Below are 125426 nucleotides of genomic sequence, written 5' to 3'. Positions count from 1 at the left end.
GTATGCGATTTGAGAATTTTTGTCCTAAAATTGAATTTTACATAAAAAATAGGCATTTTTTGAATGGACCTGATCCCGTCGGTATCAAAAATTATAAATGTTTTTTTCATTTAAAATATTTGGCGTAAAGTTAACTTTTCAAAAAGTATAAATTCATTATACATCCTCTTAGAAATTTTTTAGATAACTTAAAAAGAATAAAAGTACTTTTTCCCCAAAAAAATTGCGAAAAATCGCCTTTTTTAATTTTTTTTAAATTCAAATGCATGTAACTTTGGACTCAGTCATGATTTTTAAACACTTCTTTCTTTATTTGATATATAGATCTATTGTTAATCCTATAAAAGAAAAATGGATAAAATCGGGTATTATTTGGAACCGCGGTCACCAAAAAACTGGAATAGGGTGGGTAAAAATGTTGAAAATTAAATTTTCAAATGCGAATATCTCCTAAGCTATAAGAGATAATTGATAGCTACGACGAGGTTTTATGTAGTGTTCGACGAGGAAATTCTATATGTGTAATAGGATAATTTTAAAAATTGAACATACCCGAGATGTCCTAATTTGGGAACCCCTGGTCTCGCTCCTGGTGGCCTCCTGAGGTACAAATTCAAAACTTAAACTCGACTACACTTCCTCTTTGCGCATGTTAAATTTCATTCAAATCGGCGTAAGGGTTTAGAAGTTACAGATTTATTTCCATCTTTTTTTATTCTCATACCACTGTGCGACATTCAAAATTAAAAAATAATTTCGTTTCTGTTTTATGTCGCAACGCACCCAACTGAAACCAAAACAATTCAGAAACATCAACATTTTTCAGTTTCAGTTTTCGTTATCGCCGATTACGGTGTATGCGGAAACCCAGCTTTACTTGTTTTATTTGTGATATGGGTGCTCCGGTAAACTAGTTGGTAGTGTGATAGTCTGACAGTCTGGGGGATCAATTCCCTTCAGAAACTCTGATCAGTTTTATTTTTTTTTTTTAATTTAAATTTCTTGTAGTGATTTTACTTAGTCGCTGTAGATCTCTAGCAATCTTTTCCGATTATGTTGTTGTTTTGTTTATTACATTGCACTTAAAGTGCAAAGAACTTGTTACATAGAATTTATTTTGTTATTTTAGTTTCATTAAAAATAATTTATCTGAAATCTTTTTGGTTTTTTTTATTATTATTATATTGCGGTGTTGTTGGTGTACTTTTTTTATTGTTATTGTTGTAAATGTAATTGTTATTATTTGCACAGCTAATTGTCAGGCAATGTGCCATTTGAAACACTTGCTGTGTTGGCATTCAGCAAGAAACACATCCTCAGAATGCACCCACCCACACACAGCACTTCTCAATTCAATTTTGCATCATTGTTCGCAGATGCAGATTCAAAATAAACAAACGTAAAAGTGTCTACGTACCTTAATTAATGCCAGTCATTCATTAAAACAATGCAATTCATTCATTCAGTAGTTACTCATCAAGAACTATTTTTTTTTTGTTGATAATTTACATTAGAAAAGCAGCTTTATGAATTTATTCTTTTGATTTAAATGAAATATGAGTCAAATATAAATATCTAGACATTTAATTAGTCATACTGAGTAGGAGGAATTTATTAAAATATTAACAGATTTTATTTTTGCATAATAGTTCTTAGCTGTGGATTATTTATTACCTCAACTATTTTATTAATCTCAATTAGCTTTATCCTTAAAGTATATTTAATCTATAAAAATCCCATGGAAAAACCCAAGATTTTTAAATAAATCTCTGTATCTTTTAAAATCCATTTAAGTTTTTTCCAGGTTTTTTGTTTTCATTTCATTCTTTTTTCGGGGGGGTTTTGAGCATTGCACACAAGGCGTGTCCAGAGTGATAGTGTAATCGATTACAAAATTTAAATTGAGTTTTAAACATTCGAACAAAAAACTAACAGACAACAGAAAAGTGCAGAAAAAAAAGAGTTAAATATAAATGACTACAATTACCCATGTTGACATGTGCATAAATTACATGTGTAGAAAACAACTAAATATTGTTACAAAAATTACAATATTTTGTTACAATTTAGCAATAATATGTATAAAAAAAAACTCACACTCAAACATACATGTATTTATCTGTACTACACAATTTCTTTAATGCAACAGGAAAACCTGGAAAAAAAAATACGTTGATCGAAGCTGAATAAAAGATGCCCTACTACGATCTCATGGCAATATACATTTTTGGTTGTTCCAAAAGTCTTATTTTCGATCCTTCGAGATCTAAATGTCTGAGCGCGCTACCACCCGTTCAATCATATCAAGAGTTCAGATTTAACGGTCACCATCTAGGGCAAGCAACTAAGCTGTAGAACTAATAGATGAGTTTAATATACACTCACTGCTAGTAGAAATACAGAATCATATGGTTCCTAAATAGTTTCTCCTGTAACTTAAGGCCATGCATTGACAGGAAAGATTTTCAGTTGACTTATTCTCTTCATTATTTCATTATTACTTCCCAATAGCTCATTACTGCTTTATAACTAATTGCTCTATGAGTGTTACTAAGTTTTAAAGTCTCATCACGAGATCGATAGTTTTCGTGACATATCGTTAAATTAAAACTTTTAGTCGTCCAAAATATTACTAAGCATTTGAAAAAGTTAAGGATTGGCTAGATTGATAGTGGCGACAAGTCATGGATATATGTATGAGAAAAAAAAAAGAGGGAAATAAATCTGTAACTTCTAAACGCTTAATCCGATTTGAATGACATTTCACATGCGTAAAGAGGAAGTGTTGTCGAGTTTAAGTTTTGAATTTGGACATCATGGGCCCACCAGGAGCGGGTCCAGGAGTCCCCAAAGTAGGACATCTCGGGTATGTTCAATTTTAAAAATGATTCTATTTCTTCGTTTGTGTTACGTATATGGAATCTTCTCGTCGAGCTCTACATAAAACCTCGTCGTAGATATCAATTATCTCTTATAGCTTAGGAGATATTCGCATTTGAAAATTAAATTTTCAAAATTTTTACCCACCCTTCTCCAGTTTTTTGATGACCGCGGTTCCAAAAATTTTCCGATTTTCTCCATTTTTCTTTTATAAGTTTAACAAATGCATATATCAAATAAAGAAAAAATTGTTTAAAAATTATGACTGGGTCCAAAGTTACATGCATTTGAATTTAAAAAAATTAAAAAATGCGATTTTTTGCTATTTTTTTGGGAAAAAAGTACTTTTATTCTTTTTAAGTTATCTAAAAAATGTCTAAGAGGATGTATAATTAATTTGTACTTTTTGAAAAACTAACTTTAAGTCAAATATTTTAAATGAAAAAAATTGATAATTTTTGATAACGAGGGGACCAGGTCCATTCAAAAAACGCCTATTTTTTATGTAAAATTCAACTTTAGGGCAAAAATTCTCAAATCGCATAGTCGATATCAAAATACAGAAACCTATTTTAGATGGCCCAATATGTTCTTAATTATTTTGTAAAGGGTTCCAATAACCCCGCACCTGGTATGGTTATTATAGCCAAAAAGCGAAAAAATCCCATTTTTGGGATTTTGCAATTCTCTTTTGGGAATTGCCGGATTCCTGATTATAAATTTCAAAATTTGTTTTTAGTTTTCCAAAGGTAAAATTTCATTAAAAAAATATTCATAAATAGAAATGTTATTTCAATTTGAAATATTTGTATCGTCGCAAAAATTAAATTAAAAAAATTGTTTGTCATATTTTTCGAAAAAGTATTCCATGTTTTTTTAATTGACAAAAGTTATAATCCTATGTCGTCATCTTTGAAACTAATTTTTTAAAACAGTGCTGAAACTAGGCTAATAATTTGAATAAAATTAATTCGAATAATCAATTTAGAATGAAAAATTATTCGATCAGTAATTTGAGAATAGAATCCGATCCTAGAAGTCCCGATATACTTATACTTTGCTGCTGGATAACAAAGTATGAGTATACGAGGCCATAATACTTACTTCGTACTAATACCATAGTTTAACCCATTTCCGCTCCATATATATATATATTATTGAAAAATAGACAAAATTCCCTAACCATTGATATATAACATGTCTACCTTATGTTTTTTACGTGGGAAAACTTAACACCTCGCAGAGAATTTACCTAACTCTGTTATTTTCAGTCATAAAAAGGTTGTAATTTTGAAGGGTACATATCTGTCATTCATTCTCACTTAGTTATTGAACATTATAGTGTAAACAACAAAGTTTTTTTTTTTTTTGCCTCGATAATGTTAAATTTTGTGCCAACAAAGAACACCGATTTCTCACACAAGCTTATGGTGAATGTGTTCTATCGGTTTCCAAGTGCGGTTCAGAAGTGGTGATTTTGACACGGAAGACATATATCGCCCAGGCCAGTTTGAAGACCAAGAATTGGTCTTCAAACTGGCCTGGAGCGGAAATGGGTTAAACTATGGTATTAGTACGAAGTAAGTATTATGGCCTCGTATACTCATACTTTGTTATCCAGCAGCAAAGTATAAGTATATCGGGACTTCTAGGATCGGATTCTATTCTCAAATTACTGATCGAATAATTTTTCATTCTAAATTGATTATTCGAATTAATTTTATTCAAATTATTAGCCTAGTTTCAGCACTGTTTTAAAAAATTAGTTTCAAAGATGACGACATAGGATTATACAGTTGTTCTTGGGGTTAACTAATTGTTTTTTTTTTTTGAACATTGATCTAAAGGAACTGAAGGGAATGGATCAATTGATTGTCTAATAGTTAAATTTACAAAGATGACAAAGTTTAATGAGGGAATCCAAAGATAGAAGTACTAGCCCACTGTGAAACAAACACTCCGAAGTATAGCTATGTATCAGCAAAACTGATCTCAACTGTGTGATCCTTCCTCTAACCTAACTTTATATATTTTGATGATACAACACGCGGCCCATATCATGAACATTTTCAACTTATTTACAGAAAGTAAATTGAAAACAAATTATATACTAATTAACTAAAATCTAATTTCAGTTTAAAGCCATTAAAACAAATAAACCCACAATGCCCGCTTTCCATGATGAAGGGTGGCACGTATAATAAGTACGAATGGGAGACTTTAAATGTTATTGAGTTCATTTATCCATATTATACAAAAATAAAAGAAATAAAAACAATATCATATGATAATTTTGTGTGTGTAGTTGTTGTTGTTGTCTTTTTCTTTACTAAATTTAAAAATACATATGTTAAACTACAGCAACAGCAACTACAGCTACAGCCACAACAATGATAAAAACAACATACACATGTGAAACAAGGACCAATGACTCTTTCCTCAGACAACAACAACGAGTCCGCTGTGCTCGCTTCTTGGTTTTATTTTTACGACATTAGAGACCCCTACAACTGAAACGCTTTAAAACAAATTTATAGACCTCAAGCAGTGTGTTAAAATATGAGTATTGAATTGCTGCTGCTGCTAGCTGACTGGCTGGCTGGTTGGGTTGTTGGTTGCATTTATCGCTGATATTTTTGTTTGCAACAATTTGAATTTCAAATTAAAGTCCACAATGTACATTTATTTAAATTGTTAATTTTGTAAGTACAAATCCAAAACAAACAAACCACAGAAAAAGGAATACAAGCATACATACATACATACATACAGTGGTGGCCAGGAATTTAAGACAAAAATTGTTTGCTAAATTCCACGTGACTGTCAATTATTTTTTCAAATATTTCCACAAATATGTATGCATGAGGACTGTTTTAACACACAAGTGTGTTTTATTCGACTGTGTCAATTCATACATATTCACCACGAACACATACAATTTTTCTACAACTTGACCAAAATTTTTTTTTTTAAATGAACATTTTTTCTCACATTTATATCATTATATTTTTATTATTATAAAATATTCGGACCAAATTTCGTATTTTTAGTTCCATTAGTTTCGGTCATATCATGTTATTAACAGCAGATGTTCGCTGAGGTGGGTCAACGTATTTCCACATATCTTTGTACATATATGTTTTACCGATTTTTCCAAACATTTTTCAGAAACTAGAAACATTAATAATAAATTTCATACACTTAGAGGTCCTTTTATTTTGGCTCTATCGCACTTAAAATTCAGTTGATGAAAAAAATTCAAGTATTTGTCTTAAATTGGTGGCCACCACTGTATATAGAAAAGATACAATATTTGTGCTTTTTTTTGCTGGCCGTTTAGTTTCTTTCAACCAGGAACCTGCTGCATTGGTTTTAAATTACCACAAGTATATGTAGATAATATTGTATGTAAGTGTGTGTTTTTAAATCAGCAACAACAGCCATGCAGAGTCTCTATAAAACATTACGATTTTTATGCTTAAATTTACGCATTTTTTGCACGCATAAAGCGCGTTTATTGTAAATAAACATGTTGCATACAGATAGTATGAACGCTGCGTCGCACAGTGGGTTGAATGCTACCCAAAGTGGCGATTAATTCATAGAAACCGTAGTTTTAAAATATTATATTTTTTTATTGATGAGTTATTATAAGCACATAAAAACACAACATTTTAGAAAAAAAAGGTTAAACAAAAAAATTTGTTAACCCTTTAAACGCATTATTGTTTTTTGGAAAAAAATACTTTTTTTCACAATTTATGCTATAACTTTGGAATGGAAAGCGATAAATTAATGAATACAATTGGAAATTAAAGCATACTTCATGTGCTACTAAAAAAATAAAACTATAAATTTATTATATGTATTTATATTAGTATAAATTTAATTTAAAATCCAATTTTTGTTTTACACAAAATTTTATAAATGTACAAATTTTTTTAAAAAAGTCACAAAAGACAATATTGTAATTTTTTCGTAATGAATAATCATAAATACATAAAAACACAGCATTTAAAATAAAAAATATTTTAACCCGTTAAGCGCATTATTGTTTTTTTGAAAAAAAAAGACCTTAGTTCACAATTTATGCTGTAACTTTGGAATGGAAAGCGATAAATTAATGAATTAAATTGGAAATAAAAGCATACTTAATATAGTTATTAAAAAATTCAAAACATAAATTTATTAGCATAAATTTAATTTAAAATCCAATTTTTCTTTTTCACAAAATTTTATAAATGTACAAATTTTTTTAAAAAAAAAGCCACAAAAGACAATATTATAAATTTTTGTAATGAACAATCATAAATACATAAAAACACAACTTTAAAAAAAAATGTAAGAAAAAAATGTTTTAACCTATTTTGTAGCAGATTATGTTTTTTAGCAAGAGGAGTTCTTTCACTATAACTTAAATAAGTAAAAAACCTCAATAAACCCGCACGATTTTTTTTCTGTATATAGAAGCTGAAAGTTCATATTTTAAGAGCATTTAATGGAATTTACCCGATCTCGCCCTGATTTTTTTTTAAACTCAATCTATATATCGAAAAAACCCCAATAATGGAGAACTTTAAAAAAAATCTTAAAAAATATTTTCAAAACATTTATCTAAACAAAAATTATTTATTTATGTTCTCAAATACCTGAAGTTGATGGTTCCATTTTAATATTTCTACTTTTAACAGATTTAACAAAAAATATAAGCTCTCGAAATATCACAATTTTCAATTTTTTTACGCAAAATTTTTAAAAATTATTTGACTTTGACCGCTCACTGCCAATAAAGTAAGTTACTCACAACTGTAATTTTAGCAGTTTGTGATGTATTATTTAATGCACTTTAACCCAATACCAAACATGACTGAAACAGATAAAGTTCAGCTTTTGAATTAATCGCCACTTTTGGTACATTTCAAACCTCTGTGCGTCGCGACGCATGCGCCCCAGCCATTAGCAATAAATAATGATGCAGATTTGTTGTTGCGTTGTTTTGTAGGTGCTTTATGCACCCAAAGACCCACAACACACTTATTTGCAACTTCAGTACAACTCACTCGGTTAACAGGAGTAGCCAAACATTCATACATCTATACATCCATATAAATACTTACAACATTTGTTGATTTTCCTTGCAACATAAACGATGGCGTCTATAAAATGCTCTTTGAAAAATGATATCAAAACTTATAGACATGTTTTATGGAATCATGTAAAGAAATGTTAATTTATAATTATTTTATTTATTTATTTCGATTTAGTTTTGTAAAATTTATCGCTACAACAAGAATCAAATTAAGATTTGGTAGTTTAATGCGAACATATGGAACTTAGGACAACTTTATTGGAACAAACAAGTTGTTATGTGTGAAAAAAGTTTACATTTGTTCACATGGATATAAAAATTAAGGATTTTGATATGAGTTTGTTGTGTATGGAATAGCACATCAGGCAAGTGGCCTCTACGGCTATGCTGTCAAAGTTTTCCATTAGCATTTTGCATAAATGTGGTTGAATTTTGTTGATGCAATGTTGAATTTCCTTCTTCAATATATGGATGGTTGAGGACTTGTTGGTATAGACCTTTGACTTCAAAATAACTTCATAAATCCATAAATCCAATGTTGTTAAATCACACATCTACACAGAGAAAACAGATTCGTGAAGGCAACCGAATTTGTTGCCAATCGAATGATTCTATCTTAGTGACCGAATTTTACAATTGTGTCTACAAAATTTTAGAAAGGATAACAAAAGTTTGGTTGCTTCAACTGAAGTTCTTCATTATCAATTGACTTTCTGTTCATAGAACCGACAAATTCTATGTGTGTAACCAAATCATTCGATTGACAACAAATTCGGTTGCTATCACGACTTTGTTTTCTCTGTGTAGACTGCTAATTCTGATCACCAAACTAAAGAGTAGACGACCAGGAAGTGTGCCATGCAGTAATTGTTTCACGAGCTGTATAGCATGTAGCACCATCCTTTTGACATCACATCAAATATCATCCAATTTAGGCAGAAGAAACCTGTTGCAATATATACTAGATTTGTGCTTAATAGTTCATTTCAATGACCGCTCATTTTAGTTCATAGTTCAAAAATGAACTAGGTAGCTCTTCTAGTTCAATCGGTCGTCTTTTTGACTTTTGAACTACCTAGTATTTATAAAAGAACAAGAAACGAGTGATACATGTCTGTTTTTTAATAAAATATTAAAATTGTATCTCTGTTCTGAACTAAAACAACAGATATGATACTAGAGCTAAAATGCTCCTTGGGTTTTTATTTTGCTGTCAGTTGCCGTATAATTCTGAGATTCTGTCCATTATGACCCTTATTTTTACGGCATTATGCCAGAATTCGCATAAAAAGATGCAGGAAAAACAACGAAAACACGCATTAAGCTAAGAGCGTAGATATGAACCATTTTTGTTCATAGTTCAATACTGAACTAAGTGAGCATAGGATTTGAACTAGTTCATTTAGATCAAATAATGGAATCGTTCAATTGAACTAGTTCGTTCATGAACTACCCAAGTCAAATATATATCACCAGTTCATATCATCCAATTTAGGCAGCAGAAACCTGTACCACCAGTTACTTGACCAACCTCATTTTCGAAGAAATGCACCAAACTGTCGCAACTTGTAGATGTCATTGTTTTTTGATAATTACATGTGAAACCGAATACGGACATTTTCACGAATAACAAATCCATTAGAGAAAATGTGCTTCTGCGCCTTGTCGATGTTTAGTAATCCATTCAACTCTCTTTAGAGAATGGACATTAGGCTTCACATCTTATGTCGAATCACATGCGCCAAGATAGGTTATACCGATAAATAACATCTATAACATCAAAGAAACCGTATTTTTTTTTTCTTCTTAAATCAGTACTCGGTAGATGAGACCTACTCGTGCTAAGCATTTTGTTGAAACTTGAAGAATAGGTTGTGGGAGGGAGAAAAACGGGAGTAGTGTTTGTGGACATTCAATTTGAACTTTCCTACATTGACAGGAAAGGCTTTAGCGGGAAAGTCTGTTCCACATACGGACAGTACAGCTAAAAAAAGAATTTCCTCTCAAGTGTGTTGTGCGGTCCACCGGCCATTCGACCATAAAGTGATGTGTTCTTAATGAAAATCGTGTATTACGTAAAGATGTGCGGGTATCAGGAACAAGTTCCCTATTTTCATCAGAACACATTCGATTGCAGTACCGATGGAACAGTGAAACGCAGCCCATATTTCGTCGGTGCTCCAGCGAATCAATAGAGTTGGATGGCCTAGTATCCCTCACCTGTACACGGTCGAGAAGCTCCGAAATATGCTTAGAAGCACCGGCCCATACAATAATCTTAAAACTGTGGCGAATAATCTTGGGAGAGGATACGACATAGAGACAACTACAAAATGAAGCAAGATAATAAAATGCGGGATCGCTACACATAATGGCTCTTCTACATCCAACAGAACTGTTTCGAAGATTCATAAGGAACTAGGGAAAGCTTGTGATCACAGGGATACAGGTTTGTTAAGTAGAATATGGAGACAAATTTATAATAAAAGGGAAAAAATAAATATCATTAAACGAAAAAACTGGAATTGATTTTTTTAAAGAGGGCCTGAAGCGGCTGAGGTTTGTTACAAAATTTTTAAGCGTTAAGATTAAGATCTTCATTAAGTATTCGTTATAGAGAGATTTCAGAAATTTGCTATTCCTGTTCATGTCTTCTATATTAACATTTCAACAGCTCATATGGATTCCGAGATAAAAGAACTGCTCATCTTTGGATTTGGTGTCGATTCGGTTGATTGACCGAGCTTCACATACGAGCTCTTACGCTTGGGGTTATCGTAATGGATCCATTTTTTATCGCAAGTAATGATTCAGTGCAAAAATACGTAAAACAAGCGTAAGAGCTCGTATGTTATAGCGTTCAAGCATCATTTCGGACATGCAACATGCTTCAACTCGTACGATACCCAATTTCCCTGCTGCTCGCAAATGTTTTACTATTGCTGCCTGAGTAGGTCCCAATGACTTTGGAAGCTCTTGTTGAGTTGGAGAACAATATTCATGGACTAATGCCTCCAATTCTTGGTCTTCAAACCTTTTTGGCTGGCCTGTGTGATCTTTTGAACCGAACAAACCATCTCTCGCACGTTGTAGACGATGGAACACATTCACCATAAGCTTCGGTGAGCAATCAGTGTTCTTCAGCAGCACTTTTATTCAAATTAAAGAAGTAAATCAAAACTTCCTGCATATGACGCTTTGTTGGCACAAAATTCTACATTTTCGAGACAATAATTTTTTTTTTACAACTAAGTGAGTATATATAACAGATATTCGCCCTTCAAAATTACAAAGAAGTTATTAAAACAAAAGCCGCCTTCAAAAAATACGCCATCTATTGTAAATCCCGCATTTTTAAGTTATACAACCAATAGAACAGAGTCGATTAAATTAATCACATGAAGAATTCTTTAAATGAGTGTGGAATTACCAAATTCTATGCCTTTTATTTTCCCATAAAAACACTCTATGAACCACAATTATACGATTTCATTAATATAGCTGTAATTCCCATTAATTTTCTTATCTGAATCATCGAATTACAATAATTTTCTACATAAAAATACCTACATCCGCCATAATAAAATCAACATATTTATGTCAACTAAATCATAATAATGCTAGAATGGAATTTCCATGAATGATATTGAAAGCTGAGTAGGGCTAGCGAACCAGCTTCAATCAATACAAAATTTATGACAAATAAAAATTTAAAGCATGTTATTTAACACTTGACTCTGTCATAATTGATTAACAATTAAAAACATAAATTAAGAATTTTATAGAGTTTTAATGTAACAGCAAAAAGTGTGCAAATAACAATTATAGACATGATCAACGCCAATGAAATGTTAGGGGAGCTAAAATTAACTACGATCAAGTTAGAATTGCGTGCACTCGTTATTAAAAGAACATACAAAACTAGGCATAACTTTTTAAAGCATATTGCAAGCGAAACTTAATATTCTTAGTTAAAAGTAGCTCATAATCTTTTAAATAGTTGTAAAATCTTAGATTTTTAAACAATGTATGACTGATCATGAAAAGCCATTACAATGACATGCCGTAAATAGCCAGCTTAAATGATACATAAATAGATTTGTTATAATAAAAATGCATAATTAAATTGTCTACAATTTTCTAACACTAAGTAAGCTTATAATTATTAAAATGTATGTGGTTTAAACAAAACGTTAAATAGATAAAAGTCAATATGCAAATCATTATTAAATAAAATATAGGAAGTTGAGGCAAAAATCAAACAAAATACGATCAGAACAGCTATTAATTAACATCATCTTAAATCATTTACAACTGACTGGTTAACAAATGGGGAAGGGTAACTTAATTAACAGAGGTTGGAATTAAATTGTATGAGGTGGATGAGTGAGACAGATCCATGCGGAGGTAATCACTAAAATTGTGTATTAAAAAATAAAGGATTAAAATTATATTAAAAAAAATATGACTTAAAAATGCGGGATTTACAATAGATGGCGTATCTTTTGGATGCAGTTTTAGTTAAAAACTTATATGTCATTTTGAAGGGTACGTATCTATCATTTATTGTTAACAACAAAGTTTGAAAATGTGGAATTTTATACAAACAAACCGTCATATGCGGGAAGTTTCGCTTTACTTCTTCAATTTAAAACAAAGTGGCGCTGAAGCACATCGATTGTTCACCAAAGCTTATGGTGAATGTCTTTCATTGGTCTCAATGTGCGACAGATGGTTTGTGCGGTTCAGAAGTCATGATTTTGACACGGAAGACAAAGATCGCCCAGGCAAGCCAAAAAAGTTTGAACACCAAGAACTAGACACATATCTCCATGAAGATTGTTGTCAAACTAGCAAAATCATTGGGAGCTACTCAACGTTTGCCATCAGCAGGATTCACCCAAAATCAGAGAAATTGGGTACCATACGAATTGAAGCTGAGAGACATTGAAAGACGTTTTTGTATGTCTTAAATGCAGCTTGAACGCTATAAAAAAAATTTGACGCCGAATCATTACATGCGATGAAAAACGAATCCACTAAAATAACCCGAAGCGTAAGAGATCGTACGCGAAGCCCGGCCAACTAGCCGAATCGTCACCAAAGCCAAATGTCCATGGCGCTAAGGTAATTCTGTGTATTTGGTGGGAGCAAAAGGGTACTATCTATTATGAACATCACAGGGAACCTGTCTCGAAAGCAACTGATTCGTTTGAAGCGAGCATTGGTCTAAAACTCCCAGAATATGTGGCCAGACATGAAACCGTAATACCCCATCATGACAAAGTTCGGCCACATGTTGCAATGCCTGTTAAAAACTATTTAGAATGAAGTGGTTGGAAATTTTTCCTCAGCCGCCTTATAGTCCAGACCGTTACCCGTCCGACTACTATTTGTTTCGTTCGATGCAGAACATTCTCTCTGTGATACGCTTCACTTTGGAACAGAGTATCCGATATTGGCTTGATTTGTTCATGGCCTCAAAAGATAAGCAGTTCTTATGGCTCGGATTCCATATGTTTCCAGAAAGATGGGAAAAGGTCGTAGCTACCAATCGTCATTAAGCCCCAAATTCGACCACTTTGACGATTAACAAAGCCATCAAGTTGAAAATGTGTTGTATCCCTTAAGATGATTTTTCGCATCCACTTGTTGATGTTCCATAATCAAATAATCATTCGTACGCCGAATTCCAAGTTTAAAAGAGAGTAGGCATTTAAAATATGGGCAACCAGTAAGATAGTGCCCAGGCTGAAATGATCATCGATCTATTTCCTGTGTCTATCTGAATCCAATCTCGTTAAGAGATAAGTGGCAGTCAATTGCTGTTCTTGTCCTCAGGAAGGAGGTTTCCAGGTCCGCAACGGCGTCATTTATTAGTCAACAATATCCTTAATCTTAGCAAAATAACTCAATAACACGTTTATATTTTAAGAGATGAAGCATCTTGTGATGAGGCATATAAATTTCCCTTGTTATTCTAACTAAATCAAGGCGGTAATTTTTTCCAGGAAGAAAATCGTAAAAGTGATCAAAATTTATCGAATTCAACCAACTATTAGGTTCTTGTATCAATTGAACTTTGTAAGCGCGGTGACGCAGATCTTCAGAAGATTTGTGGAGAGCCTCCTGAAATTTGTCATGCAATTGTCGTTTCAAACAAATTGTAAAATGTACGACAAATCAGTTTTATCATACCTTCAATAGTTTCTGAAAAAAGACACTGGTCCACATTAGACGCATAGTCCACAATACCCGAAGTTACTCTATTTTAAAAATATTATTCAACAATGAAAACCCGTTGTTCTCTAGTCTAGTGCTCAATTTTTAGTAACTGTCAGCTGTCAAACTTTACAGTGAATTTTAGGACACCTATTATATGCGCGGTAATAATAAGTCTTTGAGTGTCAAGTCAGAACTGTACAACGGATGATACTTCAATCTGTTGTTTTCAGTCCTCAAATAGCTTGTATGAGGCGGCATGTCAATCTTAGGTTCGGCCATGAGATTAAGGACAAGAAATTAATGTGCTTCGGACGGGTAGTTCAATGCATATAGGTTGTCATGGAGACTATTGCCATAAGTTGGTAAGCCTTATGATTCATCAATATCAGAACTATTCGGCAGTTTCTTCTCAGATATGGGCAACCTTCGAAAACGACATTCATGATCTCCATGTTGCTGTCTAATGGATCCCACGCATAAGTTTATATGCTTTTCGCGCAGGTCTTTCTCGGTATGCCTTGGGAAAAAGTTCAACATAATTATAAGTCAGGCACGGATCCAGGTCAACCATTTAGAGGGGGGGAATAGATTAGGTTTATATTAAAACTTTTCGGTTTTGGGAGATTTAATGTTTCCCACTGGATCCTGGATAAGATGTAGTTTTAAAGACACCATCCATGATTTACCAAGGGTAACTGCAATGGGAACATGACAAAGTGCTACGTCATCGGAAGAACCATCGTTATTATAGTGATTTACAAGCATCCTGTGACGGTCCTTTTGCAATTCTCCACTTTACAAAGGTGAGAAAGCCGGACAAGCGTATTGGTCCATTGAGCAGCCGCACAGTGGGTTGAATGGTACCCAAAGTGGCGATTAATTCATAGAAGCCGTAGTTTTAAAATATTATATTTTTTTATTGATGAGTTATTATAAGCACATAAAAACACAGCATTTTAGAAAAAAAAAGGTTAAAAAAAAATTTTTTTAACCCTTTAAGCGCATTATTGTTTTTTGGAAAAAATACCTTTTTTTACAATTTATGCTATAACTTTGGAATGGAAAGCGATAAATTAATGAATAAAATTGGAAATTAAAGCATACTTAATGTGCTATTAAAAAATTCAAAATATAAATTTATTGTATGTATTTATATTAGTATAAATTTAATTTAAAATCCAATTTTTGTTTTACACAAAATTGTATAAATTTACAAATTTTTTCAAAAAAGTCATAAAAGACAATATTATAATTTTTTAGTACTGAATAATCATAAATCCATAAAAACACAGCACTTTAGAAAAAAAAAAGTTAAAAAAAAAAAATTTTTTAACCCGTTAAATGCATTATTGTTTTTTGGAAAAAAAGACCTTAGCTCACAATTTATGCTATAACTTTGGAATGGAAAGCGATAAATTAATGAATAAAATTGGAAATTAAAGCATACTTCATGTGCTACTAAAAAAATAAAATTATAAATTTATTATATGTATTTATATTAGTATAAATTTAATTTAAAATCCAATTTTTGCTTTACACAAAATTGTATAAAGTTACAAATTTTTTCAAAAAAGTCACAAAAGAGAATATTATAATTTTTTCGCAATGAATAATCATAAATACATAAAAACACAGCACTTTAGAAAAAAAAAGTTTAAAAAATTTTTTTTTTTTAACCCGTTAAATGCATTATTGTTTTTTTGAAAAAAAAAGACCTTAGTTCACAATTTATGCTGTAACTTTGGAATGGAAAGCGATAAATTAATGAATTAAATTGGAAATAAAAGCATACTTAATATGCTATTAAAAAGTTCAAAACATAAATTTATTATATGTATTTACATTAGCATAAATTTAATTTAAAATCTAATTTTTGTTTTTCACAAAATTTTATAAATGTACAAATTTTTTTAAAAAAAAGCCACAAAAGACAATATTATAAATGTTTGTAATGAACAATCATAAATACATAAAAACACAACTTTAAAAAAAAATGTAAGAAAAAAATGTTTTAACCTATTTTGTATCAGAATTGTTTTTTAGCAAGAGGAGTTCTTTCACAATAACTTAAATAAGTAAAAAACCTCAATTTTTTTTCTGTATATAGAAGCTGAAAGTTCATATTTTAAGATCATTTAATGGAATTTACCCGATCTCGCCCTGATTTTTTTAAACTCAATCTATATATCGAAAAAACCTCAATAATGGAGAACTTTAAAAAAAATCTTAAAAAATATTTGCAAAACATTTATCTAAACAAAAATTATTTATTTATGTTCTCAAATACCTGAAGTTGATGGTTCCATTATAATATTTCTACTTTTAATAGATTTAACAAAAAATATAAGCTCTCGAAATATCACAATTTTCAATTTTAACCACAGCACGCAAAATTTGTAAAAATTATTTGACTTTGACCGCTCACTGCCAATAAAGTAAGTTACTCACAACTGTAATTTTAGCAGTTTGTGATGTATTATTTAATGCACTTTAACCCAATACCAAACATGACTGAAACAGATAAAGTTCAGCTTGAATTAATCGCCACTTTTGGTACATTTCAACCCTCTGTGAGCCGACGGGAAATTTGTGAATTTAGTTTTCACTTCGTAATTCGTTAATGAGCTGAGAAGATAATGAAGCTGAAAAAGTTGACTTCCATATTTCGTCAGTGGTATCAGTGGAAATTTGGACACAATGATTTAATATTTACAACCATATCTCTCTATTGGGTTTACTTCCTAGCAATTACTTAACAAAAGATATCATACATTGTACAAATAAAAAATTTACATTAATTTAAGATTGTTTATAATAAATACTTTTTTAATACCAATAATACTGTAGACGATATATTGGTGTGTTGTCGCATTATCGCTACAGCTAAATGTATTATTCTCGCCTGCATATGGCTACGAAATGTCAGCCAGCAACGCATAAATAATTATATTTCTCTCCTACAAGATCATGTGAAAATATTCAAATGTTAAGTTTAAATAAAAAAAAAGTCTGACTGAATGTCTGTCTTAATTTTTATTGCATGTACAATTCAAAATTTATTTTTATTGCTTCATCAGCCAGCCAGCCACATTCAAAACCAAAACGAAAAAAAAACAACAACATTTATCGTCACAGTGTTGTGCCTCAGTTAAACTAATAACAACAAAAAAAATACTCGTAGACAGGCGGCGATTATTGTCAGTTATATTCAAACTACGACAATGGCTGAGAAAATGAGTCACTGGGAAGCTGCTGCTTCAGACAGTCTGACATACAAGACAATTTAGATGCAAAGTACAACAAAACAAAAAAACAACAACAAGAAAACTTCTACTCAAGATCGGTAGTAAGTATTTGTACAATTCATACTGCAGATAATGCCAGTATGTAGTTAGCTGTTTTTGTTTTGCTGCAGTATTTATAACCAGATAAAGATAATTTTATATTTCATTACAATGATGATGATGATGATGTTAAAGAAAAATCAACTAATAACGCCAAGTGTTAAATGTGACATCATGTTGTCTATGAAAGCAGCAGTTACAGCAGCGAAAACTCATTTGTATTTAGAAGAAGAAAAAACACTGAACAGTATGCAATTCAGTAGGAGTACTTCACTGTCGCTTTGTCTATCTGGCTGACTTGCATGCAAATTCTGTTGTATATCGCTTGGCAAAATATTACTTCAGATAAGCTTAGTAATTGTGTCCATTAGTTTTAATCACTATTGAAAATTAAAATGTCTATATGGAAATGTTGCATTTGACAGGCTGGGAATTGAGGTTCGTTGTCTTAAATTTTATTGTACAATATATAAACGCGTATATGAACGACTATTTCAGCATTTATGCGAGTTGAACTACTACTGTCCAGATAAGTCCCAACAATATGATTCATAATGAATTTAAGATATTCATAACAGATCTTGGACATGGAGTTAGATGATAACGCCCGTGGCTGGACAGAAAACGTTTTCCAGTCTATCAAGTATCTAAATTATTTTTCAATGTTCAATTTATAGGTGACCGCATATGTTGCCTTGCTATTCTGCATATTCTATCAGCCTTATGAAAAAAAATCCCCGGGAGTTTTATCCCTTTTCGTTTTTTTTTAACATAGAAGTTGAATAGGAAAAATGAGAAAAGGGAAAAACACTCCCGGGGAATTTTTTTTCATAATTGGGCTGTATATCAAGTTAAAGAGAGTTTAAAAGAGAGTAGGCATTTCAAATATGAAGCAACCATGGTCATCGGTCCCGTTATTTTCTTGTCAGTCCTTATTATTCCCACACTCCACAATTATCCTCATTTTAAACTGCTCTGAAATCTCGGTAAGAGATTAGTGGAAGTCAAGGGTAGTTTTTGTCCTGAAGAATGAGGTTTCCATGGTCGCAACGGCGACATTTATTCCTAGTTAGTCTACAATATCCTTATTCTTTGCGAAGTAACTCAATAACACGATTCTATTTTAAGAGCTGAAGCATCTAATGATGAGGCACATGAATTTCCCTTGTTATTCTAACTAAATCGAGTTTGTAGTTTTTTCTTAATAGTAATAATGACAAGGAACGCTTTTTGCATCTATATATGAGTCTGAATCTAACTAGTTGTCGACTCTAGGGGTTTTTAATAAATATTAAGGCCGAGAACGAATCAAGCCAATATCGCATACTCTGTTCCAAAGTGAAGCCTATCCGAGAGAGAATGTTCCGCATCGAACGAAACAAATAGTAGTCAGACGAGTAACGGTCTGGACTATAAAGCGGCCAACCACTTCATTCTAAATAGTTTTAACAGGCATTGCAACATGTGGCCGAACTTTGTCATTATGGGGTATTACGCTTTCATGTCTGGCCACATATTCTGGGAGTTTTCGGCCAATGCTCGCTTCAAACGAATCAGTTACGTTCGGTACAGGTTTCATTTGATGGTCTGACCAGATTTCAGCAGCCTGTAAAACAGAGCTCCGTAATACAATGCTCCCACCGATTACAGAGCATTACCTTAGCACCATAGCTATTTGGCTTTGGTGTCTATTCGGCTGGTTGACAGGGCTTCACATACGATCTCTTACGCTTCGTGTTATTGTAATGGATCCGTTTTTCATCGCAAGTTATGATTCGGTGCAAAAATGATTTTCATTTATAGCATTCAAGCTGCATTTCCGACATGCTAAATCGTCTTCCAATGTCTCTCGGATTCAATTCGCATGGTACCAAATTTCCCTGCTTTTGGATGATTTCTGTAGCTTGCAAACGTTTTTAAATTTCTGATTGAGTAGCTCTCAATGATTTTGCAAGCTCTTGCTGAGTTTTACAACAATCTTCATGTAGTAATGCCTACAATTTTTGGTCTTAAAGCTTTTTTGGATGGCCTGGGCGATATATCCGTGTCAAAATCACCATCTCTGAACCGCACAAACCATCTCTTGCACATTGAAACCGATGGAACACATTCACCATAAGCTTTGGTGAGCAATCGGTGTGCTTCAGCGGCACATTTTTCCAAATTCAAGATGTAAAGTAAAACTTCGTTGGTACAAAATTCGATATAAGCAAAGAAAAACTTTGTTGTTAAGAAAATGATCCGCGGGAGCAAGACAATTCAATAATAGAGTTAGAAAGTGATCCACGATAACCAGAAAATGCTCCAAGAGAGCAAGAAAACTCAAAAGAGTTAAATAGTCCTAGACTGCTCAGAAAGAGCAAATGGAAGAGGCTGCAAGAAATTTAAACATCAAATCAACATGTAAAGAAGATAGATTTCCAATTGTGGCTATGTTATTATCATGACATGAGTTGGAAAATTCCAATAAATTTATATCTCTTCCATATGAGAATAAATTGAGGCACCTTAACGAAAGGTTGCAGCATTCTATGGGCGGAGTAATACATTGTTATGATTCTCAAGCCACCGCAGTCACACATGAAGAACATCCCGAATATGATAATCAAGATGATGATAATCAAATACACAATGAGGTGAATGCCATGTCCAAAATCGGTTGGTAGTCTGCGCAACTTGATCGTTGGTTCATCCTTCATATGATTAGTATTACTATTGTTCTAAGGAAACATTGAAAAAAGAGTCCACGGTATTTCAAAGGGTATCTGTAAGATCCTAACAGAGGCCGAATTATGAATCGTATGAGCGTATGATTCTTCGGCACGAAGCTATTTAAAGCAAGTAAGCTTCTTCTTATTATGAAGACTTCTGTGGGAAGTTTACAGGTATTACAAAAGCTAGGTTCCTAGATAGCTAATCGATTATGTTAGACTGAGGAGAGGGACAATTTGTTTCATTATGCGCTCTATGGAGATTTTTCTTGGTAGAAACCCAGTTTCCTCTATGTAAAACCTCAACCATATTACAATCGGAGCATTTATACTACCACAAATAATTTGTATATGTATATAATTCCCAAACTTTGATCGATTATATATATAGTATTCTGAGATAAAAGCCCGTTCATCTGAAATCAGTGCAAAATTGACATGTGGCTAGGGTTTTTAATTTCCCGACCTTTTTTGATTGCCGGGAATCGGGAAAATTTGTTTCTAAATTCCCGGGTACCCGGCTATTCCCGAAATATATAATAATACTGTGAATTAGGAATATTATAGCAAAATTTCATATAAAAACTTAGTGTTATAATCATTATATATAGAGCTTCGTATTATTTAATTAAATTTGAGTTTAATTCACTAAAATCTTATCGTGTAATTAAAAAATGTCAGCCTTTCATTCCATAAATCCCTTATTAAAATCCATATTTAAATTTAATTAATTTTGCAGTTAATTAATAACAGAATTTATTCAAACTTTGAATGATTAAATTTTTGTTGATTCAAATTTACTACAAATTGAGTTAAAATGTTGTTTCTTCATTCAGTTTTATTCAGCTTTTAATAATAACAAGTAAGAAAGTATGGTCGGTCAAGCCCGACCATATAATACCCTACGCTAAGTAAAAGAGCAAAAACATTTTTCTTTTAAAATTTCAATAATTTATATTTTTGAGTGATTTTCGGAAGTGGGCCTTATATGGGGGCAATGACCAATTATGGACCGATCACCATGAAATTAGGTCGTGTGATTTATGTCTATATGAATTTTACTATGTTGAATTTTGTGAGTATACCAACATTTTTAAGCGATTTATGCACGTTAAAGTGATTTTTGAAAGCGGGTCTATATGGGAGCTATGACTAATTGTGGACCGATCGTCACAAAATTTAGTGATATGAATTTTGTACATATAAAACTTACTTGGAGCGCAATTTGTGGAGATACATATATAAATTAAACATTTATGACCGATAAAGTCCAATTTCGGAAGGACATTTGTATGGGGGCTAGGTGAAATAATGGACCGATTTCAGCCAGTTTCAATAGGCATGGTCCTTGGGCCGAACAAAATAATATGTACCAAATTTGATCGAAATATCTTCAAAATTGCGACCTGTACTCTGCGCACAAGGTTTATATGGACAGCCAGCCAGCCAACCAGACGGACGGACATCGTTTAATCGACTCAGAAAGTGATTCGAAGTCGGTATACTTTAAGGTGGGTATTAGACTAATATTTTTGGGCGTTACAAACATCTGCACAAACGCATAATACCCTCCCCACTATGGTGGTGTAGGGTATAAACAAAACAAGTACTATTGCTGTGTTTCCTTTCAAGGCCAAAATGCATTCTATACTTGAAAATACCAAATGGTGTGCCATCAAATACTTTTCTGGAATAATTCGCACCGGTACATCTTGGCATTGAAGATTAATCACCTTTATTTCTAGATCGTGCAGTTTTCCATATGTCATTTTAAATGTTCATTCGAAAAACCCCAAATAAATAATAGTAATAATCGGTCTATTATTGCCGAGATATAAACGAAAAACTGTAAAAAAAACTTTTCACATTTTTTTGTGAGTTCTAACTTGTTTTCTTTGTAGTTTCGTCAGATTTTATTTCCCAGGAATCCCGACTAAAAATCCCGGGAATCGGGTAGTGAAAAATTTGCAGAATTCCCGGGATAAAAACCCTACATGTGGCTCATTGTCACATGTCTTATAAATAGTCTAATCGTCTGAATAACTTATTTTAACATGTTATTATACATTTGCATACTATTATGTACTTATTATTGGAACATACTAATTAAAACAAACTTACCCTGTTACATTTAGACACGAAAGCTGCTCATTCAATCACTATTCAACATCAATTCCTATTCTGTTTATGCAGTCACTTGAATTTCATTCTCAATTTCCTAAAATGGAAAAATATAAAATAAAAAAACACACACAAATTAGAATTGAAGTTTAGACTCTAGAAACAATCTAAGGAATTGTTATCCGTGTATACATTTACAAGAAACAAATCACTCTGTCAGTTATAAATACAATTTAAGTTTTCAAGTTGATATTCAATCAAATGTCAGTTGATTGTCAATTTAGTCAACAGGATTTTTAGCAACATTTATTTAAATCACCAAGTAATAATACTCCATCACAACAAACACTACTTATAAACAAACATATGAGCATTAAAAGTTTTAAAAACTATAAGAAATATGCGTATAAAAACCATATTAATAACGAGACAGTGCTTAAGAAAAGATCTATGCATACTAAATAAAATTAAATTAAATAAAAACTGAATGAAAACAAAACAGTTAAAACTTAAATTTAGACGTCACTTAGATGTCATGTCTCTCGCCAATCAAACCATATTTGCATTTGATGCAATGACACTTGAAACCAGAAAGACGAAAATCAACAGACATTGTACTCCTCATATATACGGTCTGGTCTGCTAAAGGCATCAAATCATATCATGTTGCAAGTATCACATCTACTTATGTACGTGAGTGCTGGTGTTATGTGTACTTTTTTCGAGGAACACAGATTTATTTACATATAGGAAGGTAACCAACGTTATAAGTTTGAAATATGTGGTGAAATTTTGCAAAAGAATTTTTCCATAATTTTTACCGATTTCCAATAATCGTGGGGGTATTAATGTTCCTTTGCGCCACAGTTTCATCCTAGGGCTAGCCAGTTGGTGCATGTTCTTCAACAATTTAATTACACAGGATGATTTCATGTCCTTAAACTCATACTAGGTGCAGCTAGGTGATGGGTCAGCAAAAATATGCATTTGAGCTGACATTTCGACTTTATCACGTTGGAGTTGCTAGCTTCTATTGATGTTCAGTTATATCTTGTTGGTATTACAATCCTAAACGATCTAACATATCATGTACCCCATGAGTTCAGTCTTTCTTTTCCTAGGATACCCTAATCTCCTGGAATCCATAGTTGGTTGGGGGGATAAATACAATTCAGAAGACATTTCGAATTTATTACTTTGGAGTTGAGATCAGTTGTTGATGCTCAGTCATATTCTGTTGGTATTACAATCCTAAACAACATATTATATCAGGTACCACTTGAGTTACGTCTTTTTTTAAAGCCCAACCCAGGGATATAAATTTTCATTTGCTCAACAGCTTCGTCAAAGAACGACACGGCTGAAGAATAGCCATTTCATTTCCTCGGATGCCGTAATCTCCTGGAATTCATATTATTTCTACAAGTTGGTTGAGGAGACAAATACAATTCAGAAGACATTTCGAACTTATTGCATTGGAGTTGAGTGACTTGTTTAAGGATGTCTGTCCATGTTGATATCGATTAGATTGGTTTCTTGGTTTGTACTCGCAGCTGTATCGATGGCATAAATGTAGAAAATGATGCAACTATCGGGCAAACTGAGAGAAGCTAAGTTCATAATAAACAATTCCCGAACCAATTTCCATTTCCGTATTTGTACTGTGTTGCTCCAGAGGACAGTATTTATGGCCCAGTCATCTCTTGCTAATTCCAGTTTTTGTAGAATGGCGCCCTGACCAATACGGTCATGCTTTAGGGCGCCTGACTCTTTGATTCTTAAAACCGACGTAGAATAGATGCATTTGAAGTAGATAGCGGAGGATAGTAAGTTCAGCAGCGACTTCATACTTGCCTGAGGAGTGGAACCAGTAATATCATGATAGTCAAGTTTTTGTACATGTTGTTCAGAAGGAAGCGGTGTTTTTTTAATGACCATCCATCTTGACTATACAAGGATACCATAGGTCAGAATAAGTTGTATAACAGCTGTGTACATCTAGTGTACAATATAAGGTCTGATACCCAAGAAATGGGGTATCTCAACAATTTTTTGAAAAATTTAAAAGGCACATAGTGCCAGTATACATCATAGAGTCCAGAATTACACAAAGGTATTCCAGAATGGTGTTGGTGTAGCATCCGGAATTTATATATTTTGGTAAAAGTAGCAATTCTTACCATCCAAACCTAAATTAATGACCTTGCTCTTCAGCATGTTCCCTATTTAGTTCGTTCCTTTGGTCAACCCCTAAACCCCTTAATGCTTTGACTATTAAGGATATAATGAAATTGCTGAAGGCGCTCTCTATATTTAGAGATAATGCCATAATGTATTGCCTTGAAAACTTCTAAAAGTTAATCGAAGAGAAGATATTCCGGACATGGACTTCTTACCATAAGTTTAGAAGAAATTAGAATAGGTTAGGAGGAGTTTTTCAATGATAATAATGTGCTTAAACTGAAAGTGGAGTCACAGTTTTAATTTTTTTTTTTTTATTTTGGAAATAATTCGGTAGCGATTGGAGATATCGTAATGAAATTTCACCTCGGGCCCACAAAATTAAAAAAACAAGTAAGAGAGCTATATTCGGCTATGCCGAGTCTTATTTACCCTTTACCAAATTATACTTCAAACACACAAATTTTAAATATTTTTAGGTAAACAAGATTAATTTTTTTTCCAAAGTTGTTCTTTTTCATTTTTTGGAAATTTTTTTTTTTCAAATTGTTATTTTAAAATCTTTTTTTTTAAATTTAAAATTTTTTTAAATTTAAAAAAAAAATTCGGGTTAAAAAATATTTTGTTGGATTTTGACCCATTATAGGTCCAACTTACTATGATGGTCTTATATACGTCGCACAGTGGGTTGAATAGTACAAAAGTGGCGACTAATTCATAGAAGCCGTAGTTTTAAAATAATATATGTTTTTATTGATGAGTTATTATAAGCACATAAAAACAGCATTTTAGAAAAAAAGGTTAAAAAAAAATTGTTTTTAACCCTTTAGCGCATTATTGTTTTTTGGAAAAAAAATACCTTTTTTCACAATTTATGCTGTAACTTTGGAATGGAAAGCGATAAATTAATGAATTAAATTGGAAATAAAACCATACTTAATATGCAATTAAAAAATTCAAAACATAAATTTATTATATGTATTTACATTAGCATAAATTTAATTTAAAATCTAATTTTTGTTTTTCTCAAAATTTTATAAATGTACAAATTTTTTTAAAAAAAGCCACAAAAGACAATATTATAAATTTTTGTAATGAACAATCATAAATACATAAAAACACAACTTTAAAAAAAATGTAAGAAAAAAATGTTTTAACCTATTTTGTATCAGAATATGTTTTTTAGCAAGAGGAGTTCTTTCACTATAACTTAAATAAGTAAAATACCTCAATAAACCCGCACGATTTTTTTTCTGTATATAGAAGCTGAAAGTTCATATTTTAAGAGCATTTAATGGAATTTACCCGATCTCGCCCTGATTTTTTTTAAACTCAATCTATATATCGAAAAAACCCCAATAATGGAGAACTTTAAAAAAAATCTTAAAAAATATTTTCAAAACATTTATCTAAAGAAAAAGTATTTATTTATGTTCTCAAATACCTGAAGTTGATGGTTCCATTTTAATATTTCTACTTTTAACAGATTTAACAAAAAATATAAGCTCTCGAAATATCACAATTTTCAATTTTAACCACAGCACGCAAAATTTGTAAAAATTATTTGACTTTGACCGCTCACTGCCAATAAAGTAAGTTACTCACAACTGTAATTTTAGCAGTTTGTGATGTATTATTTAAGGCACTTTGACCCAATACCAAACATGACTGAAACAGATAAAGTTCAGCTTTTGAATTAATCGCCACTTTTGGTACATTTCAACCATCTGTGCGTCGTTGCAAAGGTCTTTGAAATATCTATCATTAGATATCCATGGTATCTATATTAATGACTTAGTAATCCAGATATAGGTCAAAAATGGAGGTTGTCCTGGTTTTTTCCTCATATCTCAGCCATTTGTGGACCGATTTTGCTGATTTCAAATAGGAAATTCTCGAAAGCATGTCTGACAGAATTATTGAAGAATTGGATCCCAAAGATATCTGGGGTCTTCAGAAAATTGATTTCAACAGACAGACAGACAGACGGACATGGCTTAATCGACTCCGCTATCTAAAAGGATCCAGAATATATATACTTTATAGGCTCAGAAAATTATATTGTGGAAATTACAAACGGATTTGTGCCACCAAAGCATCATATGCGGGAAGTTTCGCTTGACTTCTTTTATTTGAACAAAAGTGCCGATGAAGCACATCGATTGCTTGTGGTGAATGTTTTACATAGGTTTCAATGACCGCTAAAAGGTTTGAGGGCTTCAGAAGTGCTGATTTTGACACGGAAGACAAAGATCGCCCAAACCAGTTAAAAAAGTTTGAAGAAGAAGAATTGGAGGCATTATTTCATGAAGATTGCTCCACAAGAGCTTGCAAAATCATTGGGAGCTACTCAGGCAGCAATTTCAAAAGGATTTATCCAAAATCAGGGAAATTAGGTAGCATACGAATTGAAGCTGAGAGAGCTTGAAAGAAGATTTTATATGTCTGAATTAGTAATAGTAATTTTTGCACCGAATCATTGCTTGCAATGAAAAATGGATCCATTACGATAACCCGAAGCGTAAGAGATCGTTTGTGATCGCTAGCCAAATATCCATGATGCTAAGGTAATCCTCTGTATTTGGTGGAAGCAAAAGGATCATATCTATTATGAGATACTGAAATCTGACCAGACCATCACATGGAAACTGTAGCAAACTCAACTGATTCGTTTGATGCGAGCATTGGGCGAAGAACGCTCAAAATATGAGGCCAGACAATAAACCGTAATATTCCACCACCATGTCTCCTATAGGAGACATGTTGCAATACCTGTTAAAATCTATTTAGAATAGGAAGTTTTGCCTCACCCAGACCTTGCCCTTTCCAAATATTATTTTTTTCGATCAATGCAGAACGCTCTCTCTGGGATACTACTTCAGAATAGAGTATCCGAAATTGGCTTGATTCGTTTTTGGCCTCAAAAGTTGAGCAGTTCTTTTGGCTTCGAATCCATATGTTGTCAGAAAGATGGGAAACATTTTCAATAACATTTTCACAATTAAAATATCTATAATTTATATCCACTTTCATCCAGTAGATCTTTAGGGATACTTTCCCTAGCAATAAGTGCCCTAATATGCAAATAACAGCAATCGTAACAACATACAAAATGAATGATGGCCATATTTGAAAACATTAAAAATATTTGGGAAAAATAAATAAATATATTTCATCTCGCCAAATAAAAATTTAAAAAAAAAACCAAATAAATGTGCGTAGCTAGCTATAAAATGTTTTACTTATTTGGTAGTAATTTTCATACCAATTCGATGCGAGTTTAAATGCAGGCAGCAGGCAAGACTGTTTGTGGGTCTTTTGCAACAACCGGATACTACTGCGACATATGCCTTTAAAAGGTAATAATTCAATTTGAATTTTTCTCGTCCATGTGTTTGTTTGGTTTTTTATTTATACATAAATATTTAGCAAGTTGGCAAAAAGTAAATTAAAATTATTGCATGCGTTTTTTTCAGACTTTGGAATTGGACTAACTTTTATTTGAAGCCCAGTTAGTAAACAAATGTTGTTGTTGTTATATCTGTCTATTGATTTTAAAATATATAGTGTGTTTAGATCGGCCACAAATATACAAGTGGTTGGTTGTTTGGTCGCCTGCCACTTGTTGCACTGGTTCTACTACTAATTTAACTAAAATGCAACACAAGTGCATGGCATGCACCGTTTCAGGCAAAACATTGCGGCACAGCTTTACTAGCTCTACTGGCTGGATGGCTGCATATAACGATAGACATTTGTTTGGCTGGATACATAGCTGTTTGACCAACTGGTTGTCTGTCTGCTGGCTGGCTGGCTGTTATCTTCCTTGTCTTTTTGCAATGATTGTTCAAGTAAATATTTTGATGGAAATTTTATCAGTTTGTTTATAGTTTAGTTTGTTGTTTTTCTTATGTTATTTTTTATTTTTTTCTGTTCCATGCCATGGTACTGTGTTTATCAGTTGAATGGTTAATAAATTTTATAAATTCAAATGATAAAATAGTACATTTCTGTTATACATACTTGGCTGGTTGGTGCAAGTGCAATTGCTGTCCTGAAATATCAACAGCTCTTGTTATTTTATTGGAAAGTAGTTTTTTGCTAAATATTTATGTTCAAGAATTCTGTCTGTGTGTGGCATGCAGTCGATGTAAAACGGCGTTTAGAAAATTGTAATGCCCGTAATTACATATGTATTTTTGATGTCGGCTTAGATCGGTGAAGAGTTATGAGTGACTGTGTCTCATAAATTCATTTGTCATATGAGGTCACATACTTGGGTGGATTCTAAAAAAGACACTTTTGTTGATACTAAATTAAATTTAACACTCCTTCAGTACATGGTAGTTTTGAACTTGTTGGCATAGATAGACCTTTGACTTGATCAACGAAAAGAGAGATTACACGAATCATGGCTTTAAAACTGTTGAGCTGAAAAGCTGGGTGAAGGGGGAAAGGGCTGGATGAATTGGAAGTTGTTCAAACTCTCTGAGCCGAAACAAAATCGTTTAGATTTTGTTACTCAGAACAATTGCACAAATAAATATGGAAAAAGGGAAAGAAATAAAACAAAATAATTAGGATATTTTCGAATTATTTATTCAATTGCTTGAAGGATGGATTCTTACCAAGTAGAAGAAGTAGGAGTAACACATCGATGTGAACAGGTTAGAGTTAGATTTGTATCTCTCCCAAAAAGAAGTATTTACGACTCTACGATTAATTTAGTACTTAATGACAAGTGGAAGTATACTGCAACATATAACATTCTGCATTTATATATATTGTGGGAAAATAGGAATTGCAGGGAAGTGGGGAAAATCGCTTAGTGTTGTTTTTGGCGTAAACAAAAACTTTTATTAATTTTGAAATATAGTTCAACCATATTAAAACTCGTTATCTGTTTTCATGCTCCATTTATACGTATTAACCCTAAACTATCAGCTGTCAAACTTTAACTTCACTTCAGCTGAATTCACCCATGTGTTTCTGAAACATTTTTTGTTCGGAACATTATTTTTTTTATATGTAGTTTGAAGTCTCTCTCAAAAATAAAAAAAATAATGTTCCGAACAAAAAATGTTTCAGAAACACATTCAGCTTTCCAAACACACTGTCAAAATGGGATTTTCCAATTTCCGCATTATTTCGGTATGCTGCTGCACACATGCTGAAATGTTTGAGAAATAAACAACGATCTTATTTAAGGTTCCATAGGATCCTCAATTTAGCTTCAATCCCTGTTTCCATTACTGGTTATAATAAAGCTGCATTTTAGCTTCAATTATAGATTGTAATATATACACAATTCAGTTTAAATCTATATAGAGAAAACAGATTCGTGATAGCAACAGAATTTGTTGCCAATCGAATGATTCTACCTTAGTGACCGAATTTTTCAGTTGTGGCTATAAAATTTTGGAAGGGGTAACCAAAGGCTAATTGCTTCAACCGAAATTCTTCTTTATCAACTGACTTTCTGTTGATAGAACCGAAAAATTCTATGTGTGCAACTGAATCATTCGATTGACAACAAATTCGATTGCTATCACGAATCTGTTTTCTCTAGGTATTATTTAGGATGATCGGCCCGGTTTTTAATAACCGGTTATAACCAGTTTTTTTGGTAAGGTCGGTTTTGGTTTTTTTGAAAATCTCACATTTCGATTATCGAAGAAACCGGGTTTTTCTCCTCGAAAAGCCGGTGTGTGTTTTTATGAGTTTTAGTGTATTAAAAACTTTAAAAAATATTCAAAATCCAAAAAAAACAAGTAAGAAAGTATGGTCGGTCAAGCCCGATCATATAATACCCTACACTAAGTAAAAGAGCAAAAACATTTATCTTTTAAAATTTCAATAATTTGTATTTTTGAGTGATTTTCGGAAGTGGGCCTTATATGGGAGCTATGACCAATTATGGACCGATCACCTTGAAATTAGGTCGTGTAATTTATGTCTTAATGAAAGTTATTTCTGTTGAATTTTGTGTATATACCAAAATTTTTAGGAGATTTATGCAAGTTTAAGTGATTTTCGGAAGCGAATCTACATGGGACCTATGATTAATTATGGACCGATCGTAACAAAATTTGGTGACATGAATTTTGAATATATGAAACTTATTTGGAGCGAAATTTGTGGAGATACATTTATAAATTAAATATTTATGACCGATAAAGTCCAATTTCGAGAGGACATTTGTATGGGGGCTAGGTGAAATAATGGACCGATTTCAGCCAGTTTCAATAGGCTTCGTCCTTGGGCCGAAAAAATTATATGTACCAAATTTGATAGAAATATTTTCAAAATTGCGACCTGTACTCTGCGCACAAAGTTTACATGGACAGCCAGTCAACCAGCCAGACGGATGGACGGACATCGTTCAATCGACTCAGAAAGTGATTCTAAGTCGATCGGTATACTTTAAGGTGGGTGTTAGACTAATATTTTTGGGCGTTACAAACATCTGCACAAACGCATAATACCCACTATGGTGGTGTAGGGTATAAACAGTAGGGTGGCCCTTAATAAACGAAAGTTGGATTTTGGCCATTCTCACCCTCCAGTTTGGTGAACATTAGTAAAAAAATCATCCTGAAAAAATTTTAGGTAAATCGGTTGGGGATAAGACGTGCCGCAAGCCCTCTGAAGTTTTGAGATGCATTTACAAGGGGAAGAAATGCATTTTTTTCAGTTTTTGTAAAAATTTTGCCATTAAAAAATTACTTCTGTAATTTAATTTAAAAGAATCGAAATGTGTACGTAATTGTCGTTCTAATGAGACATAAAAAACAGAAATCGGTCAAAAAATGTTAAAGTTATTAAAAATTCGCCAAGCCATTAACGTGTCTCAGGCCACTAGAACAAGAAATGTAGGAGCAAAATTAACATATTTTGATAAATATTAAAATAAAAGCTAATTTTTACTTAAAATATGTCCATATATACTTGTATATGAGTTTTTGTATTCGTAGGATACCGTTAACCTATTCCTAGGTATGAACAAAAAAATAAATTTTTTTTAACGGCAGTTTCAAAACTCCATTTTCAAATTTTTAAAAATTTTGTTAAACAAATTTCAGAATTTTTTGATCATCTCATTGGGATTTATTAAGAATATAATAGGGAATAAAAATGTGAAAAAATTGTGAAAATATCTCTTATAGTTTTTCCGTACCTGCGATTTAAATTTTGAAATTTTCGAGAAAAACCAATTATTTGGCAATTTTTAGGCCAATGAGCTCTATTTCCTTACTCTTATGAATTTTAAGCAAAACTTAATTAGAATATTATAGTCCAGATAATTGTAAATATACTCTGAAACTTTTACTAAAATCGGAAAACGTTAACCCTTAAATCGTGAAGGTCAAAAGTCAAATTTTTCAATATTTGGAATTTCTCTTGAAAAGATTTCGAAATGATCGAAATGTTGTATATTTTTGGGCCGATTTTGATGAAATTTAACAAAAATATAATATATATATATAATAAACTCTAGGGTTTATAATAACAGCACAAGAATGGAAATTAACGTTTAATGGCACTTGGGGTTAAAATGACCCCAAACTTTTAAAATCATTATTTTTTTATGGTTTTAGAAGTTTAAGGTCATTTTAACACCAAGTGCTATATAGGGTTAATTTTAATTTTTCTGCTGTTTTTGTAAATACTATTTTTGTTAAATTTCATCAAAATCGGCCCAAAAACATACAACATTTCGATCATTTCGAAATCTTTTCAAGAGAAATTCCAAATATTGAAAAATTTGACCTTTGACCTTCACGATTTAAGGGTTAACGTTTTCCGATTTTAGTAAAAGTTTCAGAGTATATTTACAATTATCTGGACTATAATATTCTAATTAAGTTTTGCTTAAAATTCATAAGAGTAAGGAAATAGAGCTCATTGGCCTAAAAATTGCCAAATAATTGGTTTTTCTCGAAAATTTCAAAATTTAAATCGCAGGTACGGAAAAACTATAAGAGATATTTTCACAATTTTTTCACATTTTTATTCCCTATTATATTCTTAATAAATCCCAATGAGATGATCAAAAAATTCTGAAATTTGTTTAACAAAATTTTTAAAAATTTTAAAATGGAGTTTTGAAACTGCCGTTAAAAAAAATTTATTTGTTTGTTCATACCTAAGAATAGGTTAACGGTATCCTACGAATACAAAAACTCATATACAAGTATATATGGACATATTTTAAGTAAAAATTAGCTTTTATTTTAATATTTATCAAAATATGTTAATTTTGCTCCTACATTTCTTGTTCTAGTGGCCTGAGACACGTTAATGGCTTGGCGAATTTTTAATAACTTTAAAATTTTTTGACCGATTTCTGTTTTTTATGTCTCATTATAACGACAATTACGTACACATTTCGATTCTTTTAAATTAAATTACAAAAGTAATTTTTTAATGGCAACATTTTTACAAAAACTGATAAAAATGCATTTTTCCCCTTGTAAATGCATCTCAAAACTTCAGAAGGCTTGCGGCACGTCTTATCTCCAACCGATTTACCTAAAATTTTTTCAGGATGATTTTTTTACTAATGTTCACCAAACTGGAGGGTGAGAATGGCCAAAATCCAACATTCGTTTATTAAGGGTCACCCTAATAAACAGTAGTTCGAGTATAATGTTCAGCAAGTATGATAAAAAGAGACTGATATATATTAGTGATACCAAAGATATATTGTAGTGCTACCAAAGCTCTAAAAAAATGTAACTTAATTGTGCGTAACAAAAGACCTTAAGTCCAAACAAGTTTATAGATATTTTTTGCCAATTTGTTTTTCTAAAAACATAACGTAGTTGTTGACATTTGAAATTAAATAAAATTTATAAAATATAAAAAATATCAACCATTCACATTTAGAAAATATTAAATATTAATATCAAAATGGATCAAATTTGAACCGAAGACCTTGTGAAGGATAAAAGAAATAATCAAAATTGTTTTAATCACTATTATTTTAATAAATAAAAAATTGTTTCTTCTTATTTCTAGGCGTTTTAATATTTTTCCAAAAAACCGGTTAACCGGTTATTATAAAAAAACCGAAACCGGTTTATATTAAATTGCAATTTTTCGAAGAAATCGAAAACCGGTTTCTAAAAAATGTCGAAGAATTGATCACCCTAGTATTATTTGAATGAATCTTCGATTTAGTTTCAATCTTAGATTTTAACGAAGCCTCAACTAGCTTCTGATAATGACTCAATTTAGACTTCTAATTAAGCCTTAATTTATTATTACCTTTACTTGTAATGAAGCTTCCATTTAAATTTTCTACTAAAGCCTCAAATTTCCATTTAGCTTCATCAAAACGTTCATAATAAGGTTTAGCTAAGCTTCAATTAACCTTAATCGACGGTACTAATTATTGTTCAATGGTAGGTTATCGAATGTTCTACCACCAGTTTACTATGAACACTCAATTCTTCTTCAATTGTAGGTTATAATGGAACCCCAATTTTCAGTTGGCTTATTTGTTCGGTTTAGAAGAGAAAGATTGCACAAACAGTATGATTACCAAGATTTGGAGACATTACTCCATGAAATCATTGCCAGCAGCAGGATTCCTCGAAAAGCAAGGAAATTGGGTTACATACAAATTGAAGCCGAGAAAACTTGCAAGACGAATTTTCATCTCCTAAATAATGCTTGATGCTATAAAATAACATAATTTTTGCACCGAATTATGATAAAAAAAACTTGTGATAAAAAATCGATCTATTACAATAACCAGAAGCGTAAGAGATCGTATGTAAAGCCCGGCCAACAAGCCGTATCGAAACCAAATCCAAATATACATGGCGCTTAGGTAATGTTCTATATTTGGTGGGATCAAAAGGGTCTTATATATTATGAGCTGCTGAAATCTAACCAGATCATCAAGTGGAACCTATAACGAACGCAGGCGTTTCGTTTGAAGCGATTAAAACGCCCAGAATATTAAAAACTATTTAAAAAGAAATGATTGGGAAGTTTTGCCTTAGAACGTGTCCGTCCGACTACTATTTGTTTCGATCGATGCTGGGATACGTTTCACTGTGTAACTAAGTATCCGATATTGGCTTGATTCGTTCTTGGCCTCAAAAGATGAGCAATTCTTTTGGCTCGGAATCCATATTTTGCTAGAAAGACGGGTAGAGGTCATAACTAACAATGTCGAATACTTTGAATAAATTTATATTGTACAAATGTTTCAAAATAAAAGCTAAAAAAACCCGCATTTTTAAGTCATACACCCATAAAGCCACAATTTGCTTGAGTCGAAGGTTATTTTTAATCTTTAATCGTAGGTTATAATGAAGCCCCAATTTGCTTCAATCGTACTTTCAAAAGACCCTTAAATTTGCCTGAATTGAAGGTTTTAATTAGGCATCGATTGTAGATTATAACGAAGCTCCAATTTGCTTCAATCATACGTTCAAAATACGCTTAAATTTATCTGAAATGAAGGTTATAAGTACGCGATTCCATCATAGGTTATAATGAAGCTCCAATTAGCTATAATCGTGAGGTCTAGAGAAGCTTAAATTTGCATGAATTGCAGGTTCTTATTATGCTTCAGTCATAAATTCTAAAGAAGCTTAAATTTATCTGAATTGCTGGTTCTAATTAGACATTAATTGTAGTTTATAATGAAGCCCCAATTTGCTTCAATCATACGTTCTAAAGAAGCTTAAAAAGTCGAAATCTTGAGTTACGGATAAAAACTCGTTTTTTCGCAACATTATGCACTTATAAGCCAGTAAATTATTTGAATATAAACTGATTTTAAGTTTAAGTCGATTTAGAAAGAAGAAACTGAAACATGTCCAATCCTACAGTTCAAAATATATATTCCTTTAAGAAGTCTTGTTTCATTTCCGTGCTAGAGAAGGTCAGAACATTTGTATAAACTTCAATTTAAGATTATAGTAAAGCCTATATTTCCCTTCAGACATAGGTTCTAAAGAATCCTCAACAATGCTTAATTTAAGGTTATATGTAAACCCACAAAATTTGTCTGAAGATCAAATTTTCCCTCAATTTGTAAATTATAAAAATTATATTTGCTGCAGTAGTAAGTTATAATGTAGTTACAATCATAGGTTCTAATCGGTCATGAATTTGGCTTCAATAAAGCTACAATATGTAGAGCTTCATTAGTAGTTTAAAACTTTAATAGTCTTCAATAATTTTTTGTATTTTTAAGTTTTTTTTTCTACAAAATTAAAATAAACAAGTAATAGTACTATAGCTTATTTAAAAACAATTTACATGTAGTTGGCATCACTAATCGTAAATTTTTGTTTTCGAACCAAACAACAAAGCAACGCACAATAAAATTAAAAATTTCAAAACATAAATAACAACAACAATACAATGTCCAAAACAGATTGTATGTATGTATTAACAATTCTGTAGTTTAATTTATTTTATCGTCTACTTTATACTTTATTTTCGCACATGCCAGCACTAAAAAAAAACAATTATTATCTCATCAAACAAACGTTCGTATTTATTCACACGTGTATTTATACAAGAGAGAGTTTTGTTTCTTTGGAACGATAAAAAAGAGCTTCTTATATCGCTTCGTTAAGTTTTGGTAAACGCTATCAAAAAACAACCCAAAATAATTATATCGCTAAAACAGAGAGAGAGTGAGCAAATATACTTTGGTACCAGGGTTGTCAGATTTGTTTTTACCTCCATCGCCAAAAGCTATACGAAAAATCGCCAAATATCGCCAAAATAATTTTTTGGAGTTTTTTATTGTAAAATACATACTTATATACTAATTTTATGTAGGCTGAAATGAATTGCAAAAAAAATTATTAACATTCATATAACTTATTATTCTTATAAATGAATCTAAAAGTTCATATTGAATTTTATTACGTAAGCGAGTTTTGGTATAAGTCATAATAGAAAATACCATTTATACGCAAGCGTTGCTGGTTGGTAAAATTAACATATTAAGAACCATCAAAATGATAAGTCTTTTAAGTGAAATGTTGCACCTGCATCTCAATAATTGTAAACTTGTGGCCAAAAATCTAACAAATTTTATTGGAATTTCACCTTTAAAGGTCTGAGTCCAATTGATTGCTATTAATATTCCCCAGCAGATACTTTTGGATTGAAAAATAAAGTTAATGAATTTTGAACCACCTAAAATTTCCATTTCATTTCAATATTGAAAATTCATTATATACTTTAAAAAGAGTTCTATTTTCTGGTAACAGTTTAAGCATTTCTTCAAAATCGCCAAATAAATCGACAACTAGTCAGTAAACGCCAAAAAATCGCCATTTCGCTAATTGGAAATTTTGGTCGCCGAAGGCAATTACAAATCGCCACGTTTGGCGAGAAATCCCCACATCTGACAGCCCTGTTTGGTACTTGTTTTTGTTTTTGTAAAGAATAATATCGCTGGCTTAACATGCAAAGGCTCTAAGTCCATATTTTAAAATTTTACAGAATTTGTCTCTTCTCATTCAAACTTTGTTTTGCGTAAATATTTTTGAATTCTGTAAACGCAATTTTGTTTGTATTTTACATTGTTTTCTATGTGCGTAAAAACAAAATGATAAAACAAGTATTTGCCGAGATAAAAGGTTTTTTTGGACTTAGAGCTTTTTCTATTGCTTAGTTTGTATTTTTTTATGAACTTAGGTATTTTTCTTAGAACTTGTCTTTCATTTCTTATTTACTAGTTTTTATATCTGGATTATTAAGAAATCCAGAAATTTCAAAGTCCATTGCAACGATGTATATAAGGCTATATATAGTAAGTTGGACCTACAATGGGTCAAAATCAAGAAAAATATATTTTAACCCGATTTTTTTTTTCATCAAAAAAATTTTTTTTTTGTCATAAATTTTTCTTTTTTTTTAATTTTTTAAAAATTAAAAAAAAAATTGGAAAAAACTTTTTTAAAAAGGGTATATAAGATTCGGCACAGCCAAATATAGCTCTCCTACTTGTTTTTCACTAATAATTTTAAAAAACTTGAAAAAAAAAACAATTTAGAAAAAAAAATTTGGAAACATTTTTTTTTTAAATTTTAAAAAACTATTTTGAAATTTATTTTTTTAAATTTTCAAAAATTGTATTTTAAAGTACAATTTGGTGAAGGGTGTATAAGATTCGGTACGGTGGATGTTTGTAACGCCCAAAAATAATAGTCTAACACCCATTTTATTTTATTATATATATTATACCGATAGACTCAGAATCACTTTATGAGTCGATTAATTTTGAAGACATTTCTATAAAATGTGGTATATACACTTTTTTAGGCCCAAGGATTGAAACTAACTGAAATCGGTCCATTATTTCCCCTAGCTTCCATACAAATGTCCTCCCGAAATATATGGAAATCATGTCACCTAATTTCATGCCGATCGGTGTATAATTAGTCATAGCTCCCATATAGGGCCCGCTTCCCAAAATCACTTTAACGACCATAAATATCTTAATAATGTTGGTATGTTAATACACATACCTAGAAAAAAATTTTCTAGGTACAGGCCGTCCCCCCCTCTAGAATGGTTCTATGTATTTTAGAAACTCGTTGTGTAAAATATTAGGATGATAGGATAACGCTAACTGGTGCCGCAACGACGCTGAAGTTTTGAGGTGCATTTACAAGGGGAAAAAATGCAATTTTTTCAGTTTTTGTTAAAAATTTGGCATTAAATAATTACTTTTGCAATTTAATTTAAAAGAATCGAAATGTACACGTAATTGTCGTTCTAATAAGATATAAAAGACAAAAATTGGTTGAAAAATTTTAAAGTTATTAAAAAATCGCCAGGCCATTTACGTGTCTCAGGCCACTAGAACAAGAAATGTAGCAACAAAATTAACATATTTTGATAAATATTATAATAAAAGTACATTTTTACTTAAATCTAATAAATCAAAAGTGCACTAAAGGGTTAAAATCAATTTTATTATTCAAAAATCCTCAATAAAATATTAAATACGTTATTAAAGCAAAAATCAGGTATAAATAAAATATTTTGTCCTTTTAAAAATGTGTGGTCAAAATTGAACAAACATGTGAACATTTTTCAAAGTGGCTTAGTTTTTCTAATAGTACTTAGTAAGTAAAATAGTAAAACTTACTATTTTCTAATACACAATACAATATTTTAAAGTTTGTTTCCTATAAAAAAAACAATTTTTGATCAGCACTATTGAAATTCACTATTGAAAATCTCAAAATTTAAATCACAGGTACGGAAAAACTATAGGAGGTATTTTCATACTTTTTTCATATTTTTATTCCCTATTATGTTCTCAATAAATCCCAATGTGATGATCAAACAATTTTGAAATTTGTTTAACAAAATTTTTAAAAATTTGAAATTGGAGTTTTGAAACTGCATTTAAAGAAATTAAATTTTTTTGGTCATACCTGCGAATAGGTTAACGGTATCCCACGAAGACAAAAACTCATATACATGTAAATATGGATATATTTTAAGTAAAAATGTACTTTTATTTTAATATTTATCAAAATATGTTAATTTTGTTTCTACATTTTTTGTTCTAGTGGCCTGAGAGACGTCAATGGCCTGGCGAATTTTTAATAACTTTAAAATTTGTCAACCAATTTTTGTCTTTTATATCTTATTAGAACGACAATTACGTGTACATTTCGATTCGTTTAAATTAAATTGCAAAAGTAATTATTTAATGCCAACATTTTTACAAAAACTGAAAAAATTGCATTTTTTCCCCTTGTAAATGCACCTCAAAACTTCAGCGTCGTTGCGGCACCAGTTAGCGTTATCATATCATCTTAATATTTTACACAACGTGTTTCTACAATATATAGAACCATTCTAGAGGGGGTCGTTCAAAATTCGCAATTTTATTTTTTTAGAGCACTCTAATATATACACATAAAATTCAATGCAAATAACTTTGATGGCGATCGGTCCATAATTAGTCATAGCTCCCTAATAAGACCCTCTTCCGAAAATAACTTTTTTTAAATTTTAAAAGAAAAATAATTTTGCTCATTTACTTAGTGTAAGGTATTAAATAGTTGGGCTTGACAGACCATTTTTTCTTGTTTTAATACATGTCATTGAACAATTTGACTGAAATGGTTAAACTGTACTTTTTATAGGGACTTAAGCTTTTTCTTGTGATAAATTGGACTAAGCGCTTTTGCTCATCACTACAAAACAGCAACAAAAATCGAGATAACTCCAATTTTTTTCATTGTAATCAATGTATTTTTACATATTTTACATTACTGCATTAAAATATCAGTTTCTAAAAAAGGGGACTTAGGGCCTTTGCATGTTAAGCCAGCGATATGATGTTTGTTAAATCAAAGATTTTTTGAAAGAGGAATGAATATAAGTAAAACAACATTATGAAGCCTTTCAAAATCAAACTGAAATACGTTGCCTAAACAACCACTAAATACCAAACATCCAGCCCTGATACTACCAGCTAATAACTACAATAAATAAGTACAGATGTACTGAGAGAAAACATACAGTATTTTTTTTATTGTTCTCTTTTATACACATTTCGCTTTTGTGGTGTATTTTCGTTTTGTGTTGTTGTGCTTTAAAATTGTTTGTACATGGAAATTTAATATACATAATTTAACGAAACTAGCTACAGTTTAGTTGAGCGAGAATTGTTCAACGCAATGGATAAAGGCTCTATTATTATAGTATTTGCGTTATGTAACTTTTCTGTTCTGTACCGTGCTGTAAGCTGTCAAGTTGTATTTAATTTTTCCGCACACTGGGGCATTTTACCAGAAAACTTGTCCAAACTTATTACAAGTGTTTTTGAGTTAAAGTCTGGATTTGTTTGATAGTAATAGAATTAATTAAGCCCAAGGATGATCTCAATAGATTTTGATTGAAATCGGTCCATGATTTCGCCTAGCCCCCATATAAATTTCTATCGAAAGGTGTTAATTATAAAACAATCATGATAAAATTTTAATAAGGATCAGTTTTGTGTACCCAGAAATCATGCTGTACAGTTTGGTGAAAATCGGACTACATTTGACCCTAGTGCTCATATAAAGTCCGTTTCAGAAATTCACTTTAACGTTCACATTTAACTTAAAAACATTATGCTCATAATGAAATACAACATGAACGTGTTTTATATAAATCTGAATCATTTTAACAAATTTTATTATGATCGGTTCATAATTGCCTTTAGGGCCCATCTAAGGCTCATAAGAAAATCAGTTTAACGTCATAATTAACTTAAAAACATTAATACCACGATGGAAATCTACTATTTTTCTTGTTCCTGAAAATAGAGACTTTAAATTTAATTGCGGTTTATAATAGTTTTTGTGCATTTGCTACTTCAACCTTTAAAAAACTTACAGTATTGGCCATAACTAAAGCCATATGAAAAAAATACACTGAGGGGGTATTTTTTGTATAAAAACAAAGTTTTAAATATCTATTGATAAACAAATACTTTCAAAGTTAACTTTTCTATAAGAGGTAACTTAAAATCAAAAAATATTTTAAGGTAGAAAATGAAACGGACAAAACTAAAGCACCCCTTCAAGGATATACTATAAAAAACAATTTTAGTTAATTTTTTGTTGCAAATCCTTTGTTTTGGATGGCACAAGAACATCTCTTAGCATAGAAGATATTATGTTTTTATGGCGTTTTTCGCTATTCCATCCCAGGCTATTTTAACGGCATGAAATAAATCGTGAAAATTGACGATCTTTATTTCAGCAATTTTCACTATTTATTTTCATATTAATAATGTACCACAAGTTCTCAATAGGATTAAGATAGGGAGATTGACCAGGCCAATGAAGAACTTGAATGTTATTGCTCTGAAGCCAAGTCTTACAAACTTTGGAGGTGTGCTTAGGATCGTTATCCTGTTGGAAGCTCCCTATAATTGGCATCCCTTCACTGGCATAAGGCACCATTACAGCTTTCAATACATCACGGTACATGAACCGATCCATAATCCCATAAATTTTATGATTTGGCCCAAATCCTTGACCAGAAAAGCAACCCCAGACCATTACATTGCCTCCTCCATGTTTAATTGTTCCTTTGCAATACTTAGGATTCAGTCTTTCTCCTTTTGGTTTGCGTACACGCCTTATTCCAGCGGAACTTTTTAAGTTGTATTTGGATTGGTCAGGGAACAGTACTGTCTTCCCTTTTAGGATACTCCAGTCGATGTGGGCTTTGGTAAACTTCAGTCTAGCTTTCTTGCTCTTAGCTGATGGAAATGGTTTTTTTGCTGGTCATCAGCTGAATAAACGGGCTTCTACTACTCTTCTACGGATTGTTCTTTCGCTAACGCATAATCTTAAAATTGTTCTTACTTACTTGACTTGCTCTTTTGATCAAGGAATCATCATATCGTGTGGTTTTACACGAACGACCTGCAGAGTACACCGGTGATATGCGGCCAGTCTTAAAAAATAACTGATCTGTTAATTGAATATTTTTTATTCAATTCATGTAGTGATAAGCCGTCTTCCAGTCTTCAATAACTTTAATTTTAAATTCACTGGAGTACTTGTTCCTTGTCATTGTTTTTTTTTAACAATAAACTGTATAAAACTTAAATTTTACACAGTACGCCTTCCATTATTTTTATCTTTTGGAATTTTTAAATCCATTCGTTGTCAGTCCCGTCAATTCACAATGCAAATATACAGTAACGTAGTCAAATTTTTAAACATCTAATAAGGGGGTGCTTTTGTTTTGTCCGATGCGTTTTGTGTTTTTATATGATTTATCATTTTAAATTAATTGTTTATAAAATTATCTTTTACTAAATGAATATTATATGAACATTAACAATATAAGTTAATAAAATATATACAAATCAGAATTCAAAAAAACATTTTTTATCAAAAAAATTATCTTTTGAAAAAAATCTATTGAGGGGGTGCTTTAGTTATGGCCAATACTGTACGTACATTAGGGTGGCCTTTAATAAACGAAAGTTGGATTTTGGCCATTCTCAGCCCCCAGTTTGGTGAACATTAGTAAAAAAATCAACCTGAAAAAATTTAAGGTATATCGGTTGGGGTTAAGACGTGCCGAGCCGCAAGCCCTCTGAAGTTTTGAGATGCATTTACAAATGGAAACAATGAATTTTTTTCAGTTTTTGTAAAAATTTTGACGCAGGTATGACCAAACCTTATTTGGTCAGTTTCAAAACTCCATTTTCAAATTTTTAAAAAATTTTGTTAAACAAATTTCAGAATTTTTTTATCATTTCATTGGGATTTATTGAGAATATAATAGGGAATAAAAATATGAAAAAATTATGAAAATATCTCTTATAGTTTTTCCGTAACTGCGGTTTAAATTTTGAAATTTTCAAGAAAACGCAATTATTTGCCAATTTTTTGGCGAATGAGCCGAATTTTCTTACTGTTATGATTTTTAAGTAAAAGCTATTCAGAATATTATAGTCCAGGCTCAGTTCTAAATATAGTCTGAAAGTTTTACTAAAATCGCAAAACGTTAACACTTAAATCCTGAGGGTCAAATGTCAATTTTTTCAATATTTGGAATTTCTCTTGGAAAGATATCGAAATGTAGGATATTTTTGGACCGATTTTGATGAAACTTAACAAAAATATAACACAAAGCCTAGTATTTACAAAAAACAGCAGACAAATTAAAATTAACCCTATATAGCACTTGGGGTTAAAATGACCCCAAACTACTAAAACCATAAAAAACAAGTAAGAAAGTATGGTCGGTCAAGCCCGACCATATAATACCCTACACTAAGTAAAAGAGCAAAAAAATGTTACTTTTAAAATTTCAATAATTTATATTTTTGAGTGATTTTCGGAAGTGGGGTTATATGGGGGCTATGACCAATTATGAACCGATCATCATGAAATTAGGTCGTGTGATTTATGTCTATGTGTGTTTACCAACATTTTTAAGCGATTTATGCACGTTAAAGTGATTTTCGGAAGCGGGTCTATATGGGAGCTATGACTAATTAATTATGGACCGATCGTAACAAAATTTGGTGACATGAATTTTGTGTATATAAAACTTATTTGGAGCGGAATTTGTGGAGATACATATATAAATTAAACATTTATGACCGATAAAGTCCAATTTCGGGAGGACATTTGTATGGGGGCTAGGTGAAATAGTGGACCGATTTCAGCCAGTTTCAATAGGCTTGGTCCTTGAGCCGAAAAAATAATATGTACCAAATTTGATCGAAATATCTTCAAAATTGCGACCTGTACTCTGCGCACAAGGTTTACATGGACAGCCAGCCGACCAGACGGACGGACGGACGGACATCGCTTAATCGACTCAGAAAGTGATTCTAAGTCGCTCGGTATACTTTAAGGTGGGTGTTAGACTAATATTTTTGGGCGTTACAAACATCTGCACAAACGCATAATACCCTCCACACTATGGTGGTATAGGGTATAATTATGATTTTAAAAGTTTCGGGTCATTTTAACCCCAAGTGCCATTAAGGATTAATTTCCATTCTTGTGCTGTTATTATAAATACTAGAGTTTATGTTATATTTTTTTTAAGTTTCATCAAAATCGGCCCAAAAATAAATAACATTTCTATATCTTTAAATTAGAAAATTCCAAATATTGAAAAAATTGACATTTGACCTACAAGATTTAAGGTCTATCGTTTTCCAATTTAAGTAAAGCTTTCAGAGTATATTTAGAATTATCTGGACTATAATATTCTGAACAGGTTTTACTTAAAATTCATAACAGTAAGGAAATAGAGCTCATTCGCCAAGAAATGGGCAAATAATTGGTTTTTCTCGAAAATTTCAAAATTTAAACCGCAGGTACGGAAAAACTATTAGAGATATTTTCATAGTTTTTTCAAGCATTGGTCATTGTTAGATATGACCTTTTCCCATCTTTCTGGCAACATATGGATTCCAAGCCAAAAGACCTGCTCATCTTTTAAGGCCATGAACGAGTCAATCCAATATCGGATACTCTGTTCCAAAGTGAAGCGCATCTCAGAGAGGCAAAACTTCCCAAACACTTCATTGTAAATAGTTTTTAACATATCTGGCCACATATTCTGGGAGTTTTTCGCAAATGCTTTTTGCTTCAAACGAATCAGTTGCGTTCGGTACAGTTTCCCTGAGATGGTCTGGTCAGATGTCAGCAGCTCATAACAGATATAACCATTTTGCTCCCACCAAATACAGAGCATTACCTAAACGTCATGGATATTTAGCTTCGGTGTCGATTCGGCTGTTTGGCGGGGCTTTACATACGATCTGTTACGCTTCGGATTATCACAATGGATCCATTTTTCATCGCAATTCGGTGCAAAAATTATTTTATATCGTTGAAGCCGCATTTCGGACATGCAAAATCGTCTTTCAAGGTATCTCGGCTTCAATTCGTATGGTACACAATTTCCCTGCTGCTCGCAAATGTTTTGAATTGCTGCTTGAGTAGCTCCCAATGAATTTTACAAGCTCTTGTTGAGTTTGACAGCACTTGTCTTTAAACTTTAATTGTTTTTAATACCACAATGCATGCAAATTTCAATGAATTTGAACAGACTTGTGAGGAATATTAATTGTTTTATAATTTTCAGTTGAAAATCGCAAATATTTTTGAACAACTCTTTTGAAGCATTATCAACATAACATATAAAAACTTTTGATTTGTATTTATATGGGCTCTTAGGTAAAATGGGGGCTAGTGGGCGGTTCCCAAATTTGCTCACAATTTAAAAAAAAAAAATCAACAAAAATTCAGTTCTTATCCGAATTTCAAGAAACGTTAAATATTTCAAGAGAAGGCAAGGTTTAAAAGCTTCCTGAAGCGTAGATATATCACTAAAGGATTAAAAAAATAAAGAGAAAAAAATTATCCAATCAACTTTTTAGAATAACATTGACCATAAAAAGCTGTAATTTCATGATTTAGTGATTTTTCGTGGAAAAAAATTTCAAATTCTAACGGAATAAGATATCGTTATAAAATTTGGAACTTATAACGAAATGTCTCTTAATCAATGGTTTGATAACTTTTGACATTGTTTTCACTTTAACACCGAAATTCCTTAAACGGTGAATATATATTCGAAAATTTTATTTTTTTTTTCATAAAAGTGGCTACTCCGTCATTATTTACAATACAAATGAAACCACCCTAATATATGTATATATTTAATATTTCTAATTCTATTTAGCCCATTTCAATATCGATTTACTATAATTAAGAAAATAATTATATTTCCTTAAAGGGATTGGATTTGTTTAAGTATAAATAGTTGAATAAAATATACATTTTTAAATATACTTAAATTTTTTATTTACATTCTTAATAAATATTAAATAAATACCAACCATCCAGCTCTGACACTGTCCTCTAAAAACAACAAATAATTTGAATACACACATTCACAAATACTTGATAGAAAACAGCTAGATAGAGAAAGAGAGAGTAATGCTCAGGAATTTTATTTCACACATTTCGCTTTTGTTGAGTATGTGTTTTCGTTTAGTATTGTTGTGTTTTGAAGTTGTTTGTTGGTATTTAATATAACATTTTAACGAAACTATAGTTTAGTTGCGCGAGAAATGTCAAACGCCATGGACAGATTAAAGTTAATCGCTGAAATTCGGCAGAGACCAGTATTGTGGGATTTTCAAAGCATCGAGCATAAATCACGCGTATATGCCCCAGAAATGTGGAGAGATGTGGCTCAGATTATGGGAACAGATGGTAATAAAATCTGATCTAAATTCCAAATTATATTTATTACTAAATATACAAATTTTTTTAAAATTACAGTTGATGAATGCAAGCGTAAATGGAAAAATTTAAGGGATGCTTATCGGGCAGAAGTTAAACGTATTGAGTTACGCATCGAAAGAGATCTGTTAAAGGGCTCATATGATACCAACGCTGAATATAGTAGTAAGTGGGCTTTCTTTGAAGCCATGAAATTTATTGAGGACTCCAAAAGGCCACGTCGCAGTAGAGTTAATGAAAATCCAAATTTATCTTCTAATGACAATTATAATGACGACAATGACTCTGATCAATTTGCACAATTTCATAATGTGGAAAGTATTAAATTGGAACCAGATGCTGAAATGGACACAGATGTGTATTTGTTGGACGACGAAGATGATGACAATAAAACTCAAATGTATAGTGAACAACTATTAAGGGAAGCCGAACAAATACAAAGAAATAAATCCCCTCAATCAATACCCGGACAAAATTCACCACAAAAGCAACATCAAGCACAGAAGGATAGACCAACGTCTACACATTGTAAATGTACTAAACGCTCTTATGATCAGGTGCATTTCTTGGAAGATCTCGAAAAGGAGGAGCAAAACTTAATGAAATCCACACGTTTGGATATAACACGTACCAATGATTTGGGTCATGTTGGCGATTCCGACTATAATTTCTTGGTTAGTTTTTTGCCGCAAATGAAAAAGATGAGCGATTTGCAAAACTTACAGTTTCGTGCAAAAATTACCGATGTAGTTTTGAATATTATGTCGCAATCTATGGCAAACGTTACAATATCTGTTTCCTCATCGCACAATAATCATTCAAAGTCTAATAATCATTCATAGCTTAATTTGTGTAAGAAATTTAATTTTATTTTGTTAATATTAGTTTTTAAGACATACTTGCATATTTCAATAATAAATGACTATAAATATATATACGTACGTATGTATTTTAACTTAAAATGAAAAATAAATCGAGGGACTATATTCAAAACACTCTATCTTTGATTTTCACGAAAATGGCTTTTTGATGGTAAAATGTTCCAAAAAACAGTCCTCACCTATGGTGTGAATTTCATAACGAACATATTTTTTTGCTGTTTAATTTGAATTTATGTTATTTCTCTATCTCAGAAAAACCTTCATTTGTTCAGGTACCTACTATACATTTAAAATCTCAACATCAATGTATTAAAAAAAGTTTCAATAAATAATTACAAAAAATATCACAGTTTTATTAAATTAATTCTAATAAATACTAAAGTAATTCCAAATATCCATCTCTGCAGCCAAAAATAACGAATAACTTAAACACACACATACCTGAATACACTGCTAGACTGAGAGAGAGAGAGCAATGAGATGGTATTTTGTTGAACATTGTTGGTTTGTGTTGTTGCGTTGTGATGATGTTAGCAGATATTTAATACAACATTTTAACGAAACTATAGTTTAGTTGAGCGAAAAGTGTCAAACGCAATGGACAAATTTAAGTTAATCGCTGAAATACGAAAAAGACCTGCACTATGGGATAATCGATGTGAAGAAAGAAAATCCAAAAAAACTATTCAAGCAGCGTGGAAAGATGTGGCTGTCGCTATGGGATCAGATGGTAGTACAGTTTGATCTGTAATCCAAGTTCTGTTGTATTTGACACTAATTATATTTTTAAACATTTTATACAATTACAGTTAAAGATTGCAGTCGTATCTGGAAAAATTTACGTACTAATAATCGAGATGTAGTTAAGAAGATAGAGTTACGCATCGAAAAAGATAAGTTGAATGGTACATATGATCCTAACAATGAGTATCTATGTCAGTGGATTTATTATAAACCAATGAGATTTATTAATGACAACAAAAGTGACGATAATGATTCAGACCAAGTTGCCAAATCTCATAATATGGATGAGAACAATAGTTTAGATGAGCTAGAAATGTCCAACGCCATGGACGAATTTAAGTTAATCGCTGAAATACGAAAGAGACCTGCACTGTGGGATACTCAAAGCAAAGAACATAAATCCTGTTTATCTGTGCCAGATGTGTGGAAAGATCTGGCTGTCAGTATGGAATCAGATGGTAGGTAATTCAAATCTATCTAAATTCCAAGTTATACTTGATATTAAATATATTTTAAATAATTTCTTACAATTACAGTTGACACATGCAAGCAAATCTGGAACAAATTATGTCTTGAATTTCGGGAAAGAAAGAAGCGTATAGAGTTATGCATCAAAGAAGATAAGTTGAAAGGTTTATATGATCCCAATAATGAGTATATCAGTAAGTGGGCATATTTTAAAGACATGCTATTTCTGAAGGACATTACAAGTTCACATGTAAATGACAGTGATGACTCGGACCAATTTTCCAAATTTCATAATTTGAATAATATAAAGGTGGAATCTGAGGTCGATCTAGAGCCAGAAGTTTATTTACCCGACGATGGAGATGATGATGACAGCCAAATGCATAGCATAGAATTTTTAAGCGAACCAACTTCGCCACAAAACCTCGAGTTAGCAGATGATAAACCATCGCCAGCAGGTGGGAACTACTCTAAACGATCTAACAATCAGGCGAATTTATTGGAGGTTATTGAAGAGAAACCTGGGCTTGATCTACTGGACGAAGACACTGTCAGTCAAATGTATAGCAAAGAATCGCATAAAATGGACAATATTAAGATGGAACCTGAGCTCGATCTGAAGCCAGAAATTTATTTACCCGACGATGAAGATGATGACACTGACAGTCAAGAATTTGTAAGCATACAAAAATCTCCTCAAACCCAAGGGTCAGCTGATGATAAACCATCGTCTACAGGTGGGAAGTATACTAAAAGATCTTACGACCAGGCGAAGTTGAAAGATCTCGAAGAAAAGGAGCACAACTTAATTAAATCCGCCCGTTTGGATGGAAAAACATCCAATGATATGATTCATGTCGGTGATTCCGACTATAAGTTCTTGGTCAGTCTTTTGCCGCAAATGAAAAAGTTGACTGAGTCGCAAAACATAAAATTTCGTGTAAAAATGTCCGATGAGATGTTCAATATTACATCTGATTAATGGAAATTCAATGGAAATTTTTTAACAATAAATATTTTTTTTTTTTAAATAAAATAAATTCTTGTTTTTATTTGGGAGTTGTACATACATACATATATTAAAGTGTAACAATTTTGATGTGTTGCATGAGGAAAAAATCAGAAACACATTTTTTAATAAGGACTTCAGTTCCCTAGCAATTTATAATTTGAAAGGAAATCTCATAAAATTGTTCGAAATGGATGTAAAATTCATAATTTTAATTTTTGTTATTTAATATTTCACAAAAAGAACAGAGTACTCTGTTATATGTATGTAGTTTGACAGTATTTCGCACGAAATTTTGAACAGAGTACTTAGTTTGGAAGTGACACAACTCAAAATAAAAATGTTTCAGAAATTTTAAAAATAATATATGTATACCAATTGAAACATAATGAATGACATATTTAACTGTTTTTTAGCAACAGTTAACAATAACAAATTACAAAAAAACCCAATAAGTCAATCAATAGTATGTATAATCTTGTAACGGTGTGTATACATATGTATTTCTAGTTTTCTTGTAAGTCAGATTTGATAATTTTGTTTTAATATCTGAAATAGTTTTCATTTTATATCGTTTTTTGCTTCTCCTATAAACTTATGAAAAGTGATATTACGTTATTTTGCATTTTAGTTGACGATATGAATATATTTTTCCAATAGTGCTGAACTGATTGGTACTTTTGAACTTGCTATGGAAAAACTAATTGATATTTCTTAGTCAGTAATTTTTTATTACACCAGCAATTTGTTACTGCCTTCTCCTGCAGGTCGATATTTGTGGCAGATTGATTATATCATACATATAAACGAGATTGAATTCCAAATTTAACATTTGAATCGAACTTGAAATCAATTTCAATCTGATATTTAAGTACAAAATTGTTAAATCCTTATTGATATAGAATTATGTAAATAGAATAGAATTAAAATATGCCACAAAATGAAAAAAATTAAATGCACTCGCCAAAGTAACGAACTCGCAAAAAACAAATAAAAAATAACAAAAAACCAGTATTACAAACACACATACCCGAATACACAGCTAGATAGAGAAGTACACACACATACTTGTATATACAACAACAAATAGAGAAAGAGAGCAGAGAGCAAGTATTTTATTTATGCACATTTCGCTTTTGTTGAGTAAGTACGTATTTTCGTTTAGTGTTGTTGGATGGTAATGATGTTTGTAGATATTTAATCTAACATTTTAACGAAACTACAGTTTAGTTGAGCGAGAAATGTCAAACGCCATGGACAAACTCAAGTTAATCGCTGAGGTCCGTAAGAGACCGGCACTATGGGATTATCAAAGCGAAGAACATAAATCGTGTTTATCTTTGCCAGAAGTGTGGAAAGCTGTGGCTGTCAGTATGGAATCAGATGGTAATTCAAATTAATCTAAATTCCAAATTATATTTGTAATAATTTCCTACAATTACAGTTGAGACATGCCAGTTTAACTGGTCAAATGTATGTAAGACATATCGGAAAATAGCTAAGCGTGAAGAGTTACGCATCAAAAAAGATATGTTGAATGGTTCATATGACCCCAACAATGACTATGGCAGCAAGTGGACTTATTTTAAGCCCATGGAATTTATGAAGGACAATCAAAAATTTCCGATTATTCTTCGTAATTCATGTGAAAGATTGAAATTAATCGCTGAAGTCCGAAAGAGGCCAGCAATATGGAATATTCAAAGTAAAGACCATAAACCATCAATTTTGAGAAAATTGTGGACAGATGTGGCTGTCGCTACGGGATTAGATGGTAATAATACAGTTTGAGCTAAATTCCAAATTATAATTGTCACTAAATACATATATTTTTAACAATTACAGCTGATACCTGCAAGCGTAAATGGAAAATTGTACGGCAGAGTTATCTAGAAGAAGTTAAGAAGTTGGAGTTACGCATCGCAGAAGATAAGTTGAAAGGTTCGTATAATCCTAACAATGACTATAGCAGCAAGTGGACTTTTTATGATCACATGAAATTCATTGATGATATTAAAAAGCCAAGTCCCATCAAACGCATGACACTTCGTAACTCAACTGTTAATGACAACAATAGTGACGACAACAACTCAAAAACATTTAACAAAATTCATAATATGAATAATACAAAGGTGGAACCTGGGCTTGATCTAGACCCAGAAGTGTTTATACCCGACGATAACACTGACAGCCAAATGTTTATCATAGAATTTGTAAGCGAACCAAACTCTCCACAAAACCAAGTGTCAGCAGATGATAAACCATCGTCAACAGGTGGCAACTGCACTAAACGAACTTACGATCAAGCGAATTTCTTGGAAGATCTTGAAAAGGAGGAGCATAACTTAATAAAGTCCGCTAAGGTGGAACCTGAGCTTGATTTAGACCCAGAAGTGTATATACCCGACGATGACACTGACAGCCAAATGTATAGCATAGAATTTGTAAGCAAACCAAACTCTCCTCAAAACCAAGAGTCAGCAGATGATAAGCCATCGTCAACAGGTGGGAACTGCACTAAAAGATCTAACGATCAGGCGAATTTCTTGGAAAATCTTGAAACGGAGGAGCATAACTTAACAAATTCCTCACACATGGATATAACACGTTCCAATAGTATGATTAATGTCGGAGATTCCGATTTTAATTTCTTGGTCAGTTTATTGCCGCAAATGAAAAAGATTAATGATTTGCAAAAATTTAAATTTCGTTCAAAAATGATCAATGTGATGTTCAATATTATGTCTGCTTCGTCATCGCAGAATGCAAATTCTAATAACTAGTCTTAGTTTGTTTAGTGTTTATGGAAATTTTTAACAATAAATGATTAAATATAAACATATATATTTTAAATTATTAAAGTTTTAGTTTTTTTTTTATTGGGGGGGGGGTTGATTTGCATTATTACTGCATTTACGAATGCATCCTATGCCACCAAATAGAAAAAAATTAAATAAATTCGCCAAAGTTGTATCGTCATTTGGGAGCGATTTCTTGAACCCTAACTCAATTATTATCTTAACATAAAGTTTAAGCACATTTCGCTTTTGTTGAGTATTTTCGTTTAGTGTTGTTGTATTGTGATGATGTTTGTAGATATTTAATAAATATAACATTTTAACGAAACTACAGTTTAGTGGAGCGAGAAATGTCAAACGCAATAGACAGATCGCTGAAGTCCGAAAAAGGCCTGAACTATGGTGTATTAAAAGCAAAGATCGTAGCTATACAAACGATTTGGGAAGATCTGGCTAAGGCTATGGGAGCAGATGGTAATTTAGCTTCATATAAATTCCAAGTTATACATGACACAAATTATATTTTCCAAAAAATTCTCTACAATTACAGTTGATGACTGCAAGCGTAAATGGGCAAATTTACTGACCGTCTATCGAGTAGAAGTTAAAAAGTTAAAGTTACGTATTAAAGAAGATAAGTTGAAAGGTTCATATAATCCTAACAACGAATGTAAATCTAAGTGGATTTTTTTATAAACGCATGAAATTTTGTGATGATATTAAAAACCCAAGTCTCATGGAACAAAATATGGTCAATAATAAGATGGAACCAGAGCTTGATCTAGAACCAGAAGTGTATTTACCAGATGACGAAGACAATTACCCTCAAACATCTGTCGGTGTGAAATCTAATTTTAGCGGTGTTAATTTACCGGAGAACCAATATCAAGCAGATGATACACCAACAACTTCAAATTGGAAGAATACTAAACGCTCCTATGATCAGGCGAATTACTTGGAAGACCTTGAAAAAGAGGAGCATATCTTAATAAAGTCCACTAAGATGGAACTTGGGATTGATCTAGACCCAGAAATGTATATACCCGACGATGAAGATTATGACACTGACAGCCAAATGTCTGGCATGGAATTTTTAAACGAACCAAATTCTCCTCAAAACCAAGAGTCAGCAGATGATATACCATCGTCTACAGGTGGTAACAGCACTAAACGATCTTATGATCAGGCGAATTTATTGGAAGATCTCGAAAAAGATGAACATAACTTAATTAAATTGGTACATTCCAATGAAATGATCGCTGTTGACGATTCTAACTATAATTTCTTGGTCAGTTTTTTGCCGAAAATGAAAAAGATTAATGAGTTGCAAAACTTACAGTTTCGTGCAAAAATTATCGATTTGATGATGGATATTGCGAAAGAATGAAAATTCTGATCAGTATTATAAGTTTAATTAGAGTTTGAAACTTTATTTTAGCAAGTTAAACACACATTTCAATAATAAATTTAAAAATATCTTTACTTAATACAAATTAGCGTTTTTTATTATGAATTTCGCCTGGAAATAAATTGTGTAGGTATATAATAGTTAAACGATATTTAGTGATGTGTTAAATAAGGAAAAAAAAGTAATTTTTAAATGAAGTATGCAATTAATTACTTGTAAGTAATGAATTATCAACAAAAAACAAATATCAGGCCTGTCACATAAGTCCATTCCGATCGAAAGTGGAATTAATTCCGTATCTTGTTTCTTCAGCAAAAGTAAATCGAAAATTTCTTTCGGAATGAAATCACTTTTAGAAATATCAATTCAGAGTGGAATTGATATTTCATTGTAATCATTTGTTTTTTACTTTTGTTTTAATGCGAAAAAAGATGTTTTAATGCGAAAAAAGTAGGAGAGCTATATTCGGCTGTGCCGAATCTTATATACCCTTCACCAAATTATACTTCAAAATGCAAATTTAAAATATTGTTACGAAATTGTACTTGAACTCAAATATAACGATTTTAAGGGCAGATTTAAAAGTAGCATAATGCTTTCAAATAACAGTGCTGTAATAGCAAACTGTAACATATCTGTGGGCATTATTAAATAAAAGCTTTCAGTTGATTTGATCGTAAGTTGGCAACGCTGTATTCGAATTCGAACTTTGACAGTTAAAGAGCAATCTAGAATATTCGAGTGCAGATGGCAGTGTTATAAATAGTGGCAGAGGTTGCAGTCGTGAGTGAGTTTATCAGAGACGCTTTTCGAATAAACATCAACTGAGTGCCTTAAAGTGTATTGTGTTTTTCAAGTAAATTCGTGTACATTATAAATTGTGTCTGTATTTCTGAGAATTTATAAACGTATATAAAAATCATTGAGTGGCTATTTAATTATGTTGTTGTACATTTTAAAGAAATAAAGAGTTGTTACAATTTTCAAACTACTAAACGGCTTTTATTTGCAATCAAAAGTATCCGGTTTATTTAAAGGAAATAAACCATCGTTTTGAAAAGGTTAAAACGTAACAATATTTTTAGGTAATCAACAATTTTTTTTTTTTCGAAAGTTGTTCTTTTAATTTTTTGGAAAATTTTTTTTCGAATTGTTATTTTAAAATTTTTTTTTTAAATTTAAAAAAAAAAATATTTTTTTTTTTTTTTGGTGAAAAATTCGGGTTAAAAAATATTTTGACCGATTGTAGATCCAACTTACTATGGTCTTATATAAGTCGTTGCAAAGGTCTTTGAAATATCTATCATTAGATATCCTTATTGTCGATATTAATGACTTAGTAATCCAGATATAGGTTAAAAATTGAGATTGTCCTGGTTTTTTCCTTATATCTCAGCCATTTGCTGACCGATTTTGCTGATTTTAAATAGGATTTTACAAACGGAATGACAAACTTATATATACCCATCTCACGAAGGTGAAGGGTATAAAAATAATCTAAAGAACCTAAAACGAAATCGATCGGAATGAAAACTACGGAATTGAAACCATTCCGAACAAAATGTGTGACAGGTGTCTACACTATTCAGTGCAAGTTCATTTTTAAAGTGTTGTCAACAACGAAAGTTCTTGCAAAAATTGCTGTGTTGAACGAATTAAAAAATATATTAAGAGAAAGCTAGTAAATATATAGAAAATCTGCTACTTTCTTTTACTAAGTTCTAGTACATTGATATAAAACTCATTCTTGGTAATACTGTTTCTTTATAAAAAAAATGTTTTTGATGAAAAAAAAAACTCAACAAAATATATGTTCCTGCTACACTCCTACAACTAAAGACGACGATTTTATTAACACAAAATAAAAATTCATAAACCAAAAAAGTAACTTACGCCTTTCGAGAAAAAACAAATATGTATTATATCCAAGTTTGCAATAAAATTTGATATACACATTTTATTGCAAACTTAGTCATAAATGAAAAAAGTTTAAGATATTAAGTGGATGCAAACCTTAACAAGAGAAAAATTTTGCAAAAAAAGTTGTTTGCTTCACCTGAAAATTTTTTAAAATGTAACTTACGGATTTTTTGTGATTTTATATGACCATATGATCCCAACAAAGCAGTAATTTTGTTAGTAAATGTGATTGTGTTAGTAAAAAACTGTGAGTGTATTGAGTTTTTCGAACTTGCACTTGCAAGTAGGAAAGGAAAATTATTTAAATTTTTTTTACAAAAAATTTGCTGCAATATGGGAATTTTTGTGCACCGCTATTGTCGAAATGATTATTTTTTAAAAACTTTCTATGTGAAAACTATTTAAAATTTGTTCGTCAGTAATTTTAGTATGGACAGACAGTTTTTTTTATTTTCGTTGTAGGGTAGAGTTAAAACCAGTTTAGACGACCGTCAAAGAAATCTATCTACACATTTTACTTAACGAAAACATTTTTAAAACGATTAAAACATCTGTTAATGACAATAATAGAGACGTTAATGACTAAAACCAAGTTTCAAAATATGGACAATAATAAGATGAAACCATAGTTTGATCTGGAACGGGGGTGTATTTACCGGAGTATATTTCAGTATAAATAGTTGAATCAAATGTCATAAAAATATATTTTTTATAATTTTTTTTATTTACATTCTATTAATATTCTTAATAAATATTAAATAAATACCAACCATCCAGCTCTGACACGTTCTTCTATAACCCTGCAGTTCATTGAACTAGTTCCGCTACGTCGAATTAGTTAGCCACTGAGAACTACCACTAGTGCATTTTCAAACCACTCGCAACGTTATTGACTGGTGAATTTAACACGAGGATGACATAGCAGGTGGCCGATTGGCACCCTCTGCATAACACTTCACTATTAAATTCAATAGTACGAATACTTCAGCATTTGTGAAAAAAGAAAAAAATTAGTTTTTCAGAGGGCGGTGTTGAACACATAACCCCTCGTTTTATAGTTAAATGCGCTAATCACTAAGCCACAGAGCTCTTATTTGTACTGCTCTCTATTTGTTATTAAGAATTACTCTTTTTTTCATCATGATGCTGCATCAGAGAGAACAAAAATACCAACGGCCACATTCTGCATTACATGTGGGCATCGAAGTGGTATATTTTAGAGGATTTTAATTTACTTGAATTTATTTTCAAAACTAAAACTATTGTTTGTTACTGAATACGCTGGCGAAATGTAGTGCAAATCATAACCATTTAACAACCACTTTAGCAGCCACAGCGAACTAGTTTGTTGTACAAGTAGTAATATAGATAGTGTAAGGTTTCCAATTGTCACTTTTCAAACTGCTGGGAAACAACAAACAACTTGTATACGCACACATTCACCTATACTTGAATACAAACAGCAGTGTTGCCAAAACTATATCCCACCATATCTATACATCAGACATAATATTTCCATTGCATTTGTATTTTCGTATTTCAGTTACAAACTGATAACCTAAATAACTATTGGACTTAATGTAATTTTCAAAACATTCAATTTGGAACTGTCTTTCTGTTTAGTCATTAAGGCGATTAGATTTTTTAGATATGTGCAAAACACCATTTATAGACAACACAAAGAAAAATCCGCATACACTTAAAAAATATTCGTAAAATTTTATTATTTTAGTTTCGTTGAAGTTAATACAAGCTATAAAAAAGAGCTAAAAACCGCCAACTGAAAATATTTTGCAGCTAGAAAAACCACTTTTTCAGATTTAGCTGAAAAACCGCCGTTTCGGCAACACTGACAAACAGCTAGATAGAGAAAGAGAGAGAGAGAGAACTGGGCAGTTTTTTTATTTATACTCATTTTGCTTTTGTTGAGTATGTGTTTTCGTTTAGTATTGTTGTGTTTTGAAGTTGTTTGTAGGTATTTAATAAAACATTTTAACGAAACTATAGTTTAGTTGCGCGAGAAATGTCAAACGCCATGGACAGATTAAAGTTAATCGCTGAAATTCGGCAGAGACCAGTATTGTGGGATTTTCAAAGCATCGAGCATAAATCACGCGAATATGCCCCAGAAATGTGGAGAGATGTGGCTCAGATTATGGGAACAGATGGTAATAAAATTTGATCTAAATTCCAAATTATATTTGTTACTAAATATACACATTTTTTAAAATTACAGTTGATGAATGCAAGCGTAAATGGAAAAATTTAAGGGACGCTTATCGGGCAGAAGTTAAACGTATTGAGTTACGCATCGAAAGAGATCTGTTAAAGGGCTCATATGATACCAACGCTGAATATAGTAGTAAGTGGGCTTTCTTTGAAGCCATGAAATTTATTGAGGACTCCAAAAGGCCACGTCGCAGTAGAGTTAACGAAAATCCAAATTTATCTTCTAATGACAATTATAATGACGACAATGACTCTGATCAATTTGCACAATTTCATAATGTGGAGAGTATTAAATTGGAACCAGATGCTGAAATGGACACAGATGTGTATTTGTTGGACGACGAAGATGATGACAATAAAACTCAAATGTATAGTGAACAACTATTAAGGGAAGCCGAACAAATACAAAGAAATAAATCCCCTCAATCAATACCCGGACAAAATTCACCACAAAAGCAAAATCAAGCACAGAAGGATAGACCAACGTCTACACATTGTAAATGTACTAAACGCTCTTATGATCAGGTGCATTTCTTGGAAGATCTCGAAAAGGAGGAGCAAAATTTAATGAAATCCACACGTTTGGATATAACACGTACCAATGATTTGGGTCATGTTGGCGATTCCGACTATAATTTCTTGGTTAGTTTTTTGCCGCAAATGAAAAAGATGAGCGATTTGCAAAACTTACAGTTTCGTGCAAAAATTACTGATGTAGTTTTGAATATTATGTCGCAATCTATGGCAAACGTTACAATATCTGTTTCCTCATCGCACAATAATCATTCATAGTCTAATAATCATTCATAGCTTAATTTGTGTAAGAAATTTAATTTTATTTTGTTAATATCAGTTTTTAAGACATACTTGCATATTTCAATAATAAATGACTATAAATATATATACGTACGTATGTATTTTAACTTAAAATGAAAAAAAAATCGAGGGACTATATTCAAAAGACTCTATCTTTGATTTTCACGAAAATTACTTTTTGATGGTAAAATGTTCAATAAAACAGTCCTCATCTATCTATGGTGTGAATTTCATAACGAACATATTTTATTTTTTGCTGTTTAATTTGAATTTATGTTATTTCTCTATCTCTGAAAAAATCAGAAAAACCTTCATTTGTTCAGGTACCTACTATACATTTAAAATCTCAACATCAATGTATTAAAAAAAGTTTCAATAAATAATTACAAAAAATATCACAGTTTTATTAAATTAATTTTAATAAATACTAAAGTAATTCCAAATATCCATCTCTGCAGCCAAAAATAACGAATAACTTAAACACACACATACCTCAATACACTGCTAGACTGAGAGAGAGAGAGCAATGAGATGGTATTTTGTTGAACATTGTTGGTTTGTGTTGTTGCGTTGTGATGATGTTAGCAGATATTTAATACAACATTTTAACGAAACTATAGTTTAGTTGAGCGAAAAGTGTCAAACGCAATGAACAGATTTAAGTTAATCGCTGAAATACGAAAAAGACCTGAACTATGGGATACTCAAAGTGAATTCCATAAATCCACTAAAACTATTCAAGCAGCGTGGAAAGATGTGGCTGTTGCTATGGGATCAGATGGTAGTACAGTTTGATCTGTTATCCAAGTTCTGTTGTACATAACACTAATTATATTTTTAAACATTTTCTACAGTTACAGCTAATGATTGCAGTCGTACGTGGAAAAGTTTACGGTGTACTAATCGAGATGTAGCTAAGAAGATAGAGTTACGCATCGCGAAAGATAAGTTGAATGGTACATATGATCCTAAAAAGAATTATAAATGTCAGTGGGTTTTTTATAAACACATGAAATTTATTAATGACATACAAAAATCAAGTCCCATGGAACTTAATGGCAAGAAAAGTGAAGATAATGATAATAATACTAAGATGGATGAAACCAATAGTTTAGATGAGCAAGAAATGTCAAACGCAATGGACAGATTTAAGTTAATCGCTGAAATACGAAAGAGACCTTCACTATGGGAAGAACATAGATCCAGAAAAGCTGCTTCAGCGGCGTGGAAAGAAGTGGCTGTCGCTATGGGATCAAATGGTAGTACAGTTTGATCTGAACTCCAAGTTCTATTGTACTTGACACTAAATATATTTATAAACATTTTCTACAGTTAATGATTGCAGTCGTTCGTGGAGAAGTTTACGGGGTACTAATCGAGAAGTAGTTAAGAAGATAGAGTTACGCATCCAAGAAGCTAAACTAAATGGTTCATATAATCCTAATAATGACTATAGCAGTCAGTGGCCTTATCTTAAACACATGGAATTTATTAATGGCATGAAACTTGGGAACTCTGCTGAAAATGACAATACTAAGATGGAACTATGTCTAGAAATGTCAAAGGTCATGGACAAATTTAAGTTAATCGATGAAGTGCGAAAGAGACCTGCACTATGGGATATTAAAAGCGATGAACATATATCCTGTTTATCGGTGCTAGAAGTGTGGAAAGATCTGGCTGTCAGTGTGGGATCAGATGGTAAGACAATTTGAATATTGTTTCCCAATTTCCAAAAAATTATAAAAATATTAAGAAAGGAATTTTTTTAATTAAACAAGTTTTTACTTTATTTATTATACTATGATTAAAAAGAGAACACTTCTTAACGTAGAATATAACTATAATAATTTATTACAATTTCAGTTAAAAAATGCCAGCGTACCTGGATGATTTTATGTAAGATATATCGGAGATTAGTTAAGCGTATAGAGTCACGCATCAAAGAAGATAAGTTGAATGGTTCATATGATCCCAATAATGACTATAGCAGTAAGTGGATTTATTTTGAACCCATGGTATTTTTGAAGAACATTCAAACAGGTCCGATAAAAGTACGAACTTCAGGTGAAAAATTGAAGTTAATCGCTGAAGTCCGAAAAAGGCCTGAACTATGGTTTTTTAAAAGCAAAGAATATACACACCGTTTAACTTTACAGAAGTCATGGGAAGATCTGGCTCGCGTTATGGGAGCAGATGGTAATACAGTTTGATCTCATTTCGATCTCATTTCCGAGTTACTTGACACTAAATAAATATATTTTTTATTAATAATTACAGTTGAAGACTGCAAGCGTAAATGGGCATGTTTGCTGGCGGGGTATCGAGGAGAAGCTAGGAAGTTAGAGTTACGTATTAAAGAAGATAAGTTGAAAGGTTCATATAATCCTAACAATGAATATAGATCTAAGTGGATTTATTATGAACACATGAAATTTTATTATGACATTAAAAACCCAAGTCTCATGGAACTTGGGAACACATCTGTTAATGACAATACTAGTGATGACAACGACTCAAACCAAGTTTCCGAATTTCAATATATGAACAATAATAAGATGGAACCAGAGCTTGATCTAGAACCGGAAAACCAAGATCTAGCAGATGACAAACCAACAACTTCAAATTGGAAGTGTACTAAACGCTCTTATGATCAGGCGAATTACTTGGAAGACCTTGAAAAGGAAGAGCATATCTTAATAATGTCCACTAAGGTGGAACTTGAGCATGATCTGGACCCAGAAGTGTATATACCTGACGATGAAGATTATGACACTGACAGCCAATTGTATGATATAGTATTTTTAAGCGAACAAAATTCTTCATCAAACCAAGAGTCAGCAGATGATAAACCATCATCAACAGGAGTTTTATCCCCTAAGGTGGAACCTGAGCTCGATCTAGACCCAGAAGTGTATATACCCGACGATGAAGATTATGACACTGACAGCCAAATGTCTGGCATGGAATTTTTAAGCGAACCAAATTCTCCTCAAAACCAAAAGTCAGCAGATGATATACCATCGTCAACAGGTGGGAACTGCACTAAACAATCTTGTGATCAGGCGATTTTATTGGAAGATATTGAAAAGGAGGAACATAACGTTAAGGTGGAACTTGGGCATGATCTAAATCCAGAAGTGTATATACCCGACGATGAAGATTATGACACTGACAGCCAAATGCCTGGCATTGAATTTTTAAGCAAACCAAATTCTCTTAAAAACCAAATTCTCTTAAAAACCACTGACAGCCAATTGTATGATATAGAATTTTTAAGCGAACCAAATTCTCCTCAAACCCAAGAGTCAGCAGATGATATACCATCGTCAACAGGTGGGAACTGCACTAAACGATCTTATGATCAGGCGAATTTATTAGAAGATCTCGAAAAAGATGAACATAACTTAATTAAATTGGTACATTCCAATGAAATGGTCCCTGTTGACGATTCTGACTATAATTTCTTGGTCAGTTTTTTGCCGAAAATGAAAAAGATTAATGAGTTGCAAAACTTACAGTTTCGTGCAAAAATTATCAATTTGATGATGGATATTGCGAAAGAATGAAAATTCTGATAATTATTATAAGTTTAATTAGAGTTTGAAACTTTATTTTAGCAAGTTAAACACACATTTCAATAATAAATACAAATAAATTTAAAAATATCTTTACTTAATATAAATTAGCGTTTTTTATTATGAATGTCGCCTGGAAATAAATTGTGTAGGTATATAATAGTTAAACGATATTTAGTGATGTGTTAAATAAGGAAAAATTTTAAATGAAATATTACACTTTTATTCAAAAAGGGTGTAAAAACTTTCGTAATTTTGAGCATATTAACCCGAAAACAACTATCAGGTCTGTCACAGAATTCCATTCAGTTCGAAATTGGAATTAATTCCGTATTTTGCTTCTTCAGAAAAAGTAAAACGAAAATTTCTTTCGGAATGAAAACACTTTCAGTTTTCAGAGTGGAATTGTAATTATTTGTTTTTTACTTTTGTTTTAATGTGAAAATAGATATCAAATTAAAATCACAAATAAAAAATTAAATATTTTTTGGAATTAATAAATTACACGGAATCTAAAGAAAATAAAACGAAATCGATCAGAATGAAAACTACGGGATTGAAACCATTCCGAACTAAATGTGTGACAGGCCTGAATTTTCTACGAGTGTCTATAATATGCAGTGCAAGTTCATTTTTAAAATGTTCTCAACAACGAAAGTTCTTGCAAAAATTGCTGTGTTGAACGAAATAAAAAATATATTAAGAGAATGCCAGTAAATACATAGAAAATCTGCTATTTTCTTTTACTAAGTTCTAGTACATTGATATAAAACTCATTCTTGGTAACTAGACTTGCCAACCGTACAGTTTTCGTCGGGTTAGACCAGTTTTAGGATCGAATGTCCCGCGTCCCGGCGATACTCTGAACGGGACGTCATTTGTCCCGTTTTGAAACATATCTTTTACATTAATTACCACAAAAAATATAAAAAGAAATCAAGAACTTTAGCGTTTTAGAAGAATCTTGCAATTACAGTTCTCAAGATATTTAGAAATAACTTTCACAGGGGTTTTATTTAATTAAACGGACGATTTTCCTATCTGTTCGAGGTGAAGTTTTCCTAGGACGACCGTCGTACAGTGGCTCATTACACAGGTCAACAGCAAAAAAGGCTTCTCTAACCACTATATTGATTTGATGCTAAGTCCAAAAATGGTAACATTTTTCAATTCTATTTTTAAATTTTTTTTTCTAAAATTGTGAATTTGTTTTATGTTTCTCCACATAATTTATGATAACTCAAAAAGGGCTAGTCCCATAGTATTGAAGTGAATTTAGAAATGTTCAAAATTACATAACCTTTAATACGATTATATATTGCGTTTTAACCGGCTCAGTAGTTTTGGAGTTATAATAATTGAAGCAAAAAATATATACGTGAATATAGCAAATGTTTGTGTTTTAAAAAACTCATGAAAAATCGAAAACGTCAGAACATGTTCAGGTTTATTACTTTGTCGCAAAGCCGCGTATAATAGGAACAAAATGAGATAATTCTTCAAGATATACGTGTCTCAGGCCACTAGAACAAGAAATGTAGGAACAAAATTAACATATTTTGATAAATATTAAAATAAAAGCTCATTTTTACTTAAAATATGTACATATTTACTTGTATATGAGTTTTTGTCTTAGTAGGATACCGTTAACCTATTCTTAGGTATGAACAAAAAAATAAAAATTTTTTAACGGCAGTTTCAAAACTCAATTTTCAAATTTTTAAAAATTTTGTTAAACAAATTTCAGAATTTTTTGATCATCTCATTGGGATTTATTAAGAATATAATAGGGAATAAAAATGTGAAAAAATTATGAAAATATCTCTTATAGTTTTTCCGTCCGATTTAAATTTTGAAATTTTCGAGAAAAACCAATTATTTGGCAATTTTTAGGCGAATGAGCTCTATTTCCTTACTCTTATGAATTTTAAGCAAAACTTATACAGAATATTATAGTCCATATAATTCTAAATATACTCTGGAACTTTTAATAAAATCTGAAAACGTTAACCCTTAAATCGTGAAGGTCAAAGGTCAAATTTTTCAATATTTGGAATTTTTCATGGAGAGATAGCGAAATATTATATACATATATATTTAATGGCAAAATTTTTACAAAAACTGAAAAAAATGTATTTTTCCCCTTGTAAATGCATCTCAAAACTTCAGAGGGCACGTCTTATCACCAACCGATTTACCTAAAAATTTTTCAGGATGATTTTTTTACTAATGTTCACCAAACTGCAGGGTGAGAATGGCCAAACTCCAACTTTCGTTTATTAAGGGCCACCCTAATATATATATGTAAAATCCTCTGCTCTTCCACAGTATGAGGATCTACGGATGGTATATTCATCCCTGACTTCAGAATACTTTTGATTTTGGACCAAATTATTTCAATAAGTTTAAGCATTGGTGAAAATTTCACCTAGACGACTGTGGCAACGGACAGACGGATAGGCGTACAAATGTCACGTACGATGACATGGAATTGCCCATATATTTACTTAATAAATAAAATGTTATCGATAATTGAGGGGCATAGGAGCAATATCCTGTTTTTTTTAGTTTCTGTAATAAATCTCAAAAGATATCGTATTTATTACCTATATTGTTACGTTTTAACCTTTTCAAAACGTTTGGTTTATTTCCTTTAAATAAACCGGATACTTTTGATTGCAAATAAAAGCCGTTTAGTAGTTTGAAAATTGTAACAACTCTTTATTTCTTTAAAATGTACAACAACAACAGAATTAAATAGCCACTCAATGTTTTTTATACACGTTTATAAATTCTCAGAATTACAGACACAATTTATAATGTACACGAATTTACTTGAAAAACACAACACACTTTAAAGGCCCAACTATAATATGCATACACTAGCTTAAGTGTATGCAATGTACTTAAGAGAGTTTCGTCAAGTTTCGTCAACTTTTATTTGCTTAAGCAAAGAGCGAATCTGGTCGCACATTCCGTACGGAATCAGCTGTTTGTTTGTTTTATACAAACAAACAGCAGAAAAGGATGAAGAAAATTAATTTATTTTCATAAAATAATAAGAAATACGTATTTTTTTAATTACGTGTTGCACATAAATGTGCAAATGGGGCTAAATTGTTTTGAATGCACGTAAGTACATTATGGTCACCTAAAAGTTTCTTCGGATTTTCTTAAGCATTTGACAGACTTTTCGTTCGGTTTTGACATTAACTTCAGCTAGCTTATGCATATTATAGTTGGGCTTTAAGGCACTTAGATGATGTTTCTTCGTAAAGCGTCTCTGATCAACTCACTAACGACTGCAACCTCTGCCACTATTTATAACACTGCATTACCATCTAGAAAGCTCTTAACTGTCAAAGTTCGAATATTCTAGATCATACGCCATCTGTGGTGTACTTTCTACAATGTTCTTTAACTGATTATTCGAACTCGAATACAGCGTTGCCAACTTACAATCAAATCAACTGAAAGCTTTTATTTAACAATGCCCACAGATATGTTACAGTTTTACAGCACTGTTACTTGAAAGCATTATGCTACTTTTAAATCAGCCGTTAAAATCGTTATATTTGAATTCAAGTACAATTTCGTAACAATATTATATGTTTTTTTACTCAGTATTTTAGAATTAAATGAAGATATGAAGCAAGTTTGAACCAAATTCGAGCAAATACGATAAGAAATTTGGATATTACTGAGTTTGCTTCAACCAAATTGACATTGTCACGTTTGAGATAATTTAGGCCCCAATTATGATATCACGGTCCCGATTACCGTTTACAACAGTTGTTATTTTAGTTTTGTATTTTTTTTTAAATGCGATAATGATTTACAACTGTATAGTTGTTGTTGCTGGGTTGACAGCCCTTGCCCGAAGTTCTTCGGGTCTTTCCGGTACGTGGCATTGTATATAAAAGTTGCACGGTACTTCTTTTGTTGGAATAATATTTGTGACAAAATATCATTCAAATGAGATCTTAATCAAAATGTAAATTTAATATTTGAACCACACTTGCAATAAATTTCAACTTGATAGCTCAATTTAGTGTATTATTTAAGTACAAAATATTCAAGTCCTATATAAAATGTAATGACAATATGGATGCGTTCTTAAATACAATAAATTGGTACATCACTGATGCCTCGACCTGTAAACTTTTGCAACAGATAACTAAATGATGCTTTGGTTGCACAAATTTGTGGCCTCACTGCCAACAATTTGCATTAAAAAACGTTTGACGTAAAGCAATGATGATGACAAATATGCTTTTTCGAAGGCGAAACTTTTAATTTGCTGCTGTGATTCATTATTACTGCATTTACGAATGCACCCTATGCCACCAAATAGAAGACCATTAAATAAACTCGCCAAAGTTGCACTGCCAAATGAAGATTTTTAGAACCCTAACGCAATTATTATCTTAACATAAATTTAGGAATACCAAACATCCATCTCTGACACCAGTAGAAAAAAAAAACAAACAACAACTTGAATACTCACACATACTTGTACATGCAACCACATAGAGAAAGAGAGCAGAGAGGTTTTTTGTTTATGCACATTTCGCTTTTGTTGAGTGTTTTCGTCAGCGTTGTCAACTATTTTTAACCAAAACGCGCCGTCTTTACTGTCAAAAAGCGCCAAAAAGCCCTAAAAATTACATTTAAATATAAAATCACTAAAAATAATATTAAATGTAAGTATTTGGTGTTTTATTCTGGAACAAATAGTTTTTTTATGTTAAATATTTCAGTTACATTTTTGATATTTTAAATTAAGTTTAGTGTTGCTAGAAGAAATTTTTACAATTCCCTATAATGATTGAATAAAATACTTGCTAAGATTTGATTCCGTCTTATCTTTATTTTTTTACTGAAATAATTTTAAATTTTTAAGATGATTTTCCATTTTTTCAAATCAAAAGCAAAATAATGAAAACGCGCTGGTTTAGCGCCTTTTTCAAAAAAAAGCGCTAATAGGAAAAAAATGCGACTTTTGGGTTGTTGAAAAGCACTAAATCTAATGAAATTTCACAGTTATGCAGAATTTTCTATTTAAAATGGAAAAATAAAAACGAATTTTGAAATTTATTATCAGCAATTCCTAAAAAAGTGTTGAAAAATTCCAAAAATTATAATTTTTAGTTTTTTGGCTATAATATCCATACCAGGATCTGGGATATCGGTACCCTTTACAAAATAATTAGAAACATATTGAGCCACATATAATCGGTTACTATATTTTGATATCGGATACGCGATTTGAGAATTTTTGCACTAAAGTTTTATTTTATATAAAAAATAGGTGTTTTTTGAAAGGACCTGGTCCCCTCGGTAACAACAATTTTGAAATTAGTTTTCCTTTAAAATATTTTATGAAAACTTAGCTTTCAGAAAGTAGAAATTCCTTATACATCCTCTTAGAAATTTTTTGCGATAACTTAAAAAGAAAAAAAGTTATTTTTTAAAAAAAAATTTACGAAAAATCGGTTTTTAAAAATTTTTTAAATTCAAATGCATATAACTTTGGACTTAGTCATTATTTTTAAACAATTCATTTTCCATTTGACACATACATGTGTTGTTAGTCCAACAGAGGAAAACTGGAGAAAATCAGGAAATATTTGGATACGCTGTTATCAAAAAACTGGAGTAGGGTGGGTAAAAATGTTGAAAATTTAATTTTCAAATGCGATTATCTCCTAAGCTATAAGAGATAATTGACAGCTACGACAAGGTTTTTAGTAGCGCTCGATGAGAAGATTCTATATGTGTAAGTTTTTTGAAATCGGAACACAAGGAAGAAATAGGATCGTTTTAAAAATTTAACATGCCCGAGGTGTCCTACTTTGAGGACCCACGGTCGTGCCCCTGCAGCGCCCATGAGGTCCACGTTCAGAACTTAAACTCGACAATACTTCCTCTTTGCGCATGTGAAATTTTATTTAAACCAATCTAACCATTTAGAAGTTACAGATTTATTTCCCTCTTTTTTTCTATACCACTGAGTGTCGCTTACGATAAAATTCGTTTACTGTAAAATGTAAACATTAACTTACGATAAAATCTTACCCCCTATAATTTTGAAGTTATTAACATAAAATTTTAATTTCTGCAATAAAACAAAAAATTTAAAAATGTCGCTTACGATAATTTTGCTCTAAGGGCTCGATATTATTCCAACAATGACTATAACCGTAAGTGGGATTATTTTCAAGCCATGAAAATTATTGAGGATATTAAAAGTCATAATTCATCTTCTAATGATAATTGTATTGTGAACAATATTGGGTTGAAATGTGATGATGATATGGGCACTGAAGTGTATGTATACAATGAAGTAGACAAAGAAGATGATGACACTGTCAGTCAAATATATAGCGAACAAGAAGACGAAAAAATACAACTTGCCACAAACACGAGCGGACCAAATTCACCAGAAAACCAAGAGTCTACACTTAGCAACTGTATTAAACGCTCTTATGATCGGGTTAACTTCTTGTCATCGACAAATGTCTGACCCCTTTCATAATACAAATTATAAAAACACACACATTATGTTAATAAATATTAAATTAATTTCAAACATCCATCTCTGACACTGGCAAATGAAAACAACGAATAACTTGAATACACACACACATACTTGTATACACAGCTTGATAGAGAAAGAGAGCAAAGAGAAGATATTTTGTTGAGTATATTTTCGTTTAGTGTATTCTGTTGTTATGAGGTTAGAAGATACATATATTTAATATAAAATTTTAACGAAACTATAGTTTAGTTGAGCGAGAAATGTCAAACGCCATGGACAAACTCAAGTTAATCGCTGAAGTTCGTAAGAGGCCGGCAATATGGGATTTCAAATGTAAAGAACATAAATCCCTTAGAATATTGCAAAAAGCATGGATAGATGTGGGTGTCGCTATGGGATCTGATGGTAGTACAGTTTGATCTAAATTATTAGTTATACTTGACACTAAATATATTTTTAACAATTTTCTACAATTACAGTTGATGACTGCAAGAATGCGTGGAAAAATTTACGCAGTCATTATCGAGTAAGAGTTAAGAAGACAGAGTTATTCATTGAAAGAGATAAGTTGAATGGTTCATATGATCCTAGCTATGACTATAGTAGTAAGTGGGTTTATTATGAACACTTGACATTTTTGGATGACATTCATAAGCAGAGTCCCATGAATCTTCGCAATGACAACAATAGCAACGATGATGACTCAAATCAATTTTCCAAATCTCATAATATGTATAATACTAAGGTGAAATCTGAGCTGGATCTAGAACGAAACAACAGTTTAGATGAGCTAGACATGTCAAATTCCATGTACAAATTAAAGTTAATCGCTGAAATACGAAAGAGACGTGAACTATGGGATATACGAAGCAAAGAACATATTTCTTGTGTATCTTTGGCAGAAGTGTGGAAAGATCTGGCAATCAGTATGGAATCAGATGGTAATTAAATTCGATTTAAATTCCAAGTTATGCTACCTAGTTACAAGTGTAAATATTTTCAATGATTTCTTACAATTGCAGTTGGCACATGCCAGCGTACCTGGATGTCTTTATGTAAGGTATATTGGAGATCAGTTAAGCGTATAGAGTTACGCATCAAAGAAGATAAGTTGAAAGGTTCATATGATCCCAACAATGACTATAGCAGTAAGTGGGTTCATTTTGAGGCCATGGAATTTATGAAAGACAATGAAACAGTTCCGATTATACTTGGTAGTTCAACAGAAACATTTAAATTAATCGCTGAAATTCGAAAGAGGCCAGCAATATGGGATATTCAAAGTAATGAACATAGATTTAGTATAAATTTAAAAAACACATGGAAAGAATTGGCTCTAGCTATGGGAGAAGATGGTAATACAGTTTAATCTAAATTCCAATTTAATATATTTTTAATAATTTCCTACAATTACAGTTGAAAACTGCAAGAGTAAATGGAAAAGTTTACGGCTTAGTTATCGCAAAGAAGCTAAGAAGTTAGAGTTACGCATCCAAGAAGCTAAGCAGAACGGTTCATATATTCCTAACAATGACTATAGCAGTGAGTGGACTTATTTTGAACACATGCAATTTATTGATGACATTAAAAAGCCAAGTAACATGAAACGTCGGAACTCATCAGTTACAGACAATAATAGTGACGATAACGAATCAAACCAATTTTCAAAATTCCATAATATGGACAATATTAAGATGGAACCTGAATCGGATGACGATCTTAGCGATGGAAGTTCACCAGAAATCCAAGAGCCAGCAGCTGAAAAATCAACAACTTCAAATTGGAACTCTACAAATCGATCTTACTGTCGTTATTCATCTGACAGATTAAACTTAATCGCTGAAGTCCGAAAGAGGCCAGCAATATGGGATATTCAAAGTAAAGAACATATATCACAGACAATTTTGAAACAAACGTGGGAAGAATTGGCTCGCGCTATTGGAGCAGATGGTAATACTACATTTTTATCTAAATTCTATCTAAATACATGACGTTAACAATATTTTTAATAATTTCCTACAATTACAGTTCATGACTGCAGGCGTAAATGGAAAATTTTAAGGCAGAGTTATCGCGATGAAGTTAAGAGGTTAGAGTTACGCATCCTAAAAGATAAGTCAAATGGTTCGTATGATCCTAAAAATGAGTATAAATGTAACTGGTTTTTTTATGAACACATGAAATTTATTCATGACACTATAAAGCCAACACCCTTGAAACATGGGAACTCATCTGATCTTAGCGGCCAAAATTCATCGGAAAACCACGAGCCAGCTGATGATAAACCAACAACTTCAAATTGGAAATGTACTAAACGCCCTAATGATCAGGTGGATTTCGTGGAAGATCTCGCAACGGATGAGCATAAGTTAATTAAATCGTCACGTTCAGATATAACAGATTCCAATGATATGGTTCATGTTAACGATTCCGACTATAATTTCTTGGTTAGTTTTTTGCCGCAAATGAAAAAGATCAATGTGTTGCAGAACTTACAGTTCCGTACAAAAATTACCAATTTGATGTTGAATATTATGTCGCAGTCTAAGGCTAACTAACGATCCTGTAATCTGTCCCGTCATCGCGGAAAGTAAATTCTAAAAATTATTCTTAAATTAGTTAGTCTTCAACACACATTTCAATAATAAATAAATAAAAATATATTTATTTTTAATTATTAAAATAAGCGTTTTTTTTATTATGGGATTGTATATTAGAGTGTCGCCTGGAACAAAATTGTGTAGGATAACCACTCAAATGATAAGTAAAAATGTCATAAACTGATTTTTTATTTAGTTTTATAAATTCATACTGGTATTCATTTTCTTTACAAAAAATGTGCTTGTTAATAAATACATTATTAATGCCAAACATCCATCTCTGATACTAGCAGCTGAAAACAACCAATAACTTGATTAAACACACATGAATTTATCCACAGCTAAATAGAGAAAGAGAACAGGTATTTTGTTGAGTACATACTTTCGTTGAGTGTTATTGTGTTGTTAGGAGGTTAGCAGATATTTAATATAACATTTTAACGAAACTATAGTTTAGTTGAGCGAGAAATGTCAAACGCCATGGACAAACTCAAGTTAATCGCTGAAGTACGAAAGAGGCCGGAAATATGGGATGTTAAATGTAAAGAACATAAATCCCTTAGAATTTTGCAAAAATTGTGGAATGAATTGGCTCTCACTATGGGATCAGATGGTAATACAGTTTGATCTAAATTCGAGTTATACTTGACACTAAATATATTTTTAACAATTTCCTTTAATTACAGTTGATGATTGCAAGAGTACGTGGAAAAATTTAAGGCAATCTTATCGAGTAATACTTAAGAAGTCAGAATTATACATAGCAGAAGATAAGTTGAATGGTTCATATGATCCTAGCAATGACTATAGCAGTAAGTGGGCTTATTATGAACACTTGACATTTTTGGATGACATTAATAAGCAAAGCTCCACGAATCTTCGGAATGACAACAATAGTGACGATGATGACCCAAATCAAATTTCCAAATATCATAATATGGAATATATTAAGGTGGAACCTGAGCTTGATCTAGAACGAAACAATAGTTTAGCTGAGCAAGACATGTCTAATGACATGGACAAATTAAAGTTAATCGCTGAAATACGGAAGAGACGTGAACTATGGGATATTCGAAGTAAAGAACATAGATCTTGTTTATCTTTGGCAGAAGTGTGGAAAGATCTGGCTGTCAGTATGGAATCAGATGGTAATTAACTTCCAAGTTATGTTATCTACATTTATATATTTTCAATATTTTCTTACAATTGCAGTTGACGCATGCCAGCGTAACTGGTTAACTTTATGTAAGGTCTACAGAAGATCTGTTAAGCGTATGGAGTCACGCATCAAATCAGCTAATTTGAATGGTTCATATGATCCCAACAATGACTATAGCAGTAAGTGGGCTTATTTTGAGGCCATGCAATTTATGAAAGACAATCAAACAGGCCCGATTATATTACGTAGTTCATCAGAAACATTAAAATTAATCGCTGAAATTCGAAAGAGGCCAGCAATATGGGATATTCAAAGTAAAGAACATATACACACTATAACTTTGCAAAAAACTTGGAAGGAATTGGCTCTGGCTATGGGCTCAGATGGAGGTACAGTTTGATCTAAATTACAAGTTATACATGGCACAAAATATATTTTTCCCTTCAATTACAGTTAATGATTGCAAGCGTAAATGGACAGCTTTACAGGTTAGTTATCGACATTTTCTTAAGAAGTTAGAGTTACGCATCCAAGAAGCTAAGCTGAATGGTTCATATAATCCTAAGAATGACTGTATCAGTGAGTGGATTTATTTTGAACACATGAAATTTATCGATAACATTAACAAGCCAAGTCACGAAAGTGACCCAAACCAAATTTCCAAATTTCATAATATTGACAATATTAAGATGGAGCCTGAACTTGATCTAGAATCTGAAATGTATTTACCGGATGACGATGACGATGATAATTCCCCCCAAACACCAGTCGATGTGAAACCAAATTTTAGTGGATTTAATTTAGCGGAAAACCAAGAGCCAGCTGATGATAAACCAACAACCTCAAATTGGAAGTATACTAAACGATCTTACGATCAGGCGAATTTTTTGGAAGATATCGAAAAGGATGAGCACAAGTTAATAAAAACTGATTCCAATGATATGGTTCATGTTAACGATTCCGACTATAATTTCTTGGTTAGTTTTTTGCCGCAAATGAAAAAGATCAATGAGTTGCAAAACTTACAGTTTCGTACAAAAATGACCAATTTGATGTTGAATATTATGTCGCAGTCTAAAGCTAACTAACGATACAGGATCTGTGCCGTCATCGCGGAATGAAAATTCTAAAAATATTTCTTAGTGTATGAAACATAATATTAACATGTTAAGAATAAATAAATGAAAATATATTTATGATACCCATCGCCATGAGTGGTAAGGGTATATATAAGTTTGTCATTCCGTTCGTAAGTTTTACATTTTTCATTTGCGACCCCACAAAGTATATATGTATATTTATAGCGAAGTCGATATAGCCATGTCCGTCTGTACGTTGAAATACATGATTCAGACATCAATATGTCGGGAATTCTTTCGGCTCGGTTGCTATCGACAAAATCGGCCCACAAATGGCTGAGATATTTAATATAGACTATATGGATATCTAATGATAGATATTTTAAAGTCCATTGCAACAATGCATATAAACTTTATAAAGCTATAGTAAGTTGGACCTACAATGGGTCAAAATCGGGTAAAATATTTTTTAACCCGAATTTTTTTTTCATCAAAAATTTTTTTTGTCATAAATTATTTTTCCAAAAAACTTTTTTTTAAAAATTAAAAAAACAAGTAAGAGAGCTATATTCGGCTGTGCCGAATCTTATATACCCTTCACCAAATTATACTTTAAAATAAAAATTTTAAATATTTTTATGTAAACAAAATTTATTTTTTTTGCACTTTAAATTTTTTTGAAAAAAATTTTTTTTTTTTAAATTTAAAAAAATTTTAGTTTTAAATTTAAATTTTTTTTAAAAAAATATTTTTTCCGATTTTGACCCATTGTAGGTCCGAGCCTTTGCATTATACAAATTATATTGAAGCTATTTTTAGATATTAAATAGAAAACATACATGAAGGTCTATGTAAGATTATAATTTTTTTTTTTAAAAATGCTATAGAACTTAGTGTTTATGTTTGTTAGATATAAAATAATCTATTCATTTAAAGTTTATGTGTGACATATGATTGTGCATGTTAATGTAGACGAATGTACGAACAGGTCATTGACTGTTGCATGAAAATGCACGCAGTAATTGATTGTGTGGTTTTATGGTTGTCCTTAAAATACACAATTTATTACCAGAATGTTTTCTGATTAAATTTTCCACATGCATTGTTTTATAGTTGATAAGTATTTTATGTTAGTTTCTAAGAAGATCAAATAGTATATAAGTAAGTAATTTTGTAAATAAAATTTAGTTCCTATTTAGATCACAAAACATCAGGTCGTATTTTTTTCTTTCTGTCTATTTTGTTTCTCTCTTCCTACTTGTCCGTGTCCTCTAACACTGTTAATAAAACTTGAAAACAATTATTCACATGGCTATTGAAGTAACTAGCTCCCACCCTAAATGATGGGTAAAATCACTAGTTTGGTATTGTCTCCTAGAACTGCTGGGAACTTGAATACACACATGAATTTATACACAGCTAGATAGAGAATGAGAACAAAGAGCAGGTATTTTGTTGAGTACTTTCGTTTAGTGTTGTTGTATTGTGATGATGTTTGTAGATATTTAGTACAATATTTTAAGAAAACTATAGTTTAGTTGAGCGAGAAATGTCAAACGCCATGGACAAACTCAAGTTAATCGCTGAAGTTCGTAAGAGGCCAGCAATATGGGATTTTAAATGTAAAGAACATAAATCCCTTAGAATTTTGCAAAAAACATGGATAGACGTGGGTGTCGCTATGGGATCAAATGGTAGTACAGTTTTATCTAAATTTTAAGTTACTTGACACTAACTATATGTTTTTATTAATATCCTACATTTACAGTTGATGACTGCAAGAATACGTGGCAAGATTTACGGAGTAATTATCGAGTAAGAGTTAAGAAGTCAGAGTTATACATTGAAAGAGATAAGTTAAATGGTTCCTATGATCCTAACTATGACTATAGCAGTAAGTGGGTTTATTTTGAACACATGAAATTTGTGGAATTTCTGAATTCATCTACTAATGACAACAATGGTGACGATGATGACTCAAATCAATCAAATAAGGTGGAAACTGAGCTTAATCTAGAACGAAACTCTAGTTTAGATGAGCTAGACATGTCAAATTCCATGTACAAATTAAAGTTAATCACTGAAATACGAAAGAGACGTGAACTATGGGATATACGAAGCAAAGAACATAGATCTTGTTTATCTTTGGTAGAAGTGTGGAAAGATCTGGCTGGCAGTATGGAATCAAATGGTAATTTAATTCGATTTAAATTCCAAGTTATGCTATACATACATATCTTTTCAATAATATTTTCGCACAATTGCAGTTGGCACATGCCAGCGTATCTGGATGTCTTTATGTAAGGTATATTGGAAATCAGTTAAGCGTATAGAGTTACGCAAAGAAAATAAGTTGAAAGGTTCATATAATCCTAACAATCGCTGTAGCAGTAGGTGGGCTCTTTTTGAGGCCATGGAATTTATGAAAGACAATAAAACAGTTTCGGTTATACTTGGTAGTTCAACAGAAACATACAAATTAATAGCAGAAATTCGAAAGAGGCCAGCAATATGGGATATTCAAAGTAAAGAACATAGACACTCTGTAACTTTGCAAAAAACTTGGAAAGAATTAGCTCTCGCTATGGGAGAAGATGGTAATACATTTTGATCTAAATTCCAATTTAATATATTTTTAATAATTTCCTACAATTACAGTTGAAAACTGCAAGATTAAGTGGAAAAGTTTACGGCTTAGTTATAGCGAAGAAGCTAAGAAGTTAGAGTTACGCATCCAAGAAGCTAAGCAGAACGGTTCATATAATCCTAACAATGACTATAGCACTTATTTTGAACACATGCAATTTATTGATGACATTAAAAAGCAGCGCAACATGGAAAGTCGCAACACATCAGTTAATGACAACAATAGTGACGATAACGAATCAAACCAAGTTTCAAAATTCCATAATATGGAGAGTATTAAGATGTTACCTGAGCTGGATCTAAAACCAGAAGTGTATTTACCGGGTGACGAAGATAATTCATCATCAGACCTTAGCGGACAAAGTTCACCAGAAGTCCAAGAGCCAGCAGCTGAAAAACCAACAACTTCAAATTGGAAAAGTACTAAAGGCTCTTACTGTCGTTATTCATCTGACAGATTAAACTTAATCGCTGAAGTCCGAAAGAGGCCAGCAATATGGGATTTTCACAGTAAAGAACATATATCAAAGAGAATTTTGCGACAAACGTGGCAAGAATTGGCTCTTATTATGGGAGAAGATGGTAATACAGTTTGATCTAAATACATGACACTAAATACATTTTTAACAATTTCGTACAATTACAGTTAATGAATGCAGACGTAAATGGAAACTTTTACGGTCTGGTTATCGCGATGCACTTAAGAAGTTAGAGTTACGCATCGAAAAAGACAAGTCAAATGGTTCGTATGATTCTAACAATGAGTATAAATGTAAATGGATTTTTTATGAACACATGAAATTTATTCATGGCATTAAAAAGCCAACTCCCATGATACTTGACAACAAAAGTTTAGTTGAGCGAGAAATGTCAAACGCCATGGACAAATTCAAGTTAATCGCTGAAATACGAAAGAGGCCAGCACTATGGGATATTCAAAGCGAAGAACATAAATCCTGTTTATCTGTTAAAGAAGTGTGGAAAGATCTGACTGTCAGTATGTCATCAGAATTTCCCACAATTACCGTTGAAACTTGCAAGCAAATCTGGAACAAATTATGTAGGAATTATCGGGCAAGAAAGAATCGTATAGAGTTACGCATAAAAAAGGAAAAGTTGAAAGGTGTATATGATCCTAACAATGACTATAGCAGTGAGTGGGTTTTTTATGAACATATGAAATTTATCAAGTACATTAAACTTCGGAAGCCATCTGTTAATGACAACAGCAATAGATTAGATGAGCGAGACATGTCAAATGCCATGGACAAATCAAAGTTAATCGCTGAAATACGCAAGAGACGTGAACTATGGGATGTAAAAAGCGAAGAGCATAGATCTTGTTTTTCTTTTGCAAAAGTGTGGAAAGATGTGGCTGCCAGTATGGAATCAGATGGTAATTTAATTCGATCTGAATTGCAAGTTATGCTATATATTTTCAATAATTTCTTACAATTGCAGTTGACACATGTCAGCGTAACTGGATAATTTTATGTACGTCATATCGGATATCAGTTAAGCATATGAAGTCACGCATCAAGGAAGCTAAATTTAATGGTTCATATGATCCCAACAATGACTATAACAGTAAGTGGGTTCATTTTGAGGCCATGCAATTTATGAAAGATAAACAAACAGGCCCGACTATACTTCGTATTTCATCAGAAATATTAAAATTAATCACTAAAATTCGAAACAGGCCATCAATATGGGATATTCAAAGTAAAGAACATGGAGACACTAAAACATTGCCAAGAAAATGGAAGAAATTGGCTCTGGCTGTGGGATTAGATGGAGGTACAGTTTGATCTAAATTACAAGTTATACATGGCTCAAAATATATTTTTAACAATTTTCTTCAATTACAGTTGATGAGTGCAAGCGCATATGGACAAATTTGCTGTTGACGTATCGTTCAGAAGTTAAGAAGTTAGAGTTACGCATCCATGAAGCTAAGCTGAGAGGTTCATATAATCCTAACAATGACTATAGCAGCGAGTGGACTTATTTTGAATACATGAAATTTATTGATAACATTCAAAAGCCAAGTCCCATTGAACTTCGGAACTCATCTGTTAATGACAGCAATAGTGATGATACTGAGTCAAACCTATTTTCAAAATTTTATAATGTGGACAATATTAAAATGGAACCTGAACTTGATTTAGAACCAGAAGTGTATTTACCTGATGACAATGATGATAAATCAACAACTTCAAATGGGAAGTCTATTAAACGCTCTTACGATCAGGCGAATTTCGTGGAAGATATCGAAGACGATGACTATAAGTTAATTAAATCGTCACATTCAGATATAAAAGATTTCAATGATATGGTTCATGTTAACGATTCCGACTATAATTTCTTGGTTAGTTTTTTGCCGCAAATGGAGAAGATCAATGAGTTGCAAAACTTACAGTTTCGCACAAAAATTACAAATTTGTTGTTGAATATTATGTCGCCGTCTCTGATTAACGATACAGTGTCTGTTTCGTCATCACATAATGTAAATTCTAATACATAATTAGTTTTAGTTTGATTAGTGTTTGAAACTTTATTTTAATACACATTTCAATAATAAATGATTAACAATTTATTTACTTAAAAAAAATTTGCGTTTTTTATTTTCATCATGAGTGGCAAGGTTATATAAGTAGTGAATTCGCCTTGGTTTTGAGGTTAGAAGAAATGACAAACGCCATGGACACAATTAAGTTAATCGCTGAAATACGAAAGAGACCTGTACTGTGGGATATTAATATCAAAGAATATAGATTCAAAATAATTCTTCAAATAGTGTGGAAAGAACTGGCTGTCGCTATGGGATCAAATTGTAGTACACTTTAAAATAAATTTTTTTAAATATTTTTAGGTAAACAAAATTTAATTTTTTTTTTTAATTGTTTTTAAATTTTTTTTTTTTTTGAAATTGTTTTTTAATTTTTTTTAAAAAGTTTTTTCCAAATTTTTTTTTTTTGTAAAAAAAATGTATGACAAAAAAAATTTTTTGATGAAAAAAAAATTCGGGTTAAAAAATATTTTTCCCGATTTTGACCCATTGTATGTCCAACTTACTATAGCCTTATCTACATCGTTGCAATGGACTTTGAAATATCTATCATTAGATATCCACATTGTCTATATTAATGACTTAGTAATCCAGATATAGATAAAAAAATTGGTAAAAAATCGATGTTGTCCCGGTTTTTTGCTCATATCTCCGTTATTTATGGACCGATTTTGCTGATTTTAAATAGAAAACTTCTCGAAAGCATGTCTGACAGAATTATTGAAGATTTGGATTCCGAAGATATCTGGGGTCTTCAGAAAATTGATTTCAACAGACAGACGGACATGGCTTAATCGACTCAGCTGTCTATAAGGATCCAGAATATATACTTTATAGGGTCGGAAATAAAAAATGTAGAATGACAAACTTATATATACCCTTCTCACGAAGGTGAAGGGTATAATAAAAAAAAATAAAATGCCAGCGTAACTGGATATCGGAGATCAGTTAAGAATATAGAGCCAAGCATCGAAGAAGCCAAACTGAATGGATCATATAATCCTAGAAAAAAATATTATAGGTGTAAATGGCCATATTTCGAAGCCATGGAATTTATGAGGGACAATACAACATGTTCGATTAAACACCGAATTTTAGGTGAAAAATTGTAGTTAATCTCTGAAGTCCGAAATAGGCCTGAACTGTGGTGTATTAAAGCCAATAAATATAGACCCCGTTCAGCTTAACAGAAGTCATGGAAAGATCTGACTCACGCTATGGGAACAGATGGTAATAAAGTTTGATCTAAGTTCCAAGTTATACTTGACACTAACTATATTTTTAACAATATTCTACAATTACTGTTGATGACTGCAAGCGTAACTGGTACATTTTACGGTTGGCGCAATGGTCCGTAATTATGAGGTTTCACATCGACAGGTGTTTGAGGTGAATAATCTTCGTTATTTGGTGAATATACTTCTAGTTCTATATCAAGCTCTTGTTCAATATTATTATTTAGAAATTTGCAAACTTGGTTTGAGTCATTATCGTCACTATTATTGTCATTAACTGATGTGTTCTCAACTTTCATGGGACTTGGATTTTTAATGTCATAACAACATTTCATGTGTTCATAAAAAAACCACTTACATCTATATTCATTGTTAGGATTTCAACTTATCTTCTTTAATAAGTAACTCTATACTATATATTACTTAACGAAAGCATTTTTAAAACGATTAAAGAACATTTTAAATGCCTCACATAAATCTGACTTAAAAAAGCATAGCCACTTTTAGCAGAAATATCAGTAACATTGGCTACCGATATAGTCGAGACATACTATACAATTTGTTTGCTGTCGACCGCGACGTCAGTGATTATGGTGATTATTATAATGAATAGAATAGTTATTCCAAACATCCAACGCTGACATTGGCAAGTAACACACATACTGCCATATACTTACATATGTACCTAACTAGATAGAGAGCAAAGAGCAGGAATTTTATTTATACATATTTGGCTTTTGTTGAGTACTTTCGTTAAGTGTTGCTGTGATGATGTTTGTAAGTGTTAAATAAAGTATTTGAACGAAACTACGGTTTAGTTGAGCGAGAAATGTCAAACGCCATAGATAGATTACAGTTAATCGCTGAAATACGAAAGAGGCCTGAACTATGGGATTTTAAAAACAAAGAATATAAACCCCGTTTAACTTTACAAAAGACTTGGGAAGATCTGGCTCTCGCTATGCGAGCAAATGGTAATATTGTCTAATCTAAATTCCAAGTTATACATGACTCATAATATATTACTAACCATGTTCTACAATTACAGTTGAAGACTGCAAGCTTAAATGGAAATGTTTACGTGATGCGCATCGAGTAGAACTTAAGAAGTTAGAGTTACGTATCAGAGAAGATAAGTTGAAAGGTTCATATGATCCCAACAATGAATATAACTGTAAGTGGGCTTATTTTGAAGCCATGGAATTTATGAGGGACATTCAAACAGGTCCGATTAAACTTCGTAATTCATCTAACAGATTAAACTTAATCGCTGAAATTCGAAAGAGGCCAGCAATATGGGATCTTCAAAGTAAAGGAAATATATCTACTAGAATTTTGCAACAAACGTGGAAAGAATTGGGTCGCGCTATGGGAGCAGATGGTAATACAGTTTGTCTAAATTCCAAGACACAAAAATATCTTTAACAATTTCCTACAATTACAGTTGATGTCTGCAAGCGTAAATGGAAAATTTTACGGAGTACTTATCGAAATGAAGTCAAGAAATTAGAGTTACGCATCGTAGAAGATAAGTTTAATGGTTCATATGATCCCAACAAGGAGTATAAATGTAACTGGATTTTTTATGAACACATGAACTTTATTCACGACACTAAAAAGCCAAAACCCATGAAACATGGGAATTCACCTGTTAATGACAATAATAGTGGCGATAACGACTCAAACCAAGTTTCCAAATTTCATAATATGGTAAATATTAAAATTGAACCTGAACTTGATATAAAACCAAAAGTGTATTTACCGGATGACGATGATAATTCACCTCAAACACCTGTCGATGTGAAACCTAATTTTAGCGGATTTAAGTTAGAGGAAAACCCAGAGCCAGCAGATGATAAACCAACAACTTCAAATTGGAAGTATACTAAATGTTCTAACAATCAAGCGAATTTATTGGAAGGTTTCGCAAAGGATGACCATAAGTTAATTAAATCGTCACGTTCAGATATAAAAGATTCCAATGATATGATTCATGTTAACGATTCCGACTATAATTTCTTGATCAGTTTTTTGCCGAAAATGAAAAAGATCAATGATTTGCAAAACTTTCAGTTTCGTGCCCAAACCACCGATTTGATGTTGGATATTATGTCGCAGTCTACGGCTGGGGATAAATTCTAATAATTAGTCTTAGTTTAATTTATTTTAGCATGTTAATATCAGTCTTTAACATACATTTCAATAATAAATGATTAACAATTTATTTAATTAATAAAATTAGAGTTTTTTTATTTGTATACTCTTCACCATAGGGTACAACTAGAGGCGCAACTGAGAGTAAGCTGAGAGTAACAATAATTATTCTCTTCACACGTACTTGTGATATGTGAATTCAACATACTTGTGAGAGAATTAAACACATCAAAATACTTGAAATTTTAACTTTGATTTTCCGACTAAATATAGACCGAACCACTTTTTTACATTTCTACACAATATTCGGCAATTTTTTTGAATACTTTGCAGCACACTTTTATTTCCAAAACACATTAATTTTGCTCAAATGAAAAAAAATATTTTTCATTAATTTTTGACACTTAATTTTATTGTGGTAGAATTTAATTTATAGAACAGAGTTTAAATTTTTGGTATTGAAAATAGAACAAAATTTAAATAAATTAAAATTTATACATTTTGAAAATTGAAAAGGCACCAATACAACCTCAAAACTACGTACTAATACATTCTCACGAATGAGGTTTTTGACAACAGACTTAGGTTTTTTCCCTCTCTGTAACGCTTCTATGCTCTATCACCATGAGTGGCAAGTTTATATAAGTTTGTCTTTTCTAAATTTTTCATTTGTGACCCCCCAAAGCATTTCCAGCAAAAAGTCCACCCAGACCGAAATAATAAAAGTTCATCAATTCAAATCAAATTTCGCTCCAAATAAGTTTTTTATATACGTTAATCATGGCATCTAATGTTATGATTATCGGTCCATAAGTAGTCATAGTTCACATATAAGGCAAGAGCTAACCTAAAAAACCGGTTAGCGTTTTTAAAATATTCATTAGTTTTAAAATATTGCGCAACAGAGAAAAGTTGATAATTTTTAATATCCAAATCGGAAATTAATGCTCGAAACTATTTGTATTTTGATTTATTCTGAGAAGTATAATAGTGCCAAAAATGGCAAAATTGTGCCACAAATCCCATCACTGGTACACACGCACGTAGGAAAAGAGTAAATGAAATGGCTACCAGCCCATCATTGGCCCTTCCCTGACAAATTTGTAAAAATAAAAGTAAAAATCATGCATTTAAGGATTTTCACTATTATTTTTCTATAAAGTATCAAATATTTAGTTGATTTTTATTTATTATATTTCCTTTAGCTTTAGTTTGATTTAGAATTTCTTTAGCTGAAACTTTTCGTACTCCCTTTGACGTACAAATTTGTCAAAGGGGGCAAGGTTTGTGGAACTTCTGAGGAGTAAATAAAGGCTTTTTATATAAATATTTGATACTGTTGAAAACATTATGAATTGAGGATTGATATTTTAGTAAAATTAAATAATTTTATAAAATTTTTAGACTTCAATTACCTTAAAAACTAAAAAAAAGTAATATGATGATTTTCCTGTAATAAAAATATAAAATTTGACTTAATGTAAAATTTTAATTGTTAAAGATATCATAACAAAATTTGGAACATATATAGACTCAAATGTCCTTAAATCAATAGCATTAGAATTTTTGACATTTTTTATTTTCAAATACCAAAATACCTAAAACGGGGAAAATGTGTTCCAAAAACTGAGTTTTTTCAGAAAAGTCCCTACTGTGACGTTATATACCTTGTGATAGTAAAAACACTTAGTAAGTATTTAAGAAACATATGGGGTTATACAAATATGGAGCTTCCTCGTGGATCCGTGCTTTGCCTTTTTAGAATTTTTTACTCAAACCGAAATTTTTTTTAAAAAATTGGTCAAGTTTGAATAGGTCTCGGGGGTGATATATGCTCTTAAGTGAGCCAAATTTTTCTTTACACGCTTTTGCATTAAGTTATCTTTCCGGATCATATAAAAATTCTATATAGTCCCGAAGAAATTTTTTTTACAAAAGAAAAAATATATGGGCTTTTTTGGGAGAAAACGTTAAAAATACGGCCCTTTTTACAAGTTCCTACTTTGGATGCGTATAACTTTTTATAGGGAAGAGATAACTGTTAGCAAGATTGTTTTATTTTATTTAGAATTTTATTGCCAATATAGCTGATATTTTAAAAATAAATTTCGACCCTCGATAGGCCTTATCTAAAAAACCATAAAAAGATCGAACAAAATTAAAAAAAAATAAATCAATAAACCAGAATATCTCTTCAGCTAAATGAGATACCTACACTTATGAGCATATTTTTTGTAGATCTGCTCAAGAGCTATTTATATTCAAAACTTCAGCTTATTCGGATCATAAATGGATTTTTGGCGATTTTGTTAAAAAATTTGAGACCCGATGTGACCAAGTTTGAGGGGCTACGCACTGGCCCCCATTATCTCTAGGAAGCTGAACAAACGTAAATCAACTCGAAAACACGTCAGCTCAAACCATGTGAAATTTCGTAACAATATATCCAATAATTCCCAAGATACCGAGTTTCTAAACCACTGTGCGACGTATATAAGTTGGTCAAAATCGAAAAAAATATTTTTTTAAAATTTAAAAAAAAAAATAAATTTAAAAAAAAAATTAAATTTAAAAAAATTAAATTTTAAATTTAAAAAATAATAATTTTGTTTACCTAAAAATATTTGAAATTTGTATTTCGAAGTATAATTTTGTGCAGGGTATATAAGATTCGGCACAGCCGAATATAGCTCTCTTGTTTTATTTATTTTTGACTTTGTTTTTTTTTGTGTAAAAAATCAACCAAAAACAAAAATGGCTATAGTCCGCCTCATGTGTTTTCCTCTATTGCTCAACGATGAATGAACAAAGTATTTAAAACAGCATAACAAATGTGTGTAAAATTTTTAAACATACACAATGATGCATGAATGATGTATATTCATGCATATGATGTAGGTATATTAAAGTGCTAAATAAAGAATAAATTTACAATACAATTTAAAAAAATGTCTGCAGTTCCCTAATGAATAACAAGGAATATGAAAAAATCATAGATTAAAAAATATCCATATCAATGTAATGTAATGTATTCAAAAAAGTTTTACCAAATTGATGCAAAAAATATAGTTTTAACTTTATTTTAATAAATACATACTAAATTAAATCCAAATATCCATCTCTGCTGGCAGCCAAAAAGAACGAATAACTAAAACGCACACACATAACTGAATACACAGCTAGTTTGAGAAAGAGAGCAATGAGAGGGTATTTCGTTGACTATTGTTGTGTTGTGATGATGTTAGTAGATATTTAATACAACATTTTAACGAAACTATAGTTTAGTTGAGCGAGAAATGTCAAACGACATGGACAAATTTAAGTTAATCTCTGAAGTCCGTAAGAGACCTACACTATGGGATATTAATGGCGAAGAACATAGATCCAAAAAATTAATTCAAACAGCGTGGAAAGATGTGGCTGCCGCTATGGGATCAAATGGTAGTACAGTTTGATCTGAACTCCAAGTTATATTGTACTTGACACTAAACATATTTTTAAACATTTTCTACATTTACAGTTAATGACTGCAGGCGTAAGTGGAAAAGTTTACGGGGTCGTAATCGAGCAATAGTTGATAAGATAGAGTTACGCATCCAAGAAGATAAACAGAAAGGTTCATATAATCCTAACAATGACTATGGCAGTGAGTGGACTTATTTGGAACACATGAAATTTATGAATGACATTAAAAAACCACCTGTTAATGACGACAAAAGTGAACTAGAAATGTCAATCAGATTTAAATTGATCGCTGAGATACGAAAGAGACCTGCAATATGGGATGTTAATAGCGAAGAACATAGAACCAAAGGAATTTATCAAACTGCGTGGAATGATGTGGCAGTCGCTATGGGATCAAATGGTAGTACAGTTTGATCAGAACTCCAAGTTATATTGTACTTGAGACTAAATATATTTTTAAACATTTTCTACATTTACAGTTAAGGAGTGCAGTCGTATCTGGAAAATTTTACGGGATATGAGTCGATCAATACTTAAGAAGAAAGAGTTACGCATCAAAGAAGCTAAACAGAAAGGTTCATATAATCCTAACAAGGCCTATAGCAGTCAGTGGCCCTATCTTAAACACATGGAATTTATTCATGGCATGAAACTTGACAACAAAAGTGACGATAATGACACAAACCAAGTTTGCAAAGTTCATAATAAGGACAATATTAAGATGGAACCTGAGAGTGATCCGGAAAAGTCAAACGACATGGACAAATTTAAGTTAATCGCTGAAGTACGAAAGAGACCTGCACTATGGGATATTAACAGCGAAGAACATAGATCACAAAGAATTCATCAAAAAGCGTGGAAAGATCTGGCTGTCGCTATGGGATCAAATGGTAGTACAGTTTGATCTGAACTCCAAGTTATATTGTACTTGAGACTAAATATATTTTTAAACATTTTCTACATTTTCAGTTAACGACTGCCGTCGTTTCTGGAGAAATTTTCGGACCACTAATCAAAAAATAGTTAAGAGGATAAAGTTACGCATCCAAGAAGCTAAACTGAAAGGTTCATATAATCCTAACAATGTCTATACCAGTGAGTGGCCTTATTTGGAACACATGACATTTATGAATGACATTAAAAAAGCAAGTCCCACGAAACTTGGGAACTCAAATGAAATTGACAAATTTAAGTTGATCGCTGAAATGCGAAAGAGACCAGCACTGTGGGATAATCAAAGCGAAGAACATATATCCTGTTTATCGTTGCCAGAAGTTTGGAAAGATCTGGCTGTCAGTATGGGATCAGATGGTAAGCCAAATTTATTTTGACGACGAATTTCTCATAGTACGACGAATTCGTCGGTAAATGTTTTTATTATACAAAAACATTATTTTCTTTTTACTTCATCAACATTTTATAATTTCACTGATATTTTCTCTTTCCCAATTCCCACAAAATTAAATTTTTAATTCAACAAATTTTTACTATGATTAAAAAGAGAACAATTCTTAATGTAGAATATAACTTTGATAATTTCTAACTATTACAGTTGACACATGCCAGGGAAACTGGATGTCTTTATGTAAGTTTTATCGGGCATCAGATAAGCGTCTAGAGTCACGCATTAAAGAAGCTAAACTGAATGGTTCATATAATCCTAACAAAAAAATATATAAGTGTAAGTGGCCATATTACGAAGCCATGAAATTTATGAAGGCCAATACAACAGGTTGGATTAAACTTCGTACTTCAGGTGACAAATTGCAGTTAATCGCTGAAATGCGAAAGAGACCTGAACTATGGGATTTTCAAAGCAAAGAACATAGATCCTGTTTATCTGCTGCAGAAGTGTGGAAAGATGTGGCTGTCAGTTTGGGATCAGATGGTAAGACAAATTTATCATAGTTCTAATTTATAATAAACACACGCTACATGTAAACAAAAATTTATTAAAAAATGTTTTAAATTGGAATTGGGAAACAATGAAATTATAATATATCGAATTCGTGCCAGTTGAACTCGATATATTATAATTTCATTGTTTCCCAATTCCAATTTAATACATTTTTTAATAAATTTTTGTTTACATGTAGCCATATTTCAACTAACTTATTAAAACAATATTAAGAAAGAACCATTTAGAACAAAATTATTTAATTAAAACTATGATTAAAAAGAGAACAATTCTTAATGTACAATACAACTTTAATAATTTCCTACAGTTGAAACATGCCAGCGTAACTGGGTACATTTATGTAGGTCATATAGGGGATCAGCTGCGCGTCTAGAGTTACGCATCCAAGAAGCTAAACAGAAAGGTTCATATCATCCTAACAATGACTATAGCAGTCAGTGGCCTTATTTTGAACACATGGAATTTATGAAGGACAAAACAACAGGTTCGATTAAACTTCGTCATTCAGGTGACAAATTTAAGTTAATCGCTGAAGTCCGAAAAAGGCCTGAACTATGGTGTATTAAAAGCAAAGCATATAAGCCCCGTTTAGCTTTACAAAAGATTTGGGAAGATCTGGCTCAGGCTATGGGAGCAGAAGGTAATACCGTTTGATTTAAATTCCAAGTTATAAATGACACAAAATATATTTTTAAAAATTCTCTACAATTACAGTTGATGACTGCAAGCTTAAATGGACAAGATTACTGAATGGGTATCGAGTAGAAGTTAAGAAGTTAGAGTTACGTATTAAAGAGGATAAATTGAATGGATCATATAATCCTAAAAAGGAATATAGATCTAAGTGGATATTTTATGAACGTATGAAATTTTGTAATAACTTTAAAAACCCAAGTCTTATGGAACTTGGGAACACATTTGTTAACGACATTAATAGTGACGATAATGACTCAAACCAAGTTTCCAAATTTCAAAATAATACGATGGAAGAAGTGTATTTACCAGATTACGAAGATAATTCACTACAAGAACCTTTCGGTATGAAATCAAATTTTAGCGGACAAAATTCACCGGAAAACCAAGATCTAGCAGATGATAGACCAACGACTTCACATTGGAAATGTACTAAACGCTCTTATGCTCAGGCGAATTGCTTGGAAGATGTCGAAAAGGAGGAGCATAACTTAATAAAGTCCGCTAAGGTGGAAACTGAGCTTGATCTAGACCCAGAAGTGTATATACCCGACGATGAAGATTATGACACTGACAGCCAAATGTCTGGAATGGAATTTTTAAGCGAACCAAATTCTCCTCAAAACCAAGAGTCAGATGAAGATAAAACATGGTCAACAGGTGTTTTATTAGAAGATATTGAAAAGGAGGAGTATAGTTTAATAGAGTCCATTAAGGTGGAACCTGAGCTTGAGCTAGATCCAGAAGATGAAGACGATGACACTGACAGCCAAATGTCTGATTCCGACTATAATTTCTTGGTCAGTTTTTTGCCGAAAATGAAAAAGATCAATGAGTTGCAAAATTTACAGTTTCGTTCAAAAGTTACCGATTTGATGTTGGAAATTGCGACAGAATGAAAATTCTAATAATTATTCTAAGTTTAATTTACTGTTTGAAACATTGTTTTAGTCTTTAACAAGCATTTCATTTCCAAACAAGATTAAATAAAAACCAAATAAAATTCCTTAAGAAGGAATACTTAATATTAATAATCAGGTATGTGATGAAAAACGATTTGAAAACGACAAAAGTTGTGATGTGTTTGTTTGAATCGTTTTGACATATTAGTTTCAAATTCGAATTTGTTTAAAAGGGAATTTATGGAAATTAAATTTTCACATTAATTAAGGTAAACAAATGGAGACTTTTTGTTGTTTTTTGTTATAAAAATGATACGGAATGAAACAAAAATGTAATATGAAATCAATCGAAATTCATCACACCTAAATCGTTTTTGAAAATTGACTTCAGTTTTGAAAACGATCGTTTTTCATCACATGCCTGAATATGTTTTATTTTAATTTCTTTTTAAATGGTTTAATAAGAATATTTATACTGCACAGCTATGAAATAAATATAAAACATGGTTTGACAAAAGACCCCAAAAGCAGTGTGTGGCCAGGCCGCTTTAATAAACATAAAATATTTTTTATGAATAAGGCAGTTTATGTTGTTATTTTTATATTCCTATAAATCATTAATTTTATATAAAAACAGCATCCGAATTTCGGTGCGAACCGATATAGTTTTATCTGTACAACAATAAAACCCATACTCTTACACAATCGGCCACATTTGCTTTTACGAAGGTTATTATTAATAGCAAGAAACAAAAATTCTTTTGTTAGGTTTTTGTTTTATTATACACTGAAATCAACTTTCCGTAGCCCCTAAATAACTTATATACATGATTCATACATCAATATGTCGGGAATTCTTCCCGCTCGGTTGCTATTCGACTCACAAATGGCTGAGATATAAAGAAAAAACCGGGAAAACCTCGATTTTCATCAAAAAAATTTTGGTAAAATTATTTTTCCAAAAAAAAAAATTTTAAAAATTAAAAAAAAAATTTTAAAATAAATTTGTAAAAAAACTTTTTAAAAAAACAATTTCGAAAAGAAAAAAGTTAAAAAAACTTTTTTGTAAAAAAATTTGGAAAAAAAAATTCAAATTTTTTTACCTAAAATATTTAAAAAAAATATTTTTACGTATAATTTGGTGAAAGGTAGACAATATGGATATCTAAGACAGATATTTTAAAGTCCATTGCAACAATGTATATAAAGATATAGTAAGTTGGACCTACAATGGGTAAAATCGGAAAAAATATTTTTAAACCCGATTTTTTTTCATAAATTATTTTAAAAAAAAACTTTTTTAAAAAAAATAAAAAATTTAAAAAAACTTTTTTATATGAGAATTTCGAAAAAAAAATTTAGATTTTGTTTACCTAAAAATATTTAAAAAAAAATAATTTTTAAGTATAATTTGGTGAAGGGTATCTAAGATTCGGCATAGCCGAATATAGCTCTCTTACTTGTTTTTACCTTAACGTGTGTTTTTTGCTTTGACTTGGCAATGTACATATGTATGTACGCTGATAAATGAGAATTAAAAGTTGTCATAAACAACGAGAGAACGAGATCATTGTTACGCTCTTTGTTTTTGCTTCTTTTCCTTCCTTCCTTTCTTTGTCTTCCTTCGTGCATTTTGAATTTTTTTCAAAAATATTTCAGTTTTCGTTGGCATGCGCCTTCTATATGATTTATATTCTTTGGTAGTAGTAAATGACGATAATGATCCCGAAACAAGCTCGAATTTGAATAACAATGAAAATTCTGAGTTAGATTCTGAAATTGTGAGCGTCTATCCTGGCAATCAACGTAGCAATAAGATACAAAACCAATGACCAACTCTCTTGGGACCACCTACTCTAAGGACATTCGATGCTATAAAACGTAATGCCTTTTTAAACTGCATGTTATATTGCAAAACCTACAAGTACTTACTATCAAATAAATGTCGTACAAGATTCGGACAATGAAATGAAGATCAATCAAGTTCCAATGATAATGAATCCAGCAAACATTCTTCATATCCTCAGTTTTAGGATGTATGCAATATGTGTATTAAGATAGAGCCTGATATTGAATAATTCTTAATCTAACAGTTTTGTCAACCATAAATGTCTGACATCATTGTACAAATTATAAAACACACACATTCTGTTAATAAATATTTAATTAATTCCAAACATCCGTCTCTGACACATGTATAGGTAGAAAAAGAGAGCAGGTATTTTATTTATCTAAATTTCTCTTTTGTTTAGTATTTTCGTGTAGTGGTTTATCATTACGGCCCGCTCACGAAGTTTGCAAAGACAATTTGTTGTTGGTATGTGTTCACACTTAGAGAATTGAAGAGAGCAAAAATCAAAGTATGTGTGTGTTTTTTTTTATTTGCTAAAAACTGGTTTTTGCTATATTTTTTGAAACTATTTTATAAAACATTTCAGTTTCAAAGCTGCATTAATATTTACGTACTGTGTGTCGGGAAATTATAAAAAATAGCGCAATAAATAAAAACATTCTGTACTAAAGCAATGAGTGCGACTACAAAAAGCAAAAATAATTTGCCATCGGGCATAAAATGTTGCATAAAAAAATGCCAAAAATCGAAAAGGCATTTCAAGGGTTTAAAAATGTTTAAATTTCCTTCGCCGGACATGATACTAGGTAAAATTTGGCGGGAGAAATGTCGAATTCCTGAGACGGATTTTAATAAAAATCTTTTTATATGCGAAAATCATTTTTCAAGTTCATATGTTGGGAAAAAAAAATTAAAGGCGGGCGCCATTCCCACCGTACATATGGATGAAGAGTCGGAAGATTTTGACGCAGAGTCCAGGTACTCCCCAAAAAAATTAGATTTTGAAAATGTCGAAGCCCCATTATGCACAAATTGCGCAAAACAAATTCTGCTTGTAGATCAATACAGGACAAAGTATAGCAATCTCCTAAAAAAATACCAAAAAATTCAAGAAATTTTAAAATCAAAGAGACCCACAAAATCTGTCCGAAAGTTGAATCGTAGGGAATCGATTGATGCTTTACAAAATAAAAGTAAAGAAAAAAAAAAGTTAATCGCAGAAATCCGAAAGAGGCCAGTACTATGGGATCTTCAAACTAAAGGAAATTCTAGAGTTTTACAACAAACGTGGAAACAATTGGGTCGCGCTATGGGAGCAGATGGTAATGCACTTTGATCTAAATACCAAGTTATAAATGACACAAAAAATATTTTTAATAATTTCCTACAATTACAGTTAATGACTGCAAGCGTAAATGGACAAGTTTACTGCTGGGTTATCGATTAGAAGTTAAGAGGTTAGAGTTACGTATTAAAGAAGATAAGTTGAAAGGTTCATATAATCCTAAAAAAGAATACAGATCCAAGTGGATGTTTTATGAACTCATGAAATTTTGTGACAACATTAAAAACCCAAGTCTCATGGAACTTGGGAAAACATTTGTTAATGACATTAATAGTGACGATAATGACTCAAATCAAGTTTCCAAATTTCAAAATAATAAGATGAAAGAAGTGTGTTTACCAGAGTGTTCACCTCAAGCTCCTGGCAGTGTGAAATCAAATATTAGCGAACAAAATTCATCGAAAAACCAAGAGCCAGCAGATAAACCAACGACTTCACATTCGAAGTGTACTAAACGCTCTTATGCTCAGGCGAATTGCATGGATGAGGTCGAAAAGGAGAAGCATAGCTTAATAAAGTCCGCTAACGTGGAACCTGTTCCTGATCTAGAGCCAGAAGTGTATATACCCGACCATGAAGACGATGACACTGACAGCCAAATGTCTGGCATGGAATTTTTAAGCGAACAAAATTCTCCTCAAAACCAAAAGTCAGCAGATGATAAATCATCGTCAACAGGTGTTTCATTAGAGGATATTGAAAAGGATGAGCATAGCTTCACAAAATCCGCTAAGGTGGGTGAGACTGACAGCCAAATTTCAGATTCCGACTATAATTTTTTGGTCAGTTTTTTGCCGAAAATGAAAAAGATTAATGAGTTGCAAAAGTTACAGTTTCGTGCAAAAGTTGCCCATTTGGCGTTGGATATTTCTACAAAATGAAAATTCTAATAATTACTCTAAGTTTGTTTGAAACTTTGTTTTAGTCTTTAATAATAAATGATTAAAAATATCTTTTCTTAATAAAATTAGGATTTTTTATTATGAGTGTCGTCTGGACAAAAAAAAATGTGTAGGAATACAATACTTAAACGTTATGTATTGATATGTTAAGTAAGGAAAAACAATTATTTTTTAAATGAAATTTTACAGTTTTTTTTTTCGAAATAAAATTAAAAACATAGTAATTTCAAACATCCATCTCAGACTCTGGCAGCTAAAAACACACACACATAACTGAATATACAGCTAGATAGAGAAAGAGAGCAGAGAGCGTGTATTTTATTTATGCACATTTAGCTTTTGTTGGGTATTTTCGTTTAGTGTTGTTGTATTGTAATGATGTTTGAAGATATCAGTGCTGTCAGGGGTAGCTTGAAAAAAGTTACATTTAACTTTGGTTTCTAAATACGTAGCAGCTGCTTTTCTGTTTTTGTTCAAATCATTGAAAAGTTCTAACATAATTAAATAAAAACTAAACAAAATTCGTCTTTTTAAATATCTTTAAAATATATATTGACAAAACACCCCAAAAGCTTTAATAAACATAAAATATTTTTTATGAATAAGGCAGTTTATGTTGTTATTTTTATATTCCTATAAATCTATAATTTTTGATAAAAACAGCATCTGAATTTCGGTGCGAACCGATATAGTTTTATCTGTACAACAATAAAACCTATACTCTTACACAATCGGCCACATTTGCTTTTACGAAGTTTATTATTAATAGCAAGAAACAAAAATTCTTTTGTTAGGTTTTTGTTTTATTTTTACGTTAATGTGTTTTTTTTTTGACTTGGCAATGTACAAATATACACACACATATACGTTGGTAAATGAGAATTAAAAGTTCTCATAAACAACGAGAGAACGAGAGCATTGTTATGCTCTTTGTTATTGATTATTTCCCTTTTGTCTTCCCTCCGGCATGATGAATTTCTTTTTCAAAAATATATTAACCCTTTGATGTCAAATGTTGCTTATAGGCAACATTGTATATTTTCGGTCATAGTTCCTGTAGTTTATGCTATTTTTGCTTACGGTTTTTTTTGCAACTGAAATCAATATGTGTGAGCATTCGTTCACGAAGATACATTTTTAAAAACTCTACAAGTGTTCATTTGCGAGCTAGTTTAAGTGGTGTTCAGGCGTGTGCAAAAGACAGTGGAAAAAATTCCAATAAAAATTAATCACGCAAGAATTTTTTTATGAAAAGTGAATTTTACTACACATAAATAACAGATAAAAAAATGAAATTAAGTTTGCAAAACTTAAAAAAAAAATTTATTTTATGTCAGAAATTTCTTGAACACAATGTTGCTACATTTGTCCATAGTAGAAATTTTTTTTTTTTGAAATGCGCCAAAAAGGTCTCACAGAATCAGAAATAAAACAAATAATCGATTTCGACTGGAATATTCTGATTATGCAGAAGGTGAAGAAGAGTTACATGATTTCAATTTGGAGAGAGTAATTCAATCAACAATTGATCAGGTAGCTGAAAATCCAGTTTCAGAATGCAAACGCTGGTGTCGTACATAAAAGAAGTGCAGATCAAGACAGAAAAACGAAACATATGTACAGTAGCCCAATAAAGTCTACATACAGGAATTCTAATTAAATTTCTTTCGTTGAAAGCTGTATTTGTAAGTTAAAAGTAATGAAATATATTTGTTAAAAAAATAAATTCATATTAAAAAAATTAAATCAACATCACTTAATTCGGGTGCAGCAGCATTTCCTATCACGTCCAAAATTTCACCGTTATTAGAATTATTGATTCTGAGTCAAATAACGAAATTTTTTTTGGTTTTTTGGGCTTTAATGTTCAAAATATTATGAAACTTAATATCTCCGCCCACCCAAAAGTAGGCGTGACCGAGAATAAATGTTTCGCTATTTTACTCAGAATCAATTACTATAATAACAATGAACTTTTAGGCATTATACTGCTTTAAATTAAAGTAACACAATAATTTTTCCTGTATGTAGACTTTCTTGGGCTACTGTATGTCATTTTCAATTGATGATAGCAAACGAATACAAGCATCTGATATTACGTCAAGAAACCAACGGCAATTCTTTCAAGCATGCAATCAGATTTACCATCACCATCGTCTCCAGCAACATCTAACATTTCAAACGTTTTATCGCAAAGTTCATCGTCGTCAACAAAATGAACATACATATCAGAACCTCCAAAATCAATGCGTCTTGACCAAGTCTTGGCCGGTCATTGGGTTGAATGGCAAGCAAAAAGGTGTAGATTATCCCTCACCGGTATTCCAAAATCAAAATGTTCAAATTGTAAGGTACACTTATGCTGAACCCACAAAAAATGGTTTTGTTTCATATCACACATGAAATGTATTAAAAATTAATAAAAATAACATGAAATATCAATATTTGTTTGTGTTTTAAAATGCACCACAATGGCGCAAAGTTGCTTATAAGCAACATCTCATAACTGTAAAACCAAGTAAGGCTTGAAATTGATATAAGTTTATATTCAAGGCTCAACCAATGACCGAATGTATTCAAAATATATATTTTTAACCACGACAACTTTATTTCTGACATCAAAGGATTAATTTTCCATGGCATGAGCCATAGGGTAACATAGAGACGAGACGTAATTGTCAAAAACCAATCTCTTGCAACAACAGAATACATGCTAGTCAATGTATTTTGTTGTTGTATCAGACATATGATTTGTTATATTTTTGTTTGAACATTCGGAGTGTCTCGTCTCTATCTATAATTCTCTATGGCATGAGCCTTCTACATACATTACATACATATGTATATTAAACATACACATACCTGAATACACTGCTAGTTTGGGCAAGAGAGCAATGAGAGGTATTTTGTTCAATATTGTTGTGTTAATAAATATAACATTTTAACGAAACTATACATAGTTTAGTTGAGCGTGAAATGTCAAACAACATGGACAAATTTAAGTTAATCGCAGAAGTCCGTAAGCGACCTGCACTATGGGATATTAAAAGCGAAGAACATAGATCCATAAATACACTTCAAAGAACGTGGAAAGATGTGGCTGCCGCTATGGGATCAAATGGTAGTACAGTTTGATCTGAACTTTAAGTTATATTGTACATGGCAATAAATATATATTTTTTGTAATATTTTCTACATTTACAGTTAATGAGTGCAGGCGTAAGTGGAAAAGTTTACGCAGTACTAATCGAGCATTAGTTAAGAGGATAGAGTTACGCATGCAAGAAGCTAAACAGAAGGGTTCATATAATCCCAACATTGACTATGACAGTGAGTGGCCTTATTTGGAACACATGGAATTTGTGAATGACATTAAAAAACCAACTGTTAATGCCCACAAAAGTGAATTAGAAATGTCAAACAGATTTAAGTTGATCGCTGAAATACGAAAGAGACCTGCACTATGGGATTTTAATAGCGAAGAACATAAAAACAAAAAAATGTTTCATACAGCGTGGAAAGATGTGGCTGTCGCTATGGGATCAAATGGTAGTACAGTTTGATGATCAGAACTCCAATTTATATTGTACTTGATACTAAATATATTTTTAAACATTTTCTACATTTATAGTTAATGAGTGTAGTCGTATCTGGAAACATTTACGGGATATGAGTCGAGCAATACTTAAGAAGAGAGAATTACGCATCAAAGAAGCTAAACTGAAAGGTACATATAATCCTAACATGGACTATATCACTCAGTGGCCTTATCTGGAACACATGGAATTTTTTCATGGCATTAAACTTGGGAACCCATCTGTTAATGAAAACAAAAGTGACGATAATGACTCGAACCAAGTTTCCAAAGTTCATAATTTGGACAATACTAAGATGGGACCTGACCATGAAATGTCAAACGCCATGGACACACTTAAGCTAATCGCTGAAGTACGAAAGAGACCTGCACTATGGGATATTAAAAGCGATGAACATAGATCCAAAAGAAGTCATCAGCAAGCGTGGAAAGATCTGGTTGTCGCTATGGGATCAAATGGTAGTACAGTTTGATCTGAACTCCAAGTTATATAGTACATGGCAATAAATATATGTTTTAACATTTTCTACAGTTACAGTTAATGACTGCAGGTGTAAGTGGAGAAATTTACGGTGTACTAATCGAGCAATAGTTAATAAGCTAGAGTTACGCATCCTAGAAGCTAAACAGAAAGGTTCATATAATCCTAACAATAACTATGGTAGTGAGTGGCCTTATTTGGAACACATGAAATTTATGAATGACATTAAAAATCCAACTTTTAATGACCACAAAACTGATCTAGAAATGTCAAACAGATTTAAGTTGATCGCTGAAATACGAAAGAGACCTGCATTATGGGATATTAAAAGCAAAAAACATAGATTCAACAGAATTCATCAAAAAGCGTGGAAAGATGTGGCTATCGCTATGGGATTAGATGGTAGTACAGTTTGATGTGAACTCCAAGTTATATAGTATGTACATGGCAATAAATATATTCTTAAACATTTTCTACATTTACAGTTAATGAGTGCCGTCGTATCTGGAAAAATTTACGGACCACTAATCAACAAATAGTTAATAAGATAGAGTCACGCATCGAAGATGCTAAACTGAATGCTTCATATAATCCTAACAAAAAAAAATATAGTTGTAATTGGCCATATTTGGATGCCATGGAATTTTTGAAGGACAATACAACAGGTTGGATTAAACTTCGTACTTCAAGTGACAAATTACAGTTAATCGCTGAAGTTCGAAATAGACCTGAACTATGGGATTTTCAAAGCAAAGAACATAGATCCTGTTTATCTGCTGCCGAAGTGTGGAAAGATCTGGCTGTCAGTTTGGGATCAGATGGTAAGACAAATTGATCAAAACTCTAATGGTTTTATTATCTTTATATAACATATTGCATAAACATTATTATTTTTTTTACTTCGTCTACATATTATAATTTCACTGATTCCCAATTTCAACAAAACTAGATCTATTTGCAATATTTCATAAATTTTTTAATACATTTTTGTTCACATGTAGCCATATTTCAACTAACTTGTTGAAACAATATTAAGAAAGAACTATTTAAAATAAAGTTATTTAATTAAACAGTTTTTAATTTAGTTACTATGCTATGATCAAAATAACTTCAATAATTTCCTACAATTGCAGTTGAAACATGCCAGCGTAACTGGATATCGTTATGTAGGTCATATAACAGATCAGTTATGCGCCTAGAGTTACGCATCCAAGAAGCCAAACAGAAAGGTTCATATAATCCTAACAATGACTATAGCAGTTATTGGGCTTATTTTGGACACATGGACTTTATGAAAGATAATACAAATAATTCGATTAAATTATTAAATCGTAATTCAGCTGACAAATTTAAGTTAATCGCTGAAGTCCGAAAAAGGCCTGAACTATGGTGTATTAAAAGCAAAGAATATATGCCCCGTTCAACTTTACAAACGATTTGGGAGGATCTGGCTCAGGCTATGGGAGCAGAAGGTAATACAGTTTGAATTAAATTCCAAGTTATAAATGACACAAAATATATTTTTAAAAATTATCTACAATTACAGTTGATGAGTGCAAGCTTAAATGGACAAGATTACTGAAGGGGTATCGAGTAGAAGTTAAGAAGTTAGAGTTACGTATTAATGAAGATAAATTGAACGGTTCATATAATCCGAAAAAGGAATATAGATCTAAGTGGATATTTTATGAACGCATGAAATTTTGTGATGACTTTAAAAACCCAAGTCTCATGGAACTTGAGAACACATTTGTTAATGTCAACCATAGTGACGATAATGACGCAAACCAAGTTTCCAAATTTCAAAATAATAAGATGAAACCAGAGCTTGATCTAGAACCAGAAGTGTATTTACCAGATGACGAAGATAGTTCACCTGAAACACCTGTCGGTGTGAAATCAAATTTTAGCGGTCTTAATTTACCGGAAAACCAAGAGCCAGCAGATGATAAACCAACAACTTCACATTGGAAGTCCGCTAACGGGGAACCTGGGCTAGATTTAGAACCAGAAGTGTATATACCCGACGATGAAGATTATGACACTGACAGCCAAATGTCTGACATAGAATTTATAAGCGAACAAAATTCTCCTTCAAACCAAGAGTCAGCAAATGATAAACCATTGTCAACAGGTGTTTTAACCGCTAATGCGGAACCTGAGCTCGATCTAGACCCAGAAGTGTATATAATCGACGATGAAGATTATGACACTGACAGTCAAATGTCTGGCATAGAATTTTTAAGCGAACCAAATTCTCCTCAAAACCAAGAGTCAGCAAATGATAAACCATCGTCAACAGGTATTTTATTGGAGGATATTGAAAAAGAGCAGCATAACTTAACAAAGTCCGCTAAGGTGTATGCACTCGACGATGAAGACGAAGACACTGACAGCCAAATGTCTGGCATAGAATTTTTAAGCGGACAAAATTCTCCTCTAAACCAGAAGTCAGCTGACGATATACCATCGTCAACAGGTGGTAACTGCACTAAACGATCATATGATCAGGCGAATTCACTGGAAGATCTCGAAAAAGATGAACATAATTCAATTAAAACGGCTCGTTCCAATGACATGGTTCCTGTTACCGATGACGACTATAGTTTCTTGGTCAGTTATTTGCCGAAAATGAAAAAGTTTAATGAGTTGCAAAATTTAGAGTTTCGTGCAAAAATTACCGATTTGATGTTGGATATTGAGAAAGAATGAAAATTCTGATAATTATTCTAGGTTTGTTAGTGTTTGAAACTTTATTTAGCAATTTCAATAATAAATAAAAATAATTTAAAACTATCTTTACTTAATAAAAATTAGCGTTTTTATTTTATTATGAGTGTCACTTGGAAATAAATTGTGTAGGAATATGATAGTTAAATTTATATGTATTGATGTGTTAAATAAAGAAAATATGCGATATATTTTTATACCCTTCACCATGAGTGGCAAAGGTTGTAATTTGTAATGTCTACATTTTTCATTTGCGACCGCATAAAGTATATATGTATATACTGGATCCTTATTGATAGCGAAGTCGATATAGCCATGTCCTTCCGGTTGAAATCAACTTTCCACATCCCCTAAATAACTTACAAACATGATTGATACATCAATATATTGAGAATTCTTCCAATTCGGATGCTATTCGAAATCAAGAACATCGATTTATTAACTTTCATATAACTTATTATTTTTTATCAATGTATCTACATCATATTCCTCCATTTTTATATTTTGTAAATCCGTTTCAAATTCTGTGCCTGCCAAAATCGATAGATTCCAATGGCAGTAAAGAATCCGGCAAACCAATAGCCAATTTTAATAAGCATATTTAGTTATCAATATTTCTATTCATGAAATATTACATTATTTCATACATTTTAGAAGAAAAAAATTAATATTGTTGAACCAATTGCATCTTTATGAGCAGATCATAAATCTAAATTTAAATGATTCATTTTGTTAACTATTGGGTGAATAAATATCAATTTGCTGCAATATAGGAATTTTTGTGCACCGCTATTTTAGTTAATAGTGCTGAATGATTAGTTTTTTTAAACTTTCTATTTGAAATTTGTCCGTCAATAATTTTAGTCCAGACAGACACACCCCTATCGCGAATCAATATTTCACACGAAATATTTTCCCTTTCCCTTTTTTGTTCATCAACTTTGTTCACGTGAAAAAATTCCCCTTGTTGTGAAATTTTTAGATGGAATTTTGTAAACAATAAACAGCTGCTACGAACAAAATCAACTATTGTGAATGTAAAGTTCATCGTGATATTCCCGATAGCAATTTTCCCTTCGAGGGAAATGGATATTTCATGGGAACAAAATTTCACATGTTATTGCCGATAGCGGTGACAGTTTTTTTATTTTCATTTAAATCTATCTACGATTAACACATCTGTTGTATTTGTTGAACGACAAAGATGATCACAATAAAAATCAAATGTATAGTGAATAACTTTTAAGACAAGCCAAACAAATACAATGGAATAAATCCCCTCAATTAATACAGGGACAAAATTCACCACAAAAGCAAAATCAAGCACAGCAGGATACACCATCGTCACCAGATTGTAAATGTACTAAACGCTCTTTGGATATAACAGGTACCAATTATTTGGGCCATGTTGGCGATTCGGACTATAATTTCTTGGTTAGTTTTTTGCCGCAAATGAAAAAGATGAGCGATTTGCAAAACTTACAGTTTCGTGTAAAAATTACCGATGTAGTTTTGAATATTATGTCTCAATCTGTGGCTAACATTACAATATCTGTTTCCTCGTCGCACATTGAAATGCGCAAGATAGGATTTAATTTTAGACCTATGGTTTCTTAAGGAAACTTTCTTAGAATTTTCCGTAGATTGCGTTTTTGCTTTACGATTTTTTACTTTTTTCTCGTCCATACAATTCGACCCGGCCTAATGTACATGCGTATATACATATTTTAATTTAAAACAAGTAAGAGTGCTATATTCGGCTGTGCCGAATCTTATATACCCTTCACCAAATTATACTTCAAACTTTTAAATATTTTTAGGTAAACAAAATTCAATTTTTTTTCCAGTTGTTTTTTTCATTTTTTGGAAAAAAAAATTTTTCGATTGTTATTTTAAATTTTAATTTTTTTTTTTAAATTTTTAAAGTTTTTTTTTAAAAATTTTGTTTTTTAAATTTAAAAATTTTTTTTTTTAAATTTTAAAATTTTTTTTTCTAAATTTTTTTTTGTGAAAAATTTTTTTTTTCCGATTTTGACCCATTGTAGGTCCATCTTACTATGGTCTTATATACGTCGTTGTCTTTGAAACATCAATCATTAGATATCCATATTGTCTATATTAATGTCTTAGTAATCCAGATATAGGTCAAAAATAGGTAAAAAATCGAGGTTGTCTTGGTTTTTTCCTCATATCTCAGCCATTTGTGGAACGATTTTGCTGATTTTAAATAGCAAAATTCTCGAAAGCATGTCTGACAGAATTATTGAAGATTTGGATCCCGAAGATATCTGGGGTCTTCAGAAAATTGATTTCAACAGACAGACAGACGGACATGGCTTAATCGACTCCGCTATCTATAAGGATCCAGAATATATATACTTTATAGGGTCGGAAATGAAAAATGTAGAAATTACAAACGGAATGACAAACTTATATATACCCTTCTCACGAAGGTGAAGGGTATAAAAAGAAAAAGTCTTTTTCTTTGTGAGTTTGTATTTTTTCACATGACGTAATTGAAGTGCTAAATAAGGAACAAATTCACAACACAATTTTAAAATATGTTTTCAGTTCCCTAATGAATAACAAGGAATATAAAAAAATCAGATTATAAATTCATGTGTTAAAAAAAAGTTTCACCTAATTTTTCCATATTGATGAAATGAATTAATGAAATTAATTTATTAAATTAATTTTAATAAATACTAAATTAATTCCAAATATCCATCTCTGCTGCCAACCAAAAAGAACGAATAACTTAAGCACACACATACCTGAATACACAGCTAGTTTGAGAAGAGAGCAATGAGAGGGTATTTTGTTGAATATTGTTGTGTTGAGGTTAGTAGAAATTTAATAAATCATATAACATTTTAACGAAACTATGGTTTAGTTGAGCGAGAAATGTCAAACGCCATGGACAAACTCAAGTTAATCGCTGAAGTCCGCAAGAGACCTGCACTGTGGGATATTAATGCTATAGAACATAAATCCATAATAATAATTCAAACAGCATGGAAAGATGTGGCAGTCGCTATGGGATCAAATGGTAAGAACTCCAGGTTATATTGTACTTGACACTAAATATATTTTTAAACATTTTCTACAGTTACAGCTAATGACTGCAATCGTACGTGGCGATATTTACGGAATACTAATCGAGTAATAGGTAAGAGGACAGAGTTACGCATTCAAGAAGCTAAACTGAATGGTTCATATAATCCTAATAATGACTATGGCAGTGATTGGACTTATTTGGAACACATGAAATTTGTGAATGACATTAAAAAACAATCTCTTAATGACAACAAAAGTGATCTAGAAAAGTCAAATGAAATAGACAAATTTAAGTTAATCGCTGAAGTCCGTAAGAGACCTGCACTGTGGGATATTAATGCTATAGAACATAAATCCATAGTAATAATTCAAACAGCATGGAAAGATGTGGCTGTCGCTATGGGATCAAATGGTAAGAACTCCAGGTTATATTGTACTTGACACTAAATATATTTTTAAATATTTTCTACAGTTACAGCTAATGACTGCAGTCGTACGTGGAAAACTTTACGGAATACTAATCGACTAATAGGTAACAGGACAGAGTTACGCATCCAAGAAGCTAAACTTAATGGTTCATATAATCCTAATAATGACTATGGCAGTGATTGGACTTATTTGGAACACATGAAATTTGTAAGTGACAATAAAAAAACACCTGTTAATTACAACAAAAGTGATCTAGAAATGTCAAACGCCATGGACAAACGCAAGTTAATCGCTGAAGTCCGTAAGAGACCTGCACTGTGGGATATTAATGCTGAAGAACATAAATCCATAAAAGCACTTCAAACAGCGTGGAAAGATGTGGCTGTCGCTATAGGATCAAATGGTAAGAACTCCAGGTTATATTGTACTTAGAGATGCTAATCGGGACTGATTTTTAAAAATCCCGGTGTTCGGGATTTGGTAAAGAAACGTGTCTTTACAATTGAACGTAAATTGTTATACCCTTCACCTTCGTGAGAAGGTAATTTCCACAATATAATTTTCCGACCCTATAAAGTATAGATATTCTGGATCCTTATAGATAGCGGAGTCGATTAAGGCATGTCCGTCTATCTGTTGAAATCAATTTTCTGAAGGACCCAGATATACGTGTGTGCACTTTGTAGTGCAGAGAGAAGACAATTGGTTACTTTATACATCCCAAGTAATCTAGCGTGAAGACAATTGACACTTAAGTGTCTCTAAGTAATCTGGAGTGTAGTCACTTTAAACGTTTTGTGAGTAATTCGCACAAACTGGTTTTATACAAATTCTGTTGATATAATTCTCATACAGTTTATTTTTATTTTTGCTTAAGTATCTGGTGTCCCATGTAACATAGCATGAAGTCAATAGTCACTTTAGTGTCTCTTAGTAACCTATGGAGAAGTCACTTCATACTTTTTTTTGTACTGCACTTTATTTTACCCACCAGAAGCGTTGACTACTTTCGATCAGCTATCAGATAGTCACATTGTATCAAAAGAGTCAATTGAACCCCTGCTTAGGACATGTACGTGTTAAAATAACTAGTCAAGTAGCTGATCAAGTAACCAGTTAGAAAGCTAGTAAGGTAACTGACGCTATGTAACCAGTATGTGAATCTAATGCGTTGCCTACTTTGGACCAGCTATTAGACAGTCCCATTGTAATCAAAAAGAGACAATTGACCCCCTGCCTAGAACATGCCCGTGTTAAAATGACTAGTCACGTGGCTATCGAAGTAACTAGCTCCCACCCTAAAGGACGGGTAAAATCACTAGTTCGGTACTGTCTCCTCGAACTGCTGGGTATTTTCCTCTTGTTCCTTCAGAAAAATTATCTATTTTTTTCGGAAGTTGCAAATCTACATTATAATTTGGTTTCGTTATTGTTATTTGGATTTTTTACATTTTTTTACCCTTTTCCTTTTTTCGTTCATCAACTTTGTTCACGTGAAAAAATTTTTAGATGGAATTTTGTAAACAATAAACAGCTCTTACGAACAAAATTAACTATTGTGAATGAAAAGTTCAGGGGAATATCACGATAGCAATTTTTCCTTCATGGGAAATGGATATTTTACGGGAACAAAATTTCACATGTTATTGCCGATAGGGGTGAATATCTTCTAGCCTTTTATCAATCGAAATATTTTCATTCTGTTCGAGCTCCTCATCTGAGATAAAATCAGTTTCATTAGAAGAGAATTTAAATTGAGTTTTGTTCGATAACTTACAAAAAAACGGTGAAGAATTGATTTTCTAGAGCCCCACTCAATGAAAACCAAAAATACAGTTTTCCTTTATTAACTATATTGCAGCAGGAGTTGAGCTTAACAACTTTGCTGAACATCACTCTGCGATATTCGGGCATGTAGAATGTCAAAATGCATGAAAAGCGCACACAAAAATGACAATTTCCCCTATTGTGAAAAACGGGAATTGGAAAATCCCGAAAATCCCGGGATTTTTTAATTTTAAATCCCGGGATTCCTCGTTTGGCATCTCTAATTTTACTTGACACTAAACATATTTTTAAAAATGTTCTACAGTTACAGCTAATGACTGCAGTCGTACGTGGAAAATTGTACGGAATACTTATCTAGTAATAGTTAAGAGGATAGAGTTATACGTCCAAGAAGCTAAACGGAATGGTTTATATAATCCTAATAATGAATATGGCAGTGATTGGCCTTATTTGGAAGACATGAAATTTGTGAATGACATTAAAAAACTACCTGTTAATGACAACAAAAGTGAACTAGAAATGTCAAATAACATAGACAAATTTAAGTTGATCGCTGAGATACGAAAGAGACCTGCACTATGGGATATTAAAAGCGAAGAACATAGATCCTGTTTATCTGTACCAGAAGTGTGGAAAGATCTGGCTGTCAGTGTGGGATCAGATGGTAAGACAATTTGATCAGAATTCTAATTTATGGGACGAATTTCGCATATTACGACGAATTCATCAGTAAATGTTTTTATTATCTTTATCTTCATCAAAATATTATAATTTCACTGGTATTTACTGCTTCCCAATTTCAACAAAATTATAAAAACTAGGATCGCCCGGTGGCCAGTGTGCATATATAGAGAAAAGAACCTCATAACCCTCCGTTAGTCGCAATCATTTTCAAATTGATATCAATAAAGAAGAAACCGCGTTTGAAAATAATCTCTTCACTTTTTATTTCGTAAACATAAAAACAATATTAAGTTCAAAGTATTTAATAGAGTAATCGAAATAAAATTTCAGTAAAAAATATATTTTTATCAAAAAATAGCTTAAAAATTAGGTCATTTAAAAAAATTTCCAATAAAAAAATGTTTGCTGTATCAACCGGATCAGTTGCGACTAACGAAGGGTTAAATCATATATGTTTCATCAATATTGATGGACAATAACATACTTAAAAGTGTACCACAAAAAACCGTGTGGCCTATTTATATATACATAAGAAGATATTAAGAAAGGAAATTTTTTAATTGAACAAGTTTTTACTTTATTTATTGTACTATGATTAAAAAGAGAACAATTCTTAACGGATAATATAACTTTAATAATTTCTTACAATTACAGTTGAAAAATGTCAGCGTAACTGGATAAATTTATGTAGGTCATATCGGAGTTCAGTGAAGCATATAGAGTCACGCATCAAAGAAGATAAGTTGAATGGTTCATATGATCCCAATAATGACTATAGCAGTAAGTGGGCTTATTTTGAGGCATTCCAATTTATGAAGGACCATACAACACATTGGATTAAACTCCGAACTTCTGCTGATAAATTGAAGTTAATCGCTGAAGTCCGATATAGGCCTGAACTATGGTGCAAAAGCAAAGAATATATACCCCGTTTTGCTTTACAGAAGTCATGGGAATATCTGGCTCGCGATATGGGAGCAGATGGTAATACGGTTTGATCTACATTCCAAGTTACACTTGACACTAAATATATTTTAAACAATTATCGACAATTACAGTTGATGACTGCAAGCGTAATTGGAAAATTTTACTGTCGGCGCAACGAACAGAAGTTAAGAAGTTAGAGTTACGTATTAAAGAAGATAAGTTGAAAGGTTCATATAATCCTAACAATGAATATAGATCTAACTGGATTTATTATGAACACATGAAATTTTGTTATGACATTAAAAACCCAAGTCTCATGGAACTTGGGAACACATCTGTTAATGACAATAATAGTGATGATAATGACTTAAACCAAGTTTCCGAACTTGAAAATATGGACAATTATAAGATGGAACCAGAGCTTGATCTAGACACAGAAGTGTATATACCCGACGATGAAGATGATGACACTGACAGCCAAATGTATAGCATAGAATTTGTAAGCGAACCAAATTCTCCACAAAATCAAGAGTCAGCAGATGATAAACCATCGTCAACAGGCGGGAACTGCACTAAACCATTTTTTGATCAGGCGAATTTATTGGAGGATATTAAAAAGGAGGAGCATAACTTAACAAAGTCCGCTAATGCGGAACCTGGGCTTGATCTAGACACAGAAGTGTATATACCCGACGATGAAGATTGTGACTCTAACAGCCAAATGTCTGGCATGGAATTTTTAAGCGAACAAAATTCTCCACAAAACCAAGAGTCAGCAGATGATAAACCTTCGTCAACCGGAGGGAATTGCTATAAACGAACTTACGATCAGTCGAATTTCTTGGAAGATCTTGAAAAGGAGGAGCATAACTTATCAAAGTCCACTAAGGTGGAACTTGGGCTTGATCTAGACACAGAAGTGTATATACCCGACGATGAAGATTGTGACACTGACAGCCAAATGTCTGGCATGGAATTTTTAAGCGAACCAAATTCTCCTCAAAACCAAGAGTCAGCAGATGATAAACCATCGTCAACAGGTGGGAACTGCACTAAACGAACTTACGATCAGGCGAATTTCCTGGAAGATCTTGAAAAGGAGGAGCATAACTTAACAAAGTCCTCACGTTTGGGTATAACACGTTCTAATAGTATGATTAATGTCGGCGATTCCGACTTTAATTTCTTGGTCAGTTTGTTGCCGCAAATGAAAATGATTAATAATTTGCAAAACTTTAAATTTCGTGAAAAAATGAACAATGTGATGTTCAATATTATGTCTGCTTCATCTTCGCGGAATGTAAAATCGAATAACAAATCTTAGTTTGTCTAGTGTTTATGGAAATTTAAGGAACAATAAATGATCAAATATACATATATAGGTATATTTTAAATTAATAAAATTATTACTTATTTTTATTTTTTTTTGGGGTGGGTGTGGTTTGTATATTAAAAATACCCTTCAACATAATTTTGTAAGAATAACACTCTAACGGTGCGTGGTGGTATGTTTGGCAAAATATCTTTCAAATGAGATCTTGTTCAAAATGTTAATTTAATATTTGAACCACACTTGCAATAAATTTCAACCTGATAGCTCAATTTAGTGTATTGTTTAAGTACAAAATATTCAAGTCCTATATAAAATGTAATGACAATATGGATGCGTTCTTAAATACAGTAAATTGGTACATCACTTCACGAAACTTTTAATTTGCTGCTGTGATGCATTATTGCTGCATTTACGAATGCACCCTATGCCACCAAATTGAAAACAATTAAATAAATTTGCCAAAGTTGCACTACCAAATGAAGATTTCTAGAACCCTAAAACAATTATTATCGTAACATAAATATAGGAATACCAAACATCCATCTCTGACACCAGTAAAAAAACAAACAACAACTCGAATACTCACACATACTTGTATATGGAACCACATAGAGAAAGAGAGCAGAGAGGTCTTTTTGTTTATGCACATTTCGCTTTTGTTGAGTATTTTCGTGTAGTGCAAGGCGTATTAATTCGCCTTCGTCAAAATTGAACAAAAATGTGAACATTTTTCAAAATGGCTTAGTAATACTATTTTCTAATACACAATACAATATTTTAAAGTTTGTTTCCTATAAAAAACAATTTTTGATCAGCACTATTGAAATTGACAATTTTGTTTATGGTTTTAGAAGTTTGGGGTCATTTTAACCCCAAGTGCTATTAAGGGTTAATTTTAATTTTTCTGCTGTTTTTGTAAATACTAGACTTTATTTTATATTTTTCTTAAGTTTCATCAAAATCGGCCGAAAACTAAATAACATTTCGCTATGTTTCCATGAGAAATTCCAAATATTGAAAAAATTGAACTTTGACCTTCACGATTTAAGGGTTAACGTTTTCCGATTTAAAAAAACTTTCAGACTATATTTAAAATTTCCTGGAATATAATACTCTGAATAGATTTAGCTTAAAAATCATAACAATAAAGAAATTCGGCTCATTCGCCAAAATATGGCCAAAAAATAGTTTTTCTCTAAAATCTCAAAATCTAAATCGCAGGTACGGAAAAACTATAGGAGGTATTTTCTAACTTTTTTCATATTTTTATTCCCTATTATGTTCTCAATAAATCCCAATGTGATGATCAAAAAATTTTGAAATTTGTTTAACAAAATTTTTAAAAATTTGAAATTGGAGTTTTGAAACCGCCTTTAAAAAAAATAGGTTAACGGTATTCTACGAAGACAAAAACTCATATACAAGTAAATATGGATATATTTTAAGTAAAAATGTACTTTTATTATAATATTTATCAAAATATGTTAATTTTGTTTCTACATTTCTTGTTCTAGTGGCCTGAGACACGTTAATGGCCTGGCGATTTTTTAATAACTTTAACATTTTTTAACCAATTTTTGTCTTTTATATCTTATTAGAACGTGTAGATTTCGATTATTTTAAATTAAATTGCAAAAGTAATTATTTAATGCCAAAATTTTTACAAAAACTGAAAAAAATGCATTTTTTCCCCTTGTAAATGCACCTCAAAACTTCAGCGTCGTTGCGCCACCAGTTAGCGTTATCATATCATCCTAATATTTTTCACAGCGAGTTTTTACAATACATAGAACCATTCTAGAGGGGGGGATGGTCAAAATTCGCAATTTTATTTTTTTGGAGCACTCTAATGTTCAACGATGTTCAAATTCATGTATAACAAAACGTTAGTTTGCAATATTTGTGTTTATCATTCGATTTATTAAATATTTTGCAACACGTACGCAGTTAATAACATCACTTAGATATATTTTAAGATCATGGCCTTCGTCTATTTCAACGTTATCATTATAAATATCATCCTCAATATCACGACCGTTTCAAAATCACATTCTCCATCACATTCAACTCCACTTTAATCTAAGTTAAAATTCTGATTATTAATTTCGATTCTTCTAATATTTCGCCAGCTAAATAACAAATATTTTATTCCGTACCTTTTATTTTCATTGGTTTAAGTCCTAAGTTAAAAATTTTGAAAGATTTGTTTTTAGAATTATAACTTCTTGCAGTAATATTTATATATTTATGGAAGGAGCTATCGGAACACTCACCTACAGTGATCGAAAGTCCCTTTGTCTTTACTTATTTCTCGAATTTTTAGAAACAATACAATTTTTGAGAGTCATTATTACTTATTTAAATTTGAAATTATGAGAAATTTTAAGCAATTTAATAAATTTAAATATATATGAACATTTATTCGTTTTATTCGAATATTCTACATAAAATTGTTCGAATTATTCGTTATTCGAAAATGGCCATTTTTAAATTGTTCGATATAATTATTCGTAAGAAATTATTCGATTAATCGAACGATCATTAGTCGAATGAATACCCTAGTATGTATACAGTTTTATTTAGTTTCATAAATAACAAAATACAATAACAAAAAGTATAGACTTTACAAACATAACGGTAATTCTTAAAAATACAATAAAAATTCACTCGACAAAAGTTTAAATATTTTTGAGGTGTATTTAAACTTTAGTCTCTGACTGTATATTGAAGTGCTAAATAAGGAATAAATTCACCATACAATTTAAAAATACGTATTCAGTTCCCCACTGAATAACAAGGAATATGCAACAATCAGAAACACATTCATGTGTTTCCGGTCCCTACCATACATTTAAAAACTCAATATCAAAAAAAATACTAAATTAATTCCAAATATCCATCTCTGCTGCCAGCCAAAAAGAACGAATAACTCAAACGCACACACATAACTGAATACACAACTAGTTTGAGAAAGAGAGCAATGAGAGGGTATTTCGTTGAATATTGTTGTTGTGTTGTGATGATGTTAGTTGATATTTAATAAATATAACATCTTAACGAAACTATAGTTTAGTTGAGCGAGAAATGTCAAACGCCATGGATAAACGCAAGTTGATCGCTGAAGTCCGTAAGAGACCTGCACTGTGGGATATTAGAACCAAAGAACATAAATCCCTAAAAATACTTCAAAAAGCGTGGAAAGATGTGGCTGTCGCTATGGGATCAAATGGTAATAACTCCAGGTTAAATTGTACTTGACACTAAATATATTTTTAAACATTTTCTACAGTTACAGCTAATGACTGCAGTCGTACGTGGAAAAGTGTACGGAATACTAATCTAGTAATACTTAAGAGGATAGAGCTACGCATCCAAGAAGCTAAACAGAAAGGTTCATATAATCCTAACAATGACTATGGCAGTGATTGGCCTTATTTGGAACACATGAAATTTGTGAATGACATTAAAAAACTACCTGTTACTGACAACAAAAGTGATCTTGAAATAGACAAATTTAAGTTGATCGCTGAGGTACGAAAGAGACCTGCAATATGGGATGTTAATAGCGAAAAATATTGTAGAACCAAAGAAATTTATCAAACAGCGTGGATAGATGTGGCTGTCGCTATGGGATCAAATGGTAGTACAGTTTGATAAGAAATCGAAGTTATATTGAACTTAACACTAAATATATTTTTGAACACATTCTACAGTTACAGTTAAAGATTGCAGTCGTATGTGGCAAAATTTACGGTGTAATCATCGAGTAGTAGTTAAGAGGATAAAGTTACGCATCCAAGAAGCTAAACTGAATGGTTCATATAATCCTAATAATGACTATGGCAGTGATTGGCCTTATTTGGAACACATGAAATTTGTGAATGACATTAAAAAACTACCTGTTACTGACAACAAAAGTGATCTTGAAATAGACAAATTTAAGTTGATCGCTGAGATACGAAAGAGACCTGCAACATGGGATGTTAATAGCGAAAAATATAGAAGCAAAGTAGTTTATCAAACAGCGTGGATAGATGTGGCTGTCGCTATGGGATCAAATGGTAGTATAGTTTGATAAGAAATCGAAGTTATATTGAACTTGACACTAAATATATTATTAAACATTTTCTACAGTTACAGCTAAAGACTGCATTCGTACGTGGCAAAGTTTACGGACAAATTACAGAGAAGTAGTTAAGAGGAAAGAGTTACGCATCCAAGAAGCTAAACTGAATGGTTCATATAATCCTAATTATGACTATGGAAGTAAATGGACTTATTTGAAACACCTGCAATTTGTGAATGACATTAAAAAACAATCTGTTAATGACAACAAAAGTGATCTAGAAATGTCAAATCAAATAGACAAATTTAAGTTAATCGCTGAAATGCGAATGAGACCTGAACTGTGGGATAATCAAAGTGAAGAACATAGATCCTGTTTATCTGTGCCAGAAGTGTGGAAAGATCTGTCTGTCAGTGTGGGATCAGATGGTAAGACAATTTGATCAGAATTCTAATTTATGGTACGAATTTCACATATATTTTTCGAATTCGTCGGTAAAGTTTTTATTGTCTTTAGATTTTAGGTTATAGTATAAACATTATTTTCTTTTTACTTTATCAACATATTATAATTTCACTGGTATTTACTGCTTCCCAATTTCAACAAAATACTAAAAACTAGGATCGCCCGTTGCAACGGTGTCCATATATAGAGAAAAGAACCTCTTAAACTATATATGTTTCATCAATATTGATGGACAATAACATACTTAAAAGTGTACCACAAAAAACGTGTGGCCTATTTATATATAAGAAGATATTAAGAAAGGAAATTTTATAATTGAACAAGTTTTTACTTTATTTATTACACTATGATTAAAAAGAGAACAATTCTTAACGGAGAATATAACTTTAATAATTTCTTACAATTACAGTTGAAAAATGTCAGCGTAACTGGATAAATTTATGTAGGTCATATCGGAGTTCAGTGAAGCATATAGAGTCACGCATCAAAGAAGATAAGTTGAATGGTTCATATGATCCCAACAATGACTATAGCAGTAAGTGGGCTTATTTTGAGGCATTCCAATTTATGAAGGACCATACAACACATTGGATTAAACTCCGAACTTCTGCTGATAAATTGAAGTTAATCGCTGAAGTCCGATATAGGCCTGAACTATGGTGCAAAAGCAAAGAATATATACCCCGTTTTGCTTTACAGAAGTCATGGGAATATCTGGCTCGCGATATGGGAGCAGATGGTAATACAGCTTGATCTACATTCCAAGTTATAATTGACACTAAATATATTTTAAACAATTCTCGACAATTACAGTTGATGACTGCAAGCGTAATTGGAAAATTTTACTGTCGGCGCAACGAACAGAAGTTAAGAAGTTAGAGTTACGTATTAAAGAAGATAAGTTGAAAGGTTCATATAATCCTAACAATGAATATAGATCTAACTGGATTTATTATGAACACATGAAATTTTGTTATGACATTAAAAACCCAAGTCTCATGGAACTTGGGAACACATCTGTTAATGACAATAATAGTGATGATAATGACTTAAACCAAGTTTCCGAACTTGAAAATATGGACAATTATAAGATGGAACCAGAGCTTGATCTAGACACAGAAGTGTATATACCCGACGATGAAGATGATGACACTGACAGCCAAATGTATAGCATAGAATTTGTAAGCGAACCAAATTCTCCACAAAATCAAGAGTCAGCAGATGATAAACCATCGTCAACAGGCGGGAACTGCACTAAACAATCTTTTGATCAGGCGAATTTATTAGAGGATATTAAAAAGGAGGAGCATAACTTAACAAAGTCCGCTAATGCGGAACCTGGTCTTGTTCTAGACCCAGAAGTGTATGTACCCGACGAGGAAGATGGTGACACTGACAGCCAAATGTCTGGCATGGAATTTTTAAGCGAACAAAATTCTCCACAAAACCAAGAGTCAGCAGATGATAAACCTTCGTCAACCGGAGGGAATTGCTCTAAACGAACTTACGATCAGTCGAATTTCTTGGAGGATATTGAAAAGGAGGAGCATAACTTAACAAAGTCCGCTAATGCGGAACCTGGGCTTGATCTAGACACAGAAGTGTATATACCCGACGATGAAGATTATGACACTGACAGCCAAATGTCTGGCATGGAATTTTTAAGCGAACCAAATTCTCCTCAAAACCAAGAGTCAGCAGATGATAAACCATCGTCAACAGGTGGGAACTGCACTAAACGAACTTACGATCGGGCGAATTTCCTGGAAGATCTTGAAAAGGAGGAGCATAACTTAACAAAGTCCTCACGTTTGGGTATAACACGTTCTAATAGTATGATTAATGTCGGCGATTCCGACTTTAATTTCTTGGTCAGTTTGTTGCCGCAAATGAAAATGATTAATAATTTGCAAAATTTTAAATTTCGTGAAAAAATGAACAATGTGATGTTCAATATTATGTCTGCTTCATCTTCGCGGAATGTAAAATCTAATAACAAATCTTAGTTTGTCTAGTGTTTATGGAAATTTAAGGAACAATAAATGATCAAATATATACATATAGGTATATTTTAAATTAATAAAATTATTACTTATTTTTATTTTGGGATGGGTGTGGTTTGTATATAAAAAAATACCCTTCAACATAATTTTGTAAGAATAACACTGTTTATATATGTTTTGCAAAATATCTTTTAAATGAGATCTTGTTCAAAATGTAAATTTAATATTTGAACCACACTTGCAATAAATTTCAACTTGATAGCTCAATTTAGTGTATTGTTTAAGTACAAAATATTCAAGTCCTATATAAAATGTAATGACAATATGGATGCGTTCGTAAATGCAGTAAATTGGTACATCACTGATGCCCCGACCTTCAAACTTTTGCAACAGATAACTAAATGATGCTTTGGTTGCACAAATTTGTGGCCTCACTGCCAACAATTTGCATTAAAAAACGTTTGACGTAAAGCAATGATGATAAATATAGGAATACCAAACAACCATCTCTGACACCAGTAAAAAAACAAACAACTTGAATACTCACACATACTTGTATAAGCAATCAAGAGAGCAGAGAGGTTTTTCTTGTTTATGCACATTTTGCTTTTGTTGAGTATTCCCTGCCAACAATTACTATCCAAAAAGTGTCCCTAACGTGTCATCTTGTAGTTGAAACTCATCGAATATGATATCGATTTCTTATCGTAATAGTGTCACAGTGCTGGAGAAAACGTGCCACGCATATGATACCTACCAATTCTATCCATTTAGTGTATTATTATACCTAAATTTATGTCTAAAAAGTGTCCAGAGAGAAGATAATGTTTCCAATTATGCTTCTTGAATTAAAATGGAAATATTTTATTGCAGTCCAGTTATGAAAACACTATGCATATTTACATTAAAAATAAATAAAATAATGATATATGTAACTTAACTTAATATGACTTTAATTAAAAATTAGAGTATACAAAATTATATAAAATAAGTTTCACTAATTAATTGGAATACGTATTTAAAAATTCACTAGTTATTGCACTAACTCTGTACCTTTAAAAAAAACTTTATTTATTGGTACACTTTTAACAAACACTTCAATTACAAATATAATTTAAATTAATCACTAATTATTTAATAAAACTTTATTTATCACTATTTAATTTGAACTTAAGTTAAAACACACACTTTTTATTTAACACAACCGATGATTTTAAAATTCATAAATATACTGAGTATTGTCATGTTTTTCATCTTTCTTTTAAAATGTAAACAGTAAACAGTCGGTATTAATGTAATTTGTTATTGTAAAATTTGTCACTAACCAAAAATAATATGGATCGTTTTTGTATCATAAAGTACTTTTTAATATTATCTATTAAGTTAATTTTTAGGAATCTTTGTTTGTAACTAAAATGTACTTTAAGATGAGCATAATTCGATAGTAATGTAATTTGTTTTTTTATATGCTAGTAACATTTTTGCGACACAAAAGAGATACATTTTAGTATACATATCGAAAATATAACTTCCAATTGCTGGCAGGGATGGATGAAATGAGAATAACAAATCAAACACACGCATGCATAATTTGTATGTGGTTGAGTGTGTTTCGTTTATTTTTTTATTTTTGTTGTTATTTTGTTCAACATACAATTGTGCAAGACTTGTTTTGTTTATTTGGTTAGTTTTGACTGAGCATTCGTAGAGTAAATAGGTATGATTGTCCGGTTTTATGACTTTCTTCATGTTGTTGGTATATGAAGTGTTTTGCATGAGTAAATATTTATAAATACATTTGTTTGTTGTTGTTTTTTAAAGTTCTCATAAACAACGAGAGAACGATGCATTTGTTACGCTCTTTGTTTTTGCTTCTTTCCCTTTTGTCTTCCCTCCCGCATAAAGAATTTATTTTTCAAAAATATTTTAGTTTTCCTTGACATGCGCCAAGGCGAATTCATATAAGGTGACCTCATTAGCCCAGCTGATCATCAGCTGTTTTGCCCAAACTGTCAAAATTGTTGGCTTGTTGTTTACTTTCTAGTGCGCGCCAAAAAATTTAAAAAGTGAGAAAAAGCATAAAGTTTAAAAAGTGATATTAATAATAATAAAATCAATTTTAAAATATGCGTGTGTGCACTTATTGTAAATTTAAATATCCAAAGGGAAGTGGAACTTTGTTCCGCGTACCTAAAGATGAACTAAGTCGGAAGAAGTGGAGTGAAATTTGCCGAGTAAATCTCTCGCCACACTCCCGTATTTGTTCCAAAAACTTTGTTTCCGCTGTTTAATATTAAATTTCTTTTGTTCACCACGCGTTTGAACTCTTCATCGATAATATTACCATTCTCCACAAGAAATAAAACAATAAATATAAATCTTTCACTGGTTTGTTGTTAAATTCCAGTTTATTATTAAATTCGCCTTGCTTTATACACAGCTGTTTTTTTGACAGATTGGGCAAGAAAGCAAAAACAAAATGTATGTTGTTTTTGTATTGTTGTACTTGTTGTAGGGATGAGGTCACCTTATATGAATTCGCCTTGACATGCGCCTTCTATATGATTTATATTCTTTGCTTAAAGTTTAATTAGAGTGTCCCAAAAATTGGAATTTCGGAACGCATACCCTCTAATTTTTTATATATATAAAACTATAGTTAAATATGAAATTTTGTCTTTCTATCATGATTGCAAACCGTGCCGACTTGCGATTTAGTTTTGTGGTGCATTTACAAGGGGAAAAAATGCAAAAATTTTGCCATTAAATTATTACTTTTGCAATTTAATTTAAAAGAATCGATATGTGCACGTAATTGTCGTTCTAATAAGACATAAAACACAAAAATTGGATAAAAAATGTTAAAGTTATTAAAAAATCGCCAGGCCATTAACGTGTCTCAGGCCACTAGAACAAGAAACGTATGAACAAAATTAACATATTTTGAGAAATATTAAAATAAGAGCTTATTTTTACTTAAAATATATACATATTTACTTGTATATGAGTTTTTGTCTTCGTAGGATACCGTTAACCTATTCCCAGGTATGACCAAAAAAAATTATTTTTTTAACGGCAGTTTCAAAACTCCAATTTCAAATTTTTAAAAATTTTGTTACACAAATTTCAGAATTTTTTGATCATCACTTGGGGATTTATTGTCAACATAATAGGGAATCAAAATTATGTCAATAACTCCTATAGTTTTTCCGTACCTGCGATTTAAATTTTGCGATTTTCGAGAAAAAACTAATTTTTTGGCCATATTTTGGCGAATGAGCCGAATTTCCTTACTGTTATGATTTTTAAGTATAAGCTATTCAGAATATTATAGTCCATGTAATTTTAAATATAGTCTGAAAGTCTTACTAAAATCGGTAAAAGGTAAAATTTTTCAATATTTGGAATTTTTCATGGAAAAATAGCGAAATGTTATATATTTTTGGTCAAATTTTTGAGGGTATGCGTTCCGAAATTCAATTTTTGGGACACTCTAATGTACATTTATTCGTTTTATTCGATTATTCCACATAAAATTGTTCGAATTATTCCTTATTCGAAAATGGTCAGTTTTAAATTGTTTGAATAATAATTCGTAAGAAATTATTCGATTAATCGAACGATCATTATTCGAATAAATGCACTAGTAATTACATATGAAGTGGCAACACTGCTGCATACACTGCTAGTTTGAGCAAGAGAGCAATGAGAAGAGGTATTTTGTATTTTGTTGAATATTGTTGTGTTGTGATGATGTTAGTAAATATTTAATAAATATATAACATTTTAACGAAACTATAGTTTAGTTGAGAGTGAAATGTCAAACAACATGGACAAATTTAAGTTAATCGCTGAAGTCCGTAAGAGACCTGCACTATGGGATATTAATGCCGAAGAACATAGATCCTTAAATACAATTCAAAGAGCGTGGAAAAATGTGGCTGCCGCTATGGGATCAAATGGTAGTACAGATTGATCTGAACTCCATGTTATATAGTATGTACATGGCAATAAATATATTTTTTAACATTTTCTACATTTACAGTTAATGAGTGCAGTCGTAGGTGGAAAGCTTTACGGAGTACTAATCGAGAAGTAGTTAATAAGATAGAGTTACGCATCCAAGAAGCTAAACAGAAAGGTTCATATAATCCTAACAATGACTATGGCAGTAAGTGGACTTATTTGGAACACATGAAATTTATGAATGACATTAAAAAACCAACTGTTAATGCCCACAAAAGTGATCTAGAAATGTCAAACGCCATAGACAAATTTAAGTTGATCACTGAAATACAAAAGAGACATGCAGTATGGGATGTTAATAGCGAAGAACATAGATCCCAAGGAATTCGTCAAAAAGCATGGAAAGATGTGGCTGTCGCTATGGGATCAAATGGTAGTACTGTTTGATATGAACTCCAAGTTATATAGTACATGGCAATAAATATATTTTTAAACATTTTCTACATTTACAGTTAATGAGTGTAGTCGTATCTGGAAACATTTACGGGATGTGAGTCGAACAATACTTAAGAAGAGAGAATTACGTATCAAACAAGCTAAACTGAAAGGTACATATAATCCTAACATGGCCTATATCACTCAGTGGCCTTATCTTGAACACATGGAATTTTTTCATGGCATTAAACTTAGGAACCCATCTGCTAATGAAAACAAAAGTGAATATAATGACTCAAACCAAGTTTCCAAAGTTCACAATATGGACAATACTAAGATGAAACCTGAGCGTGATCTAGAAATGTCAAACGCCATGGACATATTTAAGTTAATCGCTGAAGTCCGTAAGAGACCTGTACTATGGGATATTAATGGCAAAGACTATAAATCCAAAATATTAATTAAAACAGCGTGGAAAGATGTGGCTGCCGCTATGGGATCAAATGGTAGTACAGTTTGATCTGAACTCCAAGTTATATTGTACTTGACAATAAATATATTTTTTAACATTTGCTACATTTACAGTTAATGACTGCAGTCGTACGTGGGAAAATTTATGGACCACTGATCGAGTAATAGTTAAGAGGATAGAGTTACGCATCCAAGAAGCTAAACAGAAAGGTTCATATAATCCTAACAATGACTATGGCAGTGAATGGACTTATTTGGAACACATGAAATTTGTGAATGACATTAAAAAACCATCTGTTAATGACAACAAAACTGATCTAGAAATGTCAAACGCCATAGACAAATTTAAGTTGATCGCTGAGATACGAAAGAGACCTGCAATATGGGATGTTAATAGCGAAGAACGTAAAACCAAACGAACAGCGTGGAAAGATGTGGCTGTCGCTATGGGATCAAATGGTAGTACAGTTTGATCTAAACTCTAAGTTATATTATAGTTGACGCTAAATATATTTTTAAACATTTTCTGCAATTACAGTTAATGACTGCAGTCGTATGTGGAAAAATTTGCGGAATATTTATCAACAAGTAGTTAAGAAGATGGAGTTACGTATCCAAGAAGCTAAACATGAAGGTTCATATAATCCTAACAATGACTACAGTAGTCAGTGGCGTTATCTTAAATACATGGAATTTATTAATGGCATAAAACATGGGAACTCGACTGTTTCCAAAGTTCATATTATGGACAATAGTATGATGGAACCTGATGTTGATCTAAAAATGTCAAACGGCATTGACAAATTTAAGTTAATCGATGAAGTACGAAGGAGACCTGCACTATGGGATAATCAAAGCAAAGAACATAGATCCAAAAGTATTATTCAAAAAGCGTGGAAAGATGTGGCTGTCACTATGGGATCAGATGGTATGATTCGATTGGCATTGTGCTTGACACTGAATATATTTGTAAACATTTTCTACAATTACAGCTGATGACTGCAGGCGTATGTGGAGAAGTTTATGGAATAGTAATCGGTTAGTTGTTAAGAAGATGGAGTCACGCATCCAAAAAGCTAAACTGAATGGTTCATATAATCCTAACAATGACTACAGCAGTAAGTGGCCTTATTTGGAACACATGAAATTTTTGAATGGCATTAAACTTGGGAACTCAAACGCCATAGACAAATTCAAGTTGATAGATGAAATGCGAAAGAGACCTGCACTGTGGGATTATCAAAGCGAAGAACATAGATCCTGTTTATCGTTGCCAGAAGTGTGGAAAGATTTGGGGGTCAGTATGGGATCAGAAGGTATGACAAATTTGAATTTATGGTATAAACAGAACTATGTAAGACTAATTTCGCATAGTATGACGAATTCGTCGGTAAATGTTTTTATTATATTTTATTTTTTTACTTCTTTTACTTGTTTCCCAATTCCAACAGAACTATGTTCATCAATTTGCAATATTTAATAAATGTTTGTTTCATATTTCAATAAACATATTAAACAAATTATTAAGAAAGAACTATTAAAAACAAAATTATTTAATTCAAAAATGTTTTTACTTTGCATACATATTTACTATGAATGCTAGGATTAAAAAGTGAACAATTCTTAATAAAAGTTATACTGCAACTTTAATAATTCCCTACAATTACAGTTGACACATGCCAGAATAACTGGATAAATTTATGTAGCTCATATCGGCTATCAATTAGGCGTCTAGAGTCACGCATCAAAGAAGCTAAACTGAATGGTTCATATAATCCTAACAAAAAATATAGGAGTAGGTGGCCATATTTCGAAGCCATGGAATTTATGAAGGACAATACAACAGGTTCGATTAAACTTTGTACTTCAGATGACAAATTGCAGTTAATCGCTGAAGTCCGAAATAGGCCTGAACTATGGGATTTTCAAAGCAAAGAACATAGATCTTGTTTATCTGTACCAGAAGTGTGGAAAGATCTGGCTGTCAGTATGGGATCAGATGGTAAGACAAATTTATCAAAGTTCTAATTTATGGTATAAACACAACTGGCACGAATTCGATATATTATAATTTCATTGTTTTCCCAATTCCAATTTAATCAATTTGTTAATAAATTTTTCATACTAACTTATAAAAACAATATTAAGAAAGAACTATTTAAAACAAAATTATTTAATTAAAACAGTTTTTACTTTAGTTACTATGCTATGATCAACATAACTTTAATAATTTCCGCAATTACAGTTGAAACATGCCAGCGTAACTGGATATATTTATGTAGGACATATAACAGAACAGTTGCACGTCTAGAGTTACGCCTCCAAGAAGCCAAACAGAAAGGTTCATATAATCCTAACAATGACTATAGCAGACAGTGGCCTTATTTTGAACACATGGAATTTATGAAGGACAATACAACAGGTTCGATTAAACTTCGTAATTCAGGTGACAAATTTAAGTTAATCGCTGAAGTCCGAAAAAGGCCTGAACTATGGTGTATTAAAAGCAAAGAATATATGCCCCGTTTAGCTTTACAAAAGATTTGGGAAGATCTGGCTCAGGTTATGGGAGCAGATGGTAATTTAGTTTCATCAAAATTACATATATTTATGACACAAAATATATTTTTAAAAAATCTCTACAATTACAGTTGATGACTGCAAGCGTAAATGGTCAAGTTTACTGTTGGGGTATCGAATAGAAGTTAAGAAGTTAGAGTTACGTATTAAAGAAGCTAAACTGAAAGGTTCATATAATCCTAACAACGAATGTAGATCTAAGTGGATTTTTTATGAACGCATGAAATTTTGTGATGACATTAAAAATCCAAGTCTTATGGAACTTGGGAACACATTTGTTAACGACATTAATAGTGACGATAATGACCAAGTTTCCAAATTTCAAAATAATAAGATGGAACCAGAGCTTGATCTAGAACCAGAAGTGTATTTACCAGATGACGAACAGAATTCTCTTCAAACATTTGTCGGTATGAAATCAAATTTTAGCGGTCTTAATTTACCGGAAATCCAAGATCCAGCTGATGATAAACCAACAACGTCAAATTGGATGTGTTCTAAACGCTCTTATGATCAAACGAATTACTTGGAAGACCTTGAAAAGGAGCATAACTTAATAAAGTCCACTAAGGTGGAACTTGGGGTTGATCTAGACACAGAAGTGTATATATCTGATGATGAAGATTATGACACTGACAGCCAAATGTCTGGCATGGAATTTTTAAGCGAACCAAATTCTCCTCAAAGCCAAGAGTCAGTATATGATAAACAATCGTCAACAGGTGGACACTGCACTAAACGATCCTATGATCAGGCGAATTTATTGGACGATATTGAAAAGGAAGAGCATAACTTAACAAAGTCCGCTAAGGTGGATGTATATATACCCGACGATGAAGATGATGACACTGACAGCCAAATGTCTGGCATGGAATTTTTAAGCGAACCAAATTCTCCTCAAAACCAAGAGTCAGCAGATGATAAACCATCGTCAGCAGGTGGTAACTGCACTAAACGATCATATGATCAGGCGAATTGCTTGGAAGATCTCGAAAAAGATGAACATAACTTAATTAAAACGGTACGTTCCAATGACATGGTTCCTGTTACCGATTCCGACTATAATTTTTTGGTCAGTTTTTTGCCGAAAATGAAAAAGATTAATGAGTTGCAAAATTTACAGTTTCGTGAAAAAATTACCAATTTGATGTTGGATATTGCGAAAGAATGAAAATTCTGATTATTATTCTAAGTTTAATTAGTGTTTGAAACTTTATTTTAGCAAGTTAAACTCAGTCTTAAACACACATTTCAATAATAAATAAAAATAAATTAAAAATATCATTACTTAATACAATTTGCGTTTTTTATTTTATAATGAGTGTCGCCTGGAAACAAATTGTGTAGGAATACAATAGTTAAACGATATGTAGTGATGTGTTAAATAAGGAAAAACACTTTTTTCGATATGGATTTAAAAACTTTCGTAATTTTGAGCAATATTGGCATTTTTGTGCTGAAATGATTAGTTTTTTTAAACTTTCTATGTGAAAACTTTTTGAAATTTGTTCGTCAGTAATTTTGGTCTAGACAGACAGTCTTTTTATTTTCGTTGTAGAGTAGAGTCAAAACCAGGTTAGACGACCGTCGAAGTATCAATCAACAACGCTGCTTTACATTTATAGTAATTCCAAACATCCATCCATCGCTGGCAATTAACACACATACTGGCGCGCCATGGCGTATTCATACACAGCTAGATAGAGAATGAGAGCAAAGAGCAGGCATTTTATTTATACATATTTCGCTTTTGTTGAGTATTTTCGTTAAGTGTTGCTGTGATAATGTTTGTAGGTGTTAAATAAAGTATTTGGAGGAAACTACAGTTTAGTTGAGCGAAAAATGTCAAACGCCATAGACAGATTACAGTTAATCGCTGAAATACGCAAGTGGCCTGAACTGTGAGATTTCAAATTTTGAAATTCAAAAGCAAAGAATATAGACCCTGTTTAAATTTACAAAATACTTTGGAAGATCTGGCTCTCGCTATGAGAGCAGGCAGTAATACAGTCTGATCTAAATTCCAAGTTATACATGACTCAAAATATATTATTAACCATTTCTACAATTACAGTTGATGCCTCTCTTCTTGTAGATTCTACATATATGCAAATCTTTCAAATCGGAACTAGAACAAAAATTTGGCATCATTTTTAATTTTTAATATACCCGAGACACTTGAGGCTCCGCTCCACCTTAGTAAACTTAAGCGCTGCACAGTGGTATGAGAATAAAAAAAGAGGGAAATAAATCTGTAACTTCTAAACCCTTACGCCGATTTGAATGAAATTTCACATGCGCAAAGAGGAAGTGTAATCGAGTTTAAGTTTTGAATTTGGACCTCATGAGCCCAGCCCACCAGGAGCGGGACCAGGGGTTCCCAAAGTAGGACACCTCGGGTATGTTCAATTTTTAAAATTATCCTATTTCTTCGTTTGTGTAGCTATCAATTATCTCTTATAGCTTAGGAGATATTCGCATTTGAAAATTTAATTTTCAACATTTTACCCACCCTACTCCAGTTTTTTGGTGACTGCGGTTCAAAATATTCCCCGATTTTATCCATTTTTCTTTTATAGGATTAACAATAGATCTATATATCAAATAAAGATAGAAGTGTTTAAAAATCATGGCTGAGTCCAAAGTTACATGCATTTGAATTTAAAAAAATTAATAAAGGCGATTTTTCGCAATTTTTTTTGGGAAAAAACAACTTTTATTCTATTTAAGTTGTCTAAAAAATTTCTAAGAGGATGTATAATGGATTTGTACTTTTTTAAAAGCTAACTTTACGCCAAATATTTTAAATGAAAAAAACATTTATAATTTTTGATACCGACGGGATCAGGTCCATTCAAAAAATGCCTATTTTTATGTAAAATTCAACTTTAGGGCAAAAATTCTCAAATGGCATATTCTATATCAAAATATAGTAACCTATTTTAGATGGCCCAATAAGTTCTTAATTATTTTGTAAAGGGTTCCGATAACCCCGCCCCTGGTATGGATTTTATAGCCAAAAAACGAAACAAATCCCATTTTTGGGATTTTGCAACATTTTTTGGGAATTGCGGAATACTTGATAACAAATTTTTAAAATTTGTTTTTATTTTTCCATTTTAAATAGAAAAATCTACATAACTGTGAAATTTCATTA

At 31.8% G+C, this 125426-nt stretch overlaps 10 protein-coding genes across 10 annotated transcripts; all 10 read left to right on the top strand.

The window, feature by feature from the left end:
* Positions 1–46106: 46106 nt before the first annotated feature.
* On the top strand, positions 46107–47250 carry LOC135954301 (uncharacterized). Its single transcript, XM_065504412.1, has 2 exons — positions 46107–46318; positions 46388–47250. Exons 1-2 carry the CDS (start codon positions 46174–46176, stop codon positions 47188–47190), a joined length of 948 nt encoding a protein of 315 aa, XP_065360484.1. The 5' UTR covers positions 46107–46173; the 3' UTR covers positions 47191–47250.
* Positions 47251–47800: 550 nt separating this feature from the next.
* On the top strand, positions 47801–49481 carry LOC135954286 (uncharacterized). The gene is made up of 3 exons (XM_065504390.1): positions 47801–47959; positions 48039–48431; positions 48510–49481. Exons 1-3 carry the CDS (start codon positions 47827–47829, stop codon positions 49421–49423), a joined length of 1440 nt encoding a protein of 479 aa, XP_065360462.1. The 5' UTR covers positions 47801–47826; the 3' UTR covers positions 49424–49481.
* A 1210-nt stretch (positions 49482–50691) lies between these two features.
* On the top strand, positions 50692–52241 carry LOC135955411 (uncharacterized). Its single transcript, XM_065505762.1, has 3 exons — positions 50692–50836; positions 50895–51224; positions 51296–52241. Exons 1-3 carry the CDS (start codon positions 50692–50694, stop codon positions 52231–52233), a joined length of 1413 nt encoding a protein of 470 aa, XP_065361834.1. The 3' UTR covers positions 52234–52241.
* Positions 52242–57538: 5297 nt separating this feature from the next.
* On the top strand, positions 57539–58710 carry LOC135954256 (transcription factor Adf-1-like). Its single transcript, XM_065504337.1, has 2 exons — positions 57539–57744; positions 57813–58710. Exons 1-2 carry the CDS (start codon positions 57600–57602, stop codon positions 58595–58597), a joined length of 930 nt encoding a protein of 309 aa, XP_065360409.1. The 5' UTR covers positions 57539–57599; the 3' UTR covers positions 58598–58710.
* Positions 58711–69232: 10522 nt separating this feature from the next.
* LOC135955410 (uncharacterized) lies at positions 69233–71298 on the top strand. Its single transcript, XM_065505761.1, has 4 exons — positions 69233–69681; positions 69763–70095; positions 70157–70690; positions 70769–71298. The coding sequence occupies exons 1-4, from the start codon at positions 69405–69407 to the stop codon at positions 71296–71298; spliced, it is 1674 nt and encodes a 557-aa protein (XP_065361833.1). The 5' UTR covers positions 69233–69404.
* A 9791-nt stretch (positions 71299–81089) lies between these two features.
* Positions 81090–89180, top strand: LOC135955409 (uncharacterized). The gene is made up of 9 exons (XM_065505760.1): positions 81090–81409; positions 81473–82152; positions 85506–85623; positions 85703–86047; positions 86127–86537; positions 86617–86958; positions 87200–87535; positions 87873–88205; positions 88280–89180. Exons 1-9 carry the CDS (start codon positions 81226–81228, stop codon positions 89155–89157), a joined length of 3627 nt encoding a protein of 1208 aa, XP_065361832.1. The 5' UTR covers positions 81090–81225; the 3' UTR covers positions 89158–89180.
* A 2437-nt stretch (positions 89181–91617) lies between these two features.
* On the top strand, positions 91618–93324 carry LOC135954883 (uncharacterized). The gene is made up of 2 exons (XM_065505126.1): positions 91618–92334; positions 92409–93324. The coding sequence occupies exons 1-2, from the start codon at positions 91686–91688 to the stop codon at positions 93236–93238; spliced, it is 1479 nt and encodes a 492-aa protein (XP_065361198.1). The 5' UTR covers positions 91618–91685; the 3' UTR covers positions 93239–93324.
* A 5166-nt stretch (positions 93325–98490) lies between these two features.
* Positions 98491–100148, top strand: LOC135955160 (uncharacterized). Its single transcript, XM_065505467.1, has 2 exons — positions 98491–98807; positions 98882–100148. The coding sequence occupies exons 1-2, from the start codon at positions 98525–98527 to the stop codon at positions 100045–100047; spliced, it is 1449 nt and encodes a 482-aa protein (XP_065361539.1). The 5' UTR covers positions 98491–98524; the 3' UTR covers positions 100048–100148.
* A 3373-nt stretch (positions 100149–103521) lies between these two features.
* On the top strand, positions 103522–108274 carry LOC135955408 (uncharacterized). Its single transcript, XM_065505759.1, has 5 exons — positions 103522–103534; positions 103595–103954; positions 105644–106003; positions 106678–107007; positions 107082–108274. Exons 1-5 carry the CDS (start codon positions 103522–103524, stop codon positions 108272–108274), a joined length of 2256 nt encoding a protein of 751 aa, XP_065361831.1.
* A 3093-nt stretch (positions 108275–111367) lies between these two features.
* Positions 111368–114848, top strand: LOC135955407 (uncharacterized). The gene is made up of 6 exons (XM_065505757.1): positions 111368–111512; positions 111573–111923; positions 111997–112344; positions 112418–112777; positions 113224–113553; positions 113628–114848. The coding sequence occupies exons 1-6, from the start codon at positions 111368–111370 to the stop codon at positions 114818–114820; spliced, it is 2727 nt and encodes a 908-aa protein (XP_065361829.1). The 3' UTR covers positions 114821–114848.
* Positions 114849–125426: the final 10578 nt, after the last annotated feature.

The sequence above is a fragment of the Calliphora vicina genome, chromosome 3 (assembly GCF_958450345.1).
Source record: "Calliphora vicina chromosome 3, idCalVici1.1, whole genome shotgun sequence".
NCBI classification, from domain to species: Eukaryota; Metazoa; Arthropoda; class Insecta; order Diptera; family Calliphoridae; genus Calliphora; species Calliphora vicina.
Note: the sequence above shows the minus strand (reverse complement) of the source record. Positions and strands in the feature narration are given on the sequence as shown.

Coding starts and splice junctions, on each gene's coding strand:
- LOC135955410 (XM_065505761.1), top strand. CDS start 69,405: ATGAATCTTCGCAATGACAACAATAGCAACGATGATGACTCAAATCAA. Junction 69,682..69,762: donor AATCAGTATGGAATCAGATG/GTAATTAAATTC, acceptor TTACAATTGCAG/TTGGCACATGCCAGCGTACC. Junction 70,691..70,768: donor TCGCGCTATTGGAGCAGATG/GTAATACTACAT, acceptor CTACAATTACAG/TTCATGACTGCAGGCGTAAA.
- LOC135955407 (XM_065505757.1), top strand. CDS start 111,368: ATGTCAAACGCCATGGATAAACGCAAGTTGATCGCTGAAGTCCGTAAG. Junction 111,513..111,572: donor TGTCGCTATGGGATCAAATG/GTAATAACTCCA, acceptor CATTTTCTACAG/TTACAGCTAATGACTGCAGT. Junction 113,554..113,627: donor TCGCGATATGGGAGCAGATG/GTAATACAGCTT, acceptor CGACAATTACAG/TTGATGACTGCAAGCGTAAT.
- LOC135955408 (XM_065505759.1), top strand. Junction 106,004..106,677: donor TGTCAGTGTGGGATCAGATG/GTAAGACAATTT, acceptor TTACAATTACAG/TTGAAAAATGTCAGCGTAAC. Junction 107,008..107,081: donor TCGCGATATGGGAGCAGATG/GTAATACGGTTT, acceptor CGACAATTACAG/TTGATGACTGCAAGCGTAAT.
- LOC135954883 (XM_065505126.1), top strand. CDS start 91,686: ATGAGTGCGACTACAAAAAGCAAAAATAATTTGCCATCGGGCATAAAA. Junction 92,335..92,408: donor TCGCGCTATGGGAGCAGATG/GTAATGCACTTT, acceptor CTACAATTACAG/TTAATGACTGCAAGCGTAAA.
- LOC135954256 (XM_065504337.1), top strand. CDS start 57,600: ATGTCAAACGCCATGGACAGATTAAAGTTAATCGCTGAAATTCGGCAG. Junction 57,745..57,812: donor TCAGATTATGGGAACAGATG/GTAATAAAATTT, acceptor TTAAAATTACAG/TTGATGAATGCAAGCGTAAA.
- LOC135955160 (XM_065505467.1), top strand. CDS start 98,525: ATGCGCCTAGAGTTACGCATCCAAGAAGCCAAACAGAAAGGTTCATAT. Junction 98,808..98,881: donor TCAGGCTATGGGAGCAGAAG/GTAATACAGTTT, acceptor CTACAATTACAG/TTGATGAGTGCAAGCTTAAA.
- LOC135955409 (XM_065505760.1), top strand. CDS start 81,226: ATGGAATTTATGAGGGACATTCAAACAGGTCCGATTAAACTTCGTAAT. Junction 81,410..81,472: donor TCGCGCTATGGGAGCAGATG/GTAATACAGTTT, acceptor CTACAATTACAG/TTGATGTCTGCAAGCGTAAA. Junction 82,153..85,505: donor ATATTATGTCGCAGTCTACG/GCTGGGGATAAA, acceptor GACAAATTTAAG/TTAATCTCTGAAGTCCGTAA.
- LOC135954301 (XM_065504412.1), top strand. CDS start 46,174: ATGTCAAACGCCATGGACAGATTAAAGTTAATCGCTGAAATTCGGCAG. Junction 46,319..46,387: donor TCAGATTATGGGAACAGATG/GTAATAAAATCT, acceptor TTAAAATTACAG/TTGATGAATGCAAGCGTAAA.
- LOC135954286 (XM_065504390.1), top strand. CDS start 47,827: ATGGACAAATTTAAGTTAATCGCTGAAATACGAAAAAGACCTGCACTA. Junction 47,960..48,038: donor TGTCGCTATGGGATCAGATG/GTAGTACAGTTT, acceptor ATACAATTACAG/TTAAAGATTGCAGTCGTATC. Junction 48,432..48,509: donor TGTCAGTATGGAATCAGATG/GTAGGTAATTCA, acceptor TTACAATTACAG/TTGACACATGCAAGCAAATC.
- LOC135955411 (XM_065505762.1), top strand. CDS start 50,692: ATGTCAAACGCCATGGACAAACTCAAGTTAATCGCTGAGGTCCGTAAG. Junction 50,837..50,894: donor TGTCAGTATGGAATCAGATG/GTAATTCAAATT, acceptor CTACAATTACAG/TTGAGACATGCCAGTTTAAC. Junction 51,225..51,295: donor TGTCGCTACGGGATTAGATG/GTAATAATACAG, acceptor TAACAATTACAG/CTGATACCTGCAAGCGTAAA.